Genomic DNA, 144,179 nt, shown 5'->3' on the forward strand with positions numbered 1-144,179 from the left:
GGTCTCTTGGTTATTAGACATACAGGGAGAGAAGTAGCTTGTCAAAAATTGGGATCTATTACTAAATTAAAATGGAATAGATGCTGAACAGTCAGAAAACTAACAAAAATACTTTACATTAGAATAAGGTGGAGCAGAGATTCTCTCCACTGACTCCCACCTGTGTTAGGTTCTGATCACAGGGTCACAGAATGTATAGGACCTTGGAAAAGGATGATGGTGAGTTGAGGAGTGGGGGGAAAGCTGAACCTATCTCTTCTACTCCCTCACCCCTATCCCCATGAGAGACCATATCCATCCAGAAGAAGAGGGATTATCTCAGCAATTGGAAGAGGGGACTCCTTGGTGGAGAGTTAGATCATCTCTGACACTGGAATGCATACTCTCAGTTTGAGGCACCCTTTGTGAAGTGGCTGTATAGTAGAAAGCCAACAAGCCAGGTGTTTGGGGACTGATCCCAGATCAAAGGGATTTCCACTATTCGAAAGTCAGACAGGTACACTTCAGAACAGTCCATAGTGCTGACCAAAGGACAGCACACCCTACATCTGTCCTTCTGGAGCATGTCTGGCTTCCATACTCAGGATCCAGACAGATCATTCTGTGGCGATAGCTACCCATATGACCCAGTTTTTTTTCCCCAAAGGTTCAAAGAGTTTTACTGTATAAACTGTTGTTTCCTGCTTCCTATTGAGAAGTTGATGGGTCTTTCCAGAAGTTACTTGGAATGAACAATAAAGCTCTTTATGAGAGTCTTCTGGGAGAGTAAGGTTGTACTGATGAAGGCAGCCCAGTAGTGATGTCCCCCTAGTGTAGACACTGAGCTGTGAATGCACAGCTGGATGGCCCATCGTACCTAGGGCCAGCCCATGTGGTTTGAGTGTCGCCTGAGGCTGGTCCTTTCAGCATCTGCTAGCCGATAGCATGTGGGATCTCCCATTTTTCTGGGCCTCCTGGGTAAAGAATCCACGGTGTGTCGTTGCACTGTGCATTGGCACTGCATTTCCCTCAGCGTACAGGGGAAACAAAGTCACACATCTTCAGTCAATAGGCCTTCATGCTGATTTACAAATTCCATGAATAGAGAGTAGCAGGCCTGTGTCCTGCTCCCTGGGTACCTGTGCCTGTCTCCCTAGGTGAAGTCGCTTCCTTTGGGGAAGGTCCTCTTCTCTCCAACTGGTCCCTGAGGTGACTGTGACCTGTGCTCCCAAGCCTGTCTCACTGGGGTGGACATCCCCCACCTTCCCCCACCACTGTTGATAAGCCTGACTACCTTGTGGAAATCAAGACAGAGACAGAAAGAAAATTTTGGATGTTTACACTGTCTTAGCATTAAAAAATTCACTGATGGAGTGATTCTAGGCTTGAAAAGGCAAGTTTTCTAGGAACAAAGCTAGTGCCTGCTTGATCTTTCTGTAACTGGATCTAGACTCCTTAGGGACTGAATTTCCTGTTTGTAATCTCCAGATTTTTATGGGGGTCTACGAAGACTCTCCAGTAGATATAATCCACTTGATTTGTTCAGTTGATTGAATTTATTATATATATATTGAATGTGCATGTATAATGGATACGCCCTGAGCTGAGCACCACAGGGATACAGAGTTAAGGGTCATGGGAAACAGGGAGTAAGGATGGGCAGTCAGGCTTGTAGCCCAGCTTCCATGCCCTCTTTAAGGGAAAATGGTGGTATAAAATGAGTAAGGTACATGTATATGTGATATGTAGATCTTAAGTGATAAGCCATGCTGTGCTGGGATGAACTGTGAATATGACATTGTATAAATAATACAAATATTGGGGTTTGCCAACGGTGCTTATATCAGATAAGGTTTGGCTAGAGATAGGATGAATGGGCTGTTTTTGAAGCAGCATAGGAGAAACTATGGTGTTTTAAAAATATTTTTTTGACTATGGCTCACAGTAAGAAATACATTTTACACTGGGATACATATACCTCTCCACACCCACATACTCTAAGAACAAAAGTTTTAGAAGAATAATACTTATTCTTCCTACATGTGATACACTCTGGTATTTTTCTATTCTATTCAATCATACTCTATTCTATACTGGCCCACTCAATTTCCTAAAAAAAAATGGCTGATTATGAACCATTAGACTGAATTCAGGGCCAACTAAAGGATCACATATAGTGTGATAAATATTGCAGAACAGCTGAGTAAAAGTTTTGGAATCTGTTCACCCAGGTTCAAAGCTTGATTCTTGAATTTCCTAATTGCCCTGAGTAACTTGATGCATTGTCAATTCAGGCTGCGATAGACCAGGTTAACAATAGAAACAATAGAAATTTAAACAATAGAAATTTATTTTCTCAAAAGAAGAAAGAAAGAAAGAAAGAAAGAAAGAAAGAAAGAAAGAAAAAGAAAAGAAAAAGGAAAAAAAAGAAAAAGAAAAAAAAAAGAGGTGGGAGGCACCTGCGTGGCTCAGTCCATTAAGTGTCTGACTTTGGCTCAGATCATGATCTTGCAGTTCATGAGTTCGAGCCCTGCGTTGGGCTCTGTGCTGTCAGTGAATAGCCTGCTTTGGATCCTCTATCCCCCCTTCTCTCTGCCCTTCCCCTTTTCTTTCTCTCTCTTTCTCTCTCTCTCTCTCTTTCTCAAAAGTGAATAAGCATTAAAAAAAATTATTTTCTCAACTTTCTGGGGGAAATCTGAGATCAGGGCACTAGTATGGTTGAGTTCTGGTGGGGACTCTCTTCCTGGCTTACAAATGGCTGCTTTATTGCTGAATTGTTACATGGCCTTTTCTTGTGCATGTGCATGGAGAGAGAGATCTTTCTCTCTCCACCCCTCTTTTTATAAGGCCACTAATCCTATTGGACTCTTATGACCTCATTTAACCTTAATAACCTCCTAAGAGCCCTATCTTCAAATTCAGTCATATTAGATGTTAGGGCTTCAATATATGAATTTTAGAGAACTATAATTCAGTCTATAACTCTTAAATAAGTTATTTAACTTTTCTACATCTCAATTTATCAGTAAAATGAGGGTAATAATGCAGTGTGTATACCATTCATTTATTAACAATATTGATTGTGTACCCAACATGTGCCAAATCCTAGAGTGGAGACTCAAAAAAGCAGAGTAAAATCCTTATCCTATAGAACTGTTGTGAATAACAAATCAAATAAAGTGCTTAGCAAAATGCAGTGCTCAACAAACATTAGTTGTTGTCATTGCTAATTGGTACAAGACACACCTGGTTGAACTTGAGTCCAACTCCTGGATGTAGAGGAGGTATCTGCTCTGTCACATTATGAGCGAGATGCTGGATTCTATTGTTAATGTGGTTTCATAAGCCTATCCACGTGCTTGAATGTGCCCTTCTGTGTATTCTTCCCTCCACCCGGAGAGTCAGGCCCAGCTCTGTGGGGAATGAGGCTGCATCAAGATAAATGGCATGATTTTCCATAACTGAGATGGATAGGAATCATAGGGCCTCATAATCGAGATGGATAGATAGACATAAACACAGCTCTAATGCATCAGATCAGGGCTATAATAAAGTTATGAACAAAGAGCTGTGGGAGCACAGGAAAAAGAGACCAGCTCTGCTTCAGGGTGGGAAAGACTTCTTAGAAAAGTAAGATTGGAGCTTTTCCCTCTTAATTTTCAAGTAAAAATTTAAGGGGATGGCGAGGATGTTTTCAGCAGGGGGAGAAGTGCGGGCAAAGATGAATGCCCATGCCCGGGGAAGGACAAGGACCCAGGGTGGCTGGAGCAAGGTCTGAATTCTGTCTTAGGAGATACAGAAAACAAACCCTCAGGGGTTTTAAGCAGGAAAGTGTCCAGCAGCTTGGAGGAAGGTGGGAAGCCTTCCAGCTAAGAGGCTGTTTAATTCAGGTGAGAGATGATGAGGGCTTTCGTTGCAGGCGGCAGGGGAGGCAAGTGGGCACCTGAGCAAGATGTCTAGGAAGTTGCAGTTATGGGTCTCGGTGACTTACTGGATGTGGCAGATGAGAAAGTTGGAGTCAAGATGACTTGAAGGTCTTTCACTTTGGCATTCAGTGGGACCATAATCTGAGCAGGAAATACAGAAGGAAGAGTGAGTTTGGGGAATAGAAGGAGGTCGTGCTGGCCATGTTGAATTTGCATTATCTGCATGGTTTGTGTAAGCAAGAACTTTAAGAGAAGTAACCAGACTGATTAATGAGAGGGTGTTCAGCTTCAATTAGCTGCTGATAAACTTGTTAATCTAACTCCCCACCCCCCCCCAAAAAACCCATATCTGCAAGGTTGAGTTTGAAAACTACTTTGAATGTCTAGCTGTGACTGCATTGACAACAAGTGGGGAGGATGGGGCCTGACATGTTGCCTGTTTCTGATAGTGCATTCCCTGTTTCTTTATTTAGAACCTCTTACCAGTATCAATTAAACCCCAGTTAAATTTGACATTCCTTAACCTTGCATTGGATCAAATTCATTGCTACAGCAGAACCCATATGGCACAGAGACAGTTGTAGGCATCAGTTCATTGCTTATGTAGAGATACTGGCCCAGTGCCAGCCAGTAATCACTGCTTTTTGTTAATAGACATGTTTGCTTTGCAGTCATTTCTATACACAGGGCTCTGGATTAATTAGATTGAAATCTGTCATCCATCTAAGAAACCACAAGAACTCATTCTCTGTGCTTCCAAGGGAAAGAGAACAGCAGATTTTGGCAAATTAAAAAAAAAAAATGTGTTTGCTTGTTGCCATAAGAACTTAGCAGACTATCCAAATAACCAGGGCATATGAAATTTTTGATAATTAATAAGGAGCATAGAGTGAGTTGGGGAGTTTAAGAGATGAGCCCTCAAAGGAATCAAGGTGAGATTCTTCTCAAGATATGAATTAGTCAAGTCTTTAAAAAGCACATTTTGTTTTTGTATTTGCTTCCCTGAAAGTTGACAGATTTTGTTTGGGTGTGAAGATTTACAAAGAGAGCCCCCCTTAGCCATCAGGTCAGAGGTCTGTTCAAGTTGAAGAAGTAAATAGCCACCAGGTTTCTTTGCACTCAAGTTTGGTAGGAAGAGAGGCGACCTTCCAGGTGATTCTGCAGCAGAGTCCTGCTGTAACACTGCCTTTGGGGTGTATATCACCGAGCTGCCCCAGGCCGAGATCCCTTCAGCTTGGGTACCTTCTGCTCCACCACTAATGAAATCCCCTTAGACATGCCTTATGCTAAATTCTTTTCTGAAGTCAGTATTTCCAGACCTAGTCTCTCTAACAGATATTGTTTATTGTTTCTTATATGGAAGAGACAAAGATTCAAGTAGTATCCTAGAATTTCCACTCTACGCATATGAGTAATGTAGCCTTAATTCCCGATACATGTTTGTTGAATGAATGGAAGATGGAGGTAGAAAGTGTCTTTCTATGATGTTTCTATACATCTGCATTAGAAAAAGTCCCAATTGGCTATGTATCTTTAGCCTCTTAATTAAAAAAAAAAAATCTATGCCATGCAGGGTTTAAAAAAAACAAAGAGAGAGATTGGTTAGCCTGTTATTTAAATCATCTAGGTTGTTGCAAATATGAATGTTGCATTTTTAGCAATTTCCTATTTCATTTTTTTCAACTACCACTTTATATTTGTTGACCACTCATTAATTGGGTCACCATCTAGCTCTAGTGGGTGTGCAGAGACTGGCAGGTTGAGGTTGATGGATCTTTTCCTGCTTTCCATAGCAGTTTCCTCAAACAGTTGCATAGTGATCACACAGTAAACAGTCCCAGGCCAGCAGTGTTAGGGAGTGCTTCTAGGAACCTCCGTCTCTTTACCTACCCTGATCCCTTCTTCCCAACTTCCCCATGGAGAGAGGAGGATCTCCATTTCTTTACTTAATACTAAATGAGATCTTAGTTGTAGTGTAAAGTTACCAGTGACATTGGCCAGGGGAGAAGAGCCGTGGACAAGGGACAGACTAGGCAGAGGCAGAACAGATGGAGGAAAAGCGGTCAAAGACTTGATGCTTAAGATAAGGCGGAACAAAAATGACATCAGTGCTTATCCCCAAGAGGATCTCAAGGGCTGTGGATGCCTGCAGTGTGTCAGGGAAGGTAAGTTACAGGCAGGAGAGCAGGATCCATATGGTTGGATATCTGTTGCTGTATCTTATTTCTATTTAGCTGGTTGTCGTATACACAAGGGCAAATAGCCAAGCAGTGTTCACACAGAGACTTTTGGAGCAGTGTTCGTTGGGGAAACATTCTGAGCTGGAACAGCAATGGTGTGAGGTCTGCCACTGTCCATTGCATTCCAGGGCAACACATGGCGGTCTGGCAGGGCCACATGAGCCTGGGAGATGTACCAGCTGCTTGGGTAGGGAAGCACTGGGCCCTCCTTTGACAAAATCAGTGGTGTGGATATAACAGTAATATGACGTGGCAGAGCCTTGGCTCCAGCCCTCTCTTGCCAGCTCAGCGTTAGTGGTAAAGGGAGAACCAGGCCCTCACCTGTGGGATTAGGGAACAGAGCTCTAAGCCTCGCAGTTGAAAATGTCTATCAGGGCAATCTAGGGGAAGGGTTCACCACATCCATTTCTCTGGTACTAGCTTCTCCCTTGGCATGTTGTGTGTGGCATCCAAGCTTGGGGTTGACCAGGATTGGTCATCCTCAGCACTAGGCCATAGGTCGCCTCCATGGAATTGCAGGAGCCAGAATCCTAGGAGGCCAGAAAGAAGGGGATTATTCATGAGCAATTTAATACTTACCTCTGACCAGCTGACCAAGGCCTTGTCTTCATAACTTACCAGCATGTTCTGGGAAAGACCTAGAGACGAAGAAATAATAGAAACTACCATTTATTGAATGCTTACCATGTGCCAGACACTGTATTAAACATTTCATTTGTTTATGAATTATGTCAGTAATTGACTGCACCACATAAAGTTCAATAGCATTAAAGGTAAGGAGACTGAGACAATCAGAGATTAAGTCTTTGGCTCAAGATCATTTGAGTCATCAATGACAGAGCTGGGATTTCTACTCAGGAGGTCAAACTTGTATGCACTGTGCTTTCCTGCCTCATTGCCTCCAGTGGATTCTGTCCCAAGACTATGGAATCCAACTGTGTGTCCTAGTGGTTCTGTTTCTGGGGAGAATCCTTATATTGAGTTATGAAGCTCAATAATAGATATACCATCACATTAAAAAGTACTGGTGCACATGCTATGTGAAATATAGAAAACATGCAAGTTATTTATTTAGCCATTTTAGCAAGCACCGTCTCTGTGTTGGTTCTGTGCTAAACAGAATTTCTGCCTGCTTATCCCTTTGGTAGTTATTTTTAGATTTTAATGTGAAGCCTTGCCTTAAAAATTCAAAATTGATCATCTTGTGAGCCTCCTGAAGAGCATATGGACGGACTTAAAACAATTTACTGATTGACTTTATTAAGCCCTCCTTGTTTCCATGTGATTGTTACTTAGTATTTTAATTCTATCATGTTTTTAACTGCCCAATATTAGTCATTGTTTTGCCTTTTTAATTTTATTTCAGTCAATGGTTATTTAGAATTCCTGAAACATTGGCCCATTCCTTTGCTCACCCTTGTTTCTTGCAACATACTCATTTCCCCCAGGTTTGATTTCCTTCTTATGGAAGGACATCTGTTCGCCATTCTTTCACCCAAAACCCTTTCTTGATCTTGGTCTGAAATGCTTCCTTTGATCTTAATTTGTAATCTTAATTTGTTTAGCTGGTTATAAATTTTCTAAATTGATAGTCATTTTTCTCTCAGTACTTTTTCCCCCCATCTTTATGGAGATATAATTGCCATATAACATTGTACAAGTTTAAAAAATTTTTTTTAACGTTTATTTATTTTTGAGAGACAGAGCACAAGTGGAGGAGGGGCAGAGAGAGAGAGAGAGAGAGAGAGAGAGAGAGAGAGAGAGACAGAATCCAAAGCGGGCTCCAGGCTGTAGGCTGACAGCACAGAGCCTGACTCAGGGCTCCAACTCACTACCTGTGAGATCATGACCTGAGCCTAAGTCAGATGCTTAACTGACTGAGCTACCCAGGTGCCCCTAACATTGTGTAAGTTTAAGGTATATGAAGTGATGCTTCAATATACATATATACTGTGAAACCATTACCACAATTAGTTAACACACCTATTGCTCATGTAGGTACAATTGTGTGTGTGTGTGTGTGTGTGTGTGTGTGTGTGTGTGTGTGGTGAGGAAGTTTAAAATGTACTTTCTTAGCAACTTCCATATATAAAATACAGTATGGCTAACTATAGTCACCATGCCATATATTACACCCTCCTAACTTATCTCCCCGCGCTGCCCCGCCACCAACCCAAGGCAACTACTGTTCTGTTTCTGTTGCTAAAGAATACTTTGCATTTTACAGTTGTTTCCCCTACAGTTTTACATAAATACAGTCATCCAATACATACTCTTTTTGTCTGACTTCTTTCATTCAGCAAAACAATTTGGAGATCCATCCATGTTTTTGAGTATGTCAATAGCTTATTAATTTTTGCCTCTGAATAGTATTCCACTGTGTGGTGTGATAGGTAATGTTATGTATTAACTTGACTGCATAAAGGATTACCCCAAAGTTGGTGGAACATTATTTCTGGGTGTGTCTGTCAGGGTGTTTCAGAGGAGATTCGATTTGAACTGGTGGACTCACAAAGTAGGATGCTGTCCCCAATGTGAGTTGTATCATACGATCTTTTGAGGGCTTAAGTAGAGCAAACACGTGGAGGAAGCAGGTATTTGCTCCTTTTCTTCATTGCCTCATTGTTTGAGCTGGGACATCTCTCCCATTCTCCTGCCCTCAGACTGGGGCTCCTTTGGCTTTCATACCTTTGGACCCAGATCGAATTACACCACTGGGGTTCCTGGGTCTTCAGCTTGCAGATTGTGGGGTTTCTCCATCTCCACAATTGTGAGGACAATTTCTTCATAATAAATCTCTCTTTTAAAAAAATTTTTTTTAAATGTTCATTTATTTTTGAGAGAGATTGAGAGAGAGAAAGAGAGCATGAGCTGGGGAGGGACAGACAGAGAGGGAGAAGCTGGCTCCCTCTGAAGCAGGCTCCAGGCTCTGAGCTGTCAGCACAGATCCTGACACGGGGCTTGAACCCATGAACCATGAAATTATGACTTGAGCCGAAGTTTGACACTTAACTGACTGAGCCACCCAGGAGCCTCATTAATCTCTTTTTATAGTCTACTGGTTTCTGTTGCTCTGGAGAATCCTAACTAGAACAAATGTAGATACTACAATTTATTTATCCATTCACCTGTTGATGAACATTTATGCTGTTTCCAATTTTTGGCTGTTACAAACAAAACTGCTATGGCATTCATGTGGCAGTCTTTATATGGAAATATGATTGCATTTCCCTGCGAATGGAATTTGTGAGTTATATGGTAGGTGTGTTTAATATTTTAAGAAACTGCTTAGTTATTTTCCAACTAAAGGAAAAGTACCACTTTTCTTACCAACCAGAAGTGTATGATGGTTCCAGTTCTTCAAAATTCTCACCAGCACTTAACTGTGTATTGGAGGTAGGTCATTTTAATTTTGGACATTCTAATAGATATGTAGTGGTACCTCACTGGGTTTTAATTTGCATTTTCTTAACAACTAATGACGATAAACATTTTTTCATGTGCTTATTGGCTGTTGTTATTTCTCTGGTGAGATGTCTAATCAGACTTTTGTCCATTTTTAAAATGTTTGTTTATTTTCTTATTATTTCTTTAAAGGGTTCTTTATGTATTCTGGACACAAGTACTTTAACATGTATGCTTTGCAAATATTTTCTCCCTGTCTTTGTCTTGTGTTTTCATTCATTTAGCAGTGTCTTTTGAAAAGCAGATGTTCTTAATTTTGATGAAATCAATTTATTAACATATTCTTTTATGGATCATTCTCTTTGTGTCCTATCAATGCAATCTTTGCCTAACTTAAGATTACAAATATGTGTTGTCTTCTAGAAATTTTATGGTTTGGGGTTTACATTTAGATATATAATTCATTTTGAATGAACTTTTGCATATTATATACGTTGAAATTATTTTCCATTATTTGGAATGTTAATGCAAAAAAATGGAATGTTAATTCCAACAACATTTATTAAAAAGACTTATTTTTCTTTTGCTTTTGTTCCTTTGTCAAAAATAAATTGATCCTACCTGGAACAACATGGATGGATTTTAAGGAAAATTTTTGCTCAGTGAAAAAAGCTCACAATCTTGTACACTGCATGATTACATTTGTATAACATCTTTGAAATAAAAGTATTATAGAAATGGAGGAAACATTAGTAGTTCCCAGAGGTTAGAAAGTAAAAGGTGGAGAGAGTGGGTGTGGCTACAAAGGGGTAGCAAGAGGGAGCCTTGCTGATAGAACAGAGCTGTCACTTGATTGTGGTGTGATTTCGTGAAGATACGCATGTGACCAGATTGCATAGAACTATATACACACACAGATGAGATGGTAAAACTAACCGTATCTGAGGATGTCAGTTTCCGGGTTGTGATATTGTACTATACGTAGTATGCAAGTTGTTACCATAGCAGGAGGCTGGGTGAAAGGTTTATAGGATCTCCCTGTACATTTTGTTCAACTTTCTGGGAACCATAATAATTTAATAATTTCAAAATAAAATTTTTGAAAGCCTCAAGTGGCCATATGCATGTGGGTTTATTTCTGGACTCTCAATTCTGTCCTATCAATTTATTTGTCGTCTTGATGCCAGTGCCAGACTGTCTTGATTACTACAGTTTTATAAAAGGTTTTGGAGTCACTTAGTGTAAGTCTTCCAGTTTTATTATTTATTTTCAGAATTGTTTGGTATTATATTTCCTTCTCATTTCCACATGAATTTTAGATTTAGCTCTTTAGTTTCTAAAAAAAAATCTTAAGTTTATTGAGTTTATACTGAATCTCTAGATCAGTTTTGGGGAAATTGACATTTAACAATATTTAGTTATATGACCCATGAACATGACCTATCTCTCCATTTATTAGATCTTTAATTTCTCTAAGCAATGTTCTAATGTTTTCAGTGTACAGATTTTACATATCTTTTGTCCCATTTATTCCTAAGTATTTTATTTTTTGAGGGCTTTAAATTATATTACTTTAAAATATTAATTTTTGATAGTTCATCATTAATATATATAAATACAAATGATTTTTTAAAATTGATCTTGTACCCTACAACCTTATAAAATTCCATTATTAGTTTTAATAGCTTTTTAAATAGTGCTTTGGATTTTCTACATAGACAATCATGTTCTCTAAGAGTAGAGACAGTTTTACTTTTTCCGTTTCACTCTCAATGTCTTTTTTCCCCTTGCCTTTTTGAAGTTCTTATAACCTTTAGTACTATGTTGAACAGAAGTGGTAAGAAAGGACGTCCCTGCTTTGCTCCTGATCTTAGGAGGAAAGCATTTGGTCTTTCACTATGAAGTATGATGTGCATTACTTTTTTCATAGATACCCCTTTATTAGGTTGAGGAAGTCCCTTTTCTTCCTAATTTATTGGGAGATAAAAACGAATTAGAAATGACTGTTGGATTTTGTCAAATGCGTTTTCTGTATCTTTTTGGATAAACATACGCTTTTTTTCTTTAGTCTGTTGACACGACAAATTACATTGATTGATTTTCCCATGTTAACCACCCTTGCATGCCCAGGATAAATCCCATTGGTCACCACATATTACCCTTTAAATATATTATTAGGTTGGCTTTTATAAAGTTTTGTTAAGAATTGCATCTATATTCGTGAGTGAATGAGCAGGTTTTTTTCTTCTTCTTTTCATAGTACTTTTATCTGGTTTATTACCAGGATTATGCTGATAAAATGAAGTAGGAAGTATTGTCTCGTCTTCAATTTTCTGGATGAGTATGTATAGAATTGGTATTATGTCCTCCTTAAATGCTTGGTATAATTTACCAATGAAGCCTTCTGGGCCTGGAGTTTTCACTGTGGGAAGGTTTTTAACTACAAATTAAATCTCTTTAGGGGTGTCTGGATGACTCTATCAGTTAAGCGACTGACTCTTGATTTCAGCTTTATGTCATGATCTCACAGTTCCTGAGATCGAACCCTGTGTCAGGCTCTGGGCTGACAGTGCAGAGCCTGCTTGGGATTCTTTCTCTTTCCCTCTCTCTCTCTGCCCTTTCCTCCCTTAAAATAAATAAATAAACTTAAAAATAAATAAATACATATCTTTACCAGGTATAAGGTTGTTCAGATTATCCATTTTTTTTCTTGAATAAATTTTGGTAGTCTGTATCTCTTCAGAAATATATGCATTTTATCTAAGCTGTCAGTTTTATTGGCATAAAAAAACATGCTTAGAGTTGCAACTTTTTATTTTTTTTTAAGTGGTCAATTTAGTGTTTATACTGTACACCTTTAACTTATCATAGTCTACCTTCAGGGATATGCTAATCACGTATAACCTAAGAAGTTTACAGCAGTAGACTTCCATTTCTTCCCTCCCAGACATTGTGCTTTTGTTGTCATAATTTTACTTCTGCATGGAGGGGTTAACTCTTGCTTACTGCTCTTTTTCTCTTCAACATCTCAGTTTTTCTTATGCACCTAGAGTTGTTTGTGTGTGTGTGTGTTAGAATAGATATTTAAAATTTAATCTAGCAGTTCTGTAGTTTCTAGTCAGTGGGGAACGACAGTGTCAACAGCTTAGACTCTAATGGGAGAAACAAATAATAAATATAATTTTAGTTATTGAATACAATTATGATGTATACCATGGAGATATTATGGCAGGAGAGTTTCCTAATCTAGGCTTGGAAGTCTCTAAAGAGAGGACTTTTAAGAGGAGACCCAAAGGGTGAATAGCAGTTGGACAGAAGAAATGACCTTGGAGTAGAGAAATTGTGTTTCAGGTGTAGAAGACAATGTATACAAACGTGTGTTAAGGGAGTTGATAGAAAACCAACATGACTAAAACATGTTGATCAAGAGATAGACAAGTGAGAAAGGGAATTTTAAGAATTTTGAAAATTTCAATTGTTAAATGTTAGTGGATGAGGGTGGGGACTTGGGGGAAAAATTCAGGAAGAAAGAATGAAATGTGAAGTGCAAAGAGAAATGTGCTCACCAGCAGTGGAAGCTGTTAACCCTGACAGGTGTACTATAGCTAAGATAGCCAGCTATTCATTTACTTTATGTATTTTTTCCCGCTTAACATTTATTATGTGTCTACCCAAGGGGAACTGTGCTTTCGATATCATCTAAGAACAGACATATAATTAAATGGTTAAAATATGTTTGATAAAGAGAAAGATAATTTATTAATTTAAGTGTTAAGTAAAGCTGGCATTTTTAAATTACTTTTTAATTTTTAGATTTTGGACTTAAAGGCAGATGAGTGTGGGAGCTTACAGTATTGGAGACACATTTGAGACAGTCCAGCTGTCAGCCCCACAGAGTGGAGGTTGGAAGGAGACAGTGCAGAGACTCGTGTTCACGTTTAGGAGCTGTGGAGCTTGGGACTAAGCAAATTGTATTTCCATCACCCTCCTACCTTTTAATGGAAGAGAAATTTGGGTTGAAATGAGCACAAAGGTCATTCTTGATCAACAGGTGTAAGAGGATCAAGGAAAGCACTTGGTGCATCCCCAGGGGCCAGGAATAGGTCTTCTTTAAAATGGAAGACAGTGAGAGTTAGGTTCTTTTTTCATGCTGAAACCTGACCTACCAGACATCAGTTCTTCATCTCTACCTCTTTCTGCTGTGGCTATGAATCCCTTCAAAATGTAGGACCTGGGGAATCACACCATTGTACCAGCTCTCAGTGATAGCTCTGCATAAGGTAGTGAGTGTGAGAAGGGAAGCACAGAGGTAGGGTTTGGGCTTGGCGATGGGATGTGGTCTTTGAGATTAGTGTGGTTAAGGAATACACATTGAGGACACATATCACTCTTTCTTTAAATTTGTTCAAATGACTCCTCCATATGACATCATGAAACAGACTCACTGAGATGGCTAAAACATCGTATGCTTTAGTGATCCCACCGAGAATGGCAGCTTTCCTCTATTCATTTGGAATTTGTGCTTTATTTACTATTTTCTTAGAGTCCCGTTGCCATAAAACTGAAGAGAAGTTCTCGGTATATTTTACTAATGTGAAAAAATATGTATCCCTCCTTCCAAGTAAGTGGTGTGTGCATGTGTGTGTGTGCGTGTGCACTTGCCTCGTCTTATCATCGTAGAAGGACAAAGCATTGTGTTTTGCAGAACCAGAGGGGGAAACTGGGCCAATTGTGTGTCTGGATACTTGTGTCTAGAATCCACAAGCCAGAACAGTTGTGGTTGCTGTGACAGGAGCAAGTTTTACGGCCACACAGCTAAGAGAAAACTTGCAGGTACAAGCACTGCTTGCTGGGAAACTGTGTTTGTGTGTCCACAGAGTATTTTTGTGGGGTGCTCACTATAGAGAACAGCGTCTCCTGTCAACATTTTAAGACTGAACATTTCTCAAATACAACTTGACTTGCTGCTTGTCTTACGAAAGACTGGAGGCCTAAAGAGTCCCATAGATTATGTTCGTGGCCTGCCCTGGTGATACATGTGTAAATTACTATGCTCCAAACTCATTTTCTGGCCTGTTGTTGTCCTATAGAGGTTTTTAGTTTCTGCCACAAATAAAGGATGGATGGCTCCTACAGCGTGCAGTGTTGCTGAGAGTGAGAAGCTATGGTTGGCCAACGGTATCCAATGTATGCAAATATGTTCTAAGGGGTCCTACCATGACACTGGATATAAAAATATTTTTGTAAGGACAAGGTTTAATAACCATTTCAGACTCCACTTAAAGGCCACAAGGGAATTTGGCTTTAATGGGGCTGAATGTGTGTGACTAATGTGCTCAGACACTGTGGCCAAGAACTCAGGTGTTTAGAGCACAAGAGTAACTAGCTTAAGACTGTATATGTTTAATCATCAAGTGTTCCAGTTAATCCTACTGGCTAGTTAACTGCTCACAAATGCATAGGGTTGGTAAGTATGACAGGAACAGCACAAACCCCTCAGCAGGTCTGGGAGAAATGATGGTACATGTGCACATACATATGTATGCATGCAGGTGTGTATGTAAGTATACATGGAGGTAGGCAGGGGTGGGAGGAAGAGATGCCAGTGGATTTAAAAATTGTGCGGATATTCACTGGCTAGGAATAGCAAAGCCTATCATTATGTATGGACATAAGATTAAGGTCCAACCAGGCGCCTGGGTGGCTCAGTTGGTTAAGAATCCGACTCTTGGGGCGCCTGGGTGGCTCAGTCGGTTGGGCATCCGACTTCTGCTCAGGTCATGATCTCGCGGTCCATGAGTTCGAGCCCCGCGTCGGGCTCTGTGCTGACAGCTCAGAGCCTGGAGCCTGTTTCGGATTCTGTGTCTCCCTCTCTCTGACCCTCCCCTGTTCATGCTCTGTCTCTCCCTGTCTCAAAAATAAATAAAACGTTAAAAAAAAAATTAGACTCTTGATTTTGGCTCAGATCATGATGAGCCATGATTTTGGCTCAGATCATGATGTCACAGTTTGTGAATTCAAGCCCCACATCAGGCTCTGTGCTGACAGCATGGAGCCTGCTTGGGATTCTCCCTCCCTCTCTCTCTCTCTCTCTCTCCCCCCCCCCCGTCTCCTTCTCTGCCCCTCCCCCCACTCACACTCTCTTTCTCTCTCTCCAAATAAATAAATAAACTTTTTTTTTTAAAGGGAAAAATAGATGATTCAACGGAAAGAAAGAGGTATTTGAAGTTTGAATACAGGAAACACTAGAGCTGCTTTTTCTTGCTCAGAACAACAGAGCAAGATAAGCAGCTAAGAGATCAGAGCCCAAGATCTGCACTATGTGGGAGACCTTGAAGAGGGTATGGACTCCTGGTTCCATAGTTGGTATGAGGCTAGTGCTGGCCTGAGGTGGGTCTGCACATAGGGACAAGAGTGACTGGAGAAGTCAGTAAGGCCCAAAAGGCATATGTGACCAGGGGAGATGTGGCCAACATGGTGTTCTTTAAAACCATATGTTAGAGGGCCAATTTCAAAATAATCACCTGCTATATGACTCTCCCTTGACCATCTTTCCAGTGATTACGGTTGTAACGCATTTCTTTCCTCTGTCTTCTTTTCATTTCAGGTCTGAGATATAGAATGCTGAGATTTCAGTCATCAGCAGTAGAATTCCAGTCAGGAAACATTGCCTAGAGGGCTTGGAGACATAAGGCTAAATGACTAAAGAGAAAAGTTCTCTTAGAGCGAATGTGCTTCCTGATTTCCTAGGAAACTCCCTTTATCAACCTCCATGGTTAGCAGCTGTCACCTTGACTATCTTCCCCAAACCTCCACCTCATCCATGCCCTGTTTCCATTAATAGTTGACACAAGTTTGTGGAGAAAATAGAAGCCACCAGGTATAAACTCCCATAGTTTCTTTGTTCTTTTTTCTGACTCTGTCCATCTTCATCTTCCCTCTTGACTCGGGTTGGAAAGACTAAAGCCACCCTACCCATGTCCTCTTGATCTGCTCTCCCTTCGGTCCTCAAACTACAACATCCACTCTCCTGAAACTGACTAGCCACTGTCACCACTGATCTTATAGTTGCAAAAGCCAATGGCTATTCTTTAGATCTTTTATTTTTGTAACTTTTCACATGATTGATCGTATTCTCATTTTCAGAAGGTCTCTTTTGTGTTGGATTTCATGGAACTATTTTCTTCGAATTCACTTACCTATTACTTTTGATTAATCCTTTTTCATTTTTTTTTCTTCCTTGGACTGCCTTTAAATATCAGTATATTCAGCAATTTATTAATTACAAGGGAGAATGAATAACTTCAGTGGAGAAGCCTAGCAGATACCAACTTAATTAAGTGATCAAAGTGAACATAAGTAATGAGACAAATCAAGATTCTGTTTCCCTTGAGAGGAAACAATGAGAAGAACACAGCATGTCCTGTGACATTCATGTCAAAGATGTATAACCCGTTTCATGAGAAACATCAGAAAAATCTAAATTGAGGGTTGTTTACGAAATAAATGGCTTATAATCTTCAGAAATGTTGAGGTCCTAAGAGTCAAGGAGAGACTGAGTAACTTTTCCAGACTGAAAGAGATAGGTGAGACATGACAGCTAAATGCCCTGTGTGATTCTGAACTGCATTCATCTGATCTATAGGACATTATGAGGACAGTTGGCAGAACTTGAAGGGGATTCTGAGGATTATTAGTGATGTATCAGTGTTGATGTCCCGATTTTTTCTGGTTATACAGGGGAATGTGTTTGCCAGATACACATAGTAAGGTTTTCTGGGATAATGGAGCATCAGGCCCGCAACTTTAAAATCTTTCAAGGCAAAAGTTCTTTATATTTGCAACGTCTCTATGAGTTTCTGGGCTTTTTCCAAATTAAAAATAATTATATAAAAATTATAACCTGTGGTTTGGATCAGGGCATCTAGGTCTAAAAACAAGAGTAGAAGAGGTTGATGAGTACTGTGGGGCATATAGGATGGGGCAAGGTTGCTTAAACGGACTGTAATCTCGGACGGATCCCAAGTCCTTGAGTTGTAATAATTATACACTGAGAAAAATACTGAAGGAATCTTAGTGACCTTACACCCAACCATTGAGAATCAACAGAAAATCAAAGAGTAAGAAAAGAAAGAAACTCAGACAAAGCATGATCACATGAGAATGCCAGAAATGAGAATTTATTTTTCACTGGCAATGACTAGAAATGGGCATCTCTCTCTCTGTCTCCTCTCTGTATCTATCCCTATCTCTCTCTGTCTATCTATTTCTTCTCCCCCAGCTTGTTATTATTTGATGAAATCTGATGTTAAAAAGACTCTTTAGTGGGTATGTAAAACCACATTCTTGAACTTGAAGATTTGGCTGGTCATCCAGTTACAGTTTAGGCGTCTAAGAGGATATTCTTCTTTTTGGATTTTAGCAGGTCATGAGTCACTTAAACATGTCCCCTAAGGGGGCCCCAAAAAAGACAGTCTCCCATCTGACCTTGTCCAGCATAGCAAGTCTTTCAAAATGGCACCTCCCCAGGGACTGCTCCTGTTCTCATCCGTCATGCAGGACTTACCCTTGTTTTATAGAGGGTGGCCTGTAGCCTCCTTGCCTTCTCAAGACAACTTTTTACTTAAAAATAGAGTGCAGCCTTCTTGTATCATATACGGCCTTAGGTCATGTTGGCGCATTTCTGCTGAATGGATGTCTGCACATGCACATTTATGTGTATTCAGCTATCGTGTATCTATGTATTTATTTAAATTTCCCAACTGAAAAATGGTCATAATAAAAAAAAATTTAATGGAAAGCAACAGACAAAAATAAAACAACCAAATCATTTGAAATCCCATCCAGAGAAAACCATTGTGGCACTTTGTTGTGCATTCTTGAAGACTTTTATCCTGGGCAAATATATATGTACATATATATGTATGTGTGTATATGTATATTTATGTGTTAACAAAATAAGATCATACCAAAGTACTCCTCTGTCACCTGCCTTTTTTTCACTGAATAATCTTTTGCAATTATCTTCCCATTTCGATAATTATAGACCTATAAATTTTTTTGTTTCCCTAGTATTTCATTGTGCAACATTCCACACCATTAAATGCTTATAGTATTCTCAGTTTTTGTTATTGTAAACTTCAGTTAAGTAGATATCCTTATACATATACATTTGTGCATTTGTTTAATTATTTTCTTTGGATAAATTCCTACAAGTGGGCTTTCTGAGTCAATGGTTTGGGGATGCTTTTGATATTTATTAACAGACATCATTCCAGAAAGGTTGTACCAATGTACATGCCTGCCAGCAGTGTTATGACAATTGTTTTGAGGCATAATTTATACAGAGTAAAGTGCACAGACCTGAAATGTATTGCTCAATGGATTTTTACAAATGTATGTATTTGTGTTAACTAACATTCAGACCAAGATGTAGAACATCCCCATTACCCTAGAAAGTTCCCCCTTGAAATAATCACTATTCTGAGTTTTGCTATCCTAGTTAGCTTTGTTCTTGAACTTGATATAAATGGAATTCTATAATACATACTTTTGTGTATCTGGATTCTTTTGCTAAACATAATATTTTGGAGATTTATTTCTATTTTTGTTTATATCAGTGTAGTAGCACCCTTTATTCATAGGAGACTTTTAGTGGATGCCTGAAACCACAGGTAGTACTAAACCCCTATATATTCTGTGTTTTTTCTTATATATACATACATATGATAAAGTTTAATTTCTAAATTAGGTACTGTAAGAGATTATCAACAAGAACCAATAACATAATAGAACAATTATAATAACATACTATAATAAAAGTTATGTGAATGTGGTCTGCTTCAAGATATCTTATTGTATAGTATTTACTCTTCTTGTGATGATCTGAGATGATAAAATGCCTGCAAGATGAAGTGAGGTGAATTGTGCAGGCTTTGTGACTCCCTGTTAGGCTGCTATTGACCTTCTGAAAATATGTCAGGAGGAATATCATCTGCTTCCAGACCATGGTTTACCCAGCATAACTGAAACTGTGGAAAGTAAAACTTAGGATAAGGGGGATTCTTGCATTCCCTCTTTTAAAAAAAATTCTAGGTATATTTCACTATATAATGGTACTGTAAACATTTTTAATCCATTCTCCTACTGATGGGTATTTGTGTTGTTTCAACTTTGAGGCTATTTTGAGAAGTTGTGGTGAATATGCTTTACATATCTTTTTTGTGAATATATTCATTCATTTCTACTGGGTGTATATTAAATAGTGGAATTGCTGGGCCATCAGATTGGGATATATTTAGCTTTATTAGAGCTACTGCTAAACAGTTTTTTATAGTTATTGAGGCAATTTACATTCTCATCAGCAGTGTATTAAACGTTCTAGTTGCTCTCCATCCTCCTCAGTACCTGAAAGTCCTTTTCTGGTCTTCTCTGGCCATCGCCGTTAAATATATGATGGGAAGCATTTATCTCCTCTCTATATTGGTTTATACGCTTAATCCAGCTCTTAACTAAACTCATTCATTCATTAATTCTTATATTTAGCTAATAAATATTTATGAAGCAATTTTTATATGTCTGGTACTGTATTAAGCCTTGTGGATACAACAAGTAAGAATAAGCTCTTAAGAAATGTATAGCCTAACAGAAAAGACAGATATAAGCACCTAATTAAATAGATGATGAATGGCATAGCATAAGCATGTACTTGCACAGAAGCACGTGGTCATGCAGAGAAAGATTAACTAATATCAAGGAGTGAGAGAGAGGGGATGGCAAATGAGAGCCTGAGGTTCCAGAAAAGAAAGGCTAGTCATAGCTGTTATTGAACACGCAGTATTCTAGATACTGTGCCACGTGCTTTCTGTGTCTTCCCCTAGTTAGTCTCCGGGGTAGGTTATATTCTTACTATGCTCCTTCTAGGAGTCCACTGTGGCATGGGGAAGTTAAGTAACGTGTCCACAGCCACACAACTACCAAGTGAGGAAGCTGGGATTTGAACCCAGGAAGACCGACTCTAGAGCAAACTCTAGACCCCTGCCTAGGAGGTGTGTAGCGGGAGGGTCTTGCGAAGGCATTCTAGGCAGTGAACGCAGCTGTACGCAGGCAGGAAGATAGGATCCAGTCTAGCAAGTTTGGGAAACCTCCAGCAAGAGGCCCGGGGGGACATGGTAATCGGAGCAAGAAGAGATTGGAGAGGAAAGCTGGCAGGAGCCAGATCTGGGGAGAAGGGAAGCTAGCATTTGTGCGATGGCTTTTCACTGGGGGTCGCCCCTCCCTCCGCCCCGTCACCAAACTCCAAACAATACTTAAAATGTTTCATCACGTCGTCGAATGAGCCATTTGGGCACACTTGCCAAACAACTGAGCATTCCAGTTTCCTCGAATGGAGTGGAAAGAATTACTTGAAAGTGTGCGAGCAGACCCTGGTTTCACGCGCCGGCACCCTTGCCCGGTGCATTCTGTTTAATGCACCCATCTGCTGGTGAGGCGGTGGCTTTCAGATGAGCTGAGGTCAGTGTTCCTGAGCCCTCGGAAAGGGACCAGTCATGAAAGGATAAAGCCCACGCAAAGGCTCGGATGTGTAGTGCAGTGGGCGACGCCAGATTCTGCTAAAATAGGAATAAGTTAAAACACGCACACTGTGAAGCATTTGTCTGGTTAAATAATTTAACAGGTCTCGCCTTCCTGCTTCAGTCAGTTTGAACAGAAATGCTTCTCTTGGGGCTTCTCCTTGTGAACATCATCAGACTAATCATGTGGAAGCCTGCCTGGTGCCAGTTGGATTGGGGGAGAGAGAGTGGGTGCCTGGTGGTCCTGGTGATGATGGGAAAGGAGGCAAGGCAAAGTATACCTTTGGGGAAAATGCAAACTTTTCTTGCCCGCGGAGTGTGTGTGTTAGTATTCAGAGACTGTTGGCCCATTGTTTGCGACTCCAGCTTTCTCAGCAGAATGCGTGGCAGATGGCTTACATTTGCATTAGCCTTCTGGAGAAGGAATTCGCTACCAACAACAGAAGCTGCAGCTTTTCTTTTCAGAATTTACAACAAATTGGCCAGAATGGCAATTTAAAAAAAAACATTAGCATCACTATTTCCACATTCCCTTTCTGAATAGGGTAAATGATTCCCTCTCCAACTGTGTCATTTGCACTCCCCCCCCCAAATGTTTATTAAAATGATTTAGGTATTTCATTATGCAAAATGACTTTTATAAAAAGACCTTTCTTTTTGCCCCACAGTCACACATAATTTCTTTTGTCACTTGTTATAGAGTGGAGTTATGTGAAGCTAGGACATATTATTTGTTCTAGTCTGTATTGGATAATTTATTACATTAAGAAACCAATAATTTTCAAATATAATCAGATTTAAGTTTTTAATAAGATTCATCTTCCCATTCACACTTGCTTAATTTAAGGATATTAAATCTGCTCAGGAACGAGCTGCCTCTCAAAGCCTTGTGTGCCCATTAAAGGGCTTTATTCCTGATGTGTTAATAGGATTTAATTACATTACCGTCTTCATGCAGAGTCACAGTGCAATAGTTAACCGTGATAAGCCAAGCAAACAACCGCCTGAAAAGGAAGTGGTGCATGGTGGTTGGTTTATCGGCTTAGAAAATCAAGACGATTATTATTTTAAAATTGATGGTTGCATGCATTTGCATCATGTTTGGTTCAAATGGTGGAGAGAACAAACTTTCTTTTCATTTAAAAAGAAAATCACTTAAAAGGCCACCCACATAAAAGGTGAACAATAAACACTTAACAGAAACTACTTAATTGCCATTTATCTTTTGAATTGCAATGAGATTTTTACTATCTACTATAAAGAGATTGGTTTCAACAGTTTATCCTGCTATTCTTTTGTCTTTTTGACAATCACATCCATGATTTGGGGTTCAGAATAATAGCTGTGTTCATTGTTAAAAATAATGATTTTAAAATTGCTCTTTTATCCTGTCTTAAACTTTTTTTTTTTCTGTTCCTGACCTTGCCCCAGCACCAATTCCTGGGTCCCCCAGTTAGTTTAATGACAGATCACAGAGCTTGGGGATTCTATGGCCTGACAAGAGAAGGCGCCTGGATACATCCCTCGGTAAATCTTGTCAATTTCTCCATCAAGATCATTTGCATTGATTGGAAGTGTTGACTTCTGTGAATTTCCGTTTCGTGTGAACTTGACAGAACTCAGTACTTTTTGCTCATCACAGATGCCTGTGAAATAGAAGAATGATTTTTAGAGCATTCCAATGAATGAAAAAGAAAAAAAAAGAGAAAGAACCTGGCAATATGTTATCTGGTTGAACTTTTCACTTCCAAAGTGATTGACAATTTCTGCACATTTTCATGAGACATCACAGACCTGGCAAACAAAATTTGAGATGGTATACAGTCTTGTTTTACTCTATTAAAAGTTGTTATGGAGATGGGGGGGAAAGTATGAAAAGGCACCAGAGCTAATTTCTTTTTTAAGTTTATTCATTCTTGAGAGCAAGAGAGACAGAGTGGGGGGGGGGGGGGGGCAGAGAGAGAGGAAGCCACAGAATCCGAAGCAGGCTCCAGGCTCTGAGCTGTGGGCACAGAGCCCGACACGTGGCTCAAACTTAGGAACCATGAGATCATGACCTGAGCCGAAATCGGACGCTTACCCAACTGAGCCACCCAGGCACCCCTGCACCAGAGCTAATGTTTTTTAAAAGTCACTTTCTGGAGCGCCTGGGTGGCGCAGTCGGTTAAGCGTCCGACTTCAGCCAGGTCACGATCTCGCGGTCCGTGGGTTTGAGCCCCGCGTCAGGCTCTGGGCTGATGGCTCGGAGCCTGGAGCCTGTTTCCGATTCTGTGTCTCCCTCTCTCTCTGCCCCTCCCCCGTTCATGCTCTGTCTCTCTCTGTCCCAAAAATAAATAAAAAACGTTGAAAAAAAAATTAAAAAAAAAAAGTCACTTTCTACCTTGGTCTGTCAGGATGATATTTCTGATGCCACTTTTTTCCTGAGCTATGTTGGTGGGAGGTGGAGAGAATGGGAAGAGAGCTCTGCCCAAGCCATTGTTCAGCTTCTCTCCGAGCCATCCACTTTGATCTCTTCCATGTATCGGGATTTTGTATACATTTTTAAAGAAGCTCCACTTTTCAAAAAAAAGTTTGAAAATCAAAGAACACTACTTTCTGTTCATCCCTCAGCTCATTTATTTAACGTTCCTTAAATTGTCAATTACTGCATGTTCCTGCCATGTTCTTCTCAGACATTGTGGTCCACCGTGGGAATACAAAAGTGAGTGAGAAATCTCCTTATCTTCAAATATATCTAACTACATTATAACCAAGCTGGAGAGATAGCAGATATGAATGCAGAATACTGTAATATTCCTAACTAAACGAAGTATAGTTTCTGCCATTCTAGCAGATCTTAATAGTACTTCATAAAATATTAATGTACTTTATTTACATAGTTAATTATATACACAGTTAATATTATCTCAGAGTTCACACTTAATGAATCTAACTTGAATGAATCCATAAGAGGACAATGAACAGCTGTGCACACTCCTATAGCTTTCGGAAACCATAAGCAGATACTGCCAAAAGGCTCTGTGACTTGGTGGTTACTGAGAGGCAACCAAATAGAAGACTATGTTAATCATAATTACGATTTTAAAAATTAGGCCACACAGAACAAAGGGCATGTGGAGTAGGAGGCCGGCGTACAAGTTCAGGGCTGAGCAGCACCTTTTTCCTTCGCTGTGTTCCTCCATGTTGATTACAGCCCTACAGTTATTCACATCTCATGTATCTGAATGCTTACCCTCCAGCGTCTTGCCCCAAGCTTTCAATCATTGTTTTCTTTCTTCTGTTCATCTTCATCTCCCTGGAGCTTCCTTTTAGTGTTGTAGTTCCCCCGCTACTCCTCTAACGTTCAAGTAGCGTCTCTTCTGAGATTCTCGTAGAGCACACATGCGCATGCGCTCTCTCACACACATACGGAGTTGCACAACGGTAAAGAGGTAAAGAGGCCGCGTCCTATGTGGCCAGGGAAAAGTTGTTTGGTGTGGTTGAAGTGCAGGCGCAGTAGGGGGAGAAAAGGGTGGGGGATTGCCAGGGGCTAGCGCTGGTGGTGGTGACACAGGTGCACTGGCCTGCAGGTGGGAGAGAATTCTGGATTCAGAGTTGGCAACAGGAGCTACAGCTGTACCTTGATTTTCAGAATAGTCATAGCTCTGGAAAAGTAAAGTGAATTTCTAAATCTCTTTAAATTGTTTTCGTATTAAAATTATTAGAGTCCTTTCTTTGGAGAAAAATTTGGTCTTAATGTATTGTAAAATGATACTTAAAGCCTATTGATGTCTACTTGTCCTTTTCTTCTTTAAGGCCCAGTTCTATGTGAATCTCCACATTTTCCCAGTGTGTTTTACTTCCTCTGAAGTTTTGTGGTACTAGTCAGATGCCATCTTTGTAATCTATTTTTTAAAATACTATTGAAAAAGTTATCAAAAACCTGTATATTAGACTATAAGGATAACCACATGTCCTCTCTCAGTTTATTTCCTTTTCTGGGAGAGGGTACTGTTCATTGACTTTGTTGTCTATCAATAATTAAGGGCTCGAACTATGTGAAGTTATACATTGACTTGTGGGTTTGTAGGTAGATGGTTTGCTAGAAATCATCTTTGTTAAGCAGATAAGGTAACCGTAAAGGTTTTGGTTTGGTGCCTTACAGGGCACTAACCAGTTCTGTATCTAATTAACAAACTGTTTTAACAGACTTTTATTAAATTTCCAATGCTCTTTGAGTCAGTTTACCAACTTACTGTTTTCCTCATTCACTCATGAGCTCGTTACATCCTTTCACGTGCATTCATTCTGTTTTGTAGGAGAGTCATGTTTTCAGCTTTTTGGGCGAATAGTATACTTTGATAATATAATCATAAATACTTTATAGGCTTTAAAAGACTAAAATACCAGAACTTGTATATTGTCAATGCCATCAGAGCTGGTTTACGAGTCATTTCACATGACAGCTTTGACTCATTTCGATCTAAAATCATACTTTATGGCTGGATCGTCCTCCTTGGTTAGTAGATATCTTTGTATAGTATTCGTTTGTTTTTTTTTACCTCTTATTTTTTTTTTAATTTTTTTTTAAAATTTTTTTTTTCAATGTTTATTTATTTTTGGGACAGAGAGAGACAGAGCATGAACGGGGGAGGGGCAGAGAGAGAGGGAGACACAGAATCAGAAACAGGCTCCAGTCTCCGAGCCATCAGCCCAGAGCCCGACGCGGGGCTCGAACTCACGGACCGCGAGATCGTGACCTGGCTGAAGTCGGACGCTTAACCGACTGCGCCACCCAGGCGCCCCCTTTTTTTACCTCTTAAATCCAAACCTTTCAAAAGGATGGGTGGGAATTTGTTATCACTGAGGATACATGGGAAAACAGCAGTGATATAGGATCTGCTGGAAGTTATAAAATAGGACTATCTTAAATGCTTTTCTTTAAAGGTGGCATTTGGGAATACATCTACAGCTTTCCAGCCAGCTACTCAGGGTTTAGTTCAATTCAACTAACTTTTATTGGGCATTTACTCTGGACCAGGCACTGTGAATGGGCCCTGGGGTATAAAGATGAATGGGTTGTAGCTGTGGGCTTCACATATTTATAGCAGAACGTGATGAGAACAACAGTGTATATATATATATATATCCAAGTTCCATTACAGAGGAGAGAATTGGTTCCATCTCTAGGTATTAAGGAGTGACATTTGGATTTCTTTCCAGGATAAACTGGTGTTCCTCCAGCTGACATGTTTGGGGGAAGCAAATGTTCAAGTACAGTATTAAGGAGCTTGGCATTTTTGGAATTGGATGTGGTTTAGCATGACCGGAACTTCAAGTTCAGTGTGGAGAGATGAGAGAGAAGAGGCATGGAGTGAGAAGGAGTTGGCCCACTGAGGACCTGTGGAGGGCTTTAAACAATGTATTGTCCCCTGTTGTTGCTCTAACAAATCTCCATGAATTTAGTGGCTTAAAGCACTAAATATATTCTCTTACAGCCTGGGGGTAAGAACTCTAAACTCTGCTGGCAGACCACCTCATTCCTTCTGGAGGCTCGAGGGAAGAATCTGTCTCCTTGCCTTTTCCAGCTTCTAGAGGCTGCCTGCATCCCTGGGCTGGTGTGCTACCCTCCACCCCCATCATTCCAATGCCTGGTTCTGTTGTCAAGTTACCTTCTCTGACTCTGACCCTCCTGCTTCCCTCTTCTAATAACCCTTGTGATTACCTTGGGCCCAACTGGGTAATTCAGGATAATAATCTTCCCATCTCAAGATCCGTAACTCAATCACATCTGTAAAGTCCCTTTTGCCTTGTGAAGTTACATATTCACAGGTTTCAGAGGTTGGGATGCAGACATCTTTGTGAGGTCACTACCCAGCCTGCCACGAGCATTGTATCATTTTGGGAAAACCATTTGAAGATTATGAACAGATGATGTACTGATAGAAGTGGTTCTCAAATTTTAGCGTGCAGGAGAATCAACTGGGGTGTTTATTAAAAGTGCAGGTGGTTCTCATTCAGTATCTCTGGGGTGAGTCTGGGAGCTGCAGTCTGAACAGGCATCCAGATGATTCTGATGCAAATGGTTTCAGAATTACTCCTTGGGAGACGCTATTCTGATGTATGGACAGATAACAGACTAGAGAGGAAGAGGACAGCAAGACCTGGGGATAGACTAATGCAGTAGCACACAGTAGAGGGTGAATACATTGTTAATGATTAACAGAAACCTTTCCAAACAAACCTCTGGGACACAGTATAGTATGTCCATTAGGTGCAAATGCGATGATGGACTTAGATCTAGTTCTATCACACCTGTCACTGTGGCAAGTTACTTCATTTTTTAAGTCTCAATTTCTTTACCTGAAAATGGAAATAATAACTCTTATATGGTGGATTTGAGGATTAAATATGTGTCAGAAAAGCACTCGGCTCAGTGCCTGGCAAATAGTAAGCACTCATGAATAATGACTGTTGTTGGAAGTATCATTCTATCTAAAGGACGGATGTTATTTCTTAGTAAAATGCTCAATTTAATTCTAAAATGAATGCAGACTATCTGTGGGTTATTCGTCTGTTACAACCTTATCCAAAGTTCTATGGAAAACAACAACAACAACAACAGCAACAAAACCAGGAAGAGGCCCTTCTGAACACAGAGTCAGCCCATCTTGCTTTTAAAAAATATGAGCCATTCCTCAGGACATGTTCCTCTTTGGTTCTACAGATGCTGTTTTCTAGCACTTTGTGGGCCCGGAGGTAATGATCAGTCTAAAGCAGAGGATGTAGAAACAGCAGAGGCAAAACATCAAATGCAACAGAGATTGAGGAGCCCTTAGGAGAGACCACTTGTTAGAACACACATGTGGAAATAATGGAAAATTCCACCTGTCAAAATATTGGAAGCAAGGAAATTTGATAAAATAGGACTCTGGGTTCAGAAACTCCTCTACTTATAAACTTGTAGAGAATGTTAGGACCTTTCGGAGAAGTGAAAACACAATTTATCTCAGAAGGAAAGATGGCCAGCTTTGCCAGCCAGGTGATTTTACCGGTCACACATAGGCACTACAAAGATGGGAAGCAGAGTGTTCCTCTGTGTTTATGAATACGTGGATTTAGGAATAAGATTTTCAGCACTAACCTGTGACCAGGTAGAGGAGCTTCTGTTTCTTGATTCCAACGGAGTCCCCGTTTTATTAATTTAGTGATGAAAAATTCCCCTGAAGAGAGTTTCTGTATAATGAAGTAAATACATGTGCCTGCTGAAGAAGGGTGGGGAGCTCAGATTGTGTCGGGGGATGGGAGCAAAGTGAAACCCCTGGCGGCAGATGGTATCCACCCCCCCACCCCTTCTCTTCATTCCTGCAGTCAACCCTACAGATGATGAATACTGGACATCACTGTGGCAGAATGGATAAGAATGGAAAAGTGCAAGAAAACCGTATAGGTGTGTGCACTCAGATTAGGCTAATGTTGGTAGCCCAGTTGGTAGAACATTATTTGTTAGAAGAGCAAAGCCATCACCTACACGGAAGTCCAAGGGACTGTTTAACTTATTTAACATAAGAAATTGCTTTCAGGTGTGAACCACCTGTTAACATTTGAATAATCGCTATGCAATGACTATTGACAATTATGCTTAGCTCTTTAAAGTTAGTCCTTAAAGGGCCAGTACTTGCCAATTTTTGTTAATGTAGTTACAAGGCTGCATTTTGAACTATATTAAAACCGTATGTTTGGGAAAATATTCACACAGTTCCATTTGAAATAGTGTGCTTGTACTGAATTATCCCATTTTACAGGTGAAGAAATTGAAGAACTGATAATTAGCCTGCTCAAGATCCTATTGTAAGTTTGAGACTAGTAGAACCCTAGACAGGGAAAGGGAGACAATCCAAATACCATTTTCTAACAGTGAGCACATCAGAACTTTAGCAGTGAATATCCATGAGTTAGCATCTTTAAACCATAGCAGAAAAGTGGCTTTACCTGTCTTTTTTAATTAAAAAAAATTTTTTTTAACGTTTATTTTTGAGAGAGAGAGAGAGACAGAGCGTGAGCAGGACAGGGGCAGAGAGAGAGAGAGGGAGACACAGAATCCGAAGCAGGCTCCAGGCTCTGAGCTGTCAGCACAGAGCCCGATGCGGGGCTGGAACCCATGAACCATGAGATCATGACCTGACCCGAAGTCGGACACTTAATCAGCTGAGCCACCCAGGCGCCCTACCTGTCTTTAGTTAACCAGTAAATGCTCCTGAAAGACTTTAAGATACATTTATGGTATTAAGCTTAGGCAAGAAATCCAGAAAGAGAACATTCAGCAAGATGTATCCTCAGTGAAAGGAGGGTACATGTCAGTTGGGCAAATTTTGAACAGCTGGTTCATTGAGATTTCTGTTTCTGGTGAACGGAATATCTCCTCTCTCTTCTTTCTCTTTAACCAACCTCCTCTCTCTACTGCTGATGGTGCTTTTTGATATTTCTCTGTTCATTTACACCTCACCACAGGGCAGAGAGGGAAGATAGGTGGGAATCAGTATGGGTCATGGGTTAAACCTCTAATTACAGTTCTTAAGGGGACTGGAGGAAGGAGGGTAAAACAAGGCGTGGGGGTTATTTGTTGTTCTGTGTCCCTCCTCCCGTCCCTGGTGCCATCCATCAAGTTGTTCAGACAAGGCCTCTGGAAGTGTAGCAGAGCTGAGTTGAAATGTAAGTCAGACAAAGATGAGGTGTCTCTTTTCTGCTTAAAAATATTTTCCACTGGAACACTGAATTCACATTGCAAAGAAAAAAGCAAAATGTTTTAAACAGACATAGTAATATTGTTTTCTCTTGGCAAATGTTCTAGTGCGTGTACATGCACACACTTGTAACATGTTCTCTGAATATATTTTTGGTGATTTATGGGAACAGATGGAGATGTGATCCATGTCGTGTTTTGTTTGGATAAATTGGTGTTAAGACTTCAGTTTTGGCCATCACTGCCCAGCACCGCTTTTCTCCCTAATTAAAACTTAGACGGCAGTCAAGAATTAGATGAACAATATTTTTCCTTGTAGAACTGGAGATACCTGCTGATCTTGACTTCGGTAAAGTCTTGCCTGCTTTTATCATTTTCCATGGACAGATGATGCCAAACGAAGTTAGTTAACCGTTTTAGTTGTTTGACAATACTGCTTGGAGGAGTTTGATGAGAAAAACAACACATTCCTGATTGTCTAAAATGCCTAGAAAATAGCTCTGTCTTCTTCCCATCCTCTGTCCCCTCCCTCCTTCCATTCCTTCTTTCCACAGACATTTGTTAAGTACCTACTAAATGCCAGGCATATGTACTATGCACTGCTGATGCAGTCATAAATAAGATAAATACGGTTTCTGCCACCCTGGCATTTGCAGAAATTAATTATTTTAAGTGCATAAGTAATTAGTTGAATGGAATTATGATACATGTTATCAGGAAAGTTTGGGGTGCTGGGGGGAATATAAGACAGCAGAGCAGGGGCCTCCTCTCTGGTCTTGGGGAGTCCTGAGAGATTTATGATGTCACAAAGGAAGTGACATTTAATCCGGGCCTTAGGGGAACCCGGGTGAGGGGCTGGGCCGGGTGGCCTGACAGGTTGTGTGCAAGGAAGAGCGGTCCAGGGATAAAGGATGGCTGGCGTACTCAGTCTCTGAGGTGGGGGAAAGCTTGGTTCGTCCAAGGACTGGCAATGGCATGAAGACAGCGAGCGGGAGAGGAGTGGCTGTTTGGACCGGGTGGTCGGATGCCCCCCATCACGGCGGCTCTCTGCCCCAGTGCTGTGCAGGCCTAGAGGATCTCAGGAGCGCTGGGGAGTCTCATGCAACAGTGACGGCACCAGCGTGCTGCTCTTCAGGGCTGGACCTGCTTCCGTGTGGAGAATGAATTAGGGGACGGGCAGGAGAAGATTTAGGGTACCAGACAGGAGGCTCTTTAACTGCAGAGGGTGAGAGGTAACTGGCCGAGACGGGCAGTGGTGGAGGTGGATAAAAAGTGGGTGACTGTATTCAAAATCTGGCTGGGCCCTGTGATTGCTCAGGTGGGTGGGTGAGGCCAAGTGGCCGCCCAGGACGACTCCAGCCTTTGTCCAGCGTCCTGTCTTTGGACCGGAATGAGCGCAGCGAACATCCCTTTCATCGTCTTAGGTTTTACCTGCCTTCCTCTTTGTGGAAGTAAGGAGTGGGGTGCCTTGCAGGTCTTCAGACAACTCTCTGTCCTGGCCACCTTCCTTGCTTTCACGGAGAGGGGACAGATGCCATCACGGCCTCTTCATCTGGGGTTTCAAGTCATCACTGGTCAGCTTCCTTGGCATCAGCTCCTCTGTCACTTCCTTTCTCCTCTACCAGCCTTTTCCCTCTATGTCCCCTTCTTCATCCTGGAGGCATCTGTTACTTAGCTCCTTAATTTGGGTCATTTAAGTTATGAATCTTCCAGGGGTCACACATGCGTCTTTGAGTCAGGCCCTTAGATTTCCTTCCTCCCCTTTGTCTATGTCCTCCCCACAGGGACACGTCTTGCCTCCAAAAGAGCGTATGCCTGTATCTCACATCAGGCCACAGTCATGGCCTTTCTCTGCAAAGTAGTGTGCAAAACACTCTTGTCAATCAAATCGTTTAGAAATATATGTTTCTGAGGTATCCTTGTGAGGAATCATTTTGTGAAACGAATAATCCTTCTGTCCTAATCGCTGGATTTCCCACTCTGCCCTGCCTCTTCCTCCGTCTTGAGTGTGAAGGCTCTGTGCTCCACGCTGGGCTGTGCGGAAGAAACGTTCACGGTCTGTGTCCACAAGAAGCTGAGGGTCTCATGCTGGCTTCTGCAGGGCAGTCCCTCCATATCCTGCACACCTGCATCGGTAAGCTTGGCCCAGCACCAGACGCATCAGGACAGGCACCGTCGCCGGCAGCTGACGGTGGCATGCTTGAGAGCTTGGGGTTGGCAGAGAATAAAGATGGCGACGGGATGAGAAAGGAGGGAAAGAGTGGGTGGCAGACTTTAAGACACACGTGAGACGCCTGCAGGGAAGTCCCAGAACTATCTGGGGGGACTTTGAGGAGTAAGTAAGAGTGGGCGGGGGCCAAGTCAGAGGGATACTGTTTGCTGACTGATACCACCCAATTGTATCGCCTGGCTGATGAGTCCAGGGAACATGGTTTGTGGAAGGTGAAATTACCAGTGGAAGAATAGTAAGCGCAGGTTACATTATTGACTTGAATCTTTTCAGGGCGGTGCTCTGCAAGTGGGATTCTGAGTTAAATGTGGATTCTGACTCAGTAGAGCTGGTGTTGTTTGGGGCCGGGGTATTATAATGCTGCATCTGATGAGCTGCTGGTCCTGGGGCCTCACTTTGAGTAGCAAGGCTCTCTAAGTTAAAGAATATAAATTGTATGTAGGGAGACTTGGTGGAAATCTTTGATCAGAAGCCTGGGATGGCAGAAACGTCCAAGAGATTGTTTCTCAACTTGGAGTGCTCTAGGATACCAGAAGTGTGTAGCTTGGGAGTCAGTCTGGTCTGAACTTTAGCACTGGCATTCAGTACTGTGTGACCTTTGTGAGTTATCTAACCTTGTATGGTCTTGGTCCCATCATCTGTAAAATAGAAACCTCATAATGGTGCTTATTTCATAGGGGTTGTTGGTTACATTACTTAGTTGGAAGAATCTGGGTTAAATAAAGTAAAGCTGGTATCCTTACTGCAGGACTTATCAGAACCTTTAATGTGCAAAAGTGATGCTCCAAGAAGGAGATATAAGTGGTGTTTCCCAAACTGGCTTGACCATTGAACTTCTGATTTTCTTGGAGCCTTTCGTGGGCCTCTGGAACTTCTCTTTTAGGAGAATTGATCTGGTGGCAGACAGAAAGATGAGTTCATTTGGGAAAGACTGTGGCTGGGGAATTCTCCAGGACCTGAGTCTGGCAAGAAGGGGGGCAGCAGAATGTCCAGGTGTTGAGTCACTGAGGCAGTGGTGTGGGGTAGAGAGGAAGGAGTGGTCAGAAAAAAACACTCTGAGGTTGACTCAGGCTGGAGACTTGTTAGACATGAGGGTTAGAGGGAAGGAGAAGTCATGTAAGATTCTTTCCCACCTAGAGAGAAACAGAAGGCCAGGGGAGAGTGCCATGTGTTTAATTTTCCATCCTGATTTAAATTCTGCTGCTTCTTGCCCACAAACTAACAGCATGCCTCTTGAGTCTCTAGGGCATTTTACAGTAAAGCCACATATTTTCTGAAGCTGGGTCAAGATTGAGCATATGAAATTCCTCAAGTGTGAAATTCTACTTAACCCCATTAATGCTTATAACCCTGAGTAGGTATTGTTTATAATTCACTTCTAGTTAACCAGTGGGTATTTACGTTTGCCAAATCTTTGCAGTTTCATCTCAAACTGCTTTATTTTAGGGGAGGAGATTTGCCTTCCTGTCAAAAAGCTGAGAAGAACCAGCATCCCCCTCCTACTCCTACGGTTTGCACATTTGTCTATAACTCGTGTGTGTGTGTGTGCACTTGCGAGCATGTGTGTGTGTGTGTGCACTTGCGAGCATGTGTGTATGTGTGTGTGTGTGTGTGTGTGTGTGTAATAGTACTCTGAATTTCATAATACTTAGGATAGTCACACCTTCATTGATAAGAGCCTCTACAGTTTACCAAAGGTTTTGACATAATGATCTCATTTTATTCTGACAAACCATGAAATGGGTATTATTTAGCATATCTGTTATTTTCCCTTACGAGGTGAAGGAAAGTGGGAATGGTATACAGTTTCATAGGCCGATCTATAGATACTTTCCTTCCCCTGGGAATTTTCTCCAGCTTTTATATAGAGCTTTCATACACGGTTGGTACTGAAAATACTAAAGCAATTACTTGAATTACAAGGATAAACCCATTTACGTGTAAGTGCAGTTACTGAACCGTGCTCCCAGTGTAAAGAGCCTGGTTGAAATGCAGCTGGAATCACGTTAGCTCCCTCGTTCCTGCTCCCCAGTAAACCTGCTACCGTGGCTTCATTGAAACACACCCCCCACCACACATACGAACACATGCTGATAATAAACTTACATGAGTCAGTGTTCACTTTAGGTTTAAAAATTTTTCAATGGCCTTTGACTTTCTCTAAAGTAATAACTGTAGTTAATATTTTAGAATCACTTGATAAAAGTCCAAGATATAAATCTTTTTGAGTGGCCATTCAAGAGCACTCCAGGATGAATGTGAAGCTCTGCATTTTCTGCAGATGGAGAACTCTGTTTTGGCCACCACCTAGATTTTAATTAGTGAGTCTCTCATCGCACTTTCAACACTGATTTAGAAATCAAGCTTTCAGATTCTGTTCAGCATTGATCAGTAAAAGCCACTGCTCGTGGCACATTTATTTTACTTTGTGTTGAATCCTCTGAACTCTTCTGTGAGGCTAGGATTTGTGCCTCGTTTTCAGAAAAAGAAACTGCGGCTCAGAGAGATGAAGCAACCAAGGAGGAGTGCATTTGCACCGACCCCACAGCCTGCATCTCCCACTAGCTGGTGGGGCTGACAAATGCTGTTTGAGATTTTTGTCTAGAGAGTTTAGGTTACCTAGAAACTCGGAAATATTGCAAAACATCCGATTTAACTTTCACTCTTTGTAGTCTGTCACTTCTTTTTGTCTTCTACAAAAGGGAAGGAGAAAACAAATCAAGCGTTGAATTGCTGATGATAATTTAATCTTTTAGTTTTAATGAAGAGCTTGGCTGTGGCTTTTGATCTGTAAACATAGTGGACAAATATACACATATAACAGCCAGGATGTGGAATCGAAAGAGACCGTGCCGGTTGAGGGGTCTAGGCGACTGCTGAGGTGCCCTGTCGAGGTCCCCCTTGAGGCTGATGAGCCCATCCCCCACTTTTCAGAATGGGCCTCTAATGCTTACCGTGTTCCCTCCTCAGGAGAAGGGATGTGTCTGCCTCACCTGGATGTCTCTCCCTTCTCTCCAGGTTGGGGCCAATACCGAGTGTCTCACAAGCGACTAAAATCCTGGTTTGCCCAGGACTGTCGTAGTTTTAATGCTGACTGTCATGTGCCTGGAGACCCCGCAGTCCAAGGCAAACCAGGGTGACTGGTCAACCCCTTGTCCCAGAAGGCCCCCAAACTCTGTGGTGCGGTGAGTGGGCCGGAACTCCCGGTGGGACCAGGCGGAAGCTGATCTCTAGGCAAGACCCATCCTTATAAGAGTTTGCAGAACTTCTTCACCCTTAAGCCATGTGAGGTCACAGCGAGAAGATGGCAATCTATGAACCAGGAAGTGGCTTCCCACCAGATATTGAATCTGCTGGTGTCTTGACTTTCTGGCCTCCAGACATGTGAGATATAAATCTCGGGGTGCCTGGGGGGCTCAGTCTTAAGCGTCCAACTTGAGCTCAGGTCATGATCTCCCAGTTTGTGAGTTTGAGCCTTGCATTGGGCTCTGTGCTGACAGCTCAGAGCCTGCAGCCTGCTTCAGAGTCTGTGTCTTCCCCTGTCTCTACCCGTCCCCCACTCGCACTCTCTCTTTTTCTTTCAAAAATAAATAAACAGTAAAAAAAATTTAAGGGGCGCCTGGGTGGCTCAGTCGGTTAAGTGTCCGACTTCAGCTCAGGTCATGATCTCACAGTCTGTGAGTTCGAACCCTGTGTCAGGCTCTGTGCTGACAGCTCACAGCCTGGAGCCTGCTTCCGATTCTGTGTCTCCCTCTCTCTCTGCCCCTTCCCTACTCATGCTCTGTCTCTCTCTGTCTCAAAAATAAATTTAAAAAAAATTAAAAGAAATTAAAAAAAAAAAGAAATAAATGTCTGTTGTTTATAAGCCCCTAGTTTATGATATTTTTGTTATAGCAGCCCAAATAAGCTAAGACATATGTCAAACCAGTAACATTTTTATTTTAATTCTTCTCTGCTGATGCTCCAGTGTGAAGTGAGAGCTGGATGTGTGTCTCTGTATATTTCCAAATCTGGCTCAGCTTTATAATAATGTATTTAAACCACAGTTCATGTTGAGGAGTGTTTCTGACTTGCAGAACGTAATGTGAAATCTCTGCATGTATGTGAGGGTGTGGTGTGTGTCTGTGTGTGTGCTCACACAGTGAGGCTCCTTTTGTCCTCCAAGTCCTGAAGATGAGCAGGGTAATTCTTAGCTCCAGAGAACAGAGGGCCTGCAAGCTAACACCATGCATTCAGACTCAGATCCTGGCCCTGCTGCATGATCCAGAGCTGCATGATCTTGGGGGAAGTTGCTTAACTTTTGGAACCTGTTGGCTCATCTGTGGAGCGGAACAGAATGTAGTTTTCGGGTTTGTTGGGAGGAATAAATATACTAACGCACAGTGCCTTGTTGACAGTGAGTACTCCATACATTGCTATTATCATTTTTCTCCTGGTATGATAGGTGACTCAATTAGTTTTAAGCCCGATTTTGGAGTATTTTACATAGATAACTTTAACAAGCACACCACTCCTTTTTCCACCTTATACTTACATAGGGCTTTTGTTTCTCAACAGGCCTTAAATGAGGTATCTCATCTGAAGTTGACGGCCACTCTGTAAGGTCAGCGGAAAGGCATTTCAATCCCCTTGGTCAAGGCTACAGAGGTGAGTCTGGAGTCCATATCTCCCACTCACTGGTATTGCTTCCTAACATAACACGGGCTTGTCTAAAACAAGGGATATTTCTTTTTCATCTGAGGACAACGAGTACAGCAATTTCTCAAGTTTTTCAGAACCTTCTGAACCCACATTAATCCACACTATTCCTCTGAAAGGAACACAGGCAAAGAATACAGCCTCTCTTGTTCACAAGAATTGCCAGTGCTCTTTTTTTTTTTTTAATTAAATGAGGATGGATACCGTCAGTCACCCACCCTCTTTTTAATTTCCTATGTTCAATTTGATTAAGATGTGTTTCTTGAAGATATGTGCTATCTGGTTCTTGTTGTATAAAAAGTTTAATATCTTTCCCCCTTTTATTGGACTAGTAAGGCATTTGACATTAAAAATAATAGCTTTGAATTTTCCTGTTGCTGTCTGCATTCAGTAGGGGGAATATTAAGAATAGATGGGAAAATTCATTTCGTTCTTTCTCTGAAGGGTCCTTTCAAAGCATGATACTTAACATGATCTACTCTATAATCCACAGATGCACAGAATAAATAAAATAGAGTGATAACGTAAGTTCCTTAGTGTCTAATCCAGGAAATGAATGTCTGTTAAAGAAATATGGCTAGCAATCTTTTAAAAAGTCACTGGAAACTTATTTCTTCCCTGTGTGTTTAGCTGAAGTGAGCATGTGAATTTATTTTTGAGGAGGGGAATTGCAAGAGAACTTAAAACCGCATTCTGTTTTACAATTTAAACCTGTCAAATTACTAAAACCTCTGAGTTGTGTCCTATGCCCGATCCCAAGTCTTTGTTTTTGGATGAAGACTTTGTTTTGGACAGAACTTCTAATATCTCACTGTGGGGGGGAAGGAAGAATAAGCGAACAGGCTGAGGGTCCTGCACTAAAGTATGCCGGGTGCTGATAAGACGTCAGCCATGCTGGAGTCAAATGGAGCGGAAACTCTCAGGTTGGAGCCAATATGGGGTGGCTTTCAAATAAGAAGGCGGTCTGCTAAGTCTGCATGTTCTAAGGACTTAGGGCTCCAAATAGAGTAAGGACCTCTGGGTGTAAATCTTGATTTCTCTAGTACAGCCTTTACACTTTGTGCATCAATTTGGTGATTGCCAGCTTCCAACTAGATTTATGACCCTCAAAAACTGTATGAAATAATACATTTGCTGTTTTTAAGTTTGCTATGTTTTGGGAATAATTTGTTATGCGCTAGTAGATAACTAATACAATTTTCTTACTGGCAAAGTGAGAATAATAGCAGTATTAGTACCTGCCAACGTACTAAGTGACATAGTATATATAAATGGCACAGAGTTAAATATTCAATGAATAAGGGTTGCTATTGTTATTGTATTTAACACTCTTGACTTGGCCAGTTGACTCTTCTCTCAGATCTAGAAATAGCTTTCATTACTGTGTAGTGCTGGGACTTTTGCTAGTGTCATTGTTTGGATCTCCATTTAGCAAATACTCTTCCCTTGTCTCATTTAACCAGCGCTGTCCTGCCTCGTCACTGCTTCTTGTGGAGGGATGGGGAGTCAGCTAATTTACCAAATAGTGTTTGTTGAGTCTCTGCCTTGGTGTCCTAGACACTGGGTCAATCAGTCTGGAAAATCAGTCCATGAGAACAAGAAGGATGCTTTGGAGTGAGACTTTTGTAATTAATTTTTCTTTTTTGACAAATTTTTCCATTTTGAGAGAAGATGAAGAATAAGTTGGACGATGGAAAGGATAAGAGTGTTGAATGGAGTGATTTAGAGTGATTCTAAATTTATTTTTTAGTAAAAATGGAAGAAAGCTCTTTGACCCCTTTATACTTTTTATTTTAATTTGTTTTAGTGTGGGATATCAGTATGTATTTGTGACACACAGTGGTTATATAGTATTGATTTTCTTCTCCTAGAGAAGGAAAATGCAGCTACTCTCAAATATTTATCAGAGAGGCACTCCTGCTCTTTTGGGAAAGTCTTCCTGGTTCTAACTTCTAGCTCCAGGAATTGTATGAGAGGAAAGGAGCACCTACCTAGTTGGCCAGAATAAGGGAATCGACCTTGGCAATCAGTACGAGAAACAGATGTCACATATGGATATCACAGACTGTTCTCACAGCCTGGTTCTTTTAGCATTCACAGCTGTGTATGCCATGGATGGGTCAATACCCTTTGATAAATGTGTTATTTTCCTCCATAGTTAAAGATTTTGGTCAAAAAATGGCCTTTTCTATGAGGGTCATAGAAGATAAACAAAATAATGTCTTTCACAGTGGGGTAAACTGACAAACTGAACAGTTATGTTATTTATCTCAAGATAGATGAAACCAAAAGCCAGGTACTTAACTTGCACAGTAATCTGCAAATTGATACTGTTTCATTGTTATCAGTGCTGTTATTTTTAAATCAATGCAGCAAGCACACAACAAATGCCATGGATTATGTAGATGGTAGGTTTGTTTTTGTGAAAGTGATACCATTTTTAATTGATTTACTTCAATTAAATATATTCAGATGAATCACTTAGATGTCTATGAATCTTTAAATCCCCTTTGGTCACCAAATCTTGGGATACCAAAGATACTCTGGAATAGTCTGTGGGTAAAAGAAAGCAGCAGATATATCAAGAATAGACCTAGAGAAAAGAGATGTAAAATAGTAACCTAAGGAGTCAGGATGGTTCTCTAACATTTATGTGAAGCTGTTGGTGGACCTGGGGCTTGATTGCTTGTCCTTGGAACAGTCTCAGCTATGTTTTAGTACAGCCTGAAGGCTCCTGTTTCCTTTCTCTTTTTCTGAGTCAGTGCCCAGTTATTAGCAGAGATGTTTGCCCTGGGGCCTAGGGCAAACAGGGATGAGTAATGAGAACCTTTCATTTGTGTTTAGCAGAGTACTGTAAATTTAATTGTTCTAAATCATGCTGTGCTATAGCATATTGATTTGCTAACTATAAGTTGAATGTTACTTGAGAAATGGTTCTTATTCTATTTCTATCAGTAAATTTCCAGGTTATTTTAATTAACAAATTCTTACATTTAATGCAGTGGGCCTCACTTGTTGAAGCATATTTGCATGTAATGCTTGACCGAATCTCACATAACATCTCTGTCCATATAGCTGTGCATGTACCTGAGGGCATTTCTGAAAAGTTCTCTGTCATTGTGATGATACATTTAAATTTCTTGTTCAGGGACTTTCGCGTGAAATGATCTGGCAAACAGGCTTGTACTCTTGAATAAATTACCAAGACTGCTGCCCAAGTGGTTCCTAGACAGGGAAGCTATAGGGCAAATGTGTTTTATAGAATAACTAGCAACTTCTAGAAATAACTGATGAAATAACTAAAATAAAATCAGAAATGAGAGATGACATGGCATCCGGTACAACAGAAATACAAAGGATTGTGAGAGACTACCACGAGTAGTTATACACCAACAAACTGGGCAGCCTGTAATAAATGGATAGATTCCTAGAAACACAACCTACCAAGACTGAATTACGAATAAATACAAAATCTGAACAAACCAACTACTTGGAAGGAGATTAAATGATAATCCAACCTGTTCCGACAAAGTCCGGGACCAGATGGCTTCACTGGTTAATCTTATAAAACATTTAAAGAATTAATTGCAATACTTCTCAAACTCTTGAAAAATAGAGAGGAGGGAACACTCCCAAACTCAATTTATAAGGCCAGCACTACCTTAATATCAAAACCAGACAAGGGCACTACAAAAACAAAACAAAACAAACAAAAAAACAAACAAAAAATGAAAAACAAAAGACAAAAAAAAACAAAACCAAAACAAAACAAAAAAACAGGGAAATATCCCTGATGAATGTGGATGCAGAATCCTCAACAAAATATTAGCAAACTGAACTCAACAATACATTAAAAGCATCACGCATTATGATACGTGGAATTTATTCCAGGGCTGGAAAGATGGTCCAATATCCACAAATCAGTTGCTCTAATAAACATTAGTAAAATGAAGCACAAAAATCATATGATCATCTCAATACATGAAGAAAAAGCATTGGACAAAATTCAACACCCTTTCATGATAAAAATTCTCATCTTGATAAAACCTCTCAACAGAGTGGGTTTAAAGAGATCATACTTCAACATAATAAAGGCCGTATATGACAAGCCCACAGCTAACGTCATACTCAGTGGTGAAAAATTGAAAGCTTTTCTTCTAAGATCAGGAACAAGATAAAGATGTCAACTCTTGCCACTTTTATTTAACATAGAATTGAAAATGCTAACCAGAGCTATTAGACAAGAAATAGAGAATCCAAGTTGGAAAGGAAGAAGTAAAGTTGACTCTATTTGCAGATGGCACAATATTAAATATAGAAAACCTGAAGGACTCCACCCAAAAAAGTATAAGAATAAACAAATGCAGTACAGTTGAAGGATACAAAATCAGTATATAAAAATCAGTTGCATTTCCATACACTAATAATAAACTATCAAAAAGAGAAATTAAGTAAACTCATTTACAATTGTGTCAAAAAGAATAAAATACCTAGGGGCGCCTGGGTGGCGCAGTCTGTTAAGCGTCCGACTTCAGCCAGGTCACGATCTCGCGGTCCGTGAGTTCGAGCCCCGCGTCAGGCTCTGGGCTGATGGCTCAGAGCCTGGAGCCTGTTTCTGATTCTGTGTCTCCCTCTCTCTCTGCCCCTCCCCCGTTCATTCTCTGTCTCCCTCTGTCCCAAAAATAAATAAACGTTGAAAAAAAAAAAAAGAATAAAATACCTAGGAATAAATTTAACCAAGAAGTGAAAAACCTGTATAGTGAAAACTGTAAGACACTGATGAACGAAATTGAAGAAGACATGAATAAATGGAAAGATAATGTATGCTTATGGATTGGAATAATTAATATTGATAAAATGCCATACTAGTTAAAACAATCGACAGATTCAACACAATCCCTATTAAAATTCCAATGGCATTTTTCACAGAGATAGAATAAGCAACTCTAAAATCTTTGTGGAACCACAGAAGACCCCACATAGCCAAAGCAATCTTGAGAATGAACAAAGCTAGAGGCATCCTGTTTCCGGATTTCAAAGTATATTACAAAATTTTAGTCATCAAAACAGTATGGTACTGGCATAAAAATAGACACTTAGATCAATCGAACAGAATAGAGAACCCAGAAGTAAACCCACATGTGTACGGTCAATTAATTTATGACCAAGGGGCCAAGAATATACAATGGGAAAGGGATAGTCTTTCAATAAGTGGTGTTGGGAAAACTGGACACTCACATGCAAAAGTATGAAACTGGACCACTATCTTATACCATGTACAAAAATCAACTCAAAATTGTTTAAAGATTTGAATATAAGACCCGAAACAATAGATCTCCTAAAGAAAACATAGGAGTTAAGCTTCTTAGCATTGTCTCATTAAAAAAAAAAATTGAGTAATAGAATCTCTTTGACTACTGTGGATATGAAGCTTTTTTGGTAACATGTGTTGCAAAATCTTCTATTTGTTACTTACCTATTTACATTGTGATGGTGTATTTGATAAAGAGTTCTTAATTTTAATGTGAAATTTATTAACATTTCTTATGGTTAATGCCTTTTGTATCCCGCTAAAGGAGTATTTTTATCTACCTGCAGGTCATGGAGATATTCTTTACTTTTTCCTTCTGGAAGGTTTATTAATTTGCCTTTCATATTTTCATCTATGATAAATCTAGAATTAATTTTTTTGTGTATGGTATGTAGTGAGTGTTAGGGTTTTGTTTTTTTTGTTTTTTTTGTTTTTTTTAGTGGATATTTAGTTGACCTAGTGTCATTTCTTAAAAAGAATTATCCTTATCCTACTGTGATTGTGGTGCCAAACTTGGTTGTAAATTAGGTGTCCCTATATATATATGGTTATATTCCTGGGCTCTTTATTCTGTTCCATAGTCTGTTTTTCTATTTTTGCCCCACTACCACACTGTCATAATGGAGCCTAAAGAATAAGTCTTGTTATCTGGGAGAACAGGTACTCCTAACTTTTCTTCTCTTTCTCTGATTATCTTTGCTGGTCTTGGTCCATTGAGCTTGGTCCATTCATGTAAAAGTTGAAATTCTCTGTCAATTTCCACAAAATATATCTTTTGGTAATTCTATTGAATTTGCATTGAATCCATACATCAATTTGAGGAGAATTTGTTAGGTTCATTAGTTCATCAACATGGTAAATGGTTCCATTTGTTTAGGTTTTCTTAAAATTTTCTGAGTTATGTTTTATAATTTTCTGTGTAGTAGTCTTACAGATCTTTTGTTAGATTTACTTATATTTATCAAATTTTTATAGTATTATAAGTCATTTTAATATGCCTTTTCAAACTGTTTGTAACTAACATATATAAATAAAATTGATTTTAAAATATTAAACCTTATCCAGAAAACCTGATACATCCATTTATTAATTTTAATAATTTACTTGCATTTTTTTAAAACACAAAAAATAATAGCATCTGCAAGACAGTGAGAATTTTATTTTTTTTCCAATCCTGGTATATTTTATTTCTGTTTTTTGCCTTAATGGACTGTATAGGCCTCCAATCAATTAGAATAGAAATAATGTTAGAGGTTTTCATATCTTATTCCTAATATCAGGGAGAAATTTTTCAACATTTAATATTTAAGTATCATGCTTGGTATTTGTTCACTGTGAAATTTTATAAGATTAAGGAAGTTCCCTTCTTAGTTTATCTAAAAACTTTTAAATTAATTAATTTTTTAAAATTTACATCCAAGGTAATTAGTATAGTGCAACAATGATCTCAGGAGTAAATTCCTTAATTCCCCTTACCTACTTAGCCCATCCCCCCATCCACAACCCTTCCAGCAATCCTCTGCTTGTTCTCCATATTTAAGAGTCTCTTATGTTTTGTCCCCCTCCCTGTTTTTATATTATTTTTGCTTTCCTTCCCTTGTGTTCATCTGTTTTGAGTCTTAAAGTCCTCATATGAGTGAAGTCATATGATATTTGTCTTTCTCTGACTAATTTCGCTTAGCATAATACCCTCTAGTGCCATCCACATAGTTGCACATGGCAAGATTTCATTCTTTGTGATTGCTGACTAATACTCCATTGTATATATATACCACACCTTCTTTATCCATTCATCCGTCGATGGACATTTGGGCTCTTTCCATACTTTGGCTATTGTTGATAGTGTTGCTATAAACATAGGGGTGCATGTGCCCCTTCAAAACAGCATACCTGTATCCTTTGGATAAATACCTAGTAGTGCAATTTCTGGGTCATAGGGTAGTTCTATTTTTAATTTTTTGAGGAACCTCCATAGTGTTTTCTAGAGTGGCTGCACCAGTTTGCATTCCCACCAGCAGTGCAAAAGAGAGCCTCTTTCTCTGCATCCTCACCAACACCTGTTGTTGCCTGAGTTGTTAATGTTAGCCATTCTGACAGGTGTGAGGTGGTATCTCATTATGGTTTTGATTTGTATTTCCCTGGTGATGAGTGATGATGAGAATTTTTCAATGTGTCTGTTAGCCATCTGGGTGTCTCCTTTGGAGAAGTGTCTATTCATGTCTTTTGCCCATTTCTTCACTGGATTCTTTGTTTTTGGGGTGTTGAGTTTGATAAGTTCTTCATAGATTTTGGATACTAATCCTTTATCTGATGTGTCATTTGCAAATATCTTCTCCCATTCTGTCGGTTGCCTTTTGGTTTTGCTGATTGTTTCCTTCGCTGTGCAGAAGGTTTTTATTTCGATGAGGTCCCAATAGTTCATTTTTTGTCTAAAAACTTTTAAAAATAATTGTGAATGGATGTTGAATTTTATCAAATATTTTCTCTGTATCTATCAAGTAATCTTATGATTTTCTCCTTTATTTCATTAATTTGATTAATTACATTTTATATATCTGTTATAAATAGCATATACTTGAAAAAAAAAAGTGTAGTCTGATCACTTTTGTTCTTCAATTGGAACATTTAGTCCCTTAACATATGATGTAATTTCTAATATACTAAATTTAAATCAATCATGCAAAATTTTTTTGTCTTCCTTTCTATATATTTTTTTCTTGTCTTATCTTCCTTTGTTTTGTTTGTTTTTGTTGTTGTTTTCTTCCTTCTTTCGGATTTATTTTTATTATTCCTTTTCTCTCTCTACTCACTTGATAGTAATATTAATACATTCCTTTCTTAGTCTTTTATTGGTTACTCTAAAGATTGCAAGGGTGCATTGTGTGAAATATATCTACTATCAAATATTTCCTGTCTTGCACCCCATCATCCTGTCATTCTTCTCTTGTGCTTAAAACTCCAAAAATTTTCACCAAAATGGTAAAAAAGAATGGTGATATTGATAACACAGTAAAAATCTAAAACAGGCATGGAGCTCATGAGAGGCAGTTCTGCCCTCTCAGTGCATGCCGGAATGTTCTCAGCCTACATCTCCTCAATGCTGAGCAGCAGGGGAGAAAATATGAAGGCCATTGGCACTATCACCATCACCACCACTGTGGGGCCCCGTCTCAATTATGATACCTGGTCTTCCTGGTCTCTGCTGTCCTAGCCTATCCTTCACTGTTAAGGTACTATTTTTAATAAAGGCAAACTGAATTATTATTGTTATGACTTTCTTTTGTCTTTCCAACTTCTGGCAAAGATTTCATTCTTCTGACTTATTCTCACAAGATTTTCATTGGTATAGCTCTGCATCTTTGACCTTCACTTTTGAAAATGGTAATTTTTAATATTTTAAATGTTTCCAAAAGATATAAAATGTTCTCAGGTGTTGAATTGAACTCTTAGGAAAGGAGTCAAAACAGTCTCCTTAGGCAGTTTGGTCACAGGCATATTTTATTTGGCCCACAGAGTATTTTTAAACATTATTTGAATTTTCATATCTTTTGGTGAACCACATAATCTCCATCCTCTCTCCTGTCTTAATGCCCAAACTCCCACACTAGTGTTACCCCTTTCTGGCCCCCAATATTTGGCAAGGGGCCTTATAAGAAATTGGCCCTGCTTTTGCAGTCAGAGATTTGTCTCTTCAGCAAGACTAGAACTGAAAACATTCTGAAAGGGACAATTTGATTCTCTTTTGTATTTTCTTAAAGAGAACTTGAAGATAGATTACTGAAACACTGCATCTCTCTCTATCCCTTTGTCTTCCTCCCTCACTCCCTCCCTCCCTTTCTCTCTGTCCCCACTTGAGCGATGTTCATCTTTGCTCACGAAGATCTAGGGTAAGTCTACTGGAGTAGGGACCCTAACAGAGCTGCTAATGTCACCTCTTTAAAATTTTTTTTTAACGTTTTATTTATTTTTGAGACAGAGAGAGACACAGCATGAACGGGGGAGGGGCAGAGAGAGAGGGAGACACAGAATCGGAAGCAGGCTCCAGGCTCTGAGCCATCAGCCTAGAGCCCGACGCGGGCTGACTGCAAGATCATGACCTGAGCTGAAGTCGGACGCTCAACCGACTGAGCCACCCAGGCGCCCCTAATGTCACCTCTTTAGAGCGGTCTTTTCTAATTATGTCCTGCAGAGTAGTTTTCCTTATTATTCTGTTTCTCACCTCCCAGTTTCTTGCCTTCAAGCTGTTTATGAGTTAGTAGTTATTTTACTTCATTATTTGCTTACTTGTTTGTCTGTCACTCCTTCTGGACCTGACACTCCCTAAAGGTGGACGCTATTGTATTCTTGGCATATAGCACAGTGCTTTGCAAGAGGAGACACTGAATAATGTTTGGTTTAAGTAATGAAAGAGAGAGGAGTCATGGTCATGCAAACTCTGTGTACGGTTTCCTCCCTGTGATCATGCTCATCCCCTGTAGAAGCTGCAGCCTACAGAGGCAGGGAGTTCACGTAGGCACCATTGCTGGTGGTCAGCCCCATGGTAATTTTCCCACTGGGAGCCTGAGAAAGCAGTGAAAAATCTCTTAAAATGGAATCTCGATATCTCTCCTGGGGAAAATATGTGTGTACGTGGCATGTGGTCTAAACAATGAGAAAATTGATTAGGTCATACACCTGGAAGGGGAAAGGTGGGGGATTTCAATGTTATTAATCCATGACCTGATAAAAGCCCAGATTCTCTCTGCATCTCTGTTCTGTTGTCCTGGGCTGGCTTCACACTGGGGCAGGAACTCCTTGTGGTTGTAACATGCAGTACTGGTGCTACATCCTTCGTCTTTCACATCTGACTGTGTGTGTGTGTGTGTGTGTGTGTGTGTGTGTGTGTGTGAGAGAGAGAGAGAGAGAGAGAGAGAGAGAGAGAGAGAGAACCTCTTCCCCAGCCACTTAACAAAAGACTTTTTCTTTCCTTTTGGGTGGATTGGACCAAATTGGGTCACATGCCCATGTCTGAACCAATAATTCCCTCCAAGCTTTATTCAGAAATCACCTCCTGGGGCACCTATGTGGCTCAGTTGGTCAAGAGTCCAACTTCGCCTCAGGTCATGATCTCGCAGTTCTTGAGTTTGAGCCCCACATTGTGTTCGCTCCTGTCAGTACAGATCCTCTGTCCCTCTTCTCTCTGTCCCTCTCCAACTTGCACTTTCTCTTTCTCTCTCTCTCAAAAATAAACAAACATTAAAAAAAAAAAAAAAAGAAATCATCTCCTTCAGTCCTTCCCTGACCATTCACTCTAAAATCACAACCCAACTTTGCAGCTTCATTTCTGTCTAATTCACTTACTATCATCTAACTAGCTATACCTTTTACTTAGCTTTTCCTTTGTTTGCTTATTGTTCGTAGTCTCCATAAGGGTAGAGATTTTATATGTGCTATTACCTGTGGTATCTTCTTTCTCTAGAACAGTACATGACTTAGAAGCCATCTAATAAATATTTATTGATTGAATTAGTGAATGAATGTGGCCAGGGATTTCATGGGACTGTTGGCTTTGGCCTTTTTTTATTTTTAACAGCTTTATTGAAATACGATTCCCACACCATACAATTCGCTCATCTGAAGTGTACAATTCAATGGTTTAGTACATTCACATAGTTGTGTCTCTGCTACCACAATCACTTTAGAACATTTTCATTACCCCCCCAAAGAAACTCCCCATCATTTAAACATTATACCTTATCTCCTGCATTCCTCTCAACCGTGGGTAACCACTAATCTACCCTCTGTCCCTATAGATTTGCTTTTTCTGGATGTTTCATAGAAGTGGAATCAGACAATACTTCTTTCACTTAGCATGTTTTCAAGTTTCACCCATGTTGTAGCACGTATTGGTATTTCATTTCTGTTTGTTGCTGAATGGCATTCTGGAGTATGGATACATTGTGTTTTATTTATTCGTCTATCCACTGATGGACTAGCTTTGGTTTCTAAACCAGTCACTATTAAGGGCGATGAGTGTGCCGTGATTGGTTTGTGATACTCCTGGCCCCTCTTCTTCTCAGTTCCTCCAACTGTCCCACATAAAGGGAGGGACATAGTGGATCTTAGCGGACAACCATCAGCAGATCAGTATTGTGTTTCTTCTTTTTTCTTTCTATCTTTGTATTGTAATATTTTCCTCCTTCCAGTCATTATTATTATTTTTTTTTATATTGGAGGGTCAATGGCTTGTGGCGTCAAAACCACAGTAAGACAGAAGGTAAGCCAGCAACACAGGGAATCATATTAGCTCTGTCTTCAGTTTAATTTCTTCATAAAAAAATCTCTCATTTTTCAATGGACACTGAGGTGTTACTCTGGAGGACTGCAATAAGAAATATCACCATTCACCTAGGATGTAAAATATTTTCCCAAGGCAGTCTCTTCTTAATTTCCTGTGTTCTGTCTGTCGGAAGGCTCGCTGGTGCAAAGCCAATATGAGCTATGCTATATTTCAAACAAATGCCTTTTTGTTCTGGAGGACTGGGTATTCTTTTTTCTTTTCCAAGTAATTAACCCAGTCAGGGAAAAATATCAAAAGTCATTTTCCCCGGTTTTGTTTCCCTTTTCCTCTCTGGTCAAGGTTGGAACATTCTTCTCATCAAGAGTATTTCCAAAGACAACTTTGTATAGCCAGTGAGGACATTGTCCACACTTTTTAATTCAGTGGCAGAGACTTTGGGAAAACAGCATGCTACTTGTAGTCCAAGCAAAAAGGTGTAAATGGCTTTATTGAAAATCAATATGCTCTTGTGAAGTGCTGCTCATTTCTGAGTTCTTCACCTCACTGATGAGAGTTGGAAGAAGGTTTACAGCTATGGGTCTCTGAGTTTGAGGTTTTATTTTTTTCCCGTGTTTTCTACCGTGAGCATAAGGTTAAGGGACCATTTGGTGTTTTATTTGTTTACTCTTTGGAAGAAGAGAAGTGTGGCATTTTCCCCCCTCTCTGATAACCAGAGTTGAACTCCCACTAAGGGGTATAGCTGTCATTCACAATGTGGTCTTCTAAGTGAGGTCAGATTTGGGCAGACTTTGGAAAGGTGTTTGGAGTTTGAAAGTTCCCTCAGGAGACTGTGGAAACCCTCCTTAAGCCCAGAGAGTGAAGTTGAGGCACTGGAGTGTTGAGTTCTGTCAGTGTAGGAAGGCCAATGTCTTCATACTCTATAAAGAGTGCTCAGGTGCCTAAACTAGGTCTAGTTCTGACCATTATTGTGAGAACACAGACTGGTTTTAATTGGTCGCAGTTTTGGTGAAAGATGAGCTGTGAGATTGGATTTATCAAAATTTATGTGCTAGTTGCTGTTAATATGGCAGCATTTGAGGAAGATCAGGGTCATTTGTAATGACTTCATTTGATTTGTACAGATTTCGATGAATTACAACATTTTTCCTGTTGTAATTTACAACATTTTTCCTGAGAAACTAGATACTTCCTCATAAATTTCCATCGACCCTTTAAAAAGTTTAACCTTCATTTTAAGCCTAGAGATGACATAAATCTGGACAGTGAGGTATGGGTGATGGTAGCTGTGTCACAGCAAGGTCTTAATGAAATAGAGCCTAAGAGGGGGCCAGAGAAGAGAGAAGACTGGAAAGTATGCCCTTGGACAATTTCTTAATGAATCAACGTCGAAGGGTCACTTTATTTATTTATTTATTTATTTATTTATTTATTTATTTATCAGTGCCTTGCAAATACATGGTATTCAGTGCATTTAGTTGACCTGAACTGAATGCGACCTATAGAGACATGACCCCAAATAATTTTAACTCCTGCTTGCAAACAAAGTGTTTTACTTTTTGGTGTTTTGGGTTAGGAAGGAGGTGAGGACCAGCCCAGGAGTAAATAGTCTTATTTCTTAGCTTCACATTTTGTTTCCTAAAAAATTCCTGCCTACATCAAAGCAAATAATATTTATCTTTGGCCTCATTTGCTACATCCTTTACCCAGACTGGTGCTTTCATTTCTTTTCAGTAACTTTGGATCCTGTTGTGAGAACTTTGAGCAAGCCCAACAAGGCTTGCTAAGTCCCTAGAGAGGGGCTCTTACTACAAAGTATTACTAATATTCCATACTGTAACTTAAACATTGCCATTGTACAATTTGATTACCAGTTAATTAGAATTCTGTTTAATTTGATCAGAACCTCTGGAATTAAATCATTTTATATTAAAAAAATTATAAAACTTGATTGTTCCAAGAAAAGATTATTAGAATGCCAATCAGGTGGTTAGAAAAAATTGTCATCAAATAATAAGACTAATCTTATAAACGAATTGGAAAACAGCCAGAAAAGCCAGCCTAAGCTTGTTTTCAAAGTGTGCCTCCAGGGAACTGAGAGCTGTTGAAATCTTCCTAACAGTTCTATGGGCTGACCTCTTGTGGCTCAGATGGTTTTAATAAGACAGTGGCTACAAGTTTATCATTGCATGGATTGAAAATTTATTCGTGATATTTAGTAAAATAAAGTCTAGGCGTAACCACCATTGTTTTGACTCATTCGGTGATATTATTCACTTACTTACGTGTATGTACATACCTTTATTTATTTGGGGTGATTCTTCAGGTGAGATAAACAGTATCACACCTGAAAGGTTTTCTGGAACTTAATCTATTATGCAAAATTGAATCATTTATCTGGTAATATTTGGGCAACCCGATCATCCGTTTCTTTCCTTCTTGTGTGGGTGCTACCATACATCAGATTGTAGGTTAGGGTTGATGCCATTTATTTATTTATTTATTTATTAAAAAAAATTTTTTTTAATGTTTATTTTTGAGACAGAGAGAGACAGAGCATGAACGGGGGAGGGGCAGAGAGAGAGGGAGACACAGAATCGGAAACAGGCTCCAGGCTCCGAGCCATCAGCCCAGAGCCTGACGCGGGGATCGAACTCCCGGACTGCGAGATCTTGACCTGGCTGAAGTCGGATGCTCAACCGACTGAGCCACTCAGGCGCCCCGATGCCGTTTATTTAAAGTGTGTTGAGAGGAAATGGCATTGCAGGCATCTGTTAGGAAGATTTAAAATAGTTTCCTGACACATTTGACTCACCTCGGTCTGACCTGACCAGGTGAGAAAAGGCAAGAAGATGGCAGCTAGCACTGGCCAGCAGGTTTGGTTGCCTTAGTCACTTATAACTGGACATCTCCATGTTGAAGTGACATGATTGTGAATTTACCTTTTCACAAAATATGACTAATTTGGGGACATTTAAGTACATAATACATGTTACTAAGTAAAAGAAGAATACCATATGGAGTTTTAAAAAAAATAATGAAGAAACTTCTAACTACGAATAGTTCATTTGAGCACTTGATCTAATATGCTATGTTCAATATCCTTACAGAATTTCACAGAGTTAGCCAATTTTGCTTATTCTCTATTGTGTTTCTGTTTGTTTGATTGGTTAGTTGTTCGCATAAACAAACATTTTATCTCAGATAAAGAGCCCTATTAATCTAACGTTCAGAGAGATATTTTTCTATTGCCTCAATTCTCTCTTGGCAAAACCTGAAGGTTTCCTTCACCTCTCAAAAACCATGTTTTGTTTCTTTTGTTATTTTTTGCCATAATATCTCTTAAGGAGAAGACAACGAAGTAGATATTTTTTCACAGATGTAAAATGAAATTTTGGAAATTTTATAAATTATTATTCTTAAGAAATTGGTATTATTAATATCATTACTAGAATGTGTAATATTATGGCTTTTTCCTTTTTTTTAAATTTTTTTTTAACGTTTATTTATTTTTGAGACAGAGCATGAATGGGGGAGGGTCAGAGAGAGAGGGAGACACAGAATCTGAAACAGGCTCCAGGCTCTGAGCAGTCAGCACAGAGCCCAACGCGGGGCTCGAACTCACGGACCGTGAGATCGTGACCTGAGCCGAGGTCGGATGCTTAACTGACTGAGCCACCCAGGCGCCCCTTATGGCTTTTTCAGAGAGTGTATCTGTCCCACTGGTCAGATTTTGGAGATTACAAGGAAAACACTCAATTATTTCCTCAATAGAGGAGGATTCCTGGAAGGATATATCAATAACTTGAGTCTAAAAGAAAGTTCTTTCATCAATTTTCAATTTTCCTGGACTCTGTAATATTCAGTAAGTTTCTTTTTTTTTTAATTTTTTTTTAATGTTTATTTATTTTGGACAGAGAGAGAGAGAGACAGAGCATGAGCGGGGGAGGGGCAGGGAGAGTGGGAGACACAGAATCCAAAGCAGGCTCTAGGCTCTGAGCTGTCAGCACAGAGCCCGACGTGGGGCTCGAAATCACAGACTGTGACATCATGACCTGAGCCGAAGTCGGATGCTCAACCGACTGAGCCACCCAGGTGCCCCTCAGTAAGTTTCTTAAATACTAATATCAATAACAATGATAAAATGTTAATAGGTAACATTTATTGAGAAGTTCCTAGGTGGTACACATGATACAGGGATTATGTAATCAAGCCTTCAAAGTGGCTCTATAAATTAGGTATATTACCTTCATTTTATAGATGAAATGGTGACTTGGTGAAGTTAAATAATTGTCCACGGTCACACTATTTTTAAGTAGGGATTGGACTCCAGATAGATTGAATCCAGACCTTGGACCATGTTGTGTGTTGGATTCATATAGATATTTAAATAATTAAATAATTAAAATTGTATTCACTGGCTCAAAAACCTGAACGTGAAGATCATTTTTCCATCCTTTATCTACCTGCCACTCCCAACCCCTCCAAACCATTTAAGTCCTCTTACTAGTTTCTTTCTAATCACTTGGAGTTTTCTTAATGCACGTATGAACATGTGACCACAACATGATACTGTGAAAAGAACGTAGACTTGGGTGGCAGAGACTGGCATTTTCTTTCTTTTTTTGTACCTTAACCACTTACTAGCCTGTGACCCTGATCCCATGGCTTCACTTTTTAACGCTTCAGCACTTTATAAGGTTGATATGAGGATGGATGAGACAACTCGTATCGAGTGTCCCACGTGGTGACCAGCACATGGTAGTTTCAGCATAAATATATAACCTATTTGTTCAAAAAGTTGGAGAAACCAGATCTCTTTAATAGAGCAAGACTGCTGAATTTTAACCAACAGGGAACATAACAAAATGATTTTAAACATATACATATTATAATTGAAGTCGGCCTACCCTTAAGCTTTTCTGAGAAGTGAGAGTTCACTATGGAGCTGACTTCAGTGCAGTGGATAAGAAGAGCAATTAACTGGAGAGGACAGCACCTGGCAGCATTGCGGGGTATGTGGCCACTGAGGAAAGACCTTGGGCATTTAGGTAGAAAGGCCTTCGGAATTTGCCACAGTTTGAAGGTCTCAGATGACTCAGATGACTTCGTGTTCCCCGGGCTGAGCTATTGTCAACATCTTAGGTGCTGAGAGGCTGCCCCCTAGCAGGTCCCAGTCGGGATGTCGCCTGTGGATCACAGGATTCTTGGATGGTGTGGTATTGCCTTTCAGCAAATAGGCGGTGGGGTCAGTCATTGATTACCCCCAGTGAAAGCAAGATACTTGTCCAGGATGCAGCTGCCAGATTGCCAGACAAGCTTCTCTGTACCTGGAACATTTAATCCACACGCTGCTTCCAAGGTAGCCTGTCTTCTAAAGGGGTTTCTGTCATTAGTTTTGGAGAGAGGATTTCAGTCTACCCTGCAGTCCCATTTTTTGACTGGTGGCCTTACGAGGGTTATTACTTTGTTGGCTAAAGAGCACTAAAATTTTATGGCATGCCATATGGAACTAAAGAATTAAGGAGGTGACCTCCTTTGTATGGAATTATTAATTCTAATTATCACCCACCTCCTGCCTTCAGCCATTTCTCTGGCCCCTGGATGAGGTCTGTACCAGTGGCCTGAAAGTGTATTGTTTTGGCTTCTGAAAGCTGTGATTTTCCTGAGGTGGCAGTTGTGGTAGAGGACTTTTTCTCTTTCCAATTTCCCGGATACATCCACACATGGAATTGAAATGGCCTCTCTCTACCTGCTGTGTGCATAGGACCTCTACACCTGTTCAGTCATGAAACCACTAATGAGGCCTCTCCTGTCCTATTCAGGATTTTGACGGAATATGAAATCTCATTACCAGAGTCAATGAATGACATCTGTTCCCCATCCCCCTCCTGAAGCCATCATTTCAAGCTGCTCAGTGCTGTGAAAAAGATGCGCCACGCAGAGAGAGAATTAGAGTCCAGAGGAGAAGGTGTCCCTCCCTTGTCCAGCAAGAGGGCAGATAGAGCTGTCTAGTATTTTGGTTCCTATTTAGACCTTTGCCCTAAAAGAATTAGCATAAAAGGAAATTTCAGTATTACAGGCTTAAAAAAAAATTCTGACTATTTGCTTCTGAAACAAATTGAAACCTGGCAATACAGGGTTTTCTTGCTAAGGAAGATATGGAAAATCTTAACCTGAAAACATCCAGCTAAATGGGTAAGTGATCAAATTGATTAAATGTTAAGTTGATTTAAAACGGGTATGAGTAAAAAGGTTATTTATTTAGTTTGGCCTCTCTCAAATCTTCTTTTGGGAAGAGGAGGGCTATAAATAAATATACATGAATATAAAAAGTAAATATATATCATAAAAATTTTTATCTGGGGACTATTCATGCCTAGTAACATATATGTAATACAAAATCAATATAAAATGCCACACAATTAATTTATCCAAAATATTTCATTGTTTCCATTCATTATTCATTTATGGAAGTGGTCACTAAATCAGCATTTGTTGAACATCTGTTATGTGCCAGGCATTTTAATTGCTGCTGTGGATACAGAGATGAATAAAATCTCAATGTTTAGAGAAGGAGACATGATAGGGGCCACCTGGGTGGCTTAGTTGGCTGGGCATCTGACTCTTGATTTTGGCTCAGATCATGACCTCACAGTTCGTGGGGTCGAGCCCTGCGTTAGTGCGGAAACTGCTTGGGATTCTCTCTCTGTCCCTCCCTCTCTGCCCATCCCCTCACTTGTGCTTTTTCGTGCTCTCTCTAAATAAATAAGTGAACATTAAAAAAGAAAAGAAAGGGCGCCTGGTGGCTCAGTCAGTTGAGCGTCTGACTTCGGCTCAGGTCATGATCTCACAGTTTGTGAGTTGGAGCCCGCGTTAGGCTCTGTGCTGACATCCTGGAGCCTGCTTCAGATTCTGTTGTCCCTGTCTCTCTGTTCCTCCCCCACTCGTACTCTGTCTCTCTCTCTCTCAAAAATAAATCAAAATAAAAAAAAAAACTTTAAAAAATAAAAAAAAGAAAAGAAAAGGAGGCATGATAAAGTAAATCATTGTAGGCTTTGTGGGAAGTCCTATAGCTGATGGATTGGAGAAGCAGGATCACTCCTCCCTGAGGGGTGAAGGCCTGACAAGGATGGAATTGCTAGCTAGGGTCTTGGGGTGGCCAGAAAGACACAGGCAGGAAGTCATTCAAGGCAGAGGGAGCGTGTATGTATGAAGGTGATTAGGAAGGAAAAGGCATCTCAGGTTTGGAGTCTTACCAGTACCTTGATGCAGGGGGAGAAGATGCTCTGAGAACAGAAATGATGTTGGATAGGTTCTTTGGGTCACATCACACGGGGCCTTTTATGCAAGTAGAAAGTTTGGGCGTTTTGCTGCAAGAGGAATTTTATTCTTCTTTGTCAGGAATAGACTCTCAATAAAAGTTTATTGAGCAAAGCTGAATTGCACTGAAGATTTTAAAAATTTTTATTTGTCTTGCAAAACTGTTATGAGCACATGGTAACAACTGAACTATAGTTGATTGTTTTATCGTGAAAACAAGCCTGCAATTCTATTCCTTCCTACCCCTATAAGGCATCACTCTCCAGAGGCAAACTCTTCCTCTTCTCCTCATCCTCCCCTTCCTCTTCCTCCTCCTCCCCGTGCGTGGTTTTTGCCATATTTTAGATAAGGCCTTTCGCTTTTATTTCTTGTTTGGTCAATTTTAGGTGACACCTAGTGATGTCAGAAGTAAAGGATGATGATTTAATTCACTTTTTTTCTGCCCCTTACTCCTTCTCTTCTGTTCTCAGAGCTAGATTCTCAATGTGGTCGTTATTTTTATTTCTTCCACTAATTACCATCATAACTGTTAACAACATGCTTACACCTTCAGCTCCTGTTCAGTCAGATTTGGTAGTGGCTTTTGATTCGCCACTTCATACAACAGATAACCTTTCCCTTGTGCTTTCTTCCCCGCTTCTTCCCCTCCCCAGCCCTGCTCAGTCCACCTTTGTTAGCTGCTCCTCTTTTAAGTTTGCTTTGTCAAGGTAGTCAAGGTTTACATCTTGTACTGTGAATACATGTGAATGTTGGTCAGCATTAGTCAACGATGACGGGTCACTGTGTGCTAGGATAATACTTTGATCTCTGTGAGCCCAGTGTTGTAGTCCAAGCCATGCAATGCAGACTCTTCATAGCGTTAAGATCAAAGGCAAATGGATTCTTCTTTCTTTCATTCCATGAATTGCTCAAAAATGATTCATTTTACTTTGTAGTTGGAGCCTCACTTCCGTGTGCACCTTCTGTTGTTTTCCTAGAGTTCTATTGCCTTTCTGTTGTTCTTGCATGGTTTTTCTCTTAAGATAGCTTTAGTTTCTTTTTTAAATTATTAATGCTGCCTTCAATCCTATTGAGGGCTCATTCTAATTTTTCTGGAATCCTCCCTCCTGCCACCCTCTGTTCTTCTACTGGAGTCTGAATGGTAGCTTCCTGGGTTTGCTGCACGGCCGCCATCTTGGGAGCCGTAGATACTGCTCTCTTGCATTGTCCAGTTGTTTCCTGGTTCCTAGTCATCTGTTCTTTTTGTTTCCTTGTTTCACTGGAGCCTCTCCTTAAGGAAATTCTCCCCCAAATAATCTTTCTCTTGTTTTTCACATCCCTTCAGTCTTTATCTCCAATCCCTTTGCACTTCCCTTCTTCTACTCAGGCAACAATTTTAATGTGCTCAATGTGCATGTTTTTGCATGTATGTGTTCTTGCAAAAATGTGTGTTTTTTTGTTTGCGTACTTTTTTTTCCCATTTAAGTAAATGGCATTGTATTACTGTGCTGGTCATTTGTCTGCTTCCCTTCAGATCCATTTCCTGATTTTTCTTGCTGGGTTCTATATCACACACCAGGGCATGACCCCTGCAACGTGCATTTCCCAGACGTCACTGGCTTCTGGCTGGATTTGACTAACGGAAGGCACCGGTGTGAGATTAGAGGAAAGGAGGAAGGGACAGGGAGGGAATATACCACCCTGGCCTCATGGCCTCGGCCTCATGGTGACTTGGACAGTGGCTGTATCACCGCTGCGCCGCCAGCACCAACCAGGTGACCCCGGCTTCTAAGCTCCAGTAACATCTTTTCCCTTTATTCCTCTAACACATGCATCTCAGTGGGGGAAATATTGCCTCCATGGAAGCTACAGTGGTTCTTGGCAGAGGGGAATCTCACTTTTTTACGTGTCGTGCACAAAGAGATGCATGGTGCATCACGGTAGGGGATGATTAGGGAAAATCTATCTAAAAAGTCTCAGAGGAATGATAATGAAAAAAACACACACCAGCAGTTGTTGATTTGTGCTTTGCCTTAATGCTCCTCTGTCTTTTCTTTCAGCTCTTCTAAAATATTCTTAATTTTCCGTATTCTTAATTTTCCTCTATTTAACTACTTGGCCTAAGTACTACTTTCTGGGAAGATCCTTACTGACATAATTATATATTTAATTTTGTTCCTTACATTTCCCCCCACTAAGCATTATATTTGGTAGAGCAATCTTTGTTGCTATGTATATCTAACCCATTGCTTCTGGCTGCTGTACGGTATTTTGTTTTGTACTTTTGGCATAGTTAACATAAAACCTCTCTCTCGTTATAGATAGTTAGATTGCCTCCAGTTTCTTACTCTACAGAAAATCTACATCCAGCATCCTCCTATACGCACCCCTGATGACCAGTGAGAATTGCCTGGAGATACAGATGCAGGAGGGGAATTGCTGTGTCAGGTGTAACATCATTTTGACTCCCAGCTTGTATGCCAGAAAGTCGGCATCATTTTACATTCTCACCAACTTCATAATTTTTGTCAGCCTGATAGAAATGATATCTCCTATATACTTTAATTTGAATTTCTCTGTTTACTGTTTTTTAAAAAATAACTCTTCATATATTTGTTGGTCTTTTGGGTTTCCCCTTTTGCAAGTTGCCTATTCTTATGTTCCCATTTTGCTTAGTGAGGTGGTTGTTCTTTTCTTGTTATTTTGCAGATGTTCCTTAAATATTCTAAATAGTGACTGGTTTAGACATAGATATATCTCAGTCTTAGACGTGTCTGTTGATTTCGTCAATGGTTTCAAATGGTAAGTGGAGCTTGAATTTAAAATTTGAATGTAACAAATTATGAATTTCTTTTTAGTTTGGTAGTTTATGCTTTAGTTTTTTTTTTTTAGTCTTTTTTAATGTTTATTTTAGAGAGAGAGAGAGCAAGCGTGTAAGTGGGGGAGGGGCAGAGAAAGAAGGAGGACAGAGGATATAAAGCAGGCTCTGTCCTGACAGCAGTGAACCTGATGTGGGGCTTGAACTCGTGAACTGTGAGATCATGACCTGAGCTGAAGTCAGATGCTCAACTGACTGAGCCACCCAGGGGCCCTAGTTTATGCTTTAGTTTTAAATAAAACTCCCAAAAATTCCTTTCTAGTCTTTAAACAGTGAAGATATTCTCCCACATTTTTACCTTAAAAGTTTACAGTTTATTCTTTCATTTTTAAGCCTTTAATTCATCTGGAGCATATTTTTGTATGGAGTTTTCAGTAGGGATCAACAATTGTTTTCTGTATAATGAAGTAATTGCCCTAGCATCATCTAATGAAGGCAATAGATGTCTCCATGCTTTCTGTTCTGTTCAATTCACTTATTAGTCTCTTCTTGCATGAATACAACATGATTTTGATTACTATGGTTTCATAGTTTCCCTTAGGGAAACTCTCACCTCCTCTTATCTCCTTTTGTTAAGGCCGACTTAGTTATTCATGGATGTGTATTCTTTCTTATAAAATGTTAGAGTGTATCTATCAAGTTCCTCATAAAAACCCAAACTGACATTTTGAGGTGAAATTATATTGAAGAAAGATAAAATTTTGAGTCTTTACATGACTAAAATAGCTTCACTTGCCCTCAAACTTAATTGATAATTTGGCTAGGTCCAGAACTCTCAGTCTAAGATGATTTTCCCTGAGAATCTTGAAAGCATTGGTCTATTGGCTTCTAGTATCTGCTGTGTTGATGAAAAGGCATCCTGGGTAACTTGCAGGTAACTTGTTTTTCTCTGTAGAAGCTTTTAAAGTCTTTTTGTTATATTCAGGGTTTTGATATTTCACAATGATGTGTTTAGATAGAGGTTTCTTTTTTTTTCCCCCCTTTTCTTTTCTTTAATTCATCATGCTAGGCATTTTGTTTGTACTTTTAATCTAGAGACACATGTCTTTCTTTAGCACTGGGAAATTTTTTTATATTATTTCTTCATTAATTTCTTACCTTTTAATTTTTTCATTTTCTCTTTATGGAATGTTTATTAATTGGATGTTGGTACTCTGAACTTTTTGAGAAATATTTTTTGTGTCTTTGTCTATTGCTTCAAGTTTAGGAAATTTGACTTTATTTTTTAGTTTCCTCCTGATAATTTTATTTTGGGAATGATTTTAAATGTCCAGTATCTTAATATGTAATTTGCACTACTTATTCCTTTGTCATAGCACCCTGATTTTGTTTTATGAGTGTGATAGCTTTTTTACTCTTTTTGTCTACATTAATTAGACTTTTAAAAATTGCTTCTCCTCCCTGACTTACTTTTGAAGTCAGTTTTTCTATTTCTCCTTCATAATTCTGGTTCTCCTCAGTTTCTGGTCATCAATGGCTATCCCTTCATATATAAGAAAGTAGGATTAGGAGCACCTGGGTGGCTCAGTCGGTTAAGCGGCCGACTTCGGCTCAGGTCATGATCTCGCAGTCCGTGAGTTTGAGCCCTGCGTCGGGCTCTGTGCTGACAGCTCAGAGCCTGGAGCCTGTTTCAGATTCTGTGTCTCCCTCTCTCTGACCCTCCCCTGTTCATGCTCTGTCTCTCCCTGTCTCAAAAATAAATAAAAACGTTAAAAAAAAAAAAAAAAAAAAGAAAGTAGGATTGGATTTCTTCTCCCATTATAGCAGTAGGAATGTTTTCCTTGAAGTCTCTTCTCTGGATGAGAGTTCTCAGGGGAACCCAGCATGGCAGGGCATGTCAGTATTTACTTTATGATGGGCCAGAGGGAAGCACCTCACAGCCCCTGGCTTCAGAATGCCAGATAAGAAGGTCTTTTCTCAGAAAAGAAAACCAGAAAACATGGTGTGAGTATTTGCTATTCCCATCTGTTCAGTTTCTTTAGAGAAGATCTAGTGGCTTTTGATCCAGGAGTAAATGGTCTCTGCCTTGGCCGGGGAGGGGATAACTTGCATTTTTATGGATAGAATTTGTCTTGTACATGGTTTTAGAAGCTCCCCAATCAACACAATGTGTTTGTCCGTGTTCATGGGAAACAGATGGCACCTTCAGTATGAAATAATTAAAGGAGGTTTACTTACCAAGGGATTTTTATACAATGATACGGGTTTGAAGAAACCATAAGAAATGGTGTAATAACTCCGTATCTTGGCAGCATCTGAGCTGTTACAATGCTGAGACCCAAAGGTACCAAGAAGGGAGGGAAGTTTTGGTAGTCAGCCGCCTAGAATGGTGGACAGACAAAACCATCCGTCAGAGACTCCTTCGGGAAAAAGCCACCACTCTCCTTCTTTCCATCTCTTACAAGTGCTCCACATTAGCTCAACCAGGGTGCAAGCCACAGGGCATGGGAACCAGCTGATATGGTCTATCCACATGATCTCCCAGGGCAGAGACTAGGCTGAAGAAGGGCAGAGAGGGGTCTGGCAGGGCAAATGAAAAATAGCACAGTAGTTCTATATTGTTGAAGCTCATCTGTGATTCCTTGACATCTGGAGCTACTTTTGTTTGCGTACTGGAGATAGACATGAATCAAGGGACCTTCTAGCTTTGGGTGAATTTGGTGCCACTATTTATTAGTATGCCACAGAGGTGATCTTAGCAAGGGTATATAGGTTATTTTTTTTCTAGAAAATTATGCATTATGTGAGATTGGGAAAAATAGTCTGTTCTGATTCTTCAAATTGTCTTTGGATCTGAGATATTTTTCTTCTTTTATTTCTTACTATGTATATTTATTTGCTTTTACTCTGTTTTATTAGAATTCATAATGGTTTGTCTGATTTTGGTGTTTTTGACCAGTAAAAATTTTTTTTCTCTTTAGGGGCACCTGGGTGGCTCAGTTGGTTAAGCGTCCAACTTTGGCTCAGGTCATGATCTCATGGTTTGTGAGTTTGAGCCCCACATTGGGCTCTGTGCTGACGGCTGGGAGCCTGGAACTGCTTCGGGTTCTGTGTCTCCCTCTCTCTCTGCCCCTCCCCTGCTCACGCTCTGTCTGTCTCTCTCTCTCTCAAAAAATAAGTAAACAGAGACAGAGAGAGGCAAAGCGTGAGCAGAGGAGGGGCAGAGAGAGAGAGGGAGACACAGAATCCGAAGCAGGCTTCAGGCTGTGAGCCGTCAGCACAGAGCCTGTCGCGGGACTCGAACTTACAAATCGCGGGATCATGACCTGAGCTGAAGTTGGACATTTAACCGGCTGAGCCACCTAGGCCCCCTAAAAAAATTTTTTTAAGTACAAAGAATTAAATTTTTTTCTCTTTAAATGTGTTCATTTTCCTTGTTTTTATTATTTGCATTGTTCTGCTTTTAAAAGGCTTAAATTGTATTTTTAAAGTTGAATGCATAATTTTCACATTTCCCTTTTTCCTTTTTGTCTTCAGTGAAGTATTTGAGGCTATTATTTTCCCTCCGAATTCCGTTTTAGCTATTTTCCATAGATTACCATGTGTTGTATTTTTATTGTAATTATTTTCTAGATTTTCTTGAGTTTCTGTTTGGATTTCCCCTTGCATCGTTAAGGATACTTTATTAAAAGATTGGGAAAGGCAACATAAGGGAATTGTTTTAACTGATAATATTCTAAGTCATTGAACTTATGAAAATTAAGTTCTTAGTGATGAGAGTCTATGAAAATGTGTGAAAGAGTTGAAGTGATTTCTCTACACCAGTAGCAAACTGCCTTTATGTGTGGACTTAGAGCCAGCTAAGGCTGGAAGAATTGACCAAGACAATTAAAGGAAGAAGTAGAGGGCAAGTTTAGTGAAAACTAAAAAGCAAAACCTGGCTGATGAGTCAGCATTTGAAGCACCTTCATGAAAGAGCACTTATCCCATTTCCTTAAGCCCTTAGTGATTTCTTAATGTCCCACTGACCCACACAGTGCAGCTCTTGACTACATCTTGGGCTGGATTGTCACTGCTCATGCATTACCCTGCAAATTCCTTGAGGCCAGAGACTGTCCATTGCAGTAATAATCCCTGCTGTTCACTTGACTTCATTGTGCTGTGGCTGATCATGGCTGGTGAGACCAAAGTTTCACGAAACCATTGAAATACCATTAAGTGTATTTTAAAAGTAAATAAAACCTTGGGAATGCAAGCTGGTGCAGCCACTCTGGAAAACAGTATGGAGTTTCCTCAAAAAACTAAAAATAGAACTACCCTATGACCCAGCAATTGCACTACTAGGTATTTATCCAAGGTATACAGGTGTGCTCTTTCGAAGGGGCACATGCACCCCAGTGTTTATAGCAGCACTATTGACAATAGCCAAAGTATGGAAAGAGCCCAAATGTCCATAAATAGATGAATGGATAAAGAAGATGTGGTGTGTGTGTATACACACACACACACACACACACACACACACACACACACACACAGTGGAGTATTACTAACCAATCAAAAAGAATGAAATCGGGACGCCTGGGTGGCTCAGTCGGTTAAGCCTCCGACTTCAGCTCAGGTCACAATCTCACGGTCCGTGAGTTCGAGCCCCGCATCGGGCTCTGGGCTGATGGCTCAGAGCCTGGAGCCTGTTGCCGATTCTGTGTCTCCCTCTCTCTCTGCCCCTCCCCCATTCATGCTCTGTCTCTCTCTGTCTCAAAAATGAATAAATGTTAAAAAAAATTAAAAAAAATAAAAGAATGAAATCTTGCCATTTGCAACTACATGGACAGAACTGGAGGGTATTATGCTAAGTGAAATTAGTCAGAGAAAGACAAATATCATGACTTCACTCATATGAGGACTTTAAGAGACAAAACAGATGAACATAAGGGAAGGGAAACAAAAATAATATAAAAATAGGGAGGGGGACAAAACAGAAGAGACTCATAAATATGGAGAACAAACTAAGGGTTACAGGAGGGATTCTGGGAGGGGGGATGGGCTAAATGGGTAAGGGGCACTAAGGAATCCACTCCTGAAATCATTGTTGCACTATATGCTAACTAATTTGGATGTAATTAAAAAAAATAAAAAATAAAATTAAAAAACATTAAAAAAATAAATAAAAGTAAATAAAACTTGTAGAAGGCATCTGTTTCTAATGTAACTTAGATGAGTTGGCATATAAATCTGTTTTCGATCAATCACCCGTTTGAACTGTTTGGGAAATATTGCTGCCCTGTTATATATATGCTGATGCAGACTTTCTGAAAGTGAGTCTTTAAAGTTTTCAAAGTGTCCCTTACTTTGAAATTATATGCCTCTTGCACTTGTATATTCCTTTGTTTGGCTTTCTCTGGTCTCAGCAAAATGCTTGTGTCTGGCCTTTTCACAAATTATGGAAGTACTTAACAGTGTACTTTTCTGGGCTTGGTCTTCTCTCAGTGCATAGATATCTGTATCACATTCAGAGTGCTTCCTGGATCTGCCTGCTTGGGCTACAGAAGTAGGGGCAGTCATTGCTCTGGGTGTTTACAATGTACCAAGTGCAGAGTGAATACACCACAAGTACATAAAAAGATAATTTATTGCAAGTTTGTTTATATGAAGATACAGCATGATATTTAAAAATACATAGTGGGGGCACCTGAGTGGCTCCGTTGATTAAGTGTCCAACTCTTGTTATTGGCTCGGGTTGTGATCTCACGGTCTGAGTTTGAGCCCACTATTGGGCTTGGCACTGGCAGTGTGTAGGCCTGCTTGGGATTCTCTCTTCCTCTCTTTCTGATCCTCCCCTGCTCTTGTGTGTGCTCTCTTTCTGTCTCTCAAAATAAATAAAAATAAACTTTAAAAAATCCATAGTGGGTGAAACCATTGTGTTTAGTGATTATTGCATCTTTTTTCATTAATAATAATAATAATAATTTATAATAGCAACAACACAACAATAACAACAAAATAGTAGTTATTATTTATCAAGTACTTACTCTGCATCAGATACTGTTCTTAGCCCTTTCCATGGACTGAGTCATTAAATCTTCACAGCCATTGTATGACAGAGTAACTATTACCTTCCCCATTTTGCAGATAAGAGAACTAATACACAGAGATCAAATTTCCCAGATTTCTGAACTAGTAAGCGACAACTGTGGAATTCAGATCCCAAGCAGTACACCTTTGTAGTCCTCAAATGTTGCTATTACATACTGCTTTTTTTCTGTATCTCAGAGAAAACTATTAATTTAATTTAATTTTATTCCACTATAGTTGACATACAGTGTTATATTAGCTTCAGGTATACAATATAGTGATTAAACAATTCTATGGGTGCCTGGGGGGCTCAGTTGGTTCAGTGCCTGACTTCGGCTCAGGTCACGCTCTCGCAATTCACGAGTTCGAGCCCGGCATCAGGCTCTGTGCTGACAGCTCAGGGTCTGGAGCCTGCTTTGGATTCTGTGTCTCCCTCTTTCTCTGCCCTTCCCCCACTCACGCTCTGGTCTCTCTTTCTCTCTCTCTCAAAAATAAATAAACATTAAAAAAATCTTAAACAATTCTATATATTACTCAATGCTCATCACGAATGTATTCTTAATCCTCCTCACCTATTTCATCCATTCCCCACCCACCTCCCCTCTGATAACCATCAGTTTGTTCTCTGTAGTTAAGAGTCTGTTTTTGGTTTGTTTATGTTTTTTTCTTTGTTCATTTGCTTTGTTTCTTAAATTCCACATATGAGTGAAATCATATGGTATTTGTCTTTTCTGATGGACATTTCACATAACACTATGCCCTCTAGATCTATTTATGTTGTTGCAAATGTCAATATTTCATTATTTTTTTCTGGCAAACTAACATTCCTCTATCTATCTATCTATCTATCTATCTATCTATCTGTCTATCTGTCTATCTGTCTATCTATCTATCTATCTATCTATCTCACCTCTTCTCTATCCATGAGTCTATTGATGGACACTTGGGCTGCTTCCATATCTTGGGTATTGTAAATAATGCTGTAGTAAACATAGGGATGCATATATCTTCTTGAATTAGTGTTTTTGTTTTCTTTGGGTATATACTCATTAGTGGAATTACTGTATCATATGGTAGTTCTATAATTTTTTGAAGAATCTCCATACTGTTTTTCAGAGAGGCTGCACTAGTTTGCATTCCCACCAACAGTGCACAGGGTTCCTTTTTCTTCACATCCTCATCAACACTGGTTTTCTTGTCTTTTTGATTTTGGCCATTCTGACAGGTGTGAGGTAGTATCTGATTGTGGTTTTGATTTGCATTTTCTTGATGTTAGTGATGTTGAGTATCTTTTTATGTGTGTGTTAGCCATCTGGATGTCTTCTTTAAAGAAATGTCTGTTCATGTCTTCTGCCCATTTTTTAATTGGATTATTTGTTATCTTGGTGTTGAGTTGTATAACTTCTTTATATATTTCGGATACTAACCCTTTATTGGATATGTCATTTGCAAATGTCTTCTCCTATTCAGTCAGCTATCATTTAGTTTTATTGGTTGTTTCCTTTGCTGTGCAGAAGCTTTTTTATTTTGATGTAGTCCCAATAGTTTATTTTTGCTTTTGTGTCCTTTGTCTCAGAAGACATATCTAGAAAAATGTTGCTATGATTGATGTCAGAGAAATTATTACCTATTCTTTTTTGGGTATTTTTATGGTTTCAGGTCTTACATTTAGGTCTTTAATCTATTTCAGGTTTGTTTTTATGTAGTGCATAAGAAAGTGGTTCAGTTTCATTCTTTTACATGTAGCTGACCAGTTTTACCAACACCATTAGTTAAAGAGACTATCTTTTTCCCATTGCATATTCTTGCCTCCCTTGTCAAAGATTAATTGAGCATATAAGCATGGGTTCATTTCTGGGTTTTCTATTCGATTTCATTGATCTTTGTGTTTATTTTTGGGCCAGTACCATACTGTTCTGATTACTACAGCTTTGTAGTATATCTTGAGATCTGGGATGATGATACCTACAGTTTTGTTTTTCTTTTTTAAGGTTGCTTTGGCCATTTGGGGTGTTTTGTGGTTCTATACAAATTTTAGGGTCATTTGTTCTAGTTCTGTGAAAAATGCTGGTGGTATTTTGATAGGGATTGGATTAAATCTATAGATTGCTTGGGTAGTGTGGACATTTTAACAATATTAGTTCTCCCAATCTGTGAACATAGAATATCTTTCCATTTGTTTATGTCATCTTCAATTTCTTTCATTAATATTTTATAATTTTCAGAGTATAGGTCTTTCACCTCCTTGGATAAGTTTATTCCTATGTGTTTTATTATTTTGGGTGCAGTTATAGTGAGATCATTTTGTTAATTTCTCTTTCTGCCTCTTCGTTGTTGGTGTATAGAAATGCAACAGATTTCTGTATTTTGATTTTGTATCCTGTGAACTTACTGAAGTAATTTATTGGTTCTAGAATTTTTTGGTCACATCTTTAGGGTTTTCTGTATTTAGTATCATGTCATCTGCAAATAATGTAAGTTTTACTTCTTCCTTACCAATTTGGATGCATTTTTACTTCTTTTTCTTGTCTGATTGTTGTGGCTAGGACTTCCTATACTATGTTGAATAAAATTTATGAGAGTGGATACTCTTGTCTTGTTCTTAACTTTAGGAGAAAAGTTTTTCCCATTGATTATGATGTTAGCTGTGGGATTTTCATAAATGAAAAACTATGTTGAGATATAGTCCCTCTAAACCTAATTGTTGAGCTTTTTATCATGAATGGATGTTGGAGTTGTCAAATGTTTTTTCTGCATTTTTATCAAGATGATTATATGTTTTTTTATCCTTCTCTTATTGATGTGGTGTATCACATTGATTGATTTGCAAATATTTAACCACCCTTGCATATCAGGGATAAATCCCACTCGATCATGGTAAATGATTTTTTTAATGTATTGTTGGATTTGGTTTGCTAATATTTTGTTGAGGATTTTTGCATCTATATCATCTATATATTGCTGCTTTTAACACAAAAGTGTTGGACTTTAAGTTAATACCTCTTCAGTGGCTCAGACATTACTAATAACAACCTCCAGGAAAATAAAACAATAGGGGCCAATTATCTAGTCCAATATCTTCGGTTTTAAGATGACAAATTGGAGGCCCAGAGAGTCGGAAGAGCAGAATCACAGAAGTAGAAATGGGTAGAGACAGGTGGTGAATTCAGGTCTTTTGCCTCCCAGGGAAAATTGTCTTTTCAATGATGTCATGTTGTCTTTTCTTGGTTTTTATCACACATTACCTTGTATAGAAAGTGGGAAATTTGGCTATTCTATTTTTAGTCTCTAATTGTGGAAAAAAAGGGATTAGGGACATAATATTTGTTGAGCATCTGTTATATACTGGCTCTGTAATAATTCTGGGATGCAGATACTATCCTCTTCGTCCAACTGAGGAAGCTGAGCCTCAGTGATGTTAAAAAACTTGCCCCAAATCCTAGAAGCCTATTTTGAATTTTATTCATCTGGCTCTGAAACTGACAGTCTTTGTTCTCACTAGGCTGCCCCCTGGCTAAGGACTTCAGAGCACAGAGACTTCATCAACTATGTATTTTTAGCTCTAGCTATTTATCCCCTTTTTCCTATTGCAACGATCCTTGCGGCTTTGGAGATGTGCGCTCATCCAATTTTGCAAATATGCCTGCTTCGGCTATCAATGATGTGCTGAAAGAAGAGGTTTATACATCTCTCTGCTTTTTGGTTAAAAACATTCTGATTGATGTGCCTCCTGAAAAAAAATTTTCCACTAGTGAGAAACCCTTTTATTTGTAATTGCTTCTTAGGTAAGACCATCAGAGATCTCTCCCTAGCTGCAATATCTGGTTTGTAAATGGTCTGCACTTTGTCTTGTTGGGATTTTGTGGTTTAATTCTTCCATGCCACTTGCAGAGGGCTACATTTATAGGCACAAAGAGAAGCTGACTAATGTGTAGCTGTCTTGCACCAGCTTGCACTCTGGATTATCTAGTATCCCAGAAAAAGGGTTTGTATCCAAGATAATCCTTCCTCTGGACTTGTTTCCTTTCTGTGTTTTGCCCTCCCCAGAAGCAAAAGACAGTCACCTTGCATCTCAGAAAAAGCAGAGAAGGAAAAGGATTTTTGAAGTACCAGGTAGGATCGGGTCTCTTGCTCAACATTTTTCCCATTCTGCACAAGAAATCCTCTCACTACAGTTTTTGTTGGTGGATCACAGACTTCAAATGCATGGGATCTCTCTCAAAGTAAATCTAGCGCTTTAAATAGTTTAATAAAAATGAGGTAGAGGGGCTGTGAAATGTCTGTAACATTTGGTGAGAAGTTGTGTTCTTTTTGTTGTGGTGGTTGTTGCTCCAGCTATTAAAATTCCTTTTTGGGCCAATAGTGTTTGTTTTTCATCTTTATCGATACTATCTCTTTGGCTCTTTATGAAATCTGTTTCAGAAATCTGATACAGAGGCGCACAAGGACCCCCTTTTTCACTCCAGCAATTGTTGTGACAGCGGTGAGTTTGAGTAGAGAAGACTTAAATGATGAGGCAAAGGGTGAAAGCTCAAACCTAAGCCATTGATTTCCTTGTTTCTCCCATTTGTCTGTTATTCATAAGGCCAGTGGTAGTCAATCAAGCAACAAGAAGGGGTCCCAGTTACTTTTCTTGCCTTCCTCATAAAAGCAGTCACAGGAGATGGGTAAGTAGCAGAGCTTACATGTTGTCCACGCCTTCTACACGTCCCGCTAGCCTCAGCACTGAAAGGCCATTTCCACCTGGAGGACCCAAGCAGTTCTTTACAACATACCATTATAGCAGCACTGCTTCCCTACTGCATGACAACCCCGGTTAGCATAATTGTATCCTAATGGAGCACGCCACTTTCAACTTGCCAAATATATTTAAAGTACATTTCTCAACAGCACTGTCATACCCAGTCAATCAAGTAATCCATTTACCCAGTCAGTCCTGGCTGAAGGAAAGGTCGTATGTCTGTCTTGTAAAGCAAAAGAGAATTGTTACAGGTTGAGGCCAATTGTAGTGTGTTTCAAATGCCTTTGGCTACTCGAGCAGCCTAAACTTGACTAATCTCATGGTAGGGGTGAGACCTACAGAGCCAATTCTAATAACAAAATAAACAAACAGACAAAGCAAATACAAAACCTTTCCCCCCTTTGATGCGGGGCATTACTTCAGCTTTTGTTTAGAAAAGGATGACTGTTATTCACATTCAGGAAGTCTCTGTGCGTTGCCAAATGTGACATGGCAATAATCAAGAATGCCACATGAAGGAATATTGGAAAAGTAATTAGATTTTCCTCAGTTCATTGTCTAATTAGAGGGCAGGTTAAAGTCCAAAGTAATGAAATTAAAATCTAACCGCGGTTAAGACAGTGATGTTTTTTGCTGAGTGCCACCAGAGTACTTGGCACCATAGGGGATGTGTGAGGACTCAGAGGCCCTGAGGCTGAGGAGTGTAGACAGCTTTAGGTAGAATTTGACAGCATTTGATTTGAAACAGGGAGGCTGAGAACAGACCTGCAAGATGCCAGAAACATAAGTATAAATCCTTTGTAGAACAAAGAATAGTATTAATGTACAGAAGTCTCCATTTGTTTACCTTCCAGGTTTTTCAAATCATGCTAATAGGACTAATGAATGGGTACTTTCCCTTTGTTAACATACTTTTATGGGAGATGGGCCCATTCATGAGAAATATGAACCTGTTAGTCACAGCAGTAGCTATGGCACCATTGGCAAATAATGAAATTATTTGAGAAAACCACATTAGAGAAAACCCAGGGTCAGCATGACAACCCTCAGAAGTCCCTGGACTCAGTCCATTACATTCTTAACAGGAGAAGAACAAACAACAGCAGAAATACTCTATCACACGCACACATGCACAGGCATGAACATACCATAGCATGGAGAGCCATAAATTATTGGCTTCCTTCCTGCCTGGATACAAAGAAAAGGCGCATTTAAAAAGCAAAGCCTCCTCAGGCAACCTTCCCACTCTCCCCTGGGTGGGCTCGTTGATCTGGCAGTGGCCAGCCAATGCTGGAGGCCTGAGTGGGCTTTTGTCTCCCTGGGAAGAAGTGGGTTTCAATACTTGGCTTCTTACCAGAGAAGAACTATATACAAAAGGAATAGCTACATTGGCCTGAGGGGGCCAAAGTGGACAGCACATAGAATTTTAGGTTTCCAACATGGTCAGGGGTTCTGTTACTTGAGAGTCCACTTGTCCTTCCCCCGTAGAGTTCCCTCCTATGAAGACAGAGGAAGGAAGAGGGGCCATTTCATACCTCCTGCCACATTGCCCACCCTATCATCATGTACTCCTTCCATTCCCCGCACGTCTCCAAGCCCTCCCACCCCTGCAGTCGCCCCTGCCTGAAATCCCTGCTCCTAGCGTCTCCACTGTACCTCCCTCCGCAGGAAGCAGCTCCCTTGGTGCAGCCACAGAGGAGTGAGAATGTGGCCTGCCAAGCTTCCTTTGCCTGCCCATCTCTTGTTTCTGCAGGACTGTCTCACAGGGTTGCCAGGTATATGATTAACTACAAGGATGTTTAAAGCTGTGCCTATATACGACCTTTCCCATACCGTATTTCATGGCAGACCCATCTTTAGATGGGAATTCTCTTGTCAATTCCCTAGTTATTAATTTTGCACTGTTTCTAAGTCAGGCTTTTCAGCAGGAGTGTGTCCTTTTTTCTAATCTTCACCACATGACTCTCTATGCACCTGCCATCCACAGAGGATCTTAAATGTGAGTAACTCAGTCTGGACTAATAGCTCCCCCCTGTAGCCTCATATATACAAAACTCTGAGTCTGTGTAGACAGTCCAGAGTCTACCTGAATGCCCAACCTGGTCACCGAGGAGGTTGTCCAATGGGTAGAGATGGAAACATACTTCTTTGTTTTTCTCAAAATTCAAGCTGTTGGAACGTGCATAATACAGACAGAAAGACAGACAGATACACACACATGCACACTTCTCAAGGTCAACTGTTAATTCTCTGAGACAGTATGGTTGCAACTCAGCAAGAAACACTTTTGTACCTGCCCCACTTGTTTGTATCCAGCAGTTGAGGTGTTCGGATGATAGTACCCCTCACTGTTTTATGTAGCGTAAGAGGAGTTTAACTCATCTTCCTTCTTCTCTTCTCCCACATTTAAATTCTTTTTAAAAATATTTTTTAATTTTTTTTAAATGTTTGAGAGAGAGAGACAGAGTGTGAGCAGGGGAGGGGCAGAGAGAAAGGGAGACACAGAATTTGAAGCAGGCTCCAGGCTCTGCGCTGTCAGCACAGAGCCCGACGCGGGGCTCGAACTCACGGACCGCGAGATCATGACCTGAGCCGAAGTCGGATACTCAACCGACTGAGCCGCCCAGGTGCCCCTAAATTGTGTTTCTTCTGGTCCAAAAGGAATAGAAAAAGAGCTACCCCTGAGCCACATATGTCATGTAGATGCTCACCTAGCTGCAGGTAGAGCAAGGGCCCATCAGGAGCCTCCTAACGGCTCATTAAATGCTTAGCCCAAGTCCTTTCCCATCTCAGCCTCTGCCTGGGGGTGGAGGAGGGGTTTGCGCACATGGAGGTTTGTTCTTCCAGCTTCTTAAGTAAATGTTGATATCATTTCTTAAAATATGACACAAAGCATATCACATTTTAACCTCTGTCAGATCACGTTCCATTTAAGGCACATTTTACAAGATCGGTGGCAAATCTGCTCTTTTACTTGATTTTAAAAATCCCCCTCTTGCTATGGCTGGCTTGCTCCTTCCCACGCTTACTCAGAAATGTCACCTTTTCTGAGAGATCTTCTCTGGCTACACACCTAAAAGTGGTCCTGTGCGTACCTTCCACCATACCACCCTGTTTATTTCTTGCATTGCTCTTGTATTTATGTATTTACATGTTTGTTATTTGGTTTTCCTTTCTAGAATGTAAATTCCTTGAGGACAGGGCTGTATCTGGCTTACCATTGTTGAATATACAACATAAGGTACATAGTAGACAGCCAACAAAATGTTTGCTAATTTGAGAGGGCAGACCAGGGTGGAGGTAAAGAGAGTGCCTCCAGAGACATGTTGCCTGGGTATGAATCCTGGCTCTTCTCCTTCCTGGCTGTGTTCTGTTCCTTCTGGAAGCTCAATGTCTAGTGGAGCTTCCAATACACAGATCCTGTTTTCAGGGTGCTTGTCTGTGCCTCAATTTCCCCATTCATACAGATAATAATAGTGCCTACATCAATCACAGAGCTATTGTAAACATTCAGTGAAACATTAAAGTACATAAGTGAAGCACATTAAATACTATATGAGTTAGCCAGTATTTTAAAATGATTTTATTTACATTGATCAAAAAGTGTATTGAATGTCCTGTGTGGCCGGCCCTATGTTAGCATAACCAATATGCTGAACAAGCATGACTTATGAGATGTAATCGGTAGGCACCTCTAGGTTTCCTACTGTTGTTCCTTGAAATTTTTTAGATATGGATGTTGTTTTCCTGCACAGAATAAGAACCCTGGCAAACTCCGTGACTTTTGTAATCTTAGTTTCATAACTAGAATGCTTGGTCCAATATAAAACCTAACTCGACTTCAAATTCAACATTCTCCTTTCCCCAAGCTTCTGGTGGGTATTGACCTGCCTTGTTAAGAGCTACAGTATACTTCCTTCTTTTTCTTTTGTGCTTTCTCTCCTAGGTTGCTAGTTGTAGGTTCTGGCCACTTACTCTTGGAGCACAAAGGGGCAGGTGGGAAAAGTGAGAATGGAAAGTTCTCACTTGACTGGTACTATCATAAGATAGTTTTGCATTTTCGGGGCTCATTTTCTGACTCATCTATTCAAAGCTGAGTTCCTTGCACTGGTTTCCATGGATTCTTAGGAGCCTCTTTGCTGGGACCCTGGAATTAAAAGCTGGAGGAGTACATTTTCTCCTGGTAGCCAACATCTCCTTTAGCCCCTAGCTTTCCAGGGGTTCAATGTAGATACTACTCTCTCTGTTGGCATTCTTTACCCTTCCATGTGGTCCTCTTGGGCAGCACATAAACTAGCTCTGGGCTGTATTCCCCCCATTTGGGAAACATTTATGTATTCTTTGCCCTGATGCTGGTGGGGGTACAGTTACTTCTCAAAGAAAGCCCTCTATAATACCTTAGCACCACCTCAGGCTGATGAGCACAACCTCTCATTTCCAGATTCTTCAGATATGCATCAAGACAATTCTCCTGGAGGGGCACCTGGGTGGGTCAGTCAGTTAAGTGTCCAACTTCAGCTCAGGTCATGATTTCAGAGTTCGTGCGTTCTAGCCCCATATCGGGCTCTGTGCTGATAGCTTGGAGCCTGAAGCCTGTTTCAGATTCTGTGTCTTCCTGTCTTTCTTTCCCTCGCCTGCTTGCACTCCGTGTCTCTCTCTCTCTTTCTCTCTCTCAAAAATAAATAAACATTTTTAAAAATTAAAAAAAGACCATTCTCCTAGGCTTTGCACCAGAAATATAGGGGACACAGGGGTGCCTGGGTGGCTCAGTAGCTTAAATATCCTACTCTTGATTTCAGCTCAGATCATTATCTCCTGGTTGTGGGATCAAGCCCTGCATCAGGCTCAGTGCTGAGCTGGATGTGGAGCCTGCTTAAGATTCTCCTTCTCCTTCTGCCCCTCCCCTGCACACATGTGCCCATGCGCGTGTGCACAGACACACTGCCACACACACACATGCACACACACACATGCCTTCTCTCTCTCTCTCTCTCTCTTAAAAAAATTATTTTTTAATTTGAAATATAGGGTATACACAAGGCCTCCATCTTTCTTTATTTTAATTTTTTTAATGTTTATTTATTTTTGAGAGACAGAGAGAGACAGAGCATTAATGGGGGAGGGCCAGAGAGAGGAGACACAGAATCCGAAGCGGGCTCCAGGCTCTGAGCTGTCAGCACAGAGCCCAGTGCGGGGCTTGAACCCACGAACAGCGAGATCATGACTTGAGCCGAAGTCAGATGCTCTGAATGAGGTACCTAAGCACCCCACCTCCATCTTTCAATGGTCAAGTTGAAGCCCCTCCTGCTAGGCTTGAGCTGAGAGTTCAGGCAGCTCCTCTACCACCCTTGGAGGCAGAGAGTATATCATCTCCAGAGTTTTCCCAAAGAAGACTGTCTCATACATCTTTTTATCTCCATTTTCTTAATGCATCGATTTTCTCCTTGAGAGTTTTAGAGCTATCTAACTGGTTCTTGGTGCCTGTTGTGGACTGAACTGTGTCCTCCCCCTGTCCCAAATTCATGTTGAATGTGACTCTTTCCTCATGCACACAGGGAAAAGGCTTTGTGAGGACACAGTGAGAAGGTGCCCATCTCCAAGACAGGAGGAGAGGTCTCACCAGAAACTAACACTAATAGCACCTTGATCTTGAACCTCTATCCCCAGAACTGTGAGAAAATAAATTCCTGTTGTTCAAATATGCAGTCTGTGATATTTTGTTATGGCAGCTTGAGCTGATTAATATAGCACCACTTTGAAATTTCTGTGAGTTGTTATCTCAGTTTGGAATTTTCCATCATATCATGGAACCTCAGTGACAACTTCCAACCTAATAATCAGGTACACTAGGAACTGGGAATACAAAGTAAGCTTCAGTCCATGCCTTTGGAATGCTCCAAGTTGAGTGGAACTTCCAACTCATACCCAATTTCTGTCTGACTCTTATCAGACTTTATGGTCTCCCCAGCCTCTGTCTTTGATTACTGACTCACTTTCATTTTGCTTTCCCTTACATCTTTTTCTCTGTGCTATTCTTGTTTTCTCCTTTCTTTTGTCTTTCATTTTATTTTCCATCCTTTTCTTTCTCCCTGCCTTTTCTCCTCTTTTCTTGCCTTTCCTTCTTTCATACCTGTCCAGTTTATGTCATTACCAAGCTCAAAAATACCTCTGTTATTTTTATTATATTTTTCCTTCTTAATTCTTCCTTTTCAGTTTCTAAACAGATGGGTTACTTTGTTCCTACAACAATTTTATTTTCTATAATAATTATCTCTTGATTATTCCAGGCTGACTTTCATCCTCCACATTCTTTGAAAGCTGCCTACTTTTTCAGTTTTGTAGATACCCACAGATAGTGATTGATGTCACAAAAACCAAGATCTATACACTTTCCTTCTAGTTTATCTACTTCCTGTGGCTCTTCTTTGGTAGTTCTTGATGAATTTGGTTTTGGGGATGCTCCTTCTCAAAGGCAGAGGAACATTTGCTTATTGTTGTATCCAGCTTGGACATCACAACAAAGCACCTGATAAATATTTGGAATGGTTGAATAAATGGAAGCAAAGCTTACATTTGCACTGTCTTTGGTATTCATTTATTTGTTAACTCTTCTCACATTTTATTGGGTTCTTACTATGTGCCAAATATTCTTCTGTGTAGTAGGGATCCAGAATGGCTATGGTTCTTGTTTTCATGGAGTGTATATTCTAATGGGGGTGGGGTAGAAAATAGACAATTTCTAAAAATAGTGATTTCAGACAGTTGTAAGTGTTATGGAGGAATAAAGTAGGGGGTTTTTATAGAGAGTGACACAAGGAGATAGGATCGGTGGACTATTTAGGTATGTGGTCAGAGAAGTTAATCTGGAGTGATTCCATTTAACCCAAGATCTATTATGACCAGAAGAAACCAGCCATGGCAGATTCAGAGGAAGAAGCTTCTAGGTAGAGTACATTATTTGTGCAAACATTTGAAGTGAGATAAAGCTCAGTATGTTCAAGGATTAGAAAAAGAGCCAGCATGCCTGGATTGCAATGAGTGAGAGAGAGATAAGCTCATTCAAGTCAGGGGCCAAATCATACAGGGCATTGAAGGCAGCATAAGAAGTTTGGATATTTCTCTAAGAAGGATAGAGAACCACTGGAAAATTTTAGACAAGGGAGAAACATGAACTGATTAATATTTTAAAAGTTTTTTTAATGTTTATTTATTTTTTTTTGAGAGAGAGAGACAGAGACAGAGTGCAAGCAGAGGAGGAGCAGAGAGAGAGGGAGACACAGAATCCAAAGCAGGCTCCAGGCTCCAAGCTGTGAGCACGGAGCCTGATGCGGGGCTCAAACTCATAAACCGCGAGATCATGACCTGCCCTGAAGTCAGACACTTAACCGACTGAGCCACCCAGACACCCCAATCTGATTAATATTTTATTTATTTTTTTTTTAATTTTTTTTTCAACGTTTATTTATTTTTTGGGGGGACAGAGAGAGACAGAGCATGAACGGGCGAGGGGCAGAGAGAGAGGGAGACACAGAATCGGAAACAGGCTCCAGGCTCTGAGCCATCAGCCCAGAGCCTGATGCGGGGCTCAAACTCACAGACCGCGAGATCGTGACCTGGCTGAAGTCAGACGCTTAACCGACTGCGCCACCCAGGCGCCCCCTGATTAATATTTTAAAAGATTTCCTTGGTAGCCAGAGAGAACAATTAGGAGGCTATTGCATAAGGTCAGGTGAGGGAAATAAATTGTGTCTTGGGGTAGGGTAGAGGGAGGGGTAATGAAGATAAGTGGATGCATTTGAGATATTTTATGGAGTTAGATTATTGGACTTGATATAAGGGGTGATGAGGGAAAGAGGTTAAGGATGGTTGTAGGTTTTGGCTTACAGACTGGGTTCATGATAAAGACATTACTGAAACAGGGAAGTCTGGAAGAGGAGCAGGTTTGGGGGAGAAAATTAGGAGTTTTGCTAAGTTTGAGACCTCTACACATTAAGTTTGAGATCTCTACTAGGCATTGATGTGGAAATGTCACCTAGACGTTTGAATATCTGGCTAGAGTTTAAGGGAGATACTTGTACAGGGATCTCTCATGGAAGTCATCAATATATGGGTGGTATTTGAAGCCATAGGGCTGGATGAGATCCCAAGGGGGTAAGGGAAGATAGAAAAGAGAGGTCTTGCCCCAGTGTTGGACATGTGAGGGTTCAGAGGGAAGCAAAGGATGATGAATGGCAACTGAGACCAAGAAGGAGACACCTGTGTTTAGTAGGAAAACAAAGATACCATAATGTCATAACTGAGAAAAGAAGAGAATTTTACACTGAGGTGGTGGTTGGGAAGTTGAGTTGAATAAGATCAGAAAAATGACCATTATATTTGGTAATGTAAAGTTCACTGGTGACTTGAAAAAAAGCAGTTACTGTGCCATCATGGGAACAGAAGTCTGATTAGAATGGGATGAAGAGAGATTGGGGGTAAGGAAGTAAAAGATGGTGACTATTAATAGCTTTCTGGATGTTTTTCTTTGAAATGGTTGTAACAGGTGAACAGACACATGGAATCAATAGGAAATTTTTGTTATTCAGTATAGAAGATTTGCAGTGTTCCTGGTAAAATTTGTATGCTTTTTGGAACAAGAGATAAATTGGTGGTAAGAGAAAAGTAGTTGTGATGACTCCTGATCTATTTATTTTTCTTCTAGATATTTCTTACACCTTGTAAATAGTTACCTATTTTACAAAGATAACTATGACACATGTTTCTTCTCTTTTTACAAATCCTTAGGACTTTTTCTGCTTCTCATGACAAGCCACAAGACTTTTCAAGGAAATATTTTCCTGCACCGTTGGCTCATTTCTTCATAGTCAGCTCTGGGGCCATGGAGCTTTGGGCAGAAAGATGTGATTCTGTGTCCTGTTGGGACTGAGCTTACATTCGAGGCTGGAAGAATATTTTGACAGTTGGTTCCTGTCCATAAAATCCTGTTGGGCTAGTAGTTGCTGTGCTCTGCAACTTTGGGTTTCAAAAGGGGAGACGGTTTTGTGATTTTTTTTTTTTTAATATAGGGATGTGCAAAGAATGAAATGCAATATTGCAATTTTCACAGCATCATGGCTTGAGTAAGAGGAAAGTCTGTTTTTAAAAGAGGAACCTATTTTTAAGAGGACTTAGAGTTGGTGAGCTTTTCTTATGTTTGGAATAAGAGAAATATACTTCTGGACTGGTGGGTAGTACTGTGGTTTATCCTGAACAAGCCAAGGTGAACAGGGACTAATCTATTCTCTGAAGAGCTGGGTTTTGTGCAGCAAATTGGAATTACCCAAGTTCCTCTATACAGTCTGTGCAACATGAAAAGTCAGTATAGAAAATCCTTATTGACTTGATGATATGGCTGTGTGATGAAAGCAGTAATCATGTTTAGACCAGCTATGAAACAAAATGCAATCCTCACGCTCGCTCACTGCCCGTGATAGGATTATATTCTGATTGACTGAAAATGTGGTCAGCAGGAGGATCATTTGGCAGCAGAAGAGGCCGATTTTTCTGATGATCCAGAAATCAGATTTTGATTCTGATGATTAGATATTTGGCTTATAGTCTTCGCACTTCTAAAGAATGCCGCCAAGGTCAGTCTGCCTTATATACTTTGGAGAATGAATGAATAATGGTTTATTATAACAACAAATAAGTCAACTTAAGCCTTATGACTCACTGCTATTATCCTTCACCAAGCAAATTCAGCCCTCCTGTCTGGATGGGTAGTGTGAGATTTACAGATGCTAGAGAGCTGCCATTTGGTTTTATTATTTGAGGAAAGAGTATAGACATTTATTTTGAGGGGAATTTAACTTGATAATATGACAAATACTGAAATACTCATGGAACAGTCTCTTAAAATCAATTTCAGATAGGATTCTTTAACTTTAAATTTAAATTGAGAAGTTTTTATTGTAGAGGTAATATGTTTGAATTGAAGAAAATCAAGCAGAATAGAAAAGTATAAAATAAAAGTCTCATGCAAACTCTAAGCTCAGCCACACTTCCCAGAGAGAACCGCTGTGAGTAGTTTCTTGTGCAGGGTGCTAACTATATGTTCAGCACGGTGCTAAATTATTTACATGGCTATTTCGTGTAGGCCTCACAACAACCCTTAAAGCGCATAGTGTTATTCCCATTTTAAATATACGGACCATGCGGCACAGTGTGGTTGAGTAGTTCCTTTAAGGTCATTGAGTTCATTAGTAGGAGACCTGGTTGCAAAGTAGGCAGTCTATTTTCGGATGTCATGCCTTTAATCAAGGGTGGCACTACGTATCCCGCTCTGAAATGAACTGCCTCTGACTATTCAGCCAGTATTTCTTCGTCATCCTTCCACAGAGGTAGACGTAGATACACCCTGTTTTTTCTCATATTTGCATGAAAGTCTATGGTATAGATGTACTATCATGCATTTATCAAATTCTCTATTGAAGGTTTTTTTAGTTTTTTGCTATTACAAATATCCTACAGATAATTTTACACATATATCAACTATTTTTGTAGGATAAATCCCTACAGGTGAAATTCATTGGTCAAAGAGTATAGCATTTCCAACTTGGATTAATATTGCCATAGTGCCCCCTCCCCAAAATTGGTACTAATTTATAATCTTGCCAATGATGTATGAGATTCAAGATTAAGTATTAGAAAACTATGAAAATCATTGGTAGTCTGTAAAATATGGTATCTCATTTTTGTTTTAATTTGCATTTATTAATTATGAGTGATATGTTTTTTTTAAATGTAATGTTTTTTAATGAAATTTATTGTCAAATTGGTTTCCATACAACACCCAGTGCTCATCCCAAAAGGTGCCCTCCACAATACCCATCACCCACCCTCCCCTACCTCCCATGCCCCATCAACCCTCAATTTGTTCTGTTTTTAAGAGTCTCTTATGCTTTGGCTGTCTTCCACTCTAACCTCTTTTTTTTTTTTTTTCCTTCCCGTCCCCCATGGGTTTCTGTTAACTTTCTCAGGATCCACAGTTATGAGTGATATTGAATATCTTTTCATATATTTACTGACCATTTATATTTCTTTTAATATAAGTGGCTGGTTTATGTGTTTTCCCAATTTTTCTGTTAGATTATTTTGTTTTTCATATAATTAGTCTCTTGTATGTTTTGTAATTTTTTTATAAGTTTACAGTTTTTATTTTGACTTTTGTCAAAAAGAACTTTTTAGGATTTATGCATTCAAATTTAGCAATTTCTTTATGGTTTTTCCCATTCTTGAGTAATAATAAAGATTATTCATCTAGGTGTTATATTAGTATTTTTGTGCTTTCTTATTTATATATTTGAATTTTTGTTCTGTTTGCAATTTATTATTTTAAAATTTTATTTATTTATTTATTTATTTATTTATTTATTTATTTATAATTTACATCCAAGTAAGTTAACATATAGTCCAACGATGATTTCAGGAGTAGATTCCTTACTACCCCTTACCCATTTAGTCCACCCCCCTCCCACAATCCCTCCAGCAACCCTCTGTTTGCTCTCTATATTAAAGAGTTTCCTTCCTTTGCCTTATGTTCATCTGTTTTGTTTCTTAAATTCCTCATAGGAGTAAAGTGATATGATATTTATCTTTCTCTGATGGTCTAATTTTGCATAGCATAATATTTGCTAGTTCTATCCACATAGTTGCAAATGGCAAGATTTCATTCTTTTTGTTCGCTGGGTAATACTACATTACATATATATGTGTGTGTGTGTGTGTGTGTGTGTGTGTGTGTGTGTGTATGTATATATATGTGTATATATGTGTGTATATATATACACACACAGCACCTTCTTTATCCATTCATCTGTTGATGATCATTTGGGCTCTTTCCATACTTTGGCTATTGTCAATAGCACTGCTATAAACATTGGGGTGCATGTGCCCCTTCGAGATAGCACATCTGTATCCTTTGGATAAATACCTAGTAGTGCAATTGCTGGGTTGTGGGGTAGTTCTATTTTTAGTTTTTTGAGGAACCTCCATAGCGTTCTCCAGAGTGGCTGCACCAGTTTGCATTCCTGCCAGCAGTGCAAAAGAGATGCTCTTTCTCTGCATCCTCGCTAACACCTGTTGTTGCCTGAGTTGTTCATGTTAGCCATTCTGACAAGTGTGAGGTGGTATCTCATTGTGTTTTGTATTTCCCTGATGATGAGTGATGTTGAGCATTTTTTCAGGTGTCTGTTAGTCATCTGCATATCTTCTTTGGAGAAGGGTCTATTCATGTCTTTTGCCCATTTCTTCACTGGGTTATTTGTTTTTTGGGTGTTGCGTTTGATCAGTTCTTTATAGATTTTGGATACTAACCCTTTGTCTGATATGTCATTTGCAAATATCTTTCCCCATTCCATTGGTTGCCTTTTAGTTTTGCTGATTGTTTCCTTCATTGTGCAGAAGCTTTTTATTTTGATAAGGTCCCAATAGTTCATTTTTGCTTTTGTTTCCCTTGCCTCTGGAGAGGAGTTGAGTAAGAAGTTGCTGCGGCCGAGGCCAAAGAGGTTTTTGCTTGCTTTTTCCTCTAGGGTTTTGATGACTTCCTGACTCATGTTTAGGTGTTTCATCCATTTTGAGTTTATTTTTATGTATGGTTGGTGTAAGAAAGTAGTCCAGGGTCATTTTTCTGCATATTGCTGTCTAGTTTTCCCAGCACCACTTGCTGAAGAGACTGCCTTTATTCCTTTGGGTATTCTTTCCTGCTTTGTCAAAGATTAGTTGACCATTAAATTTTTTTAATGTTTGTTTATTTTTGAGAGAGAAAGAGTGAGTGGGGGAGGGGCAGAGGGAGAGGGGGACAGAGGATCCAAAGTGGGCTCTGTGACATCAGTGAGCCTGATGTAAGGCTCGAATTCACAGAACCATGAGATCACCACCTGAGCCGAATTCAGACAGTCAGCTGACTGAGCCACCTAGAGGCCCCTGCAATTTATTTTTGTATAAGCAGCAGTTTAATTTTGCAAATGGCTAGTCAACTGGCTCAATATTATTAGATAATTCCACAATTTTTATTAAATTTATTCAATAAATATACTATATTGCATTATTACTTACCTTATAATATACTGAATATCTACATTTGTTAGGTCTGATTATACTAGTGTCAATGGCAAACTTTCTAATTAGCATAGCTTTCTAATGTATTTTCATATTTGATAAAGCTATAACTCATTTTCCTCTGACTGTTCTTACAATGTTTATTTTTGCACATGAACTTCTGTCACTTTGTCAACTTGAAAAAATATTTCTAGGTTAATTTAAGGAGTACTGGTTAGTTTATAATACCCTTTTCCAATCCAAGAATAATATATACTTTCTATTTATTCAAATATTCTTTAAGTTTCTCAGGACTGTTTTAAGTTGCTTCAGATAGGTCCTGTTTATTTCATATCACGTGAATTCTAATTCTTAATGACAGTCATGATATGGATCTTGTGGCAACGATCCATTTTGTTTCCCTTCTCTCCCCTGTGTTCTCCACTTGGTTGCCTCTCCGGTGTTCCACTTTCCCCACACTTCTGGCTCCCTGTTTTTTGGTCTTCCCACCTGCTCTTTCTATTGCTTGTTTAGCTCAGAAGGAGGATATATGCAACGGACAGAAATAGACTTTGATAGTTTGTTTTTCTTTGACCATTGGCTACTTATGAAAGAATGAAAATGTTCCTTTCTGTATTTCCTTTCCTTACTCCTTCCTTACTCCTTTCCTTACTCCTTCAAATATGTTGAAAGAATAAGAAATCATTTTAACCAGTATGAAGGGAAATTTGGGGTATGGTATTTTGCAAAGTATGGTCCAGGAAAATCCAGAAAAAAACTTACCAGAGATACTTAATAAAATCTAGATCCCTGAGCCCATCCTCAGACCTGCAGAATCAGAATTTTCAGATGCAATGCCTAGAAATCTGCATCTTCAATAAATACCTCAAGTCAGTGCTTCTTTGTCTGTACTGTGCATGTGAATCACATGGGCCTTGTGTTACAATGCAGATGCTGAGTCAGCAGGGTTGGGGGAGAGCTGTGATTCTGCATTTCTAACCAGCTCTCCGCTGGCAGTGATGCATCTGTTCTGGCAACACCTTGAGTAGCAAGGCTATAGGTACTTTTTTGCTCCCTAAATGTGAGAACCACTGAACTACCTGGAGTGGGGCGCTAAAGATAGAAAGAAGGCTTTCTCTGTGAAAAAAGGCCTTAAGAATGTTCATTCCCCTGTGTTGAATGTGGAACCATGCCCCTGCTCCTCTTTTTTTCTGCTTCATCAACTTTAACCTGTTCAGCTTAAACCTATTCATTGTGGTTTAGTTCACCCTGATTCCTGAGCCAGTTTTGACAAGGGCAAGGGCTGTAGGAGTAGCCTCTTCCAAGCCCTTCCTGGGACCCAGCCATGACTCCTGGTGTGATGGACTTCGCCAAAGCTCTTTTATTGATGTGTAATCTGAGGCTTGCAAAATACAAAAGACTTCTTCATAGGATATCTGTGAATATCTATGGTGCCCATGTCCTTTTCTTCTGGACAGACTGAGCTGGTATGGTAAGTACAGTGTGGTTAGAGGGCCCCTGCCATTGGGATTTGACTAAAGTATTGTACAGATGACTTCTAATAAGCAGAATTACTGAATGAAGACTAAGTTTCCCTTTTCACCTTCACTTCTGACCACAAGAATGAGAACCTGAATGACCCATGAAACTCTCTGCTGTGGCCTCTTCCAGCCCACAACGTCCTTCATTCTCCCACAGGCCTTGCCAGCACTGTTTTCCTACTGGCACCCCACATTTGATATGGCTTAGTAAGTCTATAGTTGTGGAATATAAGTTTCTGTTCTTATACAGCACATCGGTTTGTTTGTAGGCCACATCCGCCATTTGCTCTCCATAAACTGTATGCTAACGTTGGTAAGTAAACAAGCCAGTCATGCTCTCTTTAGAATAAAAAAAAAATCCATACTGGGTATCAGTAGGGCTGCTGAATATGACTATGTGTTGTGAAACTCCAGAGGATGTGATTCACATTTGCAAATGGCCCTCCTGAGGTTCTGCAACGTGGTGGCCCTAATACTAATATACTTGCAAAAATCATGAAATTGGGAGGCTAGTCTGTGTAGTAGGGGGATATTGGTTACAGGAAACAACATGGGGAAGAAAAGAAACATATTGAGGCTACTCAAGTTTTTGTGCAAAAGAAAGTGTGTTTTCCCTTACAAATGACCAAAAATTTGAAAATAAGTGATAAGATTGTATTAGGACTCTTAGACATAATAACTGAAACTTAAATCAAGCCAGTGAAATAAAAGGGGAGTTTACTGGCCTATGTAATCCAAGAAAGGATTGATCAGTGAAATGTGGAGAGAAGAGTGATACAGTTAGAACCAGGAACTACTGTAACTAGAGATTCAAATGCTTTTAGAATTTTTTTTTTTTTTTTGGTCTCTGAATGTCAGCTTCATTCTCTCTGCAGGCTGCCTTCCTCTGTGTGGTAGAAAACATGGCCCACTGATAGCTCCCCAGTTTTACATTTTAAGTCTTTCATTCCTAGACACTGATTCTCTGTCTTGGGTCCAATGTGCAGAATCCCAAGGGAAGGCTCTGGTTGGCCTGGCTTGGGCCAACTGGCTGTGGCCAGGTAGGCAAGGTCTTGGAGAAAAATGGCAGTTCTTCTATAGGAATCACACAGTTAAAATGGAGTTAAGTTTGGAAAAATTCCCAGAAGGAAAGTCTCTTGGGCAGGCCACATAGTAAATGTCCACTATGAAGCTCATTCGTCCTTCTGTAATCTCAGGGGATTGCTATAGACCACATGAAATCCCATCCGTATTCAGCAAAAATGCAGCTCTCTTCTGGCCTGCGGTTTCACTAAAGGCTTTACCCTAATGTTGTTAGAAGGGGCAGCTGTATCACAGCAATAGTTGCTTATTTATTCACTGTAGTGACAGTTACATTTCATGGAGCAGCTGCTGAAGCCAAAAATGTTCAGCAAGGGCAAAATGTGATAAAAGCTCAATGCAATTTGCTTGTGCATTATTAAGTTTTAATTTTTGGTTCAGGAATAAATTTTGTTTTCTGTAGCTATTTTCAACTTGTTGCTACAGTTGAAAAAGAAATGAATTACTCCCACTCTACCAATTAAACTGGCTGGAAAACCCTCTTGGATTTAAGACCTGAATTAACTTTGAGTAGAAACACAGGCAAAGTAGAGTTTATTTGGGGGTGGAAGTAGGGTCCCACTTGTGCTAGGGAATGAATTTACCATGGAGTTCACTTTTCTGCATCACTGTTTCTTTACCTGTAAAGTGAGAATAGAATTAACACCTTGCTGTGTGGATCAAGTGAATTAATGAATGGATGGCACTTTGAATGTATAGCACTAAATGTTAGCTAGTGTTGCTATATTGTTAATGCAATATTTTGTGTTAAATGAGCAATTTTTTAGTCAATAATCTTATTTACAAATTTAAAAAGTAGAGTTTATTATAAAGCTACATTAGACGTTGTCATGGGCAAAAAGTTAAGTATAGGAAAACCGCAAATAGACAGGAGTCAGGAATGGATATAATCTCTCTTTCCCCGAGGCTATGTGGTTTCTTACCCCTCATTCTCTAGGTTGCTTTTCCATTCTCTTCTCAGATCAGCTTCTTCTCTATTCTTGCTTGCTGCTCTCATGGCCCATGCTAGAACCTACTCATGGCTTTGGTTTTGCCCTCAGACCTACGTAGTTCTTAGTTCCAGAGCCCATCACAATTTGGTACATTCTCAGTGTCAGTTAGAGTCTTGTTAGAGAACAGCTGACCAGCCCTTGGCTTTGGATAAAATGTTCCATTCTGGGATATCCCATGAGCTATGATCAAAGAGCAGAGGTGTTGAATAAAACCACCTGGGGCTGTCCCTTCAGCGAGGGCTAAGGTCCAGGCAATTGCCAGAGAGAGGACTGTGGGCAAGAAAGATGTCTGAGACCATGTATACTACAAACGGTTATGAGTGAAATGAAGGTCCTTCCTGTTATAAATCCTGAGGATGGGAATGTTTAGTGCTCCGGGGTTACCATGCTGGTGGAGGTGCCAAACATGGTGTTCTAGAGGTTGATACCAAGCCACTCTCTAGACGTAAACATGTCAGCGGGGTTACATCAAAAGATGATCATTCAGGAGAACAGCTCTTTAACATGTGTGAGCCTCAGTTTCATCTCTAAGAGTGTCTACCTCACAGGGTATTCGGATTAGGTGAGGACAAGCATCATATATCTGAACAAGACACTTGGCACCCAGTAGGTGCTCAGTAAATGTTATCGCCTTCTCTTTTCTTTTCCTCCTGCTTATGCATTGCCCACTGTGGAAATAGATCCATCTAAAACAGGCAATTGAAATGATTTTCCTATTTTGTTGTACTTGAAAATAAATTTAATTATTTGTAAGTCATTGATTTAAATAATGTCTATCCAAACACCTTACTAGATTTTTCCTGTTTCTGATAGTAAAAGGAAAATCAGAACCACTTAATACTTTTTATTGATTTCTTGAGATAAATGCTGGTGTGACTTTGCAAGTGTCGTTTGTGTATTGAATTTGTAATAACAGACTACTTCAGGATTCTCTCCTAGTATGCAGCTGTCTCTGTAAGATGGTGGTGTTGTCTCTCAGACGCAGCCACCTGGAGAGGCAAGCATTTCCTAGGCCGCTTCCTGATCTCCTTCAGTATTCAGATAAGAGCACCTGGCTCTTTTACCTTCTTAGCCCCCCGACGACACGCTGTCTTCTGGGTGAAGCATTCTTACTCATCTCAAGACTCATGTGTGCAACTCTGTTCTTAATCCTCTCTTCTCTTTCCTCTGTGCCCTTTCCTCTTCTGCAGTTTTCACCTCTCCTGTAGGCCACGAAGCACTGACATTTGCCCTCATCTTAGGAAAGTCCTTTCAAACCTGCTGCCTTTTCCAGCTACCCCTATTTCTCTTCCTCTGCCGAATTTCCACAAAGCGCGGTATGGGTTGATTTTCCCTGCTTTCTCATGCCTCCGTCACTCTCAAACCGATTGACCATGATGTTTCAGCCCATCCACTCTACAGTTCTGCTCTCCAAAGCCATTATGGTCATCTAACGTTAAATCATATAACCTCCTAACGTCTGATATTGGTTACCATCTCTTTCTTGCTGAGATGTGCTACTTCCTTGGATTCTATGATGCAAGGCTTTGCTGCTTATTTCCCTGCCTCTATGTGGACCTCCTATCCTCCTTGCCACCTCATATTCTATTGGTTTCTTTTGTAGGACTTGACATCATTTATTAACTTACTTGTGTAGTGTGTGTCTGCACTAGACCATAAGCTGCAGGAAGGCAAGGCCATGTGCATCTTGTTCACCACTGCAACCCACTGATACTACCTTTCTCTTTGTCTCTGAGAATGCATTTGTCTCCTCTCCCTCACCCTCTCATCTAACGAGGCATGGAGGCCAATTCTACCTCCAAGTTATCTCTCAACTTGATCTGTACATTCCCATTTGCACTGCACAGCTTGAAGGTCTCATGATGGCTCAGCAGAGTTGGCTGAGGGATGAGTTGACAAATTGGTATCCCTGCTTCCAGCCTATCCCCACGCCACTCTGTCCCTTGCACCGCTATCAAGCTGACCTTCCTAAAACACAGCTTGGGTCACCTCACACCCTGCTGTGGACTTCAAATTCATCATAATAGGTTACTCAATCAAGTCTGTATTCCTTTCCCTTCATATGCTGCTCTCAGTTTACCTTTGATGCTTCTCTCCTGCTGCTCCCTATCCTGCTGACTTGTGTGCATATGAGAAACTGGGCTGCCATAAGCCTGCAAGGGAGGGGCGATGGGTCTACCTTATATTTCTCCACACTAGTGTCCATGCCACTCTAGAGGCCCAGGTTGCACCTACTTAATTGGGAAGGTGAGACAAACTTAAAAAATAGTATCTGTAGGACAGACTAGAGAAACACAATAGCTAAACGCATGCAATATACTCAATATACTGTTTTATTCAACTTGGAATGAATATATGTGACTCTGGTGGCAGGATTAAAATAAATGTCTCAAGATTGAAATAGACAGTAAAGAACAGTGGTTGAGCACATGGACTCTGAAACTAAACTGACTGGATTGGAGAAGCAGTTCTACCATTTACTAGCCATGTAACTCTGAGCAAGCCACTTAAACCCTCTGTGACTCAGTTTTCCTCATCCGTTAAATGGGGATGATGGAGTTGTGAAAATTACGTAAGCGAATACATACAAGATGTTTAAAAGAGGGCCTGGCACGTAGTAAGCCCTATATAACTTTTAGGTATTAGTGGTATTGAATCAACAAATATTCATCAAATATATACAATGGGCAAGGCATTATATAACCTTATCGGATAAGGTATGAGGAAGAAAAGGGGGAAGGAGAAGGTGAAAGTGGGAAAGAATGTCTAGGATAATTCTCATTTTTCTGGCTTGCACAAACACTCAGTGAAATGGATACTGTTCACTAGGGAAACACAGAAAGAATAGCAGGGAGTAGAACCCTATGTGCTCGAGCTTTATTTATAATTTCCATTGGTTTATTCTTAGGCCTTTTCAACTAGCCATTACTTCTCAAAGTGGGGAACACACAAATGTATATATTATTTTGAAATAACTTTAAGGACCAAGAAGCGCATATCTTTAGGTAGGTTCAAAAAAGATTTCAGAAATAGGAAGAAGTAAAGGTTTAAGGCCCATATTCCTATTCTAAACAGTCCCCAAGAGAAACCATTGGTGAAATGAGAAAATGCACCAGATGAGGATAGGATAATGGTGGGCTCGCTCTACTTCCTAGAAGTGAGGTATGACGTCAGCACCTGCTTTCCCCATTTCTCCCCATTTCCCCATTTCTCCATGGGCCCAGCCAGGGTCATGATCTAGGTCTGAGCTGCCTAGTCTCTGCTTTTCTAAGTTAAAGCAGCCAGTGTTTAGAGATAACTGATAGAACAGTAGTGACAGATATGGGGAGTTTGTATTGTTATGAATAATGATTAACTATCACTTCCTCAGCACTCGTGCGCAAGATATCGTATTAAGTATGCTAAGTAAGTGAATATCAGTGCAAGATGTGGCTTACCCCCTCACTGTACAAATGAGCGAAGTGGGGTCACGGAGATTTCATAGAATGCATAAGATCTCACAGCCTGTTATTGTTACTAACAAGCTGGCAGTGCAACAAGGCTGACGAGGAACCAACTGGACACTATGACGTCATTCCGATTCCTCAATCTTTTTTCAGATATTGATAAAATCAAGTGATTTCTACACCTTGTGTCTTCTCACAATTTAACTAACTCTGTACCTGACAATCTTTAAAAAGACAAAGTATAATTTTCAGAGACAGTAGTGTGTCCTTTTGAACCCAACCCACTCAGGTTTTTGAAAACCGTGAACATTGCATTGAGCTGAATTATTTCTTTTTTTCCCCCTATCTTGATCCTCATGTATATCTCTTTTTAATACCCCATTTAAAATAATGTAGATAGAAAAATGGTGATGGCATCTTGTCTCTGTGTGTGTGTGTATTTGTGTGTAGTGAAGAAAGAAATCTACCTAAAATTTCCACCCTCACGGTGGTTTGTGAACCCACACCTTTTCTTCCCACCGAGGTTAAAGAAAGAATAATCACACAAGTCTGGGGGGTTATTCTTCCGCTGGCTAAAATGGCCTGGTAAATACCCTGAACAATCTCTCCCCTCTGTTATCTCTGAATCCTCTCACATGCTCCGCGTTCTGCTTCTGGAAAACCCAGATGCTCTGGGCTCTGGCTTCGTCTCTGCCTAACATCTGATTTGAAACACTGCACTGAAGCCATCTGCTGTATTTGGGGAATAAAGGCGTGGGGGTGAGCAATGCTTTTACAAATGTGTCCAAATAGGGCAATCGAGAGAAGGATAGATAATAAGACGGGGTTGCCTGTTTGGTGCCGAGCCCTCCGATCGGCTACCCGGCGACTTCTCAGGGTATTTGCGTTCTCTGCCTCACGCCAAGCTTGCCTCGGCTTGTGCATCTCACTGTTCCTTGGCAGTACGATATCTGGAATATCCTCTGACTAAACTGAACATTTTTAATGGCGAAATGAGAATTCTGAAGTTCAGAAACAGACTGTGATGGATTGAAAAGTTGCTATTCTTGAAGGATGCGCTTGAGTTCCTCAGCATCCTTTGTGACATGCATATCTGGAACAGCTATGATTCTTGTTTCCTTCCCTCACCGTGGACCCATTTCCAACCGAGCTGGATGTGTGCCCTTTCCAGCTCTGCGCGGGGATTTTGGTGGGCTGTTTGCAGGTTTTATTGAACATCTGTAAATCCTCAGCTTGGGTATGCTTCCAGCTACTACTTTAATCTGTTCCTGGGATGCAGCGCTCTAGGTTTTTAGCAGAGGGGGCTGGGGAGACATCTGTTCGCTGCTGCAAGTGGAAAATCGAATGGTGAACTCAAGTTTCCCATGTGCGAGGGAGCATGATGAGGAGCCCCTGTGGGACCTCAGTTACCTTCCTTAGCACACTACACTCCCTTTTTCCAGAGAAGTGAAGTCTCTGAGAATCATGTTTTTCAAATTATCGTACATGAAGCATACAGGGCTGCATGGGGCAGGGAAATCATACATAAATTTTTTTTTTCAAACATTCTTTCTGCAAGAGGAGTCTGAGAGTAGGGAGGCGTCTGTGGGGCTCACGGAGACACCTCATGGAGACAGGGTGAGTGAGCGGGGAGAGGATGGGAAGGCGGCTGGCATCACCTGGGGCGGAGGAGGGTGCCGAAGGATCGGGCGGGTGGGCACAACGGGAAACCACGCCAACCAACATCTGTGCTGTGTCTCTGTGCCAGCTCTTGGTGCTTGACTCCTCGTGGAGGCTGGATCTGTGCGTAGCCAAAACCTGTTGCATTGCTGGCTTGTGTGTGAATTTTCCAAGGCTTTGGCTCACGTACTCTGCAGCCTGTCCACAAAGCACGCTGGTTCCACCCACGAGAAAAGCGACTCACTCAGAACCCGCTGCTGTCCCAGCGTTTCTCCTGGAAGCTGTGTTTGTCTCTGGATGGTGTCGGGTGTGTTGATTTCCACCCGACTTTTCAGCATGTTTCTGTCAGTCTCTCAGGAGTGAGTGTTTGCTGAGATTTTTTTTTTTAATCATTCTACAAACATGTGAAATACTCCCACAGTTTTTCACACAATCTGGGAAGTTCAAATATTCTTCTCTAATCTTTGAAGACACTGATAGTCAATTTAGAACTTGAAAATCCCAAAATCTCAAGTCAAGAAAAAAGTTTTTCTTCTAAAAACAACAACACACCATTAATCAAACCCGCTGGACATTTAGGCCTCCCCACTTCCCTCCACCCCTTAAGAAAGGACACTGCAAGAGTAAACTGAAGCTACTTTGTGCTGACCCTGGCGTTTTCTTGCTATCATCTGAATACTTAAAAAATGCGTATGTTAATGGGTTTGCATTGATAACCTCCTGTCCTGGCAGGAGTGCCCAAGGAACTGTCCTTTTTTTTTTTTTTTTTTAATTATTATATAAGTGGGAAAACTTCATTCGTTTCTTTCAAACCCAGAAAGAAGACCCCCAGACTGACAGTTTCAACTTAATATATGAAAATAATAACACTAATGAATGTCATTAACTGACCACTCTTCTGGGCCAGACCCTTTATGAATGCTGCCTTCAATCCCACAACATCCCTTCAAATCATTATTGTCATCCCCATTTTTGAAAAATAGAAAAATCAAGGCTCCAGGTTACATGAATTGATGAAGTTCACGTAGCTGCTGAGTGATGGCGTTGGAATTTGAACTTGGCTCTCTCTGAATCCCAGTCTCATGATCTTTACTGATGTCTTTCTCCAGCATGAATTGCATTCTCTGAGAGGACTAAGAATGTCAAGCAAATTGTACTTGAGAGACATTGGTAATTAGGGCAGCAGAGGTAGTAATCACAGCATTTGCTTATTAATTACAGAGCAGTGGCCCACTAAACGCAGGAACCGTTACATGCATTATCTTACTGAGTTCTCCCAACTATAGAGCCTGTCTTCCTCGACCTTTAAGTTGCCCTAACACAGTGATACACCTTGGAGTCCTTGGTAAGTGCCAAGACATGGCACAGTCATCTACTGCCATTGCCCAAGACCCGGGTTCCAGGATCCTCCTCCTTCATGCCTGCCCTGCTTCTGTTTGGTTCTAGTCCCCAAGTCTCAGCTCCAAAGAATATCCCTTTTCACTTTCAACCCTGCTTTCGTCTTTTTGATATATTAGCTGCTATTGTTTGTCTCTGCTGGACCCCCAACACCAAAGACTTTGGTTGCCACTCACTCTGGTATTATTTGACTGATCTGGTAGGACAGCCCACCCAGAATCAAATTAAATTGGAAGGTCAGGTCGGCTGGGAAGCTGTCAGGGAGGAAGCCCTACCCAGACTCAGCTTAAATTGGGAGGTCAGCTGGGTCATTTCCTAGGGTGTCAGTAATTCAGAGCACTAGAATATTCCTGGGCTCTAAACTATCCGTGGAAATATGAAAAGATAGAGAAAAATGATATTTCTGGAACTCCTCTCAGGGTTAGGAAACCACAGAGAAGCTGCTTTGGAGGGAAGGTGATGAGACACTGAAGGTAAATTCTTGAGTAGTTTAGCAAGAGCCCAATTGCTAAGAAAAAAGGGGAGATAGAATTTGATAGACAGCAGTTCTTTCTCATCTCAGCCCTCAACATCTTCCATAGATAGTGTCAAACAGCTATTTTTTAAAAAATAATACCCGATTAAGGACCACCAAGTTGTTAGCTTGCTAGGCATCCAGTACATCTCGGTCTAATGCTAACTCCAACAGTTCCAGAATCTAGGTGTTAGAATTAGGTTCCTTGGCTAGTACTCAAGCACCAGTTCCTCCTCCTGTGAAGCATATTTAGACTAGTTATAGACATCACCATCATCATTGTCATCGTCACATTTTCAGATGAGGAATTCTGAAAGTATTTTACCTATAAAATACTCAAGGTTTTTCATCCAGGAAAAAGTGATGGCTTCTAAAACTGCACCTTGAAAGGGAAACTAACACTATTCCAAAAATCTAACAGTGGTCATAGAAGACTAGAACTGGTCTTCCATATTTCCTGTGAAATGAACTGCCTCTGTATCTCTTCCTAGTATGTTTGGAATGCTTATTTCTCTCTTTTGTTTCCCATTGTTTTAAAGTAGGCTCCATGCCCAATGTGGAGCCCAGCGTGAGGCTTGAACACATGACCCTAAGATCCAGACCTGAGCTGAGATCAAGAGTTGGACGCTTAACCGACTAAGCCACCGAGGCACCCCTTGGAATGCTTATTTCTTAAAAGCATCCTAACTTATGCTGAGAGAAAGTGAGTTATATTACTGCTTGTTCTAGAATATGTTCTCGATGAATAATAATAAGCACATATGTATCTATAGTGATGACACTTAAAGGACATTTTTATATTCTTTCTCAATTGCTTCCATCTGACCAAGAGTAATGTTGGGTTCCCTTGGTTGAGGAGCATTTCCATTAAAGTGTCTGGAGGGTTCTTTTGTTTAGGGCTAAATAACTGAGGGGGAAGGAACTCAAGATGACCTAAGAAGTAAACGCTACACATTACATCAAGAGTGAACTCAAATTTAAATATATTTTTAAAATTCAAACCATATACAGGCATCCCTGTGGTATGAGAGTTCTGATGCATTCTGGGAGCTCTAGATTGGAGGTGGTTTGGGGTTGGTGATGCCCTTCTTAGCCACTTTTTAATCTCTCCTCCGTGGCTGTGTCTCATTCACAACAGACTCCATGGCTGCCGGGGCTGGAGGCAGTGTCCTGGGGACGTCCTCTAGGAGTGCTGGTCCTGGCTGTTAGCTCAGTTCTGCCCACTGGATTGTTAAGAGAGAAGTCCGGGGTCCACGTGGACTGCAGGGCTGGTTGCAAAGTCATGGACCCACTGAGGCAATGTAACACATAGCTCGTCTTTCTTTACCCGGAGAGTAAAGCATGTTTCTCTCTTTGTTCTACCTGTTGAAAATTAGCAAAGAACAATAATCTAGGGAAGACCCTTGAAAACAAAAAGAAAGAAAAAGAAAAAGAAAAAGAAGAACTAGGAAGGAAAGAAGAAAAAAAGTGAGGCGGAGCCTAAGAAAGCAGACCCAGACCTTTGACCCTTGCTTCAGCCACCCGTGCTCTGTCATTATCTCGTTTCCTGTACTGAAGTTCTTCTGAATCAGATTTTAATTGAAAAAGGAGTCTACGACAAAGATGAAAAAAATTAAAAACGATTTATCTTGTTCAGTCCCTTCATTACACACATGAGTAAAACGTGCTCTAAGCAGGCTTTAATAGCTAGGAATATCAGAAATACCATGTACTCTCTTCTCTGTTTGGGGCTTAGTAAAATATATTGTGCATTATAATGATGACCTGTTATGACTAGCTACATGGAAGTTAGATATCATCTGTATTCACACAGTCTTTCCAGAAAATATTACTCCCATCCTGCGGCAGGAGTGCTCCATTCCCTTGTGCGGGTGAGAAAAATTCCTTGGGAATAATAATATCTTCTCCCTTAGAAGTGCTTCCTGTATTGCAAAGTTGCTGCCATATGGTTCCTGTAAAGGTTCTGCCAAAATCCCTGTGGTTCTCGCAAGAGCCTCTACCTCCTCTGTTCTTTTAATCTCCTGCTGTGGCGGCAGACATGGGAGAGACAGACAAGCTGCAAAGGGAAGTCGATGAAATGAAATTAAAGCCCTACAACTGTGTTTGTGTCAATGTAGATGGGGGTCCCCCCTCCTCGGTTTGCTCGCAGAGGTGGGTGTGAGAACCTATAGGAGTGTCTGGAAGAGATCCTGCGGAAGTCATTTTGCCCAGAGCTGGAGGAGAAGCAAAAGGCAAGTATCAAGTCTCTGGAAGGCCCTGGTGGGGAGATAGCGGAGGGGGGTGGGGGCTGGGGGTGGCATTTCAAGGGGGACAAGCTTTGTGGAATTTTTACTTTCTAGAGGGAAGAGAACGGTAGCTGGAGACTGGTCTGCATTTGTAAAACAACATAGCAAGACTACCATTCCTGACTCTGTTCTGGCAGACGGGGGAGAAACAGGCTTGGTGCCCATGTGGGGACTGTTTTTTTTTTTTTTTTTCTCCTTTCATGATGGCTTTGAGTCCCTTCTGTTTCTTGGTGAGCTGTGTTTTGGTTGCTAAGTTGGGTGTGGATTTGTTTTGTATACCTGCACGTGTATAGTTTTTTTTTTTTTTTAATCTTTAATAATAACTTATGTGGATCATCAGTTTCTATTTTGCTATCGCTGTTCAAATTAGGTAAGATGAATACAGAATTTTGGTATCTGCAACTCATTCCGAAAATTGTACTGAAGAAATAAAATTCCTAGCCTGGGCTTGCTGAAACTGACAAGCCCATTGGGGTTTATGTTTCTGACCTAATATCACTTCCTTCCCAGCTGTCGAGATGTGGACCCATCAGAAGTTTTGCCACACGTGTTGGGGAGCAGAGAGGTGAGACAAAGGTCGCCTGGGATAGCACGCATACCGGTCTTCATGCTAGCCAGAGGTCCGTGCGTGTAAGTTCTGTGGGTGATCTTCCTCCGCCTTGGCAAGTGATTGCCACTGCGCGCTTCTCCACGGATCCTTCTCCTGCGCCGGCTTGGGGATGTTGTACCTCTGATGTCGCTGGTGGGCCCGGGGCTTCCGCCGGGTTTGACTGAGACCGTGAACGGCTCTCACTCCCCCCCACCCCTTCTCTCTCCCCTATTTGAATTGTCTGTGTGTGCTTGAAGATGAGGTAATTAAATACATCCTTGAAGGATACAGAAAGCAATAACACTCCTCTCCTTGCCTGATTCTGGGGGAGCACAATTCCTTAAACTACCAGGTTGGCTTGTCAAATGAGGTATTGTTTTTCAAAATATAGCCTGAACGGCATCCGTTATAATTAAGGCTTCTGGCTTTCGGTTTAAAGTGATATTTGCCAGTAAAAGCCTGCCAAAAAATAAATAAATAAAAGCGGGCTTACCGTTAAATATTGATTTAAGCTTGGAAACTGGCTCCAAATTTTGTTATACCAGTCTTGATCTCTGTGGCCTCTGGGCATCTGTTTCAATTTGGTCAAATTGAAATGGGGAGGGACAGTGCCAGGCTAACAGCAAGGTGATCCAATATAGTACGATGAGTTGTATTTGATGAAAAAGAGCCAGGCAGAGTCATCTACAGATCCCGGGGACAGGTGAACTGGGCTCAGCTACAATAAGAGCTGATGGGCATCTTAACTCATCTTATGGGCTGACCTGAGCCGATGATGGGTTTTCTGTAATGTAAACAATGTTGAGTAATCTTTTGGGGGCAGTATGGGATTTTTGTTTTGTGTTGTTTCTGCCTTTCTGCATATCCTGCTAGGTGCAGGCTTCTCCTCCAGCTGGCCACTTTCCTCAGGATCCTTTCATGTCACTGGCAGGGATACTAAACAGCCCAGATCGAAAACTTTTTCCTGTGAACTGAATTTCTCGCTCCCTAACTGGAGGTTTTCTCCTATCCAGGAGAAAAGGGAAGGTCCTCAGGAGAATTTTCTCCCCCGGAATGTATTTACTTGAGGCTTGTTATTATCCACCTCTGTCTCTGACAAGAGAAGGCAAACAGGAAGAGGAGGGTTAAAAGTTCCTGAAAAAAGGGCTCTTGATGAGACTGAGCTCCACGGGTGCAGAGTGCCTGAGATCCATTCATTTCGACAACCTCGGTTATTCCGGTGCCTCTCATCATCTGTAAAGTTAACAAGGGCTGATAAGACATGATGAGGCAGGGTACTGGTTTGTATTTCCAGCCTCATAAATATTTCACAATACCATTTTCTTACAATCAGATACATTAGTTTGCCAAGTGTGGATGCTGCTGGATGCTCGCTCGGTGCTGGTGTTTCACAAAAGCCCTGCTTTTAAACCGGCACATTTAGGGCCTTGAGGTGCACATCACTTGCCACTGTACCTTGCTTTCAAATGCATGTTCTAATTCGGGTGAGAGAGTTGCTGTCTGACCTCTAGAAACTGCTGCTGTCTACCTTGAAAAATATATTGTTATGCTCTACAGGCAAAAAAGCATCCCTCTTAGCCACATTCTCATATTCTTTTTCGTTTTCCAGCCCTGCTATGCCCTTGTGTTTCTTTGTACTTCACACTGTGGACAGTAGAATCAGGAGCCAGAGGGTGAATTTAATTTGGAACAGACCCCCCTGTCTTGATAGAACTGCCTTTACTCAGGCTTAAACACAGCAACCTGCAATTTCCTGAGGCCGTAACTCAGCCGGGGCTCTCACAGGCTCTAAAAATGAAGTCCAGACTCAGCACCTCTCAGAGCTCACCCAGCTCCTACCAACAACACAGAGTGGTGCGGACGCCCGAGTCAGTCGAGTAGCAATGGTTTTCTCCCTGATGTAATCAAACGGAGTGCACGGATATCACTTGATTAACAGCTGCGGTATTAATTTCCCTTTTTGGTTGCTTGACTCACAGCAAGAATCATGTCAAGGCAGCAGAGAAGCAATTAAATTGATTTTAATCTTTGTCAGAGAAGATAACATGCCTCTTTCTCTTCTCATTTAAATAATTAAAGTTTCAGTAGGTATTATTTCTGGCTTTAAAGAAATTGGTATCTTAATGTAATAGAATCCTTGTAATTATATACTTAATGGTTCTTAATAAGTTAATCATGGTTTTTCATTTAAAATGTATTTTTTACTTATTAAATTTTTTTGTTATAGTATCTTTGCTTTTAAGGAGAAGGGGGGAAACACAAAGAAATAGATATAAAACAGTTCTGTCATTTCTCATTATTAATCCTTTCAACAGCTATCTCCTCCTCCTTTTGTGGTGCGTTGGACTTAAGTTTGAAGTAATATTTTTACATTTCAGTGCATTTACAAGAAGCCCACTTCTTTTAATGACAACATATTTAATTTTAATGATGATGGAGTTTTTGGCTTCTATGAAAATTTCCTTAAAGAACATCATGTATATTTCAATTGCGTAGAGCGCCTTTAAACTTCACATTTCATTAAGGTCTTAGAGAAATATTGAAAAAATATTGCAAATGGTTTCATTCCTCTTTGGCACTCAGTGAGACACTCTACAGTTATTTTACTCCTCACCCCAATATTGTGAAATGCCTTGTAAACATTTCAGAGCAAAGACAACAGGGGTAGAATGCACAGATTGAGTGGCCCTCCTCATTAGAGGTACATTTTCACTGTAATGCATGTGTAGCCCCCAGGATATTGAGCATCACATAATTTAACTGTCGTCAACCCCCGTCGCTACCACTGGGATGAGTGACTTCTGAAAGAGGGGAAGTGTTATCCCAGAGAGAGACTAGTTCGCAGTTCAGATCCCGATCAAGAAATGAACATTTCACCAAAAGGCTTCAAAATGCCTCCTCCTCTTTCAGGATGGTGAACATGGATCAAGAGGAGAGAGACCACAGGCCCTGGACCAGAACCATCAAGGTTAGGGAGAGGTAGCATCCTGGAGCTGTCCCCTTTACCCAGAGTTTTGGAGGGATGCAGTCTTCTGTAGAAATTAATTGATAAAGACTGACTTGTTCGCTTGGTATTTTTTTTTTTTATTATTTTTTTTTTCTTCAACGTTTATTTATTTTTGGGACAGAGAGAGACAGAGCATGAACGGGGGAGGGGCAGAGAGAGAGGGAGACACAGAATCGGAAACAGGCTCCAGGCTCTGAGCCATCAGCCCAGAGCCCGACGCGGGGCTCAAACTCACGGACCGCGAGATCGTGACCTGAGCTGAAGTCGGACGCTTAACCGACTGCGCCACCCAGGCGCCCCTTCGCTTGGTATTTTGAAAGAGAGCTTCTGCAAGCTTATATATGCTATAAATCACCAAATGTTGATGCCTGTTGGTGGACAGATTGGAAAAGACACCTCTTCTTCCTGGCATGGCTAGCACGGGACAGGCTGGATTTTAGCCCCTACTCCTACCACTCCCCCACACCCACCAAGTGGGTGCTTCTTTGCAGTGCACAATCTGCACAACTGTACATGGCTTGAAAACATGCATAAGCTAAAGCTAAGAACTCCTGAAACAAATTCTGAAGCAAGGAGTGAATATATTAATGCCAGCGGCAAAGAAGGTGAGCAGTATGGGCAGACGGAAGCATCACAGAGACTGCAAAAAGAATGCTGTAGACCAGCTCATAGTAGACACTTCTTGGCCATGCTGGTTAAGAATTATCACCAGTTTCTTAGGACTTGGAAACTTGGAAATACACTGAATGTCCTTTCTAGTTTGTTATAGCGTATGTATGTGTGGTTCCAGTTACAGAGTATATCTTTGGTGATTCCTATTTAATCTTGAAGCTGTTAATCCCCATATGACTGTTACATTGAAGATTCTGAAGCCCAGAATATTCAAAACCAGCATTCCTTACTGGGAAAGGATGTTTATACAAACACTGAGGCATGGAAGGGAGTTAGGGGGAAAAGGGAAAGCAAATGTCATTCCAGGCAGAGGAAATGAGCTAGGCAAGGGTGTGGAGGTGCATTAAGAGGATGGAGTCTTTTAGGAAGTGTTTTTGCACCTGATTAAATCTGGGTGTCCCTGGAGATACTGAGTTGATTATAGCACATTCCCTGCCCCGGAGGAGCTAGAAGTATTTTGACATCTACCCTATTTGATCTTCACACAAATTCCATAAATTAAGTAGCAAAGATCTTATCAACTGAAAATCACTGGGGAGGAAATTGGAGCCTAAAAAAGTACACAACACTTAAGGTTACACAGCTAATTCTAGGTAAGCTGGGACTGAAACCCAGCCCCCCAGTGGCCAGCCTGCGTCTTCCAAATAGATCAGAAGAGGAGGGTAGCTTTTTCCTCCCTCCTTAGGATAGGGCAGCAAACTTTCTACAAAGCATTGTTATGATTATGATTACGATTTATCAGTCAGTAGATATGGAGAAAGAGAGTATAATCAGGTCCATTCACTTCTCTTGGCTACTAGTGAAAATATAAAAATTTTTCCAGGGTGAGTTAGCAGGAGTGAAATGCAATGAAAAGTGTATTTGTGAAGAGAATAAAGTTGATTGAAGGAGTGCTGAGTATTCATATCTTTAAGTTTATTTACAAATAAAGAGTTAAAAAATAACTGTACACTTATCCTGGTGAGCACTGAGTAATGTAGAGAATTGTTGAATCACTACATTGTACACCTGGAACTAATATAACACTGTATGTTACCTATACTGGAATTAAAATTAAAAACTTAATGAAAAAATGAATTCATCCTGCCAATGAATTTCCTGTAAACAAACAAACATTCTCCTCTAAGAACACTGATCACAAGGCATGTTTCTAATGGGACACTACCCATGTTCAGGGATCTGTCTTATTTACTCTTTTGCCACTAGTCCCTAGCATAATGTCTGGGCTAGAGGATTCATTCATTCATTCAACAAATATTTATTGAGCACCTACTAAGTGGTGGACATTATTCTGGGAACTTAGGATACAGCAGTGAACAAAATGGATAACCTAAAAGATACACTCATAGAGCTTATATCTGGTGGAATAATTTAGTATTTATACAAGTAAATAAACAACCAAGATGTGTTATGAGGAAAATCAAACAGGGATTGTGATAATGACTAGACGTGATTCAGATGGGTGGCAGGGGGGTCCTCTTTGAGGAAATAATATTTGAACTGATATGTGAATGTGAAGATTCAAATGTAGGAAAAAGCTTGGTGTGTATCAAAGATGGAAGGAAGGCAGTGCGGCTCGAGGCTGAATGCACAAGAAGAGAGAAGGGATGTGAGGATGAATGGGAGGGGTTTAGAGCTGGTCGTGTCAAAGAGTGGGGTGAGAGTTAGGTGACATCAAAAGCTGATCCATGCTGCTGGAGTGTTGAAAACACCATGCTACAGAATTTCTTTAAAATTTCATCAAAATTAAAAATGTTTGTGCTCCAAAGGACACCATCAAGAAAGTGAAGAGATAGGCCAATGGGAAAAAATATTGGCAAATCAGATATCCGAAAAGGGACTTATGTCCAGAATATATAAAGAACTCTCATAACTTAATAATAAAAAGACAAATAATCCAATTAAAAATAGGCAAAGAATCTGAATAGGCATTTCTCCAAGGAAAAGATACAAATGACTAATAAGCAAATGAAAAGATGGTTGGCATCATTAATTGTCTGAGAAATGCAAATCAGAATCATGAAATAGCCCTTCATACCTATTAGGATGGCTATAATAAAAAAGATGATAACAAGTGTTGGCAAAAATATGGAGAAATCAGAATCTTCATAAACTGGGAATGTAAATGGGAACATTAAGTGGTACAGCCACTTTAGGAAACAGTCTGGCAGTTCCTCTAACATGGAGTTACCACATATCCTAACAATTTTATTCCTAGGTATGTGTTCAAAAGAAATGAAAGCCTCTGGACACATGAAAACGTGTACAGCCAAATGTTTATAGTGGCATTATTCATAGTAGCCAATAGGTAGAAACAATTCAAATGTCCAGTTTGTCCAACTGAAAAATGAATAAACAACATCTGGTATATTGGATGGGGTTTTGGGGTTATGGTGGGGTTCGGAGCCAATGGCCAAGAAAGAATTCTTGAAGACGTCTTGAAGACTAAAGCATGGGGACACGACCTATGGGCAAAAGAGCTGTACTGGGGTTGTGAAGAGTGACTCATATGCTATGGGGCTGGGGGAGATAAAATCAAGAGGAGGTTTCTTAAAGGGATTTTCCATATGCTAAAGACTGGATTACTGGAGGCCTAGGTGTTGTCAAGCTAAAGTTGTTTTTCCCTCTGGCAAAGCATTAACGTTAAGATAGTAAGGAGTTCCTGGAAAAGCGTTCTACTCTTCCTGCCTCAAATATTTGTCAATGGGCTGCGGGGTATAAGGAAAGTCAATTTTATCTGCCATTTCCTTCTTTTCTTTGTTCCCCACATCACTCTGGAAGGAAGGGTGATGTTGGGGCTCCAGGAAACTGAGTCTATAGGTTTCTGGAGATTAGGCTATTGATAAGATTGCCTTTTTCTTTGTAATTGTACTAAGATAGTTGTAAACTGATGGAGATTCTTAACAGTTTAACCATCTGCTTTCTGTCCTTTCCTTTGTTCTTGGGCAGCCTGGAGAGCCTGAGGAATATCACACATATCCCACTTGGGGAGGGAGTTGTGCTGGCTTGTGCTTTGCCCTCAGCTTGCCTTATGGTCCCTCATCATATTCATACAATGGAATTTTATTTCGCCATAGAAAAGAATGAAGCACTGATACATGCCATAACATGGATGAACCTTGAAATTATGCTAAGTGAGAGAAGACAGTCACAAAAGACCACATAGTATATGGTCCCATTCATATGAAATTTCCAGAATGGAGAAATCTGTAGAGACAGAAAACGTATTAGTTGCTTAGGGGATGAGATCATGGGAAGATAGAGGAGTGATAGCTAAAGGGTATAGGGTTTCTTTCTGAGGTGATGAAAATGTTCTAAAACTGACTGTGGAGATGGTTGCACTTAATCTGTGAAGATACTAAAAACCATCAAATTATGTACACTTGAAATGGGTGAATTGTATGGTTTATGAATTACGTCTCAATAAAGCTGTTAAAAACCACTAAAAAAAAAAAAACCCAAACACACCCCAAAGCCTGAAGGTAGGCCTCACACTCACTAAGATTTTCAGGCTTTTCAGATAAAATTTACTAGTCCCATCAGAATATCTTTGTGCCCAAGGGAGAATCATCAATGAAACTATTCTTAGAACACAAAGCTTTCCTTCCTAAAATACTGGAAAGGAGCAACACCTTGAACACCACAGGAAACCCATAAATATCTAATTTGCACCACTGCATGATAAAAGCAGCTTGCTTCTTCCACTCATTAGCAACACTCAAAAATATATTCTAGCTTCTTGCCTGCTAAAAGGATATTTACATTTCCTCTTTGCACCAACCACAGAAGCCCTGGTTATTCCCACAGTTTCTCTGCAGTTTTGGTCCACTTGAACTGTATTTGGAAAGCAGGCAGAGAGCCATTCTGGGACAAACGCAGTGGTGAAAAGTGCATGCGCTACATGAGAATTCATTTAAATTAATGCGTTTGGAATCATGGATTTGTAAGTGAATTGAATTTGGAAACTATTTCAGTTTCACATGACAGGAAGCCAGCCATTGTATTCCACTACAAGTAACATGCTCTTTATCCTGTAGATGACAATCACTGCTTGCACAGGCAAATTTGAAGTCCTTTACGATAGGAGAAAATCTTAATCATCTTTGTACTCTCTACAAGTTAGGGCTTTTGTACATAATACATACAAAAAAATTTTAATTGAATTTGGATTAACAGGTCATGAGGGTTTGAGAATAAGATCAAGAAAATTTTTCAGTGATTGAACATATGACATATGTTGACGTAAGAAGGAAATGGAAGGTAAGACTTTCCCAGTAACTTTTAGCCCGGGAAAGTCAAGCACTGTATCTGGTAGACACAAGCATTCAGTTCAATGGATGGGGACTCTCTGTGGCAGAATAGTTCACCAGGCTTTGCCACAGTTTACATGAGATATCTAATTTTCTTTCATTATGAGACTCTCAAGAGCTGGAGTATATGGGGTTTTGTATTTGCCAGTCATAGGAATCAAACTTGCCTCTTCCCTTTCTCTTGCCTCAATGTTCACAATAATGAGGCACTACCCTTGTGTGTGAAGCTTAGTCTGAAAAAGCCTATTGGCTTCCCTTTTGGAAAAAAAAAATTAACAGTGATTTCCATCAGTGTCTCCCTAACCTTTTCTCTTTCCTCCATCTAGTAGAGCAGAGCCTATTTTCTCATCTTCTCTGTGTCCATTCAGGTTACATGGATGAACCTGAAATGTCCCAGTCTCCTAAATGCATTTCTGAATGTTGGAGATATGTTTCGAAATCCTAGGTATAGGGTACTAATGCCATCTTTACCACACATATGGCTCTTAGCACTTTACAGCTCAATTTTCTGCTTAAAAGGGTGCCTCTTATAAACCAGCAAATACAGCAAGTGACTAATTAGCCAAATTAATGAGGGCTTGTTTACTTGAAGTCCCCAGTGCCCTTGGAACTTGGGATGTTTCATTATTACAATCTGCAAGTGGTTTCCTCCAATTAATTTTTAACATACGGCTCTTGCCTCTTCTCAGTAATATGTAATATCCTAATACTTCAGAGGGGCTTGCGAGCATTAACTCATTATTCCTCATAGGGGACTACTGGAAGGCTGAAACAAAAAGGAATCATAGTGCTTTTTTGTCAACACTGATTTTTTGCATACCTTATTACAAATCCTACTCTATAGGTCAAAAGCAAAACTAGTAAAGAGCAACCATTAAAGCCCATTCTGAGAAAAAGATAGAAAGGAATAAATATATGTAAATATGAAAGAAATTTCTCTTTGCCACATAATAAATGATAAATAAGCTAAGAAAAGTCATTCCCCTTATAGCCCTTTGTCTTCTAATTGGAGATAAACTCAAATCTAATTGGGCACAGGGAAGCAAGTATCTAGATGCACATTCAAAAGTGATGTGTGCATCTAGAATATATACAGAAAGAAGTGAGGTGCACATGTAGAGTACATTCAGAAGTAAGGAGTGCATCTAGAACATTTACAGAAGTGAGATCTGCATGTAGACCACATTCAGAGTGCTATGCATGAGTGATGTCTCAGAAACGATGAAGTCGGAAGCTCTAAGAACTGGTTCTTCCAGTGAGGTAGCCATTAAACCAGTAAAAACAGATAGACTCATGTTTTTCAGAACTCTAGAATCTAATTTAAAAAAAAAACCTTAAGATAATGGAGAGAGAGATTAATGAAGAAAGTGATTGCTAAATTTCAGCATTTAGGGAAATCTCTTGTCAGGTCATTGAGTGTCTGCTGAGATTGAAGCAGACCTTAGGGATCACACATAACAAAGAATACAGTCTGCAAAAAATAGTTGGAAAAAGTCACTTAACAAATGGATGACTGAAGCCCTCAACAAACAATAACAGCAAACTATGGAGGAAGAGAGACTCTGATTTTCAGAGTTACCACATTTTAATGTCAAACGTCAACAAAATTTTCAACGAAAATTATAAGGCATACAAAGACACAGGATAGTATGGCTATTCACAGGAAAAAATAAATTGACAGAAATGAGTCCTGAGCCAGCTCAGACATTAGGTTTACTAGAAAAAGACTTTAAATCTAAAGATCTAAATGAAACTGTTGGATAAAGAACTAAAGGAAACCAGCAGAACAAATGAATGAATAAATAAAGAACATCAATGAAGCCATAGATATTATAAGAAAAAAATGAAATAGAAATTTTGAAGGTGAAAAGTACAATAGCTGAAATGAAAAATTTGCAGTAAATTTGAGAAGGCAAAATAAAGAAACAGTAAACTTAAGGACAGGAATATTGAAATTGAGTCCAGGAGCAGAAAGAGAAAAAAAGAATGGAGAAAAAAGAAAAAAATCTAAAGGATTTGTGGGACTCTATCAGCTATACCAACATATAATTATGAGAATTGCAGAAGGTGAAGAGAGAAAAGGGAAAGAAGTCATATTGAAGAAATAATGGCTGAGAATTTCCCAAAACAGATGAAAGACATGAATCTACACATCCAAGAATTGCAACAAACCTTAAATAGGGTAAACTCCAAAGAAACCCACAGGAAGACATCTTATTATCCAACTACTAAAACCTAAATACAGAGAATATTGAGAACAGCAGTTAAAAGCAATTCATCACTGACAAGTGATTCTTAATAAAGTTAACAACTGACTTCACAGCAGAAAGCATGGAGGGCAGAAGGCAGTGAGTGACATGTTGAAAGCGCTGATAGCAAAACAAAACAAAACAAAACAAAACAAAACAAAACAAAACAAAACACAAAAAACCCAACTCAAAATTCTACATCTAGAAAAACTACTTTTCAAAAATGAAAGAGAAATTAAGACATTTCTCAATAAACAAAAGCTGAAAGAGCTCATTGCTAATAGACATGCTCTGCAAGAAATGCTAGTCTTTCAAGTTGAAATGAAAGGAAACTAGATAGTGACTTGAAGCCATATGAAGAAATGAAGAACTTTGGTATAAGTAACTTACATAGGTAAATATAAAAGCCATATTATTGTATTTTTGGTTTGTAACTTTTGATTTTCTTCTATGGTTTAAAAGACATGAATAAGATTAATTATAATTCTAAGTTAATGGGCACACAGTATATACATATCTAATTTGTGATGATAGGGGCATACGGGGAGAGAGAAGTACAGGAGCACAGATTTTGTGTGCTATTAAAGCTTAGTTGGTATCAATTTAGATTGTTAGAGACATAGTATGTTAATTGTAATCTCCATGATAATCACTAACAAAAGTAACTGAAGAAATATACAGGAAAGGAAATGAATAGGGAATCTAAATAGTACACTAGAAAAAATGAAAACAAGAGAAGGCAGTGTCAGAGGAATTGAACAAAAAGATATAATACATAAAGAAAACAAATGGCAAAATGGCAGAAGTAGGCCTTTCTTCTCAGTAATTATGTTAATGTAAATGGTTTAAATGTACCAATTAAAAAACAGACCACCAAAATAGATTAAGAAGTTGTTCATCTATATTCTGCCTACAACAAAAGGTAGTAGTGAGGTGTGCATCTAGAGCACATTCAGAAGTGAGCTGCACATGTAGAACATGTATAGAAGGTCCATCTCTAGAGCATCTCCAGCCCGTTCAGAAGGGAGATATTGGTGTCAGTGATTACATTGTAATTTATTCAAGATTATCACTTACATCTTTATTTAAAACTTAAAAAAATTAATAATTCTATCTTTGTATTTTGACAAATGGCTATCTCATATATTTGGGCACTGAATTTGGAATGAGTTTTTTCAAAAGAAAGGTGAGAACCTGGGTGGCTCAGTTGGTTGAGAATATGGCTCTTAATTTCAGCTTAGTTCATGTTCCCAGAGTCATGGGATTGATCCCTGCTTGGGATACTCTCTCCCTCTGCCTCTTCTCTGGCTTGCTCTTTCACACTCTCTCTATTTAATAATAATAATAATAATAATAATAATAATAATAATAATAAAAAGAAAAGGGAAAAGAGGTTTGTTTTTTTTTTTTTTTACCACCAACTACCAACGAGTAGTTCCAAAACATGGCAACGACAAGGTTAGGATTTGCATCTGAGTCAATGGAGATTTCGTGGAAAGGAATATTTGGCATTTTGAAATTTATAGAAACATTAAGAAGAAAGAAAGAATTTAACATCTGTGCATACCAGTTATTCACTTAGAATGTAGGGAGAATGGGTTTTGAGGTTGTATTTGATGAAAGAGAGCCTGGTTTGTTGACTTGGTGGGGAGGAAAAAAATATTCCAGGTTCAGGGAGGAGGCAAAGTAAGTGTTGAATACAGAATGGCTTTGGAGGCTAGGGAAACAAAGGAAACAATAGAGTCCAGCCCTTTCTTGTAGCTAATGGTAAATGCAGGTTCTTGGGAAAAGAAACAATAATCCACATAAAAATATGTGGAATTATGCTTGACACTGAGGAAGATAATAATGGACTGTTAGTGGCCTCGTAACTTTCTCTCCTCCAACCATTTGATGTATTATTTTCTTAACATGTTCTCAAAACCTTTTGATGACTGACTTTCCATTGACAGGAGTGTAAAATTCAAGCTTCCTGGCTTGGATTCAAGGCCTCCCACAATCTGGTTCTTACCTGCCTTTCCACCCCTGTATTTTTTAGTCTTCCAACTTCTCAGATGATAGAGAAGACTATCAGGCTAGAAGACACAGGTTATACATATTTTTGATAAATCCACTGTTTTTTAAAACACTAGGTATTTGAATACAGAGATAACCTAAGAATATTCTGAGCCTTTCTCTTTCCCTCGTCTGCAAAAAAGTGTTTTGGCTTTACCTGCAGTTTCTTTGCCTTTCTTACCTCCTGAAGAGTGTTCTGCTATTGCCAGGCCAGATTTTGGAGGATTCGTGATGCAAAATGAGAAAGATAGGTGGAAAAGGTAGAACAATCAGAGTGTTCAGACTAGATGTGGAGGAGGAGGTATTTTTAGAGAGTCTTGAGGGGAGTGGCATGAGAGGTGTTCCAGGGTATGAAAAAAATATATGGGAGAAGAAGTTAAAGTTTTAAAAAACATATAGCTGTGAAATGTAATTCTTCAAATGTAATCCAAAGGGGTTGAGTGATTTCAGAATTACTCTGTTGCTGAACAGTGTTTTGCTGAATGTGCACTGTTGAGACTGAATCACATGGCTCCTGTCTTCAATAGGCGTACATGAATGATAGTGACGTTCTGGAAACTAAGTGGACATTAGGTGGAATTTGGATTAAAAGCACTAGTCCTTTTCGATTCCTATATCTGAGACTCAAAGTTGTGTTTTATTTACAATTGTTTCAAAGCCATCTTTCAAGACTTAGCTCGAACATGACCTTCTTTGTGAAAGCGTTTCCTGGTACTCTTCATTTCCCTAATGGAGTTGACTCTCCTATGGGTCTCACTTCTTCTTTGGATATAATTCTCTCATTTCATCTATGACACTAAATTTCTTTGTCTGTCTCTCCACTGACTGTGACTTTTTTGAGGGTGGAAACTCTCTTTGTATCTTTGGAGCCTAGCACCGCACCTGGTACACAGTAGGCATTTAGTGCACACTTGTTGAATAAACAACTTATTAGCCATTGTTCCTGCTTATCGTCTCTCCCCATTTCCATGCCCCCATACCACTGCCTGGGGAATATTCCTAAAGAAGAACAACAACAAAAATACACAGTGGCTCCACACTGTGTATTAAAATGAGAGTCCAAATTCATCAGCATAGCATTCAGGATTCCTGATAATGTGACTTTAAATTATTTTTTAGATCTCCTCTTACTTTAAAACACTTTTGTTCTACCCAAATTGGATAGCTTGAGTAGTTTTTCTTTTTCTTTTTTTTTTCGTAATGGTTCTTTTCAGTGCAAAGGAAGAACTTTATAAAATATCCCAGCACATTCCCTGCCAGCTTCAGAATTAGCCCTTGCAGTTGTTATAGTAAAAGGAGGTGGGACAAAGGGATAGGAAAACAAAAGATCACACAGGAGAATGTAAGTCATTGTGAATGTTCCAATTTCTGTGTTAGGCAATGGGAATCACTGGTGTTTATTGTGTTTTAAATAAGCAAGCAAAATGAACAAATAAATAAGCAAAGCTGCATAGACCAATGATGAAAGTGTGCCATAAGTATCAAGGGTATGATGAATCTAATTCCATGAACTTGAAATAAACAGAAGGGTAGCTGCTATTTGCAGAGTAATGGGGAAGAAGTCTATAAGTAACATACCTAAAGCCTCTTATTCCCTCTCCTGCATGTCTGAGACTCTTTCTGCTTTCTCTCTGCCACCTTCACTTGTGAAACAGTCACAAATAATAGAAGATAATATATTTTCTTAAATTTTTATGTGTAGGTATGTACGTAGAAAAGATATTCAAGGGGACGCCTCACTGGCTCAGTTGGTAGAGCGTGAGACTCTTGTTGTCAGAGTCTTGAGTTCAAGTTCCATGTTGAGTGTAAAGATTACTTAAAAATAAAATCTTTAAAGAAAAAGTAAAGATATTTAAGTTTTATGTTGAGGATTTGTCAAAATGGCTTTTTGTGGGTAGTCCTCGAGTTTTAGTGTGCCTAAGAAAAACCTCGGACTTTGTTGTTAATTTAACATTTTAAATTTCTGCACTGGCCTCCTAGAGGTTCTGATTCATTAGGGCATTTTGATGTAGGTGATCTGAGAAAACTATGTCATTATATGACTTTGGTGAGGCTTTTTTTTTTTTTTTTTTTTGAATATCAGATTGAGCCACAGAGTTCTCAGTGGTATAGAAATATACAAAGATACTGAAGACAGTCAAGAAGAACATCAGAAATGGTTAGAGTACTGGAAGGATTGATTTGAGGCATTTACCAGGTTTAAAGGGTCTAAATGTGTCTAATCCTTAAAGCCTAGCTCAGCAACAACTAATGGGAGACGTGATAATGCTCTACAAATATTTGAATGGCATAAACATCAAAGATGGAGAGAAATTACTTAGCTTGTTAGAAGACAGTATGGTTAAGAGTAACTAAAAATGACCTCTGGGCTGAATCTAGGATTAGCTTTATGGAAGCAAAGTGATTAGCTTTTAGGGTAGACACTTAACAGAAGTGATAAATCAATAGAGATAAATGTGAAGAAAAATTGATCTGCAGATGAGTTGATCTCACTTTTATTTGAAAGTTGGGAACGAGAGCTCCCACATTTCCCCTAGTGTCCATTTCTTTCTTTAGTACTTACCTGGCCCTTTCTCCCATCTGCTCTCATGCTTGGCCTTGGCAAATTTTCAGTTGTCCTTTGTCATATCTTTGGGGATGTCAAATGACAGGCAGCCTTGATTTTCCAAACCCACAGTTGCTGGTGTCCTTTTCTTCCTTCCTTCAATAAATACTTATTAAGCATTTATTGTAAGTCCAGACACTAGGTAACAAGAAAGAGGCTCTGTCTTGAGAGAGCTTGTATCCTAGAGGATTACTGGTTATTATGGACTGAATGTTTTTGTCTCCCCAAAATGCATATGTTAAAATCCTAATCCCCAAAGTGATGATATTAAGGCATGGGGCCTTTAGGATGAGGTCATAAGGACAGAGCCCTCATGAATGGGATTAGTGCCCTTATGTAAAAGATTCCAGGTTGGGGCGCCTGGGTGGCTCAGTTGGTTGAGTAGTCCGATTTCAGCTCAGGTCATGATCTCATGGTTTGTGAGTTTGAGCCCTGTGTCAGGCTCATTGCTGTCAGCCCAGAGCCTGCTTCAAATCCTCTGTCTTCCTCTCTCTCTGACACTCCCCCTGCTCATGCTCTCTCTCTCAAAAATTAATGAACATTAAAAAATAAAGACCTTGGACAGTTCTCCAGCCCTCTTTATGCCTGCCATATGAGGACACAGTGAGAAGTTGGCAGTCTTCATCCAGGAGGCAGGCTTTCACCAAATACCAAATCTACTGGTGCATTGATCTTGGACTTCCAGCCTCCAGCATAGTAAGAACTATGTTTTTTGAGGTGTCCAGGCCATGAGATTTTTGCTATAGCTGCCTCACCTAAGACATTGATGATATTCCACTTGCCATGTTTCTAGCTGGAAGTGGTTGAATTTTTTTTTCTCCATCTCTTTTACATGGAGAGAGCACAATAGCTCTTGGCTGTGAGCAAACCCTACAAAGACAGGTGGCAGGGAGAAACACCACTATGATACAATGATATATGAGCCTTGGCCCAAACTTCCTTCCTTTCTTTCTATTTCTTTTTTTTAAGAATTCAATTTATTTAAACAAAACAACAACAATAACAAAAACAAATCTGTTTACACATGTGTATCTCCCCTCACCCCCCACCTATTGCAGCCACCAACCTATTCTCTGTATGTATTAGCTCGAATTTTCTTTTTAAGGGTTCACATATAGTAGAAATCAAATGGTATTTGTCTTTCTTTATCTGGCTTATTTCACTTAGCATAATGCCCTTGAGGTCCATCCATGTTGCTGCAAATAGTAAGATTTCATCCCTTTTATGGATGAATAATATTCCAATGTATATATACTACAATTTCTTTATCCATTCATCCATCCATAGACACTTAGGCTGGTTCCATATCTTGGCTATCATAAATAATGCTGCAATGAACATGGGGATGCATACATCTCTCTGAATTAGTGTTTTTGTTTTTACTAGGTAAATACCCAGAAGTGAAATTTCTGGATCATAGAGTAGTTTTATTTTTTATGTCCACAGTGGTTGCACCAATTTACATTACCAACTATAGTGCATAGGATTCCCTTTTCTCCACATTCTTGCCAGCACTTGTTATTTCTTGTCTTTTTGATGCTAGCTAATCCAACAGGTGTGAGGTGGTTTTGATTTATATTTCCTTGAAGATTAAAGATGTTTAGCATCTTTTCATGTACTTGTTGGCCATCTGTATGTCTTCTTCAGAAAAATTTCTGTTCAGATCTCTTATGTTTTAATTGAATTATTTGGGTTTTTTTGCTATTAAGTTGTATGAGTTCTTTGTATATTTTGAATAGAAGCCCCTTACCAGATGTATGATTTGCAGTTATTTTCTCCCATTTAGTAGGTTCCCTTTTCATTTTGTTCCTGGTGTCCTTTGCTGTGCAGAAACTTTTTAGTTTGATAGAGTCCCATTTGCTTGCTTTTGCTGGTTTTGGTTTCGATGTCAGAATCAAAAAATCATCACCAAGACCTATGTCAAGGAGTTCACTGCTTATGTTATCTTCTAGGAGTTTTATGTTTTCAGGTCTTATGCTCAGGTCTTTAATCCCTTTTGAGTTAATTTTTGTGTCTGTTGTAAGATAGTGGTCCAGTTTTGTTCTTTTGCATGTGGCTGTCCAGTTTTCCCAGCACTGTTTATTAATGAAACTGTCCTTTCACCATTGTATATTCTTGGCTTCTTTGTCACAAATTAATTGACTGCATGCATTTGGGTTTATTTCTGGGCTCTCTATTCTGTTCCATTAATCTATGTGTCTGTTTTTATACCAATACCATACTGTTTTGATTACGATAGCTTTGTAATATAGTTTGAAATCAGGGAGTGTAATGCCTCCAGCTTTGTTCTTCTTTCTCAAGATCACTTTGGCTATTCAGGGTCTTTTGTGGCTCCATACAAATTTTAGGATTGTTTGTTCTATTTCTGTGAGAACAAAATGCCATTGAAATTTTGATAGGGATTGCATTGAATCTGTATATTGCTTTGAATAGTACAGACATTTTAACAATATTATTTCTTCAAATCCATGAGTTCAGAATATCTTTTAATTTAATTATGCCTTCTTTGATTTCTTTCATTAATGTCTTATGGTTTCCAAAATATAGTGTTTCACCTCCTGGACTAAATTTTTTTAGGTATTTTATTCTTCTTGTAGTTGTAAATGGGACTGGTTTCTTAATTTCTCTTTCTGTAGATTCCTATTTGTGTATAGAAATGCAACAGATTTTTGTGTATTGAGTTTGTGTCCTGTAACTTTACTGAATTCATTTATTAGTTGTAACAGTGTTTTGATGGAGTCTTCAGGGTTTTTTATTTTATTTTATTTTTTTCAGGGTTTTTTTACATGATGTTGTGTTATCTACAAATAGTGACAGTTTTACTTCTTCCTTTCCAATTTGGATGCCTTTTATTTCTTTTTCTTGTTTAATTGCTCTGGCTAGACATGGAGTAAGAGATGACTTTAAGGTAAAGTAAAAAGAAAAAAACACACCCACACAATTGGTGAACTTAGGTACCATCTCCTGCCCCCCTGCCCCCAAAAGGGACTATTCTTTCCTTTTCCATACTACTTCTCCTTCCATCTTAGACTGCAAGTTTCTCTTTTGTGATTTCTCTCTCAAGGCTGGTATTCATGTAAAACCAAAACACAAACATATACTTAAATTTATCTACTTGCCAATGTTCTGGGGGGAGGGGTAGGACAGACAGATTAGGAGTTCTTGCAGGGGTTGGTTGTGAACTACACCACACATATCCACACTCAGAAACAGCCTGTGATTTCACCCATGCACAACCACTCCCTTGCATTCCATTTACGTTCCTCCAGCATCATGTCTTCTGTCTTGTTATTCTGGACCCAGTGAGACCTAGAACTTTGGGGCAGAGGCAGAGCCTTCTCTTTCTTTAGTAATTCCTTGTTAGGCCAATATTTGCCAGCCCTGATGCTTTTCACACATTAGTTCCTTTAATTTTCACTACAACTCCATGCAGCACCTGCCTCCCACAGCTGGGTGAGAACATGGAATACTTTAGCTTTGTCACTATGGTCTCTGGGTTTTCTTCCTTCTTACTGTCAGATATAGTAACTCAGGTTTAGTTATTGGACCCCAGGATTTTTAAAGAAGTTTTTTAAAAAATATGTTTTCTGGGTTGAATTTAGAACTGTGTTCATCTTGATTGAATGAAAGTACTCAGCTGCCCTCTGTGAAGAGGACACATGCAGATATTTCCAAGTGATTAATGAATCATGGAGAGCCTTCCCAGGGTCATCTTCTCTGAATATTTTTATAAGCTGCTAGCAGAGGTTAACTAGAGTCCTAAACGTAAGCAAGGGAAAAGTCTAGAAATGTGCTGTTGATTATGGTAACCACTAGCCATATGTGGCTATTGAGTACTTGAAAATTTTCTAGTCTGAATTGAGATGTACACTAAGTATGAAATACCAGATATAGAAAGTGAATGTAAGATATTTCATTAATAAATTCTTATATTAATTTCATGTTGAAGTGATATTTTGGATACATTGGGTTGAAATAGATTATTAAAATTAAACCTGCTTGTTTCTTTTTACTGTTTTAAAAATGTGGCCCCCAGAAAATTTAAAATTACCTATGTGCTTGCATATATTTCTATTGGACAGTTCTGGTCTAGAAGAAAGATATCTAGAAATATGTGCTTCTAATTAAGCATGACACTCTTTTTTTCCCACTGGGACTGCTTGTATCTACCATTTAAACTAGCTTAGAATTAAACTGCCACCTTTGCTTTAAAAACATCTGGCATATAACACCCAGGCACAATTATTTTTCTGCTGGAGCCATGTTGCCATAGGAGCAAAGTTATGGTGTAATAAAGAACAACTTGAGCTAATAACTTGTATATGAAAATAGTTACATCTTCATTGTGGGAACCACGAAGCACCCATACTGTTTCATTGCACACACAAATCCCGTTTATAATGATGCTTTTTCATTCATTTGGCATGCTTTTATTATTATTAATACAACAGTGAAAACTCTCTATATATCAGGCTAAAAGCATCTATTTTGGATAATCAAACCTATAAATCTTGTGGCTGCTCAGATATAGCCAATTAACTCCCCTTCCTCAGAACTGCAGTATACCAGATGGTGCAAAAAGGGTGGCCACAGACTTTTTGCAGTGCGTTTGACTGGGTGACATAGTCGCAAAAGCCATGGAAACTAGTAGGGAGGGACATGTTTGTCAGTTGCTAACAGCACTCATTTTAAACTCTGATAAGAAATGTCTATTTCTTAAAACGTTGGCATCTTCGTTAACTAAGTACATTAACAGAATCCTTCATGGTACCCTAGCAGGGCCTTTCTTTATACTTCTGATACCCTACTGTTTGATGACAGATTTTTTTTAAATAAATAAACCAGGGGTAAAACTTTATATAAAGAATTCTAGTCACATTTCGTACCTATTCTCTGATACTGCTTTATTTCTTTGCCTATAGCACTAAGTGATGTTGTGTGTATGGGGGTGGTGATAAAGAGGTAGTTCGTATATAAAATGTAGTGCAGCCAGTAGTCAAAGTGGAATTAACATTGGTGATGATCTTTCATTTTCATGTACTGTTTTTTTCATGTTTATGTAAAAATCCCTGGTTACTATGTTTAAATGGTTTGATCGATGCTCCCTAAATATTTATTGAATTAACTAGTTGTATCACCAAAATACACACTTTGAAATTTCAAAGATCAGGAAATCACACTTCATGGTCACATGGATTTTGACTTACGTGTGTGTGTGTGTGTGTGTGTGTGTGTGTGTGTGTGCGTGTGCATGCGTGCATGTGTGTGTGCCTGCATGTGTGTGTGTCCCCTCAGTGCAATCTCTTGAGGACATCTGGAATCCTGGTTTTATTGGATTAAAATTTGCCCCATGATTCCAATGTCGTTTTTTTCTTAAGCTGTGTTTTTAGATAGTGGTTGCTCTGAATTCCTCCGAGCTTATAATGGCAGACTTTTGAAGGGCTTAGATACGGTTTAAAAAACTGAATAAAAATTGGGGCGCCTGGGTGGCGCAGTCGGTTAAGCGTCCGACTTCAGCCAGGTCATGATCTTGCGGTCTGTGAGTTCAAGCCCCGCGTCAGGCTCTGGGCTGATGGCTCGGAGCCTGGAGCCTGTTTCCGATTCTGTGTCTCACTCTCTCTCTGCCCCTCCCCCGTTCATGCTCTGTCTCTCTCTGTCCCAAAAATAAATAAAAAACGTTGAAAAAAAATTAAAAAAAAACTGAATAAAAATAAACCGAGAAAACTTTCATATTTGTACACTTCTCATTCAATATTGTTTCTTGCCTCCCAGTCTCCTCCAAAAAGTCTTTCAGATTTCAATTTCTGTTTGAGTTGTTCATCATTCCTACAAACTACATAGCTGACCTTTTCATAAATTTGATTTTGGATAAAAATGATGACTTAGGAGATATTTCACCAAGGAAAACCCTGCCAAAACCTGATAAGTGGGGTTCAAAAAATCCAATCCTATAAAATGAAGGTTCAAGATATTGTGAGGTTAATGAAATGAGGGGGGCGAGCCTGTTCAGCTGGCTGCCAGGAAGTTCTTGGGGCTTTGGGCCGCGGAATTCAAATCTGTCTGCGTCCCAGTGGCAGTGTCATCCCACCTAGCAATGGCTGTCCTCTGACTTAAGTATCATTGGCACTGATCCAGCATCCTGGAATACTAGGACAGCAGCGGCGATTCCAGGAATCTCATGGTTAAGTTGTGCCCGTATCATTGGCCTCATCTGTGGAGGCTGAGCCAGGAGAAGCCGGGACCAGGGACCCACCCTCGTCTTCCCAACCTCCCGAGAAGAGGCTGCCTGCCACTGTCGACAAACTTCCCCTTCCTCTTTACATTCCTGCTCCATCTTTCCCTGTAGCACAGGGCGCCTGGATGGCTCAGTCGGTTGAGTGTCTGACTGAACCTCAGGTCATGATCTCGTGGTCCATGAGTTCGAGCCCCATGTCGGGCTCTGTGCTGACAGCTCAGAGCCTGGAGCCTGTTTCAGATTCTGTGTCTCTCTCTCGCTCTGCTCCTCCCCCACACATGCTCTGTCTCTCTCTCTCTCTCTCTCTCTCTCTCTCTCTCTCTCTCTCTCAAGAATAAATAAAACATTAAAAAAAAACCATAGCCCACTAGATCTGAGGATAGGATTAGGCAGAGAGGAGTCAATTATCCACATTTTTGTTATTGCTGGGCCTGTTCATGTGGGGTTTTGCTGCAATTTTGTTATTCTCAATGGAGTATCATCAGGAATGAGCTTAACAAAAACTGCACCCTACCCCTACATGAGCAGTTCTAGATTTTAGTTCCCATATATTTTCAGCTCCTGCCTATGGATGATTATTAAATGTGTTGATTTTACTTATTTTTATATTTTGGTTATTTCTTTAGCTGAGGAATGTTACCTTCATTAGGACACGCAGTTGGTATTTTATCAAATTGTTTGGTCCCCAGAATTAACTGTTTGAAACACCCCCCTCCAGCTTTGATTGGTAAGAAAGGGAATTAAGGTCAATTCATTTGATGACCACAGATGAAATAATATCTACTTTTTAAATGTAAGGTAAATCTCATGTGAAGGAGCCCTTCTCCTTTTCTAGATACCTATAGCGTTTGATTTGAAACGATTATACTGTGTTTGAGTCTTATCTCCCCTACTGAAATATAAAAAATCATCGATAATGGCAGATCCCATTCATCTTTACATACCTCACAGTGCACACAGTAGGCCTTTATTAATATTTTAAAAAGCAAAGAACATGCACTCACGCATGTACTTGTAAAGTTCTGCAGAAAACAAACACAAAAGACAAGGTGCTAGCCCTAATCATAGCTTTTCAATGTCCTTCACCTGGAGTGTATGAGTAACTGTGAATGTAGGTTGCTAAAACATTATGTAATCGTGCATAGCACACTTGCTTCACAGAGCCAAAATGCTTTTCAACCTCCTTTGTCACTTAGCTTATTTGAATATCTGATCTAGGCATTAGAGATTGAAATCAGCTGATTTCTTAGTGCTGTAAAAGAAATTGAGCTGTAGCCACAGCCTTAATAAGCTTTCATTCCAGCTGAATGATCCTATCCAGAGAGACAGCTTTTTTTGAAGGCATGTTTACCCAGTTCTCAGTAATTAAAACCTCCTATACTCCAACCAGAACTTTGGAAAGTTCTCAAAAGAAATTCAAACACCTTGAGGTGCTGTGAGAAGGTCACCTTCTATAGCAAGTCGTTTAAGGTATGTGGGTTCTTTTTGCACAGTAAAAAACAGAAAGGAAATAGGTGGTGATTTTTGCTTAGTATCCTCTTCCAAGAAGATTTAGGATTCAGTCACACAGTGCTCAACAAGGCAGAGTCTTTTCTTAGAGCTAATGAAATTGTCTTTCCAAGTCCCAGTTGTATAATAGTCATGAATTTAATTTTATGCCTGGATCTTTAGCTTGAGAGTAATGGAGAAAATATACTATGGGTTGGGAGGAGGATGCTTTAGGCATTGAAATGGAAATGTGGACTCTCAGCTGGGTCTGGAGACGGACTTCAGGTGAACATTGAATCCATCTATAGCTTATGCAGAGTTATTTGTGGATGTGCACATATAATTTTTTTTAGGTGGATGCATGGTTTTTATCAGATTCTCAAAGAGAATGCTCCCCAAAGAATTAGAACTGCTAATTCAAGGGACTCAGCTTGGTGGAGACATTCTAGTGGTTTGACAAGTCTCAGAAGTAATGTTCCTAGGGTTCCTTATGGATAATTGTAACACACTCCATGTGGATATTTTGATTAATCTGGAAAATAGGTAATATCACGGCCTTTGTGTATAGTCATACTCAGAGTGGTGCTGAGATCATGACTGTCACGAACATAGTCTTAAAGGGACAGACATTCAGGGGAGCAAAGTTAGGTAGGAAGACAGAAAATTCATGTGGAAGGTCAGCAAAATGGAATCCAGTCAGAGAATAACAATTAGGGTGGTAGAGGGTCTAGAAATTATAGAACAGGATAAACACAACAGAGCAGAGAATATTTAGAGACCAGAAAGCTTTGCCTGAGAGAGGGGAAACGTGATAGCCATCTTCAAATGTCTTTCGGAAGAGAAGCTGGACTGTTTTTATTCTGGGGGTCTGAGAGGGGCAGAATCGAGGCAAGAGTGGGATTTGTAGGTTTGACATTAGCATAAGAAAGCTCTCCTGGTAGAACCATTTAACTGAGATGCCCTGTGGGAGTGAGTGTGCACGACCAGCCTGGGCAGTTATCCTCAGGGAATGTGTTAGAAGGGACTCTTGCATTCAGAAGACTTGGACTGGATGATTTCCAGATTCATTAGTTCACTGCCAAGTCATCATCTCTACCTGGATGTCCAGAAGTCACCTTAAGTTCATTATATTGACATCAAACTCATGCATTTCCTCTTCAAACCTGACCTTCTCTAGTTCTCCTTTTTTCATTTTATGAAGATATTTTTGTTGTGTTTTTGTTTTTTTTAATTTTAAAAATTTAAATTGTAATTAATTCCAGTATAGCTAACATACAGTATTATTATATTATTTTCAGGTGTACAATATAGTGATTAAACAATTGTATACATAATTCAGTGCTCATCACGATAAAGGTACTCTTAATCCCCTTCATCTCTTTCACCCATGCCCCCTAACCACCTCCCCTCTGGCAATGATCAGTTTGTTTTCTATAGTTAAGAGTCTTTTATTGCTTTGTCTCTTTTTTTCTTTGTTCATTTGTTTGGTTTCCTAAATTCCACATATGAGTGAAATCTTATGGTATTTGTTTTTCCCTGACTGGTGCAAATGCAAGATTTCATTCTTTTTTACAGCTGAATAATATTCCATGCTCAAAGGTATATAGATCTATATCTTTGTCAATACCTATCTATCTATCTATCTATCTATATCACATCTTCTGTATCCATTAATCTATCAATAGACTCTTGGGCTGTTTCCATATCATGACTATTGTAAATAATGCAGCAGTAAACATAGGAGTGCATATATCTTTTGAAATTAGTGTTTTCATATTCTTTGGGTAAATATTCAGCAATGAAATCAGTGGATCCTGTGGTAATTCTATTTTCAACTTTTTGAGGAAGCTCCGTACTGTTTTCCGCAGTGGCTGCACCAGTTTGCATTCCCACCAACAGTGCACGAGGGTTCCTTTTTCTCCACATCCTTGCCAACACCTGTTATTTCCTGTGTTGTTGATTTTAGCCATTCTGACTGCCATGAGGTGATATCTCATTGTGGTTTTGATTTGAATTTCCCTGATGATGAGTGATGTTGAGCATCTTTTCATTCTAGTTTTTTGTCTTAATGCATGGCACCACTATCCACTCAGTTATGTATGCCAGCAACCTGTCTATTGTCTCTCCTCCAATCCTCATTTCTGACCCATCACCAAGTCCCATTGATTTACCTCTTTAATCTATCCCAGAATGTCGACCTCAAAGGGCCATGGACCTGGGGCGGCTAAGGAACTGAGAAAAAGAGGACGGTAAAGTGAGTCACAGGGGACCCCGAGCCAACAGCCCGAGGCACCGAGGTTTATTGTACATCTTCTTATATACATTTTCAGGAAAAACGGATCAGCAATGATTAACAACAGAAGCTTAGCAAAGCATGTCAACAATGTACATCTGATTCAGCTATGTACGTATCTTGTGTACGAGAGCAGTCTTGCAGATACATATGTTCTGATAAGAATCTTTACAATAGAAGCAAAGACAAAGAAGGGAGTGAATGCACTGTGCTATATACAGCTGGCTTCCTTTAAGCAAAACATCCCTATCTGCGTACTAAAGAACAGACCACATTTTCCAAGGGCCATTCACTCAAGTCCTTTCAGGTTATTTTTAACCTTACGATCTCATTTTCTCGGAGATCTTGGAGCCTGAATGAATATGCACCTATGGTCATTGTGGTGTTCTGTTTCCCACAGTTCCCTCTTTCTTGTTTCCCACATCAGAAGTGATCCTTTTGCTCTGTTCCTATTGTTACTCCTATATCTTGCCACTAACATCTCTTCCAGGCCACTGCAGTAGCCTGCCCATTGTTTGTCTGCATCCACCCTTGCTCTTTTGAGCCATTTTTCATACTTAGCCAGCATGGTCCTATAAACACAGATCTGATTAGGTTCCTTCTCCATCCAACTCTCTCCTATGTCTGGTTACTTCTTAAAACTTTGGTGACTTCCCACCACTCTCTTTCTAGCCGTAGGACCTTGGTACGTGTAGTTTCCCCTGCCTGGGATGCTCTTCTCACCCTGATGTCCCATCCTGCCACTACCCCTTTACTGCTTAATATCTACTTTTCTTTTAGAATTCAGTTCACCCATCACCTGTCCAGTTCATTTTCTGACCTTTCTGCTAAGCAGTTATCCCTCATGACATCCCACTGTATCCCTCATGACATCCCACTGTATCCCTCATGACAGTGTGCTTTTCACAACGTGTCCCACAGGTGCCATGTAACATTTATTAGTGTGAGCCTTTGATTGATGTCATCTTTCCCAATAGACAGAAGTTTTATGGAGTCAGGGACTGTATATTTTAGTTGAAACGGAGCTTCATAGGTTCCTAGTAAATAACTGAAGTTTTATAATCCTAATCCAGGAGCTTGGGAATAGGGCTGAGATATAGGGGCACTGAGTGAGCCAAGGCTTGAGGAAGGGGCCTTGGACAAGAATAGTTGTGGAAGCTGAGGACAAAACTCACCCAATTCCCAGACTCACAGGAGATCCTCGTTAATGGCAGCCTCAGAATGGTTATGATTCTAGTAATTCCCAAGTCTACTGTTTGGTCCCTGCTCCCATCAGGGGTTTAGTGAGATGGAAGATAAGATCTTTCCTGTTTCTAAGACAGAAAATGAAGCTGGGAAGAGGGTACCTCCACTCTCAACCTGATTAATGTGCAGTGCAGCCTGGTATGGCCCCCTTAAGTTCTCCCAGACCCCTAGAATAGAGGTTCTATTGGCTGCCCTGGGTCTAGTTCCTGAATTGCCCCCCTCCCCGACCCCATTGTACACCTCTGCTCCTTGTTTTGGCTGCTCGCCCTGGTGCCTCTGCTCCTGCCACACATCCTCTTAGACTCTTACATTTCCTGCAGGCAGAACTTCCAGCCAGTGGTCTAGCCTGGCGGTCAGGACCCTGAAACATCCCACCTGAGTCTAGCACCAGTCTATCTCCATTTCACTACATACCTTCGTCAGACAAAGACCCGTGACCATCCATTCAATTCATCTCCTGTAACATGCTTATTCTGAGAAACTTTCCATTTGGATTTTACTAATAAAGAAACAGGGACCTGAATGGGAAACTGGACTGCTGGAGGCCACTGGGGGTGATGAGGGTGTACTGAGTTCCATTTGTTTTTTGAGTGTTGCTGTAGCATAGTCACAGAGTTCTGGTAAACCGCAGGCCCATCATTCATATCCTATTTTCAGGTGTAAAGTGACTCTTTTCCCAGATTTCACAATGCAGTGAAATCTAGTGCGGCACACCGTAAGTCAGCCAGTAGCATCTGTGGCTCACATCGGAGTGTAGTGAAGTTCAGATTATATCCCTCAGGAGTGAAATGGCAGCCCGAGGACAAGGGTCCAAAGGCACTGCTCTCTAGGAGGAGACTTTGGAGGTGTTCACTCTGCCCCTGCTGGCTGCAGCTCCCCGTGTCTGGTCTGGTGGAACAACTGGTTTGTCCTGGGGGAAGTAGCAACGTGATTAATAAAGGAGCATCTTTTGCTTCTCTGGGACGTCAGAGATGATTCTTTGGGGTCAGAAGAAGCTCTGGTTTGGGTAGGGCATAGCCATAATGCCATGGCTCTTGGATGGTGTTCCCCTAAATGCAGATGATGGAGACGATGGTTTAAGTCAAGTATTTCATTTCGGAGGTAATCCTAGGACATGCTATGAGGCAAGACAGAAAAGTGAAGAAAGAGTTATTACTGTGGATGTAGGGCTCAGTCCCACGGGAGAGCCCTGAGAGAATGTAGAGTGTCCTGCGGAGCAACATGGAAACCCAGGAGGTTATCCTCTGACTCCTACCCCTTGGCAGCAGAACCTCTACCAGGCTGGCACACCCGTGCTCACTTGTCTTCCGCTTCTTTGCATCTACACAGGGCAGGAGAACTGGCACACTGCAGCTAACACGGCTGGGATGCATCACTGGGGTGTGGTAAAGTGGGCCCGTGTTTGGATCTCGGACTCTGCAACAGGGGCAGGAACTGAAGGAGCAGAAGGTGGGAGGAGAGATTGGATTGAGATGATGCTCTCAGGCAATGCTAAAGCAAAGGCCACGAGTGGAGATAGAGGTGTCTTTCCAGCTAACGACTACCATACTGCTCCCAGGCTCCAGTGAGGGGCTGGGGGCCTGGGGCTGACTCCCTGTTAATGGCACCCTCTTCAACACGTCCCCCTCAGGTTGTGCTTTTTTGTGACATTGCTCTTTATGGCCACCATGTTCCCTTTAACTAGATTCCCAGAAATACCAGGGAGAGAGGGAACAAAGAATGGGTGCTAAGGGTAGAAGCTGTTTTGTGCTTTGCCACAGGCCTGCATCAGCCCTGCTGGGCACGGTCCTGCCTGTGCTGTGCTCTCAGAGTTGACCTAATTGAATTTTATCCAGGGAGTTCCAGGCAAGAAAACAGGCGTCCGCTCAGCTGGATTCTCGCTTATCCACGTAGCAGGTCAGCTAATGGAATTTATTCAAGCTCTTTAATAAATTTGTGCTAACAACGACTGCCCCCTAAAACTCGGCCGAGGAATCAAACCAGGTTAAAGTGGGCCTTGTCAGCAGTGTTCATTTTTCTTGTGGTTTGGGGATAAATATTCAAGGTGAATCAAGAAAATGGAACTAGCAGTGCTCACTTTTCATCAGGACTGCCATGTATACTTTTCCCCCTGCCCCACTCATGCCATGCCTCTCTCTTCCTGTGCCTCCTTTCATTCCATTCTTCACTGAGCGACCATTTCAGAGAAGATATTTCAAAAACGTGCTGACACAGAAACCAGAATCCCATGTTGCTTCTCTCCCCCAACCAAAAGTTAGACTGCTCACTCCATTTAAAATGTCACTAATAGCAATTCAAGCCTCAGACAGAAGAATATAAAAATATTTCTCGACCCAACTTTTATTCAGGTGCGTAGCATACAGTGGAATGTTCTGGAAACTAGACAAAAATTCGAGTCATAAAAGCCTACCGTGACTTTTCTTGTGTATTATGCCTTCTAAATTTCAGGCCTCCTGACTGGCTTCATTTTAAGTAGCTGAGGAAAATATAATCTGCCAAAGATGGTTTCCAGTGTTCAAAGTCAACTGAGACTGAGCTGGTGTTCAGTAATTACAACCTTGCAATTTCCACGAGATTCTGTCCCCACCAGACCTGCCATCTCCTGTCCCCATTTGTAACATTGTTCATTATATTCAACCTGCTGCCATCACTCTAGAGCTTTCAAAGGTATTCTGGGGGCTATCTTGCTGTAGGACATGGATAATGAAATAGTTAGATGTGACTTGTATTATAATCGCCTCACCTAACCCCCATTTAGGTTGAAAAGTAGACTTAATAAAAGCAGGAGTGAAAGGCACTTTATGTTTTTAATAAGGAGTCTCATATGGTATTACCTGCTGTTTTTCATTGTGTGTCTCGTCACATGGTTTTCCTTTGAGATACATGACAGAAGAAAGCCAAGCACATCTCTTAATCTTAAAGCACTTTAAGAATCTATTGCAGTAATCTACCAAAATTGATCAATAACTTCCAGCTAACAGGGCTGATTTCTAAAGTACATATGTGTACTTACAGAGACAGGCACATTCGTTCACTAGCAAGTAAAGGCCATCTTATGTCCAAGAAACTAGAGGATTCCACTGTATAATAATTTAATGTTCTGTTTGCAAAAGGTAATTATAAAACTCTCATTCCATCTCCTGCTCTGATGGGCTCAGGATGAATTTAAAATGGATTAAGAGGAAATGGATAAGACGTTCTGTATTGCTGAACTCTGCCCGGTGTCATGATATGCAAACAGTGAGCAGAGCGCGGAAACTACTAAATACACACTGAAGAGATGACAGGCTCAAATGCGAGAACGCCCGGATCTGCCAGAGAAAAGGCCTCCTAAAAATAGTGCTAACAATTTACAGAAGAGAAAAATCTAACTGTGGTGTAAAAATCTTTGAAGGCAGAGCTGCTTGGAGCTGGATGCTATAAACATATTCATGATGTGGTGTTTGGAGAGGCATCTATTTCCTATGCATTAATCTCAGATGAGAAAGGGTAATAGCATCTATGGACCTGTAATATGTGAAGGGTAAAGAATCGGGCTGATGGCACAAGGCTTTATTTCCAGATGAGTCTTTCCCACTAATGAGTTCTGTGACATTCAGCAGGGCACAATACCTCTTTAGGCCTTACCTATAAAATGGGTCTGTTAAACTGATCCATGTGCTAAAACATGTAGGCAGACTGAATATTCAGGAGTTTCCCTAGGTCTAAGTCTAATTATGAAACAAAATTGTTTGTCAATGTTTAGGGATCACATTTCTCTAAAGATGTTTGGCACCTCCCTTTTTTTGGTCATTAGGTGTTTTTAAAATAAAGAAATGCAGTCTCATTGTAACACATCAATAATATAGAGACACAGAAAGCAAAGGGCTCAACCTTAAGTGTCCCTCCCAAACCTTTCTTTAGAACCACCCTCTTTCACCCCACTTAAGGTCCTCAGTGATAGCAGCTTAATATATATTATACCATTATTTTCACCATCCTTTAATATATGCTTATATATAGGTTGGTCTTTAAGTAATTTCTTTGATTAAAATGACATCACTTTTCTTTTCATAGTTCGTCATGGACGTTCTTCCAGGTCAAGGGTAGGCAAACTATCTGGCCATACTAAATGGATTGTCCGTGGTGTTTTCGCACTACAAAGGCAGAATCGAGAAGCCGTGGTGGAGACCACCTAAAGCGGCAGAGCCAAAACTATTTACTGTTTATCCCTTTAAAGAAAAAGTTGGCCAACTCTTTTCAATATGGGCAGTTCCATCTCCTTGCTTTTAGAAAGTTGCATAATATTCCATAGAATGGATATGCATCATCTATTCAATCTGATTGGCCCAGGTAGTTGAAAAGTGCAAAGGGATATAGGCTTCGGTACTGTTAGATCCAGGGACTGAAATGATGTATTCAGGACTCTGTCTCCCTCTGGTTCTTATTTCAGCTTTCTTCTCTGTAAGCTCAATGCTCAATCTTTCCTCTTTTAGTTTTGACAAAATGGACTTCATCACTTCCAATCTTAAATCTCATTCTGCGGTGCTAAGAGAGCTTTTCTTTCCCAGTAGTTTTATCCAAAATCCTGGGTAGGACGTTCACTGGCCAGGTTGCTCAGCCCTGAACCAGCCTCTATGGCTGGGGCCAGTATTCTATTGGCCAGGCATAGAACACATGCTTTCCTCTAGGTCTTGGAGTGTGAGACCAGCCTTACCAAAACGTATGGAGTGAAAATAACAGAAGTATGGTTACCCAAAGATTAACTGGGGTGCAGTTGTTGAAGAAAGGGAACGAATACCAAGAGCTTGAGACGACCAACTACAAGCAAGGATTTCCCAAAGTACGTTGCTCAGTTGGATATCTGTACTTTTAAAATTTCAGTCAACATCGCTAAAGTAGTTTCCAGAAAGTTTGTTGTGGTTAGTCATATTCTGGCCAGTGATCCTTAGAGTGTTGAGTTTTCTGTATTTCCACTTGTACTGTTAGTACAACAAAAACATTTTTTTACTGATGTTTGGAAATGGCATCTCCTCCTTTTAAGTTTGCATTCCACTGACTACCAGTGAGATTGGGTATCTTTTTATAGCTATATTATCGGTAATATGTGTTTATTTTTATATGTCATATTAGTTTTACATCCTTTGCCCATTTTTCTATTGTTGCTTAACTTCTTAACGTATAGTAGAGGCTCTGAGTATATTAGGGATACAAATCTTCTGTTCACCATATATGTTGGAGAAATTTTTTCCATCAGTTATGTCTTGACCTACTTATGACCTCATTTACTACATGTTATGTAGTATGTTATATGTATGCTAAGTCCTGTGAAGGAGTCTTTCCAAATGTAGAAATCAATTCAGTCTCCCTGGCCTGAGAGAATTGAAAGTATTATTCAAAGTTATGTTCATCTCTGTAAATATATTTAAAATGCTCATCTTCAGAAGTTACACGATTTACGGTGTGGAAATACAGCGTCATCCAGATTGTTCTATTGCTATGTGATGTTCAGAAAGAGATCTGGGCTCAGACACTCAGTCCCCTTCATTCCCAAGGGCTCATCTGTGCCTGGCCTGGCTCATCTCTACCACTTTTGTCAACTAACAGAAGCCAAGGAATGTTTTTGCTTAAAAGTAAAGACCCTGAATATATCACCTGTCATTCAGATCTTCAGTCTAAAGAAATTACTTCCAATTATGTAACATCTTTGCTTAATCATCCTACAAGACACTTTTCTTAAAGCTTTTTTTCCATTTAATTCTGAATAAAAATTATAATAGAAAAGAGTGTGTTAAAAGTAGAACAGTTTTGAGTCATTACTGTAAAGGTACAAGTACAGCATTTCTGTGTTCAGAGTAGATGTGCAATAATATACATTTACTTTAATTCTGGATTGGACGGGGCGCCTGGGTGGCTCAGTCGGTTAAGCGTCTGACTTCAGCTCAGGTCATGATCTTGTGGTTTGTGGGTTTGAGGCCCCCGTCTGGCTCTGCTTTGACAGCTCAGAGCCTGGAGCCTGCTTTGGATTCTGTGTCTCCCTCTCTCTCTGCCCTTCCCCCATTTGCATTCTGTCTCTCTTATAAATAAATAAACAGTAAAAAAAAAAATTCTGGACTGAACAATTGACATCATTGCACAGGAAACTGATAGACAAAAGGGATGTGGATCGTTTTTTTTTTTTTTTCTATTCTTAATGACCTAAATTTCAAGAGTCTTAAAATAGTTTTAATTATCCAACATAGTTGTACTATTTCATTTTAGATTATGATCTTGTAGTGTTGACACAAGAACTTAGTGAAGAATTTTTTTCCGAAGCAGTGCTCATCCATAGCGTATAAATAGATACATTAAAAGATTTAGTTTCCCCGAAATAGATGAAGCTCACTTTTATATTGGATGTTGTTTTCCTTGACTGATTTTTTCAGCTCATTAAACAACCTGGCCGAAATTGTGGGTGGGATTTCCTCTACTGAAAGAGACAAGTGCTTTGCTATTAATCACAAACCAACACAGGGTAGTTGGCCAAAGGCCAACTCTATCTGTAGGCAGTCACTGGTTAACTTATTAATTAAGTGATGCATATTATGTATTAAGTGATCTCTATTATGTATTATGACCACAAATTAATGTTCTAGTCAATAGAATATCATATAAAGAAAGAATTATTGTAAAAGATAAACATAGGTCCCCAATCAGAAAGAATTAGATGACTGAATTGGAAAAAGTGATAAATGTGAATACGTTTTGCCTGATTTGTACCTGAGGGGCTCATGGTGTCTATCTCAGAGACATCATCAGCGTAGACATCTGCATTTGGTGCACTTGCTCCAAGTGATGGTGAAGGGAGAATTCTGAATATTAGGATGTTGAAGCAAAATACGTCAGTCCTCAACCAAATTACATTCCTCCAATGCACATGCCTTCTGATTGAGGAATAGTAATAATAACAAATGTGTGAGCACACACACACACACAATTAAACTCATTAATCCTCTCAATAACTCCATAAGACAAACACTGAGGTTTCCCCCTTTTTACAGACGAGAAGGTAGAAAAGCAGACAGGGGAAGTGCCTTGTCTAAGGACACCACACCAGTAGGGAAGAGCCAGGATTCAAACCCAGGCAGCCCTAGCTCCAGACACATTTAATTTATACACATCAGGATTGCCACACAAGTCATCGTAATGGTCTGGGTGGGATGCAGACTTATGCTCAGTGCTTTTAGGAATACTCTCTCCCTCCTTCCAACACATGGTCATTTGTTTTAGCTTCTGGTGGCGATGACTCATTTACCTCGACCATTGCCCTACTTTACGGATTGTGTGGATTGAAATATCACAACTGGTTGCTATACACACCGCTGCTCCTGACTTGCTAAGCTGTTGGCAGCCTTAATCTTCATATTTAGTTCCACCTGTTTTCTCTTATTCTGTGCACAGTAGGAATGAAAAGCAGCCGAGTTTCTATTTTTGTCAATTAATCAGCTCCACTACTTGGAAGCCATTTTTAAATAGACCGCCCTCCTTTTCCAAGTTCAGCAATCTGTTCATTGTTGTCCTTGTCCAACTCTTTAACCATCATCAGGGCTCACCTTCCAACCCCCTCCGACATCTCTTTATTCCTATGGAGCCCAGGATGGAGTGAATATTCCAATAAGGCCTGACCACAGAGAATGGGACAGCACTTGTGGCCCTCACGAACTATGTAATTCATTGTAGTTTCCAGTTGACATTCCTCCCCTGCCTCTGTCTTCTGCATCTGTGGCGTTCTTATTCAGCAGCAGCCCTTTAACAATGAAATTATGCAAGATTCGCTGCATGGGAGAGAAGTTGCTCTGTTCCTCAACTCCCTACACATACCAGATGCAAACGGTGCCTGCATTGTATTTTGAATTTTGCTAAAGGGGTTATCAGCAGAACACATTTCAAAACAATAATTGGAACCACAACTATTCTAATGTCCCAACTGGGGGGTGTTCATGAATTCAGAGTCTCAGCTAGGATTTTTTAAGATTTTTAAATTTGAAATAGTTAATTTGGAAAAAAAAAGTGGCCAAATACATGTGATTTATTTTTGCATAAGTTATTTAGTTTGATGGCCAATAGTTATTTAAAAGGACTAAAGTTTAAACTTTGTGTGTGTGTGTGTGTGTGTGTGTGTGATTATGAGATTTTGCTATTATTACTTAAGTTTTTGGGTTTTGGCGGGGAGGGTGGTTCATCATTTGGTGAAATTGATAAAACACTAAAATCTCTCTTTGTATAATCTAAGACAAAATAATTAGCTTCAAATCTTGCCAGAAAATTGTTCAATGTAAATAAAGAGCTACTTGTCCTAATGAAGGAGTTTTTTAATACCAGAGGAAGTTGAGTAGAGTATTAAATATTTAAGAGACAGTGGGTAAAATTCTATGCCACAAGCTGGGTCTACATCTATAGGTAGCAAAATCTTTAGTATAGAACTAAAGAGACTGAACAGAGTAAGGGGTGATCATCAATCCAGATAATTTAATATGATTCCCCATTTATTGTCACTAATTTTTATGAATTGTCCTATATTTCATTTGAGAAATGAGAATATATATTTTCCTTCTCCTTACATTCACATCATTCTTTGTTGAAGGATCTGGAATTTACAACATCAGGTACTTAGAGATTAACGAGCAGTGCAAGATATATGGATCCTTTAAAATATCAAAGATAATCTCTTGATAATTATGTTGGTTATTTGGCAGCTATGTTATAGATGGCAGACTAGATTATAAATTTTTACAGAGTAAAATAAGTCAGCATTAAGTACAACTATTATGTTTCATGTCTTTAAAACACTGTTTATTTTGAAAAATTTGCCCATACCATATAAAGATACAATTAAATTAATCAGTTGCGTTAGCTTATCTGTGTTAGTTTAGTTTAAAAATAGTTCATTGAGGGGCGCCTGGGTGGCTCAGTTAAGTGTCAGACTCTTGATTTCGGCTCAGATCTTGGTCTCTCAGTTCTGTGGGATGAGGCCCCCGTGTGGGACTGTGCTGACAGCACAGAGCCTGCTTGGGATTTTCTCTCCCCTCCTCTGCCTCTTCCCTACTTGTGCACTCATGAGCTCTCTCTCTATCCATATCCTTCAACAAAGATTGATGTGAATGTAAGGAGATGGAAAATATATATTCTCATTTCTCAAATGAAATATAGGACAATTCATAAAAATTAGTGACAGTTAATTAAAAAAATAAAAATAAAAATCATTCACTGAAACAAAATAAAATAACACATAGGTATAATTTTTTTTAATGTTTTTATTTATTTTTGAGACAGAGACAGACAGAGCGTGAGCGGGGGAGGAGCAGAGACAGAGGGAGACACAGAATCCGAAGCAGGCTCCAGGCTCTGAGCTGTCAGCACAGAGCCTGACACGGGGATCAAACCCACAGACTGTGAGATCATGACCTGAGCTGAAGTCGGACGCTTAACTGACTGAGCCACCCAGGTGCCCCGTCACATAGGTATAATTAAGTAAAAAAAGAAATTGCCCCCTTACCCTTTTAATTTTAATTATCAAAATGAAAAACCCACAAAAAGCAGGTTGATAACATCCACTGTAGAAGATACATAGGAAAGGACTGTGCTGTTGGTGGGTATGTAAATTGATGAAAATTTTCTGGAGATGAAAAATCAAAACTTTAAACGTATGTGCTGTTTGATCCAGAAATTTCACCTTAGTAATATACCCTATAGAAAATTTCAAGGATGTTCATTACAGTATTATTTGTGATAGAAAAAAAAAAACCAGGGATAGCTGAAATATCTATCATAGTGGGGATGTTACATGAATTGTAATACATTCTTACTAAGAGATACGGCTTTAAAATATGTGGTAGGTCTCCATGTACATATGTGATGAATTATCAAGAGAAAAAACAGTACCTCATTCACGTAGTATGCCATAATTATTTTTCCTTTCTTGCACAACTTTTTGTTTTTCTTTTGGATTAATAATTGTCTTTTTTGTGTTCTTGATCTTCTGTGTACTTAGCCCTTGTTCACCTTCAATTACTCCCTCAATTGTTTCAGTCTCCTCTGATGAAACACATTGGATCATGTAAGCACATCTTTCCTGACCTCTCCAACTCTCAGCTGGCTGCTGTCTGGTTATCATCTTATCTCCATCTACCATCATCCCAAGAGGAGCCCTTCACCTTTCTCTAGAGTCGCATCCTCTGTTTCCTGCATTTTGATGAAGCATCTGCTTTTTATAACTTGGTGACTGTAGCAAATATTGTGGGTGCCCTCCCCAGATTCCTTTGATATTTGAAATTTTGTATCCATTGTTGGATAGACAGGCACCTCTGAGGGGTTTTCTTGGTCTATTCACCAGAGAAGCCCTCTCAGCCAGTGAGGGCAATTTTGGTGCCTGTTTTGTCTCTTGCAGTTTCTCAAAAGGATTGAGTCCCAGTTGTCCATTGAGGTGACCTATCCAATAAAGCAGTCTTGTTTTGTTTCTTTCTCTTCTTTGTCTTAGTCTACTATTCCCCTAACAGTGCTCCCTAGGATCACCTCCCAAATAAACTATTTGTACTAAAATCCTTGTCTCAGAGGTTGTTTCTGAGGGAACCCAAATTAGAGATATTTTGCATGTTTGGGAAAAGTCTTTAGTATTGATATAGTTGGATATAGAATTCTAGGTTGTAAGTCATCTTATGAAAGTTGAAGTCATTACTCCCTTATATATCAGCTTCTATTATTTTTGAAAAACTGAACACCGTTCTGATTCTTGATCCTTTGCAATATAACTTGATTTTTTTCTTTCTGGATATTTTAGATCTTTATCTTTGTTTCAAGTGTTCCAAAATTTCATGATACTATGCTATGATGTAAGTCCATTTTTTTTTTTTTTTTTTTATTGTGATAGGTACTGGGTGAACTCTCAATTCTTGAAACTCCTACCTTACAAGTCTGGGATATTTGTCTGATTTATTTATTTATTTTATTGATAATATTCCTCATTCCATTTTCTCTGTGATGTCTATCTGGAACTTTTATTATCTGATGTTGAAGTTCCTGATCTACCCTTAATTTTCTTCATATTTTCTACTTCTTTTTCATCTCTCTTCCTCTCTCTCTCTCTCTCTCTGTGTCTCATTTTTTGCTTTACCTTTTTGGAGAAATTTTTTGAACTCTAATTTTTTTCCTTGAAAAATTATGAAATAATATTTGTTCTTATTTTGTGGATGCTATTATCTTTCGATATCTCTCTAAGGTTATAAATGATAGCTTTTTATTTGAGGCTTTCCTCTTTCATAGTGTCTTTCCTCCAATCACTTCCCCCCCCCCTTTTTGTTTTGAGTTATGCATTCTATGTTAACGCATTTTCTCAGCTTTTTAGGGACACTCACAAGTTGATTGAAGGCTCTGTGTGCATGAATGAAGTTGTCACCTGTGTGTTTTGCTCTAGTATCCCATGGTCAGGCCACTATATAATCTTTGTGTTTGCTACTTGTGATAACTGAAAAATCTTTCATAGAGTAAATATAACATAATTGATTGATATTGAGCTACTGACTGATACTGAGTATGCATTTAAAGTTGTTACTAGAAATAATTCTCAGATGGACATCTTTTTTACACGTATTGGATTATTTCCTTGGAAAAGAGTTTATTTTCTGAGTCTGTCATCTTCATGAAGATGCCACAGAGCAGAAAAGGGTCCACTGGCCTGCCATTGGGCCGCTATGATGGCAACATTGTGGTAAGGTTGTTGTCTGTCTTCAGAGTAAACATCCCTGTGGGCCCAGGTCAGTGGGGGAATGAGTCCAAGTGTCTTCAGACTTTTTTAGATGCAAAGCCCAAATTCATCTTGATTTGATGCATTGCAGTATCATCCTCTTGTTCAGCTTTAGAGAGGAAGATATTTTGCTACTTTTTTAGAATGCCTAGGAATGTCAGTGATAGAGAAAATTTAATGTAGAATTCAGTAGTTTCACATTATTAGAACTTAAACATTTTGTGAGTTGTAATGGTCATAAATGACATAGCATGTGGTGTTATTTTCCCTAGTCGGCTTTACTGAGGCAATAATGGGGTTCATCTACAGGAAAATTACCTGTTAATATTTTTGTCCTTAAGGAACTGGACTGACATTACCAATTCACTCCTCTTAGCTATTGAACTCCGTGGTAATGTATCTCTGATTTGTCTGTTTTACCTTGTTACCTGGGGAGAGTGGATAGCAGATAGCAGGTAAATGGATGGACTTGACGCCATTCATTTTCTCTCCCCCAAAAGATTATTCTAACCATTGTTATGGATTGAATTATGTCTCCCAAAAAAGAAATGCTAGAGTCCTAACCCATGGTACCTTAATATGTGACCTTATTTGGAGATAAGGTGTTTATACAAGTGATCAAGTTATAATGAGTCACTAGGTGGGCCTTAATCTAATGTGAATGGTGTCTTTATAAATTGGGGAAATTTGGAGCCAGACATTCATAGAGAGAAGATGGTGTGGAGAGACACAGGGAGAGATGCTCATCTATAGGCAAGGAGAGAAGACCTCAGAAGGAGCCAACCTCGGTGACATCTTGACTTTGGACTACTAGCTCCCATAGCTACAAAACGATAGATTTCTGTTGTTTAACCCACCTTGTTTGTGGTGTTGTGTTATAGCAGCCCTAGCAAACTAAAACAATCATTTATTCCATCCCAGTTTATTAATCCAGCTCTTTGTGCCATAGCCTCTGAGCACCTTTCCATGGAAGAAAATCTTAGCTTTAGGAGAATGTCAGGTTCATTTATGCTAAACAGACAATAATTTTCTAACCTCTTAATAGTAAGTATTAAGAGATTTTAAAACATAACTGTTGCTTTTTTTCTCCCCTTATTTCTGAATTTAGAAAAAATAATCTCATTCAAAATGTCATTTTCATATATGTTAGAAAGCCAATTAAAATATAGGCTTCTGGGTTTTGCCTGGATTGTCGTGATAAAGCTAATTATGAACCCAACACCCCGACTTTCTAAGTTTCCTCTTCTCAAATCAAGCTGGCAGTTCTGTGAGTGTAAAAGCACCGAATGGTCATTACCAGTGTGTGATGAAATCATCGATGAAGAGTTGACAGTTCGTAAGGCAGAGTAATGGTACTCAGATGTTTTGTTTTCTCGTTGTGACATGAGCAAGATCATAACTACAGCATATTTCAAATCATTGCTTACAGGGAAATGACTCACTCCATTATACAGTACTTCGTTGGGGCCCCAGCCATGGATAGAGACAAATATCTTCCTGTCCATGGTTTTCTCCGAGACAGGTGAAAGACAAACAGAGGCTTATGTTTGGAAATTTTACAGTATATTTTTCCTTTTAATGAGATGCCTGGTAAAATTCAAAACTAATATTTTGCACTGACACTTGGTAGCAGTGACACATCATCATGTCACACACGTGCTAGCCAGGACTTAGAAAACACAACTCCAGAGTGGTCCCGGAGTCTCCAGATAGCTATGGAATGAGCATTATGCATGAGTAGGTGGAGCCTCTTTGCTTGTGCTCTTGCCATTTTTTACTGACCTTGTTTGGAGCTGAACACTGCTGCAGGCACCCTTAAATTGGTGCCTCATGACAGATTCTCAGTTGAGTAGTCATACAGCCAAATTTACTGTAAGTTCTTTTTCTATTCTTTCTGGACCATTTGCCCAACTAATAATAGTTACTGTTATTCTTTGACTCGACTAGTAACTGAACAGTCACTTTTTATCTAGTTTTTTTTTATTCGATAAAAATTCAATAAGAAACTGCCCACTTTATGGGAAAACTGATTGCATGAAGAAAGGAACTAAAATTTGATATTTTTATTATTCATTATGGTCAAAGACCTATTGCCATTCATATCCTCATTACATGTTATTTATGATGGCATTGAAATTTACCATTCTCTGGGGCTGGTCTGTTGTTAGTTTTTACATTGGTCTCCCTTCCACCAGCTTCTCGCTGTTCAATCCTTCTATCATGTAGATACCTGTCAAGCATCCTGAAATCTTTTTGTCTTTCAGTGGGTCTCCAGCGTCAGAGGCTACAGTGGCTCCAATCGCAATCATCCACCTGCATCCAGCAACTCCTTAGACATTAGAGTTCCCCAAGGTGTCTTCCTTCTCTTCTTGTCTTTCCATTTGTTCCTGCTGGGCAATTACCACCCATTCCCTGGGCTCCAACAGATATTGATGACTCCCACAACTGCATCTCCTATTCCCAACTGCCTCCTCAACTCCAGACCTATCTCATGATTACAAAAAACGTTACTGACTGCTTTCTGTGTCCCACAGGTATGTCAAACTTAACACGTCCACACCAAATATGTCATGTTTTCTCTGAAACTCCTCCTCTTCTCAAAGAGCAACCCTCCGTGAATGGAATCTCCTCTTCTCTAGTCTCCTGAACTAGAATATCCAGCTCGTCTTCAGCACCTCTCTTTGCCTATTCCCCTCATGTGCAGTTATCATCAAAATCTATTGATTCTTTCCCCTAAGTCTCAATTCTGTTCCTTCCTCTGGAACCCCACTAGGCAATAAGCTTGCCTGGACAATTGAATTAATCTATTGTTTCATTGTTAGCCATTTTCTCTTTCAGTCTTCCTTCCACACTGTCTCCAGAGTTATCTTTTTACTTGAAATCAAATCATTTCAATCTCCTGGTCTGAATCTGGCAGATTCTGCCTTTCAATCCACTGCCTTCACAGAGACATTGAAAGGCATGTGCAATCGTAGCTGAAAACCAAATATCAAGTTTCACCTGCCTCCAGGTAGAGCTCCATTTCTTACTGTGTTGAGGGAATCTGGTTCTCTGCATATGTGATTCTTTTTTATTTTCACTGACTTGCAAATCCTGTGTCCCTATCTCACTGAATGGCACTGCTACATGTCCACTGGTCAAAATTTGAAAACAAAACTTCACAGTGATCCTCAGCTTTTCTCTATCTCTTCATACATAGCTCCAAATAAAATTACATCACTACTCTCAGTACTTCTCAAATATGCCCACGACTTTCTACCTCTACCGTTGTCTTTCTCCTGGATCCCTACAAAAGCCTCTGACCTAATCTCCCTATCTCTGGGTATGCTTCTTTGCCATTCTCCTGTCTGCCACACAAGATGTCTTCTAGAATGCACAGTTCATCATGCCCTCCTTTAAAAAATATTTCAGAGGCTCTCGGCAGAGTTTAGGATAAAAACTGCACTGCAGTTGGCTCCTGCCCTTTCCCCAGGTGCATGGTCCTCTACTGTCCTCCCCCCCTTTAGCCACACTGGGCTTCTCGTTTCTTTAGCATCGTATACTTTGCCTTATTTCCAAGTCTTCATGTAGGTGGGTCCTTTTCCCTGGAACTATCTTCCCTTTCCTTGTCACCTGGCTAGCTCCTATTGAGCTTTTAGATCTCAGCTCAAGGCAACTCCCTCTGGCAGTATTCCTTCTCGGCCTTTGACTTCATTAGGTGCCCTTGCTATGTTCTGGCATAGCTTTCCACTGTCAGAACACATGTCACAAATGAGTGCAATTACTTGTTTAATCAATTATCTCCTGTTTCCCAGGTGGAATGTGAAGCGAGGAAGGATATCCAAGTATCCTGAGCCAAACACAGTACCTGGCAGGTAGTAGGTGTTTGATAAATACCTACTAGCCTTGTAGTGAGACAAACACACAGGGCACTTTAAGAAAATGCCTACATAAAACTGATGTTGAAACAATGAGTAATGAATTGATATTCTTCACCTTGAAATATCTTTCCTTCCCTTATCTGTGTGCTAAATAATCCTTGAAGAATCTGTTCAAAAGTCATGTTTTATTTTGAAGCCTTACCAGATCCCATCATCTTCTCCTCATTTACACCCTTCCCTATGTGTAAATCAACTCCTTCCTGGCTTGGATGTTTCTGGTAGCATAAACGTTTATAATAAATTATAAGCTTACCATATTGGGATCATTTGTTTATGTGAACCCTACAAAATGATGAGATCTAAATTAGTGATCATAATTTATTTCTTTTTGGTTTCCAAGCATCTGGCTAGCAGAGATCCTAGCTCATAATACTTACTGAATACATGAATGAATGATTGAACGAATGAGTGAGTAAAGAGGGATGGATGAGTAAGTTAATATCAATGCCTGAGCTCCCTTCTCTGATTTTTGCATCCCCCTTTCAATTGCCTTTTCTTCCCCCCTCAAGTATTTCTGTTGTTAGTTCTTTGCCTCAACAAACAAATGTGGCTTTGCCACATTTCAAATGTGGCTTTGCTCATGTGACTTGTTTATTTCCTCCTCTGCACCTTTACACAAACCATTTCACACCTCCTCTTATTCCCTGTGCCTCCTGGATGCCTCACGTTGAAATTGCTCCCCGTGGTTAACTGCCAACTATTATGATTATTCATTTAGCTATTGCTTTGCTCTTTTATCTTATGTTTACATAATTTCAATTTTCCATTTTTATTTAGTACTTTTTAAACTATTTTTTTTCCCTTGGTGTGTTTTTAAAATTTTAAAAATCTCTTCAGAGACTTAACGGGTCAGAGAAAGTCGTATCAGTCAGGATACAATTCCCAAGACTCAGTGGCTTAAAGCAACAGATAGTTTTTGTTTTTGTTTTTAATGATTCATACAGTCTCCCTGTTATAGGTCATTTAGGACTTTTTCCCACTTGGTCTTACTTTAAGACCCAAGCTGACAGAACACAGCAGAAAGAGAGCACTGCAAATCTCATACTGGCTCTTCAAATTTTACCTGGAAGTGACGCTGCTTATTTGCGAAGCAAGCCATTTTACCACGCCTAACTCTGAGGGGTAGAGAAATGCAACGTCACTGTACACATGGAAAGAGTAGAAGTCTTTGATGAACAGCACATAACGATCACATAAGACTTCTTTCTATTCCTTTTGAAGGTTTGTGTAGGTTCTAGTATAGAACAGTAAATGCTAACTCTTTGCTGGACCTAAAGGATGTTCATTCCACAGCTCTGCCTTGACTTGATTTTGAGTGGTGGTTCTCCTGGAGATGAAAGTTCTGCAAAAGCCAGAAAATGAACTGCACCCAAAATACAAAGGCAAAAGAAAACCCGTTTTAAATGCTTTAGCACTTTCTGAACCTGGCAGTGATAAAGACCTCACTAATAGTGTAGATGAACTTGATATTGTGGCCCTATTTAAAAGCACTAAATCCTCCCAGCTGGAGATAATTGATGAAATGGCTATATCTCCAAGTTTCTCTGGCCGCCACTAACAATGTTAAATTAGATACCTAGTAGCAGCATTTTGAGGAGACAGGAAGCCATCTGATACCAGAGAATAGAAAATAGAAACAGATAAAAGCATCAGAATCCTGAAAGCTATTGTGTGAATTTTCTGAAGTTCAAGCTGTACTACCTTAAGAAGTTGAGTTGTAAAGATAATGAACATGGAAAAGGTGATATATATTGTATAGTTCTTTAATTGTGCTCCATGTGGGGGGATAAACATGATGTGAATAGAAATCTCCAAAGATGTCTTCCCTGTCTTGTCCTCTGATATGTCCATTAGTAGCCAGTAAGTCGTGGTGAGAAAAACGGGGGCAGTTGTGAACAATATAGTGTACTGTAGGGTTACAACCCTCAATTCGATCATTTGTAAAATGGAAAATGTACTTTGGGAAGAGTACCTACCTCCTAGGTTTGCTGTGATGATTTAGTAAGATAAGGAATGCAAAGCATTTAGCTCCATGCCCAGCACAGTAAATGTTAGCTGTTAGGATTACTGTACAGGTATTTTCTTATGCTGGTTATTGATTTGTTTTAAGATAGTGGCATTTGCTCTATTTCAGAAACAGGAGAAATAAACATTTTACCTTTGATAGGAAAAAGAAAAAGAACAAGGCAATTCCATATCACCACACAAAGATCAGCGTTTTTCCAACTGTCATTTGACCGGTTAGTGGGTCATGAAGTTAGTTTAGTAAGTCATGGCCAGTATTTAAAATAGGAAATAGGGGTTCTGGGTAGCTCAGTGAGTTGAATATCCAGCTCTTGATTTTGGCTAAGGTCATTATCTCTCAGTTCATGGGATTGACCCCTGCGTCGGGCTCTGAGCTGACAGCACAGAGACTGCTTGGGACTCTCCCCTTCTCTCTGCCCCCACTCTCAAAATAAATAAGTAAACTTTAAAAAGTAAAATAGGAAATAGAGTACAAACTCGAGGGAGTATTTGACATCCATGAACAGATACTTTTTCATGAAAATGTTATTTCACGTGTGGAGCATGTGGCTTTGTTAATGTGTACTTACACTGAGTTAAAATGTAAAATGTATTTCTAATCCTGGGATGTGGTCAGAAAGCCCCCAGAGTCATAATTCTAAATAAATGTACATGGCTTCCAGCTTAGGAAAGACCCCACATCCCAAGGATAATTTTCTAAAAATGTTCTTATAAACCACATTTGACTTGCATAAGTATAAAATACTAAATATGATGACAACTAGTTTTATAGGGTTTCTGGGGGTCAAAAAAACAGTTGAGGAATTTTCTCCCTGTCTCCTTTCATACTCCCCAGTCCCGTGAGATTTCTTTTATAATAATGTAAACTATAACACATTTCAAATATAAGAGTGCGAGCGCCATTCTGAAATCCTGATGAAATCTGCCTGGCTTAAACCCTTGGCCTAGCCACCCGGTAAGCATGCTAATCTGGTCAGCTCTCATCATCAGATGGCCTAGTGACTACTTGGGACCCAAGCTTCCATTTTTTCTTTTTATAAGTTTTTTTTTATATTAACATTTTAGAAAATGTTTTATTTATTTTTGAGACAGAGAGAGAGAGACAGAGCATGAGCAGGGGAGGGGCAGAGAGAGAGGGAGACACAGAATCTGAAGCAGGCTCCAGGCTCTGAGCTGTCAGCGCAGAACCTGTCACGGGGCTCGAACTCACCAACCGTGAGATCATGACCTGAGCCAAATTCGGACGTTCACCTGACTGAGCCACGCAGGTGCCCCATCTTTTTCTAAATTTTTAAAAAATGTTTATTTCTTTTGGAGAAAGAGAGAGAGAGAGACAGTGTGCAAGTGGGGGAGAGGCAGAAGCAAAGACAGAATCTGAAGCAGGCTCCAGGCTCCGAACTGTCAGCACAGAGCCCAACATGGGGCTTGAACTCACGAGCCGTGAGCCCATGACCTGAGCCGAAGTCTGACGCTCAACCGACTGAACCACCCAGGTGCCCCCCAAGCTTCCATTTTAACAAGCACTTCCCAAATATAAAACAAAAGCAAATGAAATTTGAAAAAAAAAAAAAAAAAAAAAAAAAAGGTGATGTATCAGAATGGCCCCTGAATTGCCAAGATTGTTCACTAGCCTTGCAAGACTGGACATTCAGGCCTCAAATTTTCCTTGGCTCCTCTTTCTCAGAGTATGAAGAGTGTGAGAAAAGGAGTCTCAAATGGTTTTGCAGTCTTTTAGCACGTTTGAATGCACTGCTTAGTCATGGAAAGCATCGTGAAGCACCATTTAGCAAAGGCATCCCGCCAACTCCTGAAAGGCTATTCACGCAGAGAGAACACAATAGTCCGTCATTAACAAAATCTGCCATATTTGCCTGGTTTTCCCCTGAAGATGCTGCTCCCTCTGCAGCTCTATCATTTGGTGTCTGTTTTCTCTCACACACGTTTCCTCCCTCCTTGTATTTTCATCGATGTTTGCAAACCATTCTTAGCCCTCTAGGAAAAGCAAGCTTTGAATCTCATGTCCTCAGACTCTACCCACTACCCCCACGTCTCCGTGGCTGGTTATCTCCTGAACCCTGGGTTCCTGTGTCTTTAGTTCCTGACTCCCTGTCACTTAGCCAGCACCAGCTCTGCCTTCCTTCCTCACGAGTGGATTATTTGCAATATAGTCTTCCCAGTCAACTGGCCTCTTAGTTGTTGGCCTGCTTTTCTCCAACCGTCTGGTCCTCGGTGCTGTCCTGGCCACTCACCCCATGACCACATCCTGGACCTTGTCTTTACTGTGACCTTCCATCAGACCCCTCACCTCAGCTTTACTGACACATAACTGACACGCAGAAATTGTGTATATTTAAAGTGCACGGTAAGACAGTTTGATGTACGTATACTTTGTGAAATGATTACCACAGTCAATTTGTTAACACGTCAATCACCTCACACAGTTGCCTTGTTTTGTTTGTTTTTGGTGCGTGTGGTGAGAACACTTGAGATCTGCTCTCTCAGCAAGTTCCACCATCACGGTTTTAAACAGCCCACTCGCGGATTCGCACTTTCTCTATCTGCCTCATGATATTGCTGTTAATCACAGTTTGATAAAGGGTGTTTGCTTCACATAGCTCTCAAACATCATTTTTTGTACTTATGTACCTCTACCCACAATCAATCCTTTTCTCTTGCTCTTTGGTTGTGTTTAACAGGTGTAATATCTCATATTTAAACTACAGAAGGCAATGAACGACGTTTGGAATCTCTTTTTCATTCTTTCTCCAGACCACTGCTCGTTTGGTTTGCGGATTCACAAACCATGCCCCTTGTATAATTTTTTAATCCATATATCTGGTTTCACCTCCTAAATTGGAGATTGAGGTACCCCTGTAGCAGTTGCTATGTTTGAAGATTTATCTGTTTGGTTGATTTATGGGATTTGGATTTATTACATTAATCGTTTGCTGCAGCATACGTGCATAAACCTCACCTGATAAATGCTGCTTCTTTTGAGGCAAATTAGGAAATTACCAAGTCATTGTATCATTAAAAATTTCCTGCATGTTTCTATTCTCTTAAGAAAAATGAGAGAATGCTTATGTTTTGCAGTCTTTACCATTGCTTTTGCATTCAATAATAAAACAAATATTGAAATTCACTAACTCAGCTATTATTCGGAGTAACCAATTATGGGTTCATTGTATTGTAGTTATTTTAATAAAAATATAATCAGTTCAAAAATACTTGGCTTGATCTTTTCATTGAGGAAAGAGGTTATTTTTCACTCTGGTAGCTGCATTAATTTGCCTTTGCGACTAGAATATAATTAAGTAAATTAATTCCTTCAAGTTTTTTCTCCAACACCTCGTGTGCAAGTGAAGGAACTAAGAAAGCAAAGATATTTAAGCCATGTTTCCTGTCCCACAGCTACTTGTGGGCTAAATGATGAGATAGAGCTGAGCCAGTGGTTGACCACACTGCAAGTGTTTCACATTTTTGTCCTTAAAAAAACTTTAAATAGCACTCTCGGGGCAGCTGGCTGGCTCAGTCAGTTAAGCGTCCTACTCTTCGATTTCAGCTCGGGTCATGATCTCATGGTTCGTGAGATCAGGCCCCACATGGGACTCTGTGCTGACAGTGTGGAGCCTGCTTGGGATTCTCTCTCTCTCTCTCTCTCTCTCTCTCTCTCTCTCTCTCTGAAAATAAACATTTACTAAAAACTCTTTAAGTAACACTCTAAATTGTGGCAAACTGGCTAGCTGTCCACCAAACCAGTTTTCCCTACCCTCCTTGGCAATTTGCTAGACTGTATTTTCCAGATTCCCTTGATAATAAATGTGAACATATGACTATGTGAAGGCCAATGGAATGTAGATAGAAGTGATGAGGGGTAGCTGGGTTGCTCCGTTGGTTGAGCAGCACACTCTCGATTTTGGCTCAGATCATGATCCCAGGGTTGTGGGGTTATGGGATAGAGCCCCCGCATTGTGGTCAGTGCTGAGCGTGGAACCTGCTTGAGATTTTCTCCCTCTCCCCCCTCCCCTGCTTGCACTCTCTTTCTGTCTGTCTAAAATAAATTAAAAAAAAAAAAAAAAGAAGTGATGAATCCCACTTTTTTTATCCGTCCCGTAAGACCCCCACACAACCCTTTATTCTCTCTTACGCAATCTGCTGGCCGGATGTCCACACCTGCCACTACCTGAAAGTCAAGTATTGAATGAAGATAGTAGAACCTGTTAGCGTAGGTCCCTAAATGAAGCTGAACTTTCTACATCACCACTCCCTGCTGAGCAAGCGATAAATCCATATGTGTTAGGCTGATGAGAGTATAGGATTTATATATTGTATATTCTAGGGTACAATAACTAATATGCTAAGGAACTTAAAGAGGTGATCCTGCTCATCAGAGTCAAGAGTGTACTTTTATCTTGTGAGAAAATGAGGCTCATAATATA

At 39.9% G+C, this 144,179-nt stretch overlaps 3 long non-coding RNA genes across 5 annotated transcripts; all 3 read left to right on the forward strand.

The window, feature by feature from the left end:
- Window positions 1-30,627: 30,627 nt before the first annotated feature.
- On the forward strand, window positions 30,628-95,229 carry LOC121027521 (uncharacterized). 2 transcript variants are annotated; one of them, XR_005788778.1, is made up of 4 exons: window positions 30,788-31,979; window positions 33,321-33,429; window positions 36,633-36,722; window positions 95,122-95,229. It is a non-coding gene; the product is annotated as an uncharacterized LOC121027521 (long non-coding RNA). The 2 variants fall into 2 exon arrangements; XR_005788779.1 differs by lacking the exons at window positions 30,788-31,979; window positions 33,321-33,429 and adding an exon at window positions 30,628-30,781.
- An 87-nt stretch (window positions 95,230-95,316) lies between these two features.
- On the forward strand, window positions 95,317-97,919 carry LOC121027520 (uncharacterized). Of its 2 annotated transcripts, none has more exons than XR_005788776.1 (2): window positions 95,317-95,519; window positions 95,800-97,919. It is a non-coding gene; the product is annotated as an uncharacterized LOC121027520 (long non-coding RNA). The 2 variants fall into 2 exon arrangements; XR_005788777.1 differs by lacking the exon at window positions 95,317-95,519 and adding an exon at window positions 95,530-95,659.
- A 36,341-nt stretch (window positions 97,920-134,260) lies between these two features.
- On the forward strand, window positions 134,261-136,311 carry LOC121027523 (uncharacterized). The gene is made up of 2 exons (XR_005788781.1): window positions 134,261-135,317; window positions 136,060-136,311. It is a non-coding gene; the product is annotated as an uncharacterized LOC121027523 (long non-coding RNA).
- The last annotated feature ends 7,868 nt before the right edge of the window (window positions 136,312-144,179 follow it).

This window comes from Herpailurus yagouaroundi, unplaced genomic scaffold (assembly GCF_014898765.1).
Source record: "Herpailurus yagouaroundi ecotype Mexico unplaced genomic scaffold, PumYag 77, whole genome shotgun sequence".
In the NCBI taxonomy this organism is placed as follows: domain Eukaryota; kingdom Metazoa; phylum Chordata; class Mammalia; order Carnivora; family Felidae; genus Herpailurus; species Herpailurus yagouaroundi.